Genomic DNA, 137,101 nt, shown 5'->3' with positions numbered 1-137,101 from the left:
ACCATTTTGCCAAGCCCATATTTGTTTCGTGTGACTTCTGGCTATTGCCAAAACTCAAGAGACTAGTCCGCGGAACTATTTTCAAATCGATTAAGGAGATAAAAGCCAAATCTAAAAATCTACCTCCGAAGCAACAACCTTCAACACTATCCGCGTTTTACTTTCGATACCAAGTAGAGGCAAGTACAATTAATTTCAGTTTAAGAAGTGCTGCTGCAACCCATTCATTTTGAAAGGCGTTCATTAAAGTCAAGTGCGTCGCCCATCAAAGATCAAAGGTTAAGTTCAGTGTCGCAGTGCCTCGTTTTGCAGTGGTGGAAGTGGCATCTTAATGGAGCTGGGGCGGGGTCCGTGGCCTCCGGAGTACCTACTACCCGGAGCAACACTGTACAACGGGGTCAGGCGTGTGAGTGTGGCATCCTCCACGCGGTGCTGCCTCGTGTGCGAGCTATGTATTATGTGCATGTTGTAAGTGTTTGTCGCTTTCGACTTATGGGGACACGGGGGGTGGGCGTTTTGAACGCTGGGCGTGGTCCTAGCCGTCTGATTAATGTTAGTACATGAACTTGACCGGATCTGGGCGAGCAAGATAGCCGGAGCAGCAACTGTTGCTACTTGGGGGGGCAGGCAAACCGAAAACTAACTGGAATTTATGAGGCTCCCGGCGTCGATATGATTGCCAAAGCCAATCTAATGGAAAATTCTATTTTCCCACATTCCCTCCAGTGGCTTTGAAAGGGTCTGCCACTTTCCCGCATGCAACCAAACACTTTTGTGGGCTGTTCAAACATATGGCCGAGTTTTAGGCGGACATTACGTATAAGCCACGTTGCCACAGTGGTGACAGAGGAAATATCTTGGTAAAACTGGGTCAGAATATGTTGTCCCTCACTTTAAATCTGTTAAATAATTTACCAGTCACATGTGCAGCCATAAGTTAAGCATTATTGTTGACCATGGCTACGAGTAATTCACCGCTGGTCGTTCTATGCTTAGTTTTTGTTTACTTTGTAAAGGTTTTTTATGTGTAGCCATAAGTTACGGACTTATAACTATAATAAGCTTTTGTTACTCAAACCAATAAGTTACATAAAAAAATCGGAATGCAATTCAGTTCTTAAATATCAAGTTATGGCCGCATTTAAAATGTATTAATGCAGCCATAAGTTACGAATTGTTATTGAACGGCAGTTTCATTTAAACCAAACCAACCGCAAAAAATGACATATAATGTATAGGTAGCACGGATAGCATGTTGATGGGCGTATCTTGGGCATTAAATTATGCCTGGATGTGCAGATACTTTATATTAATTCAGTGAAACGCCAATTAAGTATATGACCGTGCGTAATTTATAATTTCAACTGCAGTGCTTTTGTTTGATTTGCAGGGCCCATAAAAAGAAAACGATGCTGAGAATATAGGAGACTGCGGCCTCTGAGTACCCTCTCCAAGTTGCCGAACCTAAAATATAATTTGCATATATTTAATATTTGGTATGTAAAGTCTCAGGTTAGTTGGTGCGGCTCCAAATACTGACTGTGGAAATGTGCTCCGAATTTCCGCCTTGTCAATATTTAATCAGCCGCGTCAGTCTGGGATTTGTACTCTGAAGAGCCATTACGCCTTCTTTGTGTGCTGCTTACATTTCTTAATCTTAGTCCGAGTTCTCCGAGCCAGCTCAGACAAAAAGCGCCATGTCCCGCAAACGAAGCGTGCATATTAAACGGGCTCAAAGCGGCGCATACGCAACTCAAAGGACTCTGCCGGCTGCGGCTGGGTGTGAAGCTCGCAGAAGTGTTCGCCCGCTGATTTTCCATCCGCCCGGCTGTCATTCAAAGCCACCCACCCACCGGAAGCCGCCCCGCCAGCGCTCAAGTTTATGCAAACAAACACTGCGGAATGCCAAATGAGCGAGTGCAGCGCGGTTGCATCTGACAATCGAGTGGTGACGGCGGCGGAGAGGGGCGGGGCGGGGTGGGACACGCCGCCTGCATGCCTGAGTGGGTGCCGACAACAAGTTGCAGTCGCTCGTTAAAGGCTCTCCGCGATCCGCCGACAGGCGCCTAATAGATTCCTGATCAGACCTCGGTCTCGCTTGAGTCCTTGGTGTCTGGTGGGTTTTCTCCGCTGTCCACAGCCTAAAATGGCAGAGATCAACTGGTAAGACTAAACTTTATCCTTCGAGCTTCCCTCATATCCGTGCGGAAATTATAATCCTGCACGCGGATGCTTCCTTAGGAACTAATTGAAGTTGCTTGTGTGCCAAGTCCCTCGAACTTTTCTCCTTGAAAATACAATCTAAAACGCTGCAAATGAGTGAAGGCAAAATAGTAATTAATTACCCTGCCAAGAAACTAAGTGATTTACGATTGCAAATTGTATTACAAAAGATTAGTATTAATCAAAGGGCCTTAATTATAACCATGGTAATGTTGGTTGATAATTTTGTGTTTATCTTCATAGCCTCAGCAATTTCTATTGTAATGCAGTGAAAGAGCAATGCCTTTAGGAGATTTAGGTGTTCATTACTTATGTATTTGACTGTAGCAACTTACAGGAGCTTTGCTGATGTGTTAAAACTTAGCCATTCAATTTTGCCTAAGGCGTTTTTAGTTGAACTAATGTTTGTATGGTAATGGCTTGTCTTACTTTAGTTTTCCGAGCAATTAAATAATAAAATGTAGGTAAAAAATAGAAACATGTTAGATAGAAAACAAGAAATAATATTAATTTATTCATTAAAGAGTTGATCCTAAATTATGTATGCACTATCCCTACTTGGTAATACTATACTAGAGAATACTCGTTAACTAAGGGGTGTGTTATAGTCGATAAAAAGTATGTACAAAGGAAAAGGAATATCATGGTTAATGCCGTTGATGCCAGTATAAATAATGCAGTCACAAATTGCATTCGAAATTTCGTACATTGCAAACAAATGGTGCTGGTGGTCCCAGAGTAAGGGGTATCCGATAGTGGAGACCTTGCGTTTCCTTGCTGTTTCCTCTTGTTAAAAGCATGATAATATTATTTTGAGCGCAGCTGTATATCAATCTTAATATTTATGCTCAGAGTTCCGTCATTGTCTGACTTGCGTTTCCGCGGCGGTCCTTAGACTAATTAGCCCGATGACAAACCGCGTTCGCTGTCAGGCTGATGACAGCGTACAAAAAAGGGTTTTGCAAGCTCCAACATTTTCATAACTTTATTAGCGCGCTAAGTAGCCCGACATTCAGTCATTGACGGAAAGGACGGGCGTCCTGCATCTGAAGCACCAGAGAGCACTTTTAATGACTTTCTGGATGCGGGGACTGGGGTGGGTGCGATGTGAGGCTGAGAGGACCGACCAGGGAAAACTTACTGTGTCCGAAATGTTCATCAATCATTTTTGATGCGCGTTTCATGACCTTCGATTACCGCACTAAAAACGCAGCCCCCCAGCGGGCGGGGAGGTCGATTGAATATTTAAAGGCCGGTTTTTATGGTTGTCCGTGAGCTGCGGACTTGAACTCGCCAATAAGCATGGGGTTGGTTCTGTGGTTCAGTGATGCGAGCGCCAACTTAAAGTTGATTAAATTAGACATTTTATGGCCCCAAAACAAAATGTCAAAGTTTTTACAACTGCTGCGGCAACCTTGAAAGTTGATAAATTGTTGCAGAAAGTAGCGGCGATGGCCATAAAAGAAATCTTTAATCATTCCAGTGACACGGACAGACGACGAACTCCAGCCGGTCAGGACGCAGACACCGAGAAGACAGAAGGGGATAGTGGCCGGGGATAATGTCGAAACTTTCCAGGCGAGCGTGTCGGGCCATAAACAGGAAGCGAGTGAAAGCGAAAGTCAAGGCCGACCCGGCCGGGAAACTCATTAAGCCCCTGCCACCCGGCCGCAACGGGTTCTGGCAGTGGTAGCTCGCCGAAAATGATTCGGATTGGGCGGCAAATGTAAACCAAAACTTCTGCGGCGCTCAAGGAAAACAATTATCCCGAATTAATTTACATCTAAGTTTTGCGCAGGGATCTCCGCTGGTAATGCACTTGGTAAATAAGCCGAATTAATTTGCTTCCTTTTCACTATTGGTGCTACCGCTCCCAACTTTTTATAAAGTTGAAAAGGGTTTAAATAGTAAAAACGTAAAGTGAAACTTTGTTGAGCTGGGAGGGAATTATTGAATTCAGTGTTAAATTATGTTGTTTATATGTCTAGACTTAATACAAAAGAGGCAAATTAAAAATGAAGAATAGCTTCAAAAGCACGCACGATTTGTAAAAGTCGACTAAGCCACATTCGTTTTATTGCTGCGTTTAAAAGACAATTTAATATATTTAAAAAAAGATACGCTTTACTGGCGGTTTGGAAGACATTTTAAATTGGGAAAAACAAATGTCCACCGGTGTCCAATATTGTAGCTTTTTGTTATCTCCGTCCCATCGCAGATCTCTGTGACATTTTTATGACAAACGTACTGCAAAGCTATGAAGAGGATTGCTGCCGTGCTCGGCTCCTGACCCTTGTGCCCGGAGGTTTTTCCTTTGTGGAGCCGATGGGCGCCATGTGTTTTATGAGTTAGGTTGCCGTGGACTAAGCCAAGCTGCTGCGGCTGGTCAGCAACGCTTTATGCAAATGACAATCTGCCAGACAATCTGATTCGAAGCGAGGGCTTTAAGCCACACCCGCCGCATTTTGCAGCTTAAATCGCTACCAGCTATCCCGGAATCGCAGCACAATTTGTACGGCAGAGTGGGATAAAATGAATTTTTTACGGCTTGCGAATTCCGTACACGTTCGCCACGGGGAAAACGGAAGCAGGAAAACGCCAAATCCCCGCCAAACAACGGATAGAGCAACTTAGCTCGCTGTCGTACGGTTTTATTTCATTTGAAGGAATTGCATATTTAGCAGAACATTGAAAATCAGCGAGTTGCAAGTGGACGAACTCCGCGCTGTTGGTTTTGCTTGCTTTATTTGCATACTGCTGAATGGGTATGAATTTTGGCAGCCAGTCCCATAGATTTCCGTATTTAGCGAATTATGCAGATTGAAAAATCAAAGGAAGCCACGCTATAAAGCTGAAACAAAAGGCTCTGGGAGAACAAATGTAAATATATATAAATCTTATTTATTGAATGCCTTCTTGAACTTGAAAGATTCCGCATAGTTGTATTTCAAGGTGTTGAAAATAAATATTTGTGAAGCACTAATCCGGGGATCCTGTTAGTGAGAATTCTGGTTTTGATCATAAGGGTAATGCAACGAAATAACTTGGGTAAAAAAACAAGAAAGGAAGCCAAGCCGAAGGTGCAATTATATAAAGTAATCACTGTTAGTAACAAAAGTATCATCGCCAAATCGTTGTGTAAAATTAAATTCGTAGTTCTGTAAAGTTAAAATATTCTATATCCCGGAGTAAAAAAAAAATACGATCAAAATCAAGAAAACAACATTTGTTTACAAATAATTACTTCTATAAATTCTGAAAAATACAAAAAATAGTCTTCCACATAGTATAAATAATATGTCAAAACACACCGAAGCTGTAATTTGTATCATATTATATTCCCACAGACTTTCCGACCGTTCCTATGGCAGCTATATGATACAGTCGTCCGATTTTGATGAAACTAAATTTAAAATTCTGATAAATGGTTAAGTTTTGGATAATTGCTAGCTTTATTTTAGTCACTATTTGGGAACCCTCTTACAATCATTTTTAGATTCAAAAAAATGTTGTGCAGAAACTCCGGATTGTCAGTTGAGTTCATTTAAAATCCTGAGAGCACAACTATTTATTTTCTTCAGGGCGACTTTACCAGCCCTGGCATTGACATTGGCTGTTGGTTCCTTTGACAAGTTCCCTTAAGTTCGATGAGGGCAGACCCAACTGGTGGTTGGTTCCGAGGAATCCTTTGACGCCACCCTCACGTGCACTAATTGGCCTGATTTGATAACCAGGCTGAATGAGTGGGCGGCTCAGAAAGGCTCACAATTTTGCAGCCGCCACAGAGTTCGAGGTTGAACACTGCATTTCTCTCAAGAAGCTTGGGTTGTTGTGGCACAATTAAAAAGTTTTCGCTCTCAGGCGTTTGCTAATGGGGAAATTGCACACTCAGTTATGTGTTGCCGTCGGCACTTGGATCCGCGGAGGAAATTGAAACTCTCATCTCGCCATTGTGCCGGCGGCAGTTATAATTTGCTGGGCGTGTTGAGTCCAGACTCCGTACCCATAGGCACCATTAGCATTATTATGGGACAGCCCATTACCACGATTATTGCCTTGGCAGCAGGACAAAGTTTCCCACTTACCAAAAGAAAACTTTCCCGCTTGTTTATGGAAGTGTGTGGTCTGCGGTCTTTCACAACTACAGCTTTTTTGTCGCAGGCATTTGTAGTTTTGTTGCCATTTATTGTCGGCTTGGTGTGCAAGCCAGGACTAGGAAAACTATATTTTAAAAAATTCTCTAAGCAGCAAAATATTTTAATTCTACCACTTATAAGAAAATTTATAAAAAAAAATTCACATTGCATTAAAATTATTGAATTAAAAGATTTTTTAACTTTTATTTTAATATGAAAACAAATCTAATATGATAACATGTTCAAATAAATGGTGCTATTTTTATATATATATTATATATAAATATATTTCTGTGTTCTATAATATTCTCATCAATAATAGCTTTGTCCAACGCAATATATTAAACAAATGAATTATGAATTCAAGCGCTGAACCAACTTCACACTGCCACGTGGGCTTGCACATGAATATAAAATTAGAGCATTTTAATGAAAGCCACATCTGAAACCGCAAGCCAAGCATTAATTGTCAATCAACACAACACATTTGGGATCCAGCAAGTGAAATGTTTTGGCTGCAGTGACACTGAAGAATCAGGGGAGAGACAGTGAGTGCCAGGGGTAATGGAAGCCGACAGATGCGAGTGATGGTGCTTCTCGACGAGGCTTCCGATTAACATCACTGGGAAACAGGTGGTGGAATGGAGTGAATTGAGAATCCAGCAACATTCCCACCGCTCTTAGGGTAACCAAACTTCCAGGCGGCAGTCGCTAAATAAATTAACCCGTGGCCTCCGAGTGAGTAATGAATTGGCTTGGCGCACCTTAATGTGTCCTTGAGCGGGCCAACCAAAAACAAATTGCAGCCAATGTAAATGTACGAGATCCCGAAGTGAGGCGAATCCGGAACACAATACTGTTTCCAATTTGGATGGGAAATGCAACTGCGTTCATCGGGATTTCAAACTAATGCCGTGCAGTTTATCATCCGGCACAGTGGGACGCCGAGGACGCTTGTGGCTGGCAGCTGCAGCTCGGTGCACGGGCACAGTGGGCGAACCGATAATCTGGCCGGGCTCCTGCACTTTATTTATAGCTCCGCATACCATTGTGCGCAACACTCCATTATAGTTGACCACCAGAGGCACCTGCCTCCGGATCACCTATCCAGCCACCCACCCACCCTCTCCTACCCTCGCACATGCCCGGCAGTATGTGGTGTGTAGTACGTCCGGGTCTCTGGGGTCACTTAATGGCGCCACGTCCACCTCCATGTCCACTGCCGAGTCTGTGTTTGCTTAGCGTCTAGCAACTCCCACGTCGAACGGCTGTCATCAACGTAATTATGCTGTCAACAAAAAAGGAGAAAAAGCTCAACGTGAAAAAGAACGGATGGTCCAGTCTTGGGCTGAGGGGGCAGTGCCGGGATCCGAGGATGAGAGCCGAGAAGCGACCAGGTCATCGTCGTCATTATCAGCTCGTCGTCTTGCGGACCCAACGACAAGCAGTGGTATTAAATGTTTAGCACGTCTTCCCCAACCCGACTTCTTGTTCTTGGACCCTGGCTGTTTAGCCGAGCTCTCGTGCAAATATTTATTTAATGCTCATTGGCACGCACTTTACACGTCTTCTGGCTGACTGCCTAATTGTGCGTTGGGCGCTTAACATTTTTTTTGCACTTCATTTGCACCCGAATGGCAGTAATTAATAGAAAATATAAATTAACAGAAAAAATAATCATTGATTTGCAAAAAAACCGAGTCACTTAAAGTGCTGCTGGGGCAAGGAACAGAAGGAAGGCGTTGCTCCTCGCTAGAAGTTAATGTAAAGGGACCGTTTCAAGGGGCTTTTATATTCGAGGCGAAAGCAGGTAATAAGTTGGCATTCAGAATGCCCATAATAGCTTGGTTCTATTTTGCAAAGGCATATTCATAAATAAAATCAAAATACCTCTTCGTTCTTTAATTCCTATTCCTGATTTTCGCATTAATTGAATAAGAAAAGAAACGGGCAACGTAGGATTGCTTTCCTGAAAAAGTAGAGCCTCTTACTCGGATCAAATGGGATACTTATACTCGTTGCTCGCAGAGTAAAAGGGTATATTGTATTCGTCGGAAAGTCGGTAACAGGTCGAAGGTAATTTTTACGACACTTTATAGTTAATGTATATTTTTATCATTTTACTAGCTCCTACGTTTATAAGTAAAAAAGGCCTTGCATGGTCAGTAGTACCAATAACATATGCTATGGGTATTTGGTAAGATGGCAAAATATTTTCTGGTTTAAATTTGGTTAGTTGAATAACTTGTTTTAAGCGTTCTTGTTGCCAGTATTTTCAAGAATGCAAGTCCCTTGGTATGAAAGACTCGAATTCATTTTAAGTTCATCAAACCATACGTAGAACTGAATGAAATAGGGGACTAGTAATTTAATCTCTTATATTTATCAACTCAGCCAGGGCCACTGGTTATTCTATGTCATTTTGCGGCTGCCCAGAGTTGTCTTTCCTAAAATTACTCTGCTTCACCTAAAATTCCACTCAACTCCGGTGGCATGTAAAAGTTTTACATGTGAAAAAAGTAAAACAGTTTTAAATGACTCGACACAACCTCACTGGGGATGTGGAGTGGATATGAGGTTTGGGGCTAATCCCCCAGAATCCAGTACCCAGTAAGCACTTGTTTTCCTGGGTGTGACACATGTACAACATTTACTTTTGCGGCAGAGCGCACTAATCTGCAGATGTTTTGTCAACTATTGCCGTACATTTTGTCGGTCTGCCAGGAAAAGCCAGCCAAGCATATTTGATGTATGGCGAGGAAAACTTATGGCTTCCTACACTTTTCGTGGCTCACGGAGCTATTGGCCTCACGGAAATTAGATGAATGTCCTGCTGGCGCATGATTCTTGTCCCATTTTCACACTCATCAATTATGGCTGTGTTTATCTTATTTCCAGCAAAGCTTTAATGTCAATACCTATTAAATCGGCTCCAAGAAGGGGTGGTTAAAGTAAATGGCAATGCGAAATCCGCCACCTCCTAAAGCACGGAAGTGTTCACCACAAGAGGGGTGAAACCTTATTGCAACCAAGAAATAAATGTATTTTTAATATATTCCCTATATCTGTTTTCAATAAAATTCTGGCTCTCATGCCATAACTTTTAACAACCTCGCTGAGCGTCCTCTGAGAGGCTAACAGAGTCGCCTTCAGCTTCGCACAGAGCTCTGTTAGAATTTCCCAAACATTAGCTAACAGCATCCCGATGTCCATGTAGTCGCTCGGCAGGACTCCCGTCAGTCCTAAACGCGGATCCAAGACGCACGGTTGGTCCTTCGGCCAGTCGGCGGTTACAAACAATTGTGAACAGCCTTCCCATCGATACAAACGTTTGAGTGAATAAGGGTTAAAGTAGGCTACCAGTACCATCAGCAAAGTATAAATCTTAACATTTTGAATGGGATTAACCGAGTAGAAGCCCCCAAAAATACTAAAGTAAATGATGGATACACGGGGCTTAGTGTTGAATTCAAAATTCAAATAGTTAAAGGTGAAAGCTGCAAAGTAGAATATTTGAAAACAAAACACCAACTGAAAATACCCTAAGAAAGGTACTAAAATACAAAAACCAAAGCGCGGAGTGCACATGTTACAAAGTAAATGCGGTGCTAAAATGTTTAAGGCTTAGAGAAGCAGAGCTGAAAATAACTCAGACAAAGTTACTTAAAGTTACGTAAAAGTAAAAGTGTTAATATTTTAAGCCCTGCAGAGTCGGAAACTCACATAGGATAAAGCATAATATTCGTGGATTAAAAAGTAAGTTTTACTTCCGTGCGTCGTAACCGACTATGAATGCAAAATGCTCGCTCCAAGACAAATGAAAATCTATAAATCTCGGTAGGCAAAAATATGGTTCTAGCTGGCTGGCTTATTGCTATTGTTGTGAGCTTGTTTGCACCGACTTAAATGCAACAAAGCTGATTTATGACGCAGGCCACGAGTTCGGGATCTTAGCCGGGGGCGCGCAGGGGTTAAGGGCAAAAACCGGGCGGAGTGGCAACAAAAGGAGCGTGGCCCAATGTCAAAGATGGCGCTTGGTTATATATGACTTACTGATGCTCCTCCTCCGCCGACCTCGGGTGCTTTGTGTTCCGCTGGGTGACAAATGTGGGCACGAAGGGAAATTAATTTGCCCAGCCAAGACGAAGATCTAATAAAAATCAATTATTCGGTGAAATAATTGCGCGCTCAGAAAATGAAATTCAAAACAAACAAAGCAAGGCAGCAATGAAAGCGTCGAGTGCCCTAAAAATTAATGGCTCCAAAGTTGAATGCATATCATTTGGATTGCGATAAAGGAAATTGGCAAATGACTCGAAACCATTAAAGATATTCAAGTGGAGTACTTTAGCCCGGATAATAACGTTTTTGATCTCATACGTTCCAACTACTTCATAATATACGAAAGAGGCGTACTAGTTTAGCCAATTTTCTGGCGTAGGCAAAGCGAACTAGTTAAGCTAAACTAAGTTTCCGAGAACAGACTGACTGCAGTAGGCTAAGTTCTTTCCCGGAACTTTCGTTTCACTTCTTTGTTTGCCACACGTGCACAGTTTTCTGTTGGAACCTAGCTCATTAGACTTGGGTCATTGAGCAAAATACCGAGGGCGCAGAGGAAGATGGCATCAGACTTTAAGGCAATGGGAAGCCAAAGCTTTCGGTTGCATTTCTAGGAAAAGTTCTACTCTTATGACACTGGATGTCCGTGAATGGGTGCCATAATAATATCGGGGCTAAGCCAATGAATAGTGTTGTTAATAACTTTTAAATGAATTTCGGATCTAGTTATCGTCCCGATTTTGCGAGAAGCGACCAGAAGGATTATGTGGGTGGTTACAGTGAGTTCCCGAGCTTAATGGCCTGGAAAATGTATGGAAAGTGAGTTAAAAGTTTGTTGGCGAGACCATTTGGGGTCAGGTTAAGTATTTGCCCCTGTGAATTTCGGATTTTTTGGAAATGGATCACCTTTCTTGTCGTTCAAGGCTAAAATTAAATTTCGTTCAGCTTTAAAGTGTAATTTTGCCTTTGAGCCATAATGCTATAACTGACAGCTTCCTGATGGTTAATTTGAAAAATGGTAATCACGTATTCTCCTGGCCATTTCACACTCCTTGGGCGGCTACTTTTTCGCCCCGGCTTACTTAATTAAAACGCCCTTTGCGCCTTCGCACAGCAATTATGCGAAGGCGTTTCCTATTTAAAGTGTTGAAGGTATATTAAATTCAGACGAGTTGGCCGAAGTCCTGGGTCTGCGCACACAAAATGCCATTTGCTACATTTTCATGCTCGAAGGACTTTCGGCCATTTAGGACTGGGGCCCGGGCTTTAAGGACACTTGGATGGGCAGTGGGGCGTGGCCACGGAACGCCCCCTTGTCACTGGATATGCATGATTGATGCTGGACCCTATCATAAATTGAATTCGCCCCAGCCGAAACCATTGCTTTAATTAAATTTTCCATGAGCAGATTAAGAACAATAAGTGCTCTAGTGCAAATTGAGCCCGGGGGCTTGCGAGTGCGTGAATAAATAAATATTTTAGGAGCGGAAAAGAAGCAAAGTTTGGGTCTCGGAAGTGGTCGCCTTGGGGGTCTCCCTGTCGCCATTAATATTTATTATTTCAGCTTTCATTTGGCGGCTTTACGGCTCTTTAAAGCCGTCCAGGGCTGTCATTAAAGGGCCAATTTTAAAGATCTGCGAACCACGAGCCACTGGCCTTTAATAAAGTGCGAGTAGGAGGAGAAGCACAGCATTAAGTCAAAATAATTTGAGTGTTAAAGTACGAAAATCCCTCCAGCTTTTAACCACAATTGGATAGTTCAGTTCAGTTTGGAAAGCCAAAATCTCCCTTGCATCTGCATTTGAATTTGATTGTTATGGGATTAGTTTGAAGTTGGTTTCGGGAAGGCCAACTTTCCTTTAGCTCTTTTGGAATTAATCAGAAGAGGAACATCCGGCACTAATGAGCTGCCCGGCGCCCAAATTGCCTTACAATTGGGTCTAGGATGCGCTTTTCTGCAATCAAAACCATGAATTTTGTATGGGCCCTCACAGCGATTTTGAGTGCTTATATAAGCACAGAAATTCCCTCAGCGAGTGCTTAAATCCGCATTATTTATTTATGTGCGTCTCCTTTGATTTATGAACCTCCTGCTGGAAGTTGGCTCGCTTTTCATCCTTGTTTGCGCTACAAATACGCGACTCATGGCTGAAATGCGTATGTGAACACTGCCGTACAGGACTATGTGTGGAATTATCCCGGCTACGACTCGTAGATCAAGAGCTAAGCCAAAGTGGCTTAGGCCACAGCCGCCGTTTTTCCCGCTTTTCCCGCTGTTCCCACTTTTCCCTTTGCGCTGCCATTATTTATTGAGGGCGTGCGTGGAGGGCGCACTCGATAAACTTGAATAATGCGGTTAATTATAATCGCAGGCAGATGAGTGATTCCCCCGACAGCACACAGTTCCCGTCGGATCTGCTGGAATTCGTTTAATTAGCCAGTTGGCATTCAAGTCGAGCATTAACTCGAGTAAGCCAAGCGATAAGCCGGCCAAGAGGCCAGCCTAGGGATGCGATCTGTGCATTTTGATGGACGCATTCGTTTAATAGGGCACTCGCTTCATGGCAAATGAGCAGCAACGAGCTGCCATGAACCAATATTTGATTGCCCACAACTATAATCCCCTCATTGTCTCTTACAGTCAGCTCGCTTAAATTGAGACGGGCCTGAGGTTAAATGTGGGCGACAGATAACTATTTCAATGATTGCACATGGCATTCTTGATCATTTTGGGAAACTCCCATTTATTATGTTCGGTTTGGGCAAGGCCTTGAATATGAAATTTCACTCTTCATTATTCATGATAGTAATTAGAGACACTTACTACAATGCAAATAGGAAATTTAAATGTAATGCGTTTTCTATTATGGCACACCGAGTAAAAACTTTGGGGCTGTTCATTTGCCTCTTAATTCCTTGAGCTCTGCCCGGAACGGCCTGACGAATCTCCAATTAAGTCGGGAAAGCGAGTGGGGCATACAGCGAAACCGACCAATTTCAGGCACAATCAACTTTAACCTCCTTCGCTGAAGAATCGAAGCGACGGGGCGCAAGACAAATGGAAATGGCTCCCGCTGGTGTAATCGGGGCAAGGCATTCGCGGCAACATTGTGTGCCCCAGCCGTCGATCCTCTGCTCCCCCCGGGGAGGACTATCGGGTGCACGCATCATTTGCTCGGCATACGTACGTGAGTGACAACATTAAATAATCCATTTAATGTGGCGTGTATATCATTTCGAATGCTATCAGTGCCCATCTCCATACACACGTACCGCCAAAAAACACAAAATCAATAAACAAACAGCCGCTCTGTCAACAGGAAGAGGCTGGATCCAGGCAAAACTCGAGCCGCCCGACTGTGACGAGGACTAAAAGGACGAGATATGGGCGGCATGCTGCGGATTTGTCTGGCCAAAGACTGCTCTGTCTTGGCGGGCTTCGGAATTGCCGACAGACAGCACAGTGGGATTGATGTGGACCGATGGGCGGTTTCCCTGCTTACCACAAGGCAAAGTGGCCCTTTTCTTACCTCAAAAGCAAAGTGCTCTCCCAGGCATTGTCGGGCTAAATTAAATAAATGCAATTAAATATGATTGACAAGTTAATGTTGCACTTAAAATAAGATGCAACGGAGGGCTCTTAGAAAGGATACAACTTTAAATAACCTTTTGGCTGTGAAAGTTGAAAGTTGAACCCTCTTTTTCCGAATATTCCCTTCAACTATTTCGAAGAACTCTTGCTAATTAAAGCTCTGAATGGTAACATTGAAGCTACGAGCGGATCGGGGGATTAAGGGGTTAAGCCCCTATTCCGGTGAAGTTTTATGTAAAAGTTGAGTTAAAAAACTGCGCTATACAAATTTGTTTTCGTAAGCCGCCACCAGGCGAGTTCTGTGCCCGACACTAATTAAGTACATTTTTGGTATGGAAAAATACCGGGAAGCAAACATTCAGTTTACCATGAAACTTTTCTAGGAAAATAACAAATTCACGAACTGCTTGTGACACAAAAATGTGCTTTTATTTAATGAAGTTAATGTATTATTGGATTCTATAATGAAGTAACAAGCATTGCATTATAGAAAAACATATATTTACTGGATCCATTTAGGAAACGTAAAAGAAACCTTCCAAGAAACGAACTAGCTCAATGGTTTTTAAATTATGTTAGGCACATAGCACAGAACCTCGTATGACTGCTTAATTGTTCAAGGAAACATCGATAATGAGCGTGGGCCGTGAAAACCAGTGCGGTCGACCTGAACTGTACAACGCGTACTTGTAAGAAGCGCTGCCGTGCGATTACCTGTCGGCCTGTCTCCCCGCCGGCCCCCACTCAGTGTTTTCTTAACTTATTCATTTGATAAAGTGAAACGGAATGCGGAGACCGCGTCCCACTTCAATAAGCATATGATTGCCGGCTCGACTCGACGGATGGAAGTTGACTGGTGTACCAGTACACTGATGCTCCAGAGCCCGAGAGCTCAGAGCTGCTGTGGAATGTGAAAGCGAAATGTGCCTGAGCTCATTTCGGTCTGTGTAAAGCAATTTCCATAATGAGTCCTCTCCTGCAGAGCACTTAAAAGTATTTGGGGCCGCCTCCTTGAGCCAGGCGACGGCGTCGCGCATACGCCCGGTGCGCCGTGCTGAAAATTACTCTCGACTTTGTCGGCGAAACGCGATTAATTTTGATTAATTCGCTTCGCTTTTTCCGCACTCCACGTAATCTACTTATGAAATCTTAATACCCCGAAGATTGTTTTCGCTTTGCACCATGTGTGCGCTCGCCGATTTGAAATTCAAACGTCGCAAGTTTCAAAAACAAATTAGTTTAACAAACAGTAAGTGGGGAGAGGGCGCAGAGGAGCACATAAACGCATTGACACAGCATCAATTAACCCAACTAGGAGCCGCCAATCGACTTAATTACTTAATTTATACCGACCCCCGACCGGGCCGCGGGCTCACTTGCAAAATGGGATTAATTTGTTTACTACTGGGCCGGAACGGCCGCGAGGAATGCCGCCAGCATCGCTTTATGGTCGGCAAAACTGTCGGCGCAAAGTCCTGCCGGCAAAGGACATTCGGGGCAAAGGGGGCGAGTGCTGGCGCGTGTGCCGCGTTTATTGGCGCCGCTGACCAAAAACTTTTCGACTGGAAAACTTGAATAAAATCGCATGGAATTTAGTACATCGTAGTTTTCGTTGGCCACGACTGAAAACTGGATAGTGGAGAGTGAAGAGTTAAGTGTTCTTGAGAGTTGGCAGGAGCACGGGCCCTTGTGTGGAGCGCTGCCAAGCTCAACTCTGACCAGAATCACAATGGATGACAGCAGAGGGTGAGTGGTCTTAAAGCCAACTTGTAGAGCGAGCAATGAAGCCATCGTTGACCTGGCCAGCCTTAAAGACGTGCCAAATGCCAGCGATGATGAGCCTGAATAGGTAATTGGCCCTGCTTTCGGCTCCTCCCCGGTCGCCGGGGACCTAGCCCCTCCAGGCGGTGCCAAACTTATGCATGTTGGACGCCACTAATTAAAACTTGGCTTAAAACTTTTCCACGTTCTCTGTTTGTCGCCGAAGTGCTTAAAATCGTATCCTACATTTTTTGCCCGCTCGGTGGGCGACGACGACAAAGTGGAAGAGCAGAAAATAAATGCTCAAACTTTTTAATTGGCAAAACAATAAAAGTGATAATAAATGAAATTAAACGAGTGAAAAGCAAGGAAAAAACCGAAAACTTTTGCCCAAGTCAAAGAAATGGCTGACCAAATTGCGTGCGGCAGAATAAATTACATTTCGCGCCCAACTTACGTTATACACCTAAATAATGTTGTCCAAAAATACAGAAAAATTATGAAATCTAGTTAGGCTCCGCAGCCACATATCTAGGGCTAGTCGAAACAAATTGTTTGTTTCATCCAAAGGAACCTCTTTTAAGTGTTTTGATATTTCGGATTACGGTAAACAAAAAATCGTTCAAATGTTGTCATAGGTATTGAGAAAAAGGATTTAATAACATAGATTCTAATGGAGTTTTTTTTAATAAGTGAAAAACGTTTGAATTTTAGACCCGCACTCTCGGACCATAAAACATTTTAATTTTAAAATAGACCGCAAAGTGTTCTCTATTCAAAGGCAGTTACTTAACGGGCCTCGAAAATTTATAGATTTAATTGTCGTTTTTTGTGAAGTGCCAGTAGCTCAATGACTGAGTTATTTATGAGCTCATTATAAATTTTACCTACACCCGCAGGCGTGTTGACAAATGGCGCCGCACACATGTTAATATGTAATGGAAATTCTTGTGCTGCGCCCGGATTGCATATTCATTATGGATAATCACGCTTTAAGTGGTCATCCGCCAGTCCGGCAATCCAGTCGCGTCACGTGCCAGCCATTATGGCCGGGTTAATAAATAATATTTCAAATTGAGAGCCGACTATATTGGGTTAGGGCCAGGGAAAGGTGGTCATTAATTTTAAATTTTTGCGCAGCCCTTTTTTCGGGTCCTGTGCATAATTTGCACATAAAAAATCATGGCCAGAAACTGTAACTTTGTAACTTTGGCCATTACCTGAACGGCTGTCTGCATGTGTTCAGGGGCCGCATAACAGTCTTGGCCCAAAGCAATTGCAGGATAAGGGTCAAATGTTCCTGTCTTTGAGGCAGAAAATTCTTCGGAAGTTTTTAATAAATGATTTTTCCTAAGCCCATGAAGTCCAAGCCGCTGCTTTCAAATCAGAGCGATTAAGCGAGAAAAATGATAAGTTCAATGGAGTATGCCTTTGAAATGTTCAATCCATTTACAGCCTCCCTGGCCGTCCTTTGCAAGTGTAAACAATTTCCAGTAGGCCTATTCACACGAATGTGGCCAACAGAATGTGCGTAGGCATTAAGCCGCCTGCCCTGTGTCAGCAAATAAGGATATCCTGCTTGAATAGATGGGAAAATGGCCATGGAAGATGTCACTCGCCGGAAATGGACTTCTGGAAAAATAAACACCCTCCCATCATTTTTGAGCACCAACCTAAACGGCTTAGCCGGATGTTTAGTTGCAGGGGCTGGCAATTTAATCAAAGTATTTGCGTTAATTATAGAGGGCTAATTAGATAACAGGCTGCCTGACAAAAGGGCTCCGCTGACTGGGCCGAAACCAATTAGCCACTTTGTCGCCGCCTAATGAGACCCTATAATGGGTTTTCGATGGACTAGGGGTCGGCAACCAATTATTTACTCGTACAGTTATGGTCCAAAGGGCTGGCAAGCCTCAGCCCTCGGGGAATATTTGCTTGCAGTTTTTACATATTTATGCTTCATTGGTTCGGGCAAATATCTCTGCAAATAGCCGTGGGCCAGTGAAACTGACAGTGGCTTTAAAGACAGCTCGACGCAATAATTAAAGCCGCTCCTCGGGGCGCATCGGTAATGTGCTAGGTCAGAAAAACGTTTTGTGCCTTCATGCTATATTTTAGCATATCACCAGTATTACCAACATTTGTTGGCTTTGGGCGACCAAAATAGCTGCAGGACCTGGCTGCCTGCCGAAGAGAACTCGGACACATGGCCCAAAATAAGTGTCAACTGCCATGTGAAAATAGACAAGATGTGTGGGCTGCCGAGGAGGGCTGCCGCAAATTGCCGAAACGTGGCCATAAATTAACGGGCGGCGCAACTAATGAAAACGTTGGACCCGGCATCTCTTTCCCGACTTGCACCCCAAAATTTAATTAATCCCATCACGTTGGCTGACAGCCTTTGGATCGATTGCCGTGGGGACTGCCATTGGAGAGCATCGAAATATTGTTGATATGGAAAGTCCGGCGAAATGGTGTTGAATATTCCATTGAAACCATGATATCAATGAAAGTAATACAAAAGGGTATGCTTAATTCGTTGGTTAGTTCGATCCCTTCAAAGTACACTGGTATATATTCTTGACCAGGATCACCCTCCATTACCCTCGTTTAACCAGATTCTCTAAAAGTGTAACCGGTATTTTATATTTAAAATAACTGTTTTATTTACAGTTTGTAAAATAAAAGTTATAAGTTATTCGATTGTAAGAATAATACAAATTTTAAAAACCTATTTATAAAAAGAACTTATAACTTTGTACTATATTCCAGCGTAAAAATAAGGTGTGCTGTGAATAACTGCATTTTTTATCAAGCCCCTGCTTTCTTCCATTTCACGCCACATCTACTACAACGTTAAATTTCCCAGTGAGAATTTTAGCCAAATATGAAGCGACGTGCAGGGCTGTTAAAAAAACAAATGTCAGCTCATTTGTATGCATATTTTCACTGCTCATTAAGCTCCCTACCTACCGACATTTATAATTCACTTTCCCTTCGTTCCTGCCCACTGTTTTTCACTATTTATATCCTGGCTAACTTGAGTCTCCACTTGCGTTTTATTTTTCAGTTCCGCAACAAAGTTGGCGGTCCATAAAACTGCTCTGGCTGGGAGTGGGTGCAAATTAGCAGCCACATCAATTTCAGCGCGGCGAGCCGAACTTAATTAAAACGCGTGTGGCCCAGACAAAATTTCGGACGCTGTCGAGACTTAATTGAAATTTAACCAACCGCCCGTGCCGACAACAAATGCGCTGGCCCTCGTCCTTCAGGCTGCTGCGCCCGGGTAGACTGCCCACTTCCATGTCCCCGTCGTTGCCGCACTGAAGCCGCACTGCCAGGACCAGGAACTACGATGCAACCGTTGCTGCTCGCGCTGATGCTGCTGCTGCAGCAGCAACCATTGCTGGGGGGCAGCCCGTCCCAGCGGCAATTGGTCGGGCTGACTGATGATGGAAGGTCGGCCGCCGCATTAAGCGACAATTTAAATTCAACGCTAGTACCTGGTAAAACCATAAAAGCCATTGAGCGACAGATGAAAGCTGCAGGTGAAGTGGCAGCCAGTGCCGCGGAGCTGTTGCAAGTGACACCTGCAAACCAATTACCTGTGAACACACCGGCAACTCCTACTCGCCCAACTGTGCTCTCCTATCCGACAGCGGCAACACGGGTTCCGGATTCCTTTATGGCCACCACAATGGTAACCGGAACCCATTCAGCACAAGGTGAACTTAAGAGCACGGAAAGTGCGGCAACCTTAGACGCAATCACGCCAGCAGCTGCAGCTCCAGCAGCAACAGCAGCAGCATCAGCATCGGTAGTAATAACAGCAGCAACATCGCCGACACGGGAGCAACACATGCTGCTCGCACGTCCCACAGCTGTGCAAATGGCACGAATAAATGTACCAGCAACAATAGAGGACCAAATTGGAAGAGCACTGATTCCGAGCAAAACAAACACGACCGAGACACCAGCAACTGCCCCGCCGACGGCAGCAATAATGCCAGCAAAAACAAAGCGCCACCGCGGGGACGGGGCCAAAAAGAGTGTTCCGAGCGACGGAATAAAATTCAATACGGATGCCGCACTAAGCCCTGACTATGTAAATGCCACAGGGGCGTGGCCGGCGACGACAACTGCCAATATAGCGGCGGTGGCAGTGGCAATGGCAGCCGCATCGACCATATCGCCGGCACTAACGAGCACGGCGGAGGGTATTAGTGGCAAGACGGTGCCCGCGCCCCGCTTGCTGGGAGCCGGGCTTGGGGCGAGCAATATGGCCCAGATCCTGGCCAAGTCCCTGGACAGCCCGCCGCCGACCTCGTCCTCCGGCTGGCCGGTCAAGCACGCCGCAGTGCTCGAGGGCGACGTCATCCTCGGTGGCCTGATGATGGTCCACTCGCGCGAGGACAGCATCACCTGCGGCCCCATCATGCCGCAGGGCGGCATCCAGGCCCTGGAGGCGATGCTCTACACCCTGGACCAGGTCAACAAGCACCAGCTCCTGCCGAACGTCACGCTGGGAGCCCACTTGCTGGACGACTGTGACAAGGACACCTACGGCCTGGAGATGGCCGTCGACTTTATTAAAGGTGGGTGCAGTTATCTTTGTCGCGCTCTTCAATTAATAAGCTGCCTGAAAAGCGCACAAAAAATACGAAAATGTTTCTGTACACAGCAAATAATTTTTGACAACCTAAATGAAAATATTAATATTACAACGAAAAGCTGAATTATAATGGTAATTATTATGTATATAAAATGGATTAAAGGATAAAGCACTAAATGATATATTCATAACTTTAGTTAAGTTTTCAAGTCTAGGAAAAACTGAAAGTTTTATATGGAGTTTTTAACAGACAAACAAATAATTTTTCGAATGCAATGTTCTAGCAGTGTTAGCTAGGACTGTGCTTTTTTTTAAGAATAAATAATATTTTGATAACATTAAAAATGTCAAAAAATGTATAGGATTAACGAGCTCAATTTGTCCCATTTTCCTTTGACAAATGTACTTCCTGAAACTTTCGGAACTTTTTCAGGCAATTTGTAATCTTACCACAAAAATTGTCTTTATTTCTTTTTTGTTTTTGTTACTGTATACTTTTGGTTTAAATTACGTTTGTCGTTTAACTTGTGTGGCAGGTCATAAATTAGTACAGAACTAAGCTCAGGTGGGTATACCCAAATGAAATATATATTATTTAAATGAGGGACATTCAGAAGCGCTTAAATGTGTACCATTTTGATTTAATATATTGGGCGGCATGTTTTTAATCGATCGAATTTTGTATTTTCAGATCTAGTTTTATCTTAACTATTTGCATCTCCGTTAGTAGCTTTTGTCCTTTTCTGAACCAAAAAAATTAAATATTCATTAAATTGTTGTGTGCGATTGCTTGGAAATAAGAATTTAACACCGCGAAAATCAAATGTATATTTTGGCAGGACGGAAATATAAAGCCACAAAAACTTACTTTTAATGGAAAAGAATATTTACGAAGGGGAATTACCAAAATGAACGAGTGTGAAATGCAAATGAAAAACTCTGAGACCACATACACGTTCAAATATTTGTTTATATTTGCACACATTAAATACGATTTCTACAGTGAATCAATATTTCATGGGCTTCGCCATGACTTTTACTGCTCATGCTTCATTTCACTGCTCTCGTGGTATTGTCGATTGGTCTCATCAAAGCCTTTGGCAGAAAAATGCAAGCAATGCAAACCGAAAAATCCTCCCACAAATTGGGGCCGTGGTATATTGGTATATATCAACTAGAAGGCTGTGCTATTAGCGGTTCAACCTTTTACAACTATTAAAGACCGCCACTGTGTGCCCGTTCAAAGTGCTCCTTCGATTGAATCGGTGTTATTTTTTGTTTATATGCAAATTGCTTGCCAATATACACGCAAATTCCCTGTTTGAGCACAATAGTATTCAATTGTGCTGCAGCACGGGAAAATTGAGTCACTTCTGTTTCCAAACCGCCCACTTCACCCAATATTCGTATTCACATATGCAGAGCTGAAACGTAGTTTGACTTTTTGCTAAAAAATCTATTCTGCGCATCAACAAACACAATCGAGATTAATTAATTTAAAATATCTTAATGAATTTTGCATAATTATTCTGTCTGTCTCTTTGTCCGGCTCTCAGGTTAAATGCTAACTTTCCCAATATACGAAATCACCTCTTAACGAGGTAAGAGACTAGGTTCGATCTTCTTACCTTTTCAGTGAGTAATTTTTGTAATACAAATATAATACCGAGGCCACACCTTATAACAAAATAACCTCTTACATTTTTTTGGAAAAGAAAAGGAAAAAGGGAGCTGGCCAATTATTTCCAGAGCGGGTGATCTTACTAGTCGCGTTACTGGATTATGGATGACGAATTGATTAAAAAGCCTACCTGTCTTGATGTTCCTAATTAAAATGAATAGAAAATGATAGCAGCTCTGATTGCAACGATCTTGGGTCTCGTAGACGCTCGTTGCCAATCAAGAGTTCCTCCTTCTTTTGGAAAATATTTATTTTTATAAATTTTTTTTTCGTAGAAAGATAGATTATATTGAAAATATATAATTTTTTATATTTTGCTGTAGGAAATTCAAAAGTTAAAAATATTTTCTCTTTATTCCAAGGGCGAATATAAAAAACATAAACTTCAATTGACAGCCATAATTAAAGTCAACCCCGAACACAAAACTTATCCTTGCAGCTTTTAATTTTATGGCAATGAAATTTATAAAGTGCAACAAAGGCACGCATCTGTTAGATATAAAAACATATTTAAGAGTATTTTTATTTTCCAAGTGCATTTAGAGCTCTATTATTAAGCAAGGGAATTTCTGAGATATTTTCTCAGTTTATACATATTTTGATCTTATAAGCGTAATAATTTGAAAATGGCAACGCTGGGGGTTTTAAGTATGTTAAAAGGGTCGACGCTACAGTGGAAGCTACTGTTATAATGCACATGTGTGGAAGCTATGTTAATTGTGGCCGTATAACAGTCTCCAAGCTTTTGTATGGATTGTGTCCTCGCTAGAGACCACACTTTTGGTTTGAGTTTTGGGACTTCTTTGGGACACTCCGCGGAAAAGCATTATCCTGGAAATCTATAAAATGCCTATCACTTCTATTTCAGGCTTTACGATAGCCAATCTTAGCCGTTATCTTTGCCATGGGACATCAAACCATTCGAAAGCCACTCAACATATAAATTGTTTATGTTATCCTAAAGATTCTTTACGACCACGCGCTCAGTGGTCATCATCCCGTCCCCATCCCGGCGAGCGTCGAGCTGAATCAGTGGCGGAGTGACCCAGATACTTGTAAATTGAATTTTTATTTTCAGCAGCCCACCACGCACTTTTATACCATATCCGCAGGGCGGGAGGACACGCATCCTCATCAAAGGGGGCATAAAAAAATTTATCTGCCATGAAGCGATGTGTCAACCCTGGACGCAGGGTTCCCTTTTTCCTCATATCGTTTTAATTCGATGGGAAGCCCCCAATCTGGCGGCTGTGCTGTTGCCACTTAATGGAATTTGCCGCTTATGCGTTCCGCATGCCGCGCATTATCCTTTCTATGCCTGCCAGGACTCCTCAGTTTCCTGTGAAACCGGAGCTTTTTGCCTCCTGCCTTGGCTGACAGGCTGCCTGCCTGCTTGGCTTGGCCAAAAGTTTTTCTCTGCCGATTTCGGCGTTTTTCCTCCTTTGTCGTGCCTTTTTTTGTCGGCGTTTGCCTCCCTCTTCCGACTTCCTTAAGACTTTCGCACATATGCGGCTTTGTGCGTGCCTGTGTGTTTTGACTTTTAACCAGGATTTCTGGCGTGCTTTGTCTAGTTTCTTGCGTCTGTTTAATTTGTGGGCCTTTAAGCTGGCTAAGCAGGGCCTTGTATTCATTCCCACTCTGGTTGAATTTTACTCGAGATCTGAGGGCAATAATTGGTCTGATTTTGCGATTTGGAGCATCATCTTTCTGCGTCCTCAAGTCGTTGCAATTCGCCTAATTTTGGGACATTTATTTTGTGGCACAAAAGGCTTGGCCTAGTTTTTAATTTTGCTTTTATCGAGTTCACATACAGGCTACGGAAAGAGAACATTTCTCATTTGGATCATTGGCTTCATTGCCTCCATTTCGGATTGACAACCCATCACAAGCCGGTCTCTGCTTTTCCGTGTTATCCTGGCCGATTCGTGCTCCCCCGTGTCCTGCAGTCTTGAACGCCAATACAGCCTTCCTCTGCCTCTGGCTCGAGGTACTCGAAACAACAAACCAGATATTGTTAGGTGCTTTGCAATTCAGCCGACTTCTCGAGTGGTCTCTTTCAGCTTGCGACTACCAACTCCATTTTAGATGGTCTTTTCATGGGCCGACTTAAGCTATTTTTATTGCGAGTCCCTGGCCTCCTGCCGTTGCTATTTCTGCTATTGTCCTGCGGCAGGTGAATGCCGATGGGGGTGCTCCGGGCTACATTGTGTATCTTGTGGTGGATGGTTGTGTTCTGCAAAACTGCTAGCTTTGGTAGCTTGTCAACCATTTTCAATGGTTTCCGAGTTCACACAGAAGACTAACTTACAGAAGCCAAACTTCATGTACCCCTAGTTATAAGTACAAAGTAAATCGAAAGCCGAAGTCAAATGCTACCTGGGAACGTAAAAAAAATGTTTTATATTGGCGCCTTTAGCGAGATAAAAAAAAATGTGATTTATTAATATCACAAAAACACACCGAATGGTTAAGGAATACTTTTAAATAAGTTAACAAATAATGGTAAGGAACTTATAAAAACGGGTTTATATTTTTTGAAGGTTGTAATTCCAGCGCCTCGATTATCAGATACTCGTGACTCATTTTTTTTTTATACTCTTGCAGTTATAAGAAATAGTTAACGTCAGTAACACAATGTTGAATTTTTTGCCAGCTTCAGTATATTATACTATAGTATATTCCCAATATTATTAAATAATATGTCAAAAAACCCCGAAGCTATAACTTATATCATATTATTTTCCCACCAATTATCCGATCGTTCCTATGACAGCTATATGATATAGTCGCCAGTAATTAAAAAATAAGTTTTCCAAGCTTAGGAGGTTATATGTAAAAAACACCAAAGATATAATTTTTTCACAGTATATTCCCACCAATTTTCCGATCGTTCTTATAGCAGCTATATGATACAGTTGGCCAATTTTGTTATAATTAAATTCAAAATTCAGAACTAGAACAGACATGCGGACAGACTGGAGGACAGACGGACAGACGGGCGGACAGACGGACATAGCTAGATCGACTCGTCTAGTGATGCTGAACAAGAATATACAAACTGCGTTGCAAACTTCTGACTGAAATCATTATACCAGGCAGATATGTTAGTAAAATACGTCAAAAAACTACAATATTAGTATTCTCAGAAACAGAACGAAAAGTAGTTGTCTGTTATTTTGAGGTCCTTTCTGCAGGCACAGCTATTATTTTATGCAATGCCCACTCGCCTGCACCGGAATCAGTTTGCCAGAAGTTTGCTATGCCACAAGCACAATGGCGCGAAAGGCCAACAAAGAATTGAGAAGCGATTCCACGAAAAGGCTATAGTTGATGACCATAAACGGCCGACAGTCAGGACGAGTTGGGATGTATTGAAGGCCGCAGGACTAGAAAGGCGGCTTTACCCCTCCGCGTATTACTGTATGCCAGTCAGGCGGTGGGACAGTGCGGCCTTCCCCAGGCGCATGCTAACAAGTGTTTGTTCCATTCATAAATTCTACTAGCCCAGTGGCCTCCAAAGGACCCGAGTAGCACGAGCCGAGCCGAGCCGAGTGGCGGCACGAGGCGGAAGGACTGTCCTACGCTTTTAGCACACCCCTCTTGAGTCCTGAATTTAGATCTCGGCTGCCGTCGTCCTGCCTGATATCAGTGGAATTTCAGTTGCACGCCGGTCCTTCAATAATGCAGACGTTCGCGGTAGCTAATCAGGGTTGATTTCCCATCCTTATCGGAACACTACAAACTAGCGTCGGAAAGCGAAGCGCGTGCAAATTGTGACAGGCAAATGCCAAGTGCTAGGGGTTCCAAAAACAAAACTAAAAAAAATAATTCTGTTAGTCCAAATTGTTCAAAAATGCTTTAATCTAACAATGCGAAACTTTAAAATGATTCTGTAACGGGAAGTGAATACCCTACTTCATTTTTAATATTTTGCAATGTGAAACAAAACATGAATGGTATTTCAACAATCTTCTCAATAATATATACAAAAAAAATAAATTCACCACAGAATGTCACGGCAAATTAAGAGAGTAATATCTTTTAAGCCACCAAATTTGAAAATCAAATAATCCGAAAACGTGTCCTTACAACTTATTTCTTATTTAGTGGAAGCCACTTGCTTTGACCCCTAATTAATTAAGTTGCTACTGCCGTCGCTTAATAAATCTGGAGACGTCTGGCCAGGCAAAAAGATAAATCTCGAGGAGAGCCGAAACTAATTTCATTATGAAAATATAAACACAAAGTCTGAGCAGGCCAGACCTTTGGTAAACTTTCCTTTTTTTGGGTTGTAGATTTTCGGTGATTCTGCTTTCGGCTTGGCATCAAAAAAGGACAAAGCAAATATTAATTAATACAACTTCTATATAATTTTTGAGGGAAAATAAATTTGGCCGAACACGGAAAAATAAATCTGAGTACTGAAAAGTTGCGCAAAGTTCGTACTTAGCTAAATTTTCGTTACCTTAATTATAAGTTGTTTAAAATTGGCAGAGTAATTCGTTTTAAGGTCTGAAATGGAAAAAGTTTGACGGACGAAGCTGGACTAGAAATATTTTAATTAAAGCGTGAGGGCAGGGGAGATATGTGTTGTCTCGTTTTTAAATAAAGTTCGCAGACCAAAAGTCCGAGGAACACGAGTTTAAAGCTCTTTGGATGCCACTGTTGCCCACATTTCGGATTTATCCATTTGAAAAACATGCGTCGAGGGGCAGAGTAAGTCGACAAAATTATTACACATACGTCGTGTGTGCGGCCCAGGTGCTCTGATAAACTTTGCTGGCAGGCCGAGCCAATTAGCAGTGTTTAGGTGTAATTGCGAAATTATGCAAAAATCACAGACTGCCGGCAGTCGTTGGCAGATAAGAGGGGATTGGATTGACAGGAGGACGAGCGGGCGTAACAGCCCGAAATTTCACACACCATTCGAGCTGGCAGGTGTGTGCCGGATGCCATTTCCCTGCGTCCCGCAGTCACAGGATATTCAATTTCCTAGCCCGACTTGCTGACATTTTGTAATTTAATGTTCATTTATTCTTGACCTCCCGTCACCCCTTGAGCGCAGAAAAATGGCATGGGGCAGTGTTAATTGCCAAAGTCTCTGTCAGAGCAATTCCCTCGGGTCTGTCGGCTTTTAATGATAGTTTTGGGACCTGAGGCGGTGGAGGGCTGGGGCACTAAGCCTCGGTCACGTAGCCGTGATGAATGCCACAGCCTGAATTTGGCCTTTGTCTTCTCCGCTCTCCCAGGGCAGTTGCTGACTAATTTTAGGTTACTGTCTGCTGGATTTTCGGCCCGACCTTTGTTTAATTGCAAAGAAGGGCAATTAATAAACGTTTCTGCTGAAATCCCATCCCCAAAGTACCTCTGTTTCGTTTCGGCATTATGGCCAGTCGTTTCAGCAGCTTTTTCGACCCTGAAACAACCTATATCCAACTAAGTCACACAAAGAATGCAGTGTACAGCAGCACACTTTCAAGAATTATTGGTACAGAGAGTTTTAAAGTTTCTTCAGGGTCTGCAGACGAGGGCTGGCTCTCGCTTCATGCAGAGTACCACATGACTAATTGCATTTTAATGCCCTTCATAAATAATTATCGCCCAAATAGATCAAAGTTGAGAACGAAAATTCTGGGGACAGGCTTATTACTAATTCATTTTAACATGCTGCTCTTGCACTGAGCATAATGAGATTGCAGCTAATGAGCAGTCAGTCGGGGGGCCGTCGTTTCAGTCACAGTTACAGTCACAGGAAGTCACAGAAAACAGCTAATTAGCAAACAAGTTCAGGCAAGTTGGAGGCGGCAGCACATGCTCTTTGAATGCTGCGGAGATGTTAACATAAATAAGTATGCCAGCGTTCAGCGGGGCGTGCCCAATAATTAAAACGAATTAATGTCCTAATGAGCATGCAACCCACTGTCTCTCCTCACTTTTCTTTTAATTTATTTATGGGCCGGCGGCGTAGGGGCGAAAGCGTAAATACACGTTCGCCCTGCGCCTTACCTGTTTGCTCTACCTGTTGCCCCGTGGTCACGCCATTAATTCTCATGAGTGAAATAATTAGAAAATCAAATAGCAGAACACCGAGGTGGGTCCGCGTCAAATGCTGTGCGGCACTCGCGTCGTGGGCTGTCGGTTGCATCCCATCCGGCGGAAGCGGAAATGGCGCAACTGTGTTGGACTACATCTGCAAAAGTTTTGGCCCCAATGCCGTCGACCGGGGGGCGTGGCAAGCGCTGTATTGGAAGCTCGCCAAAGGATTTCGCTACATTGCCCTCTGACGGTATCTCAAAGTTTGTGTGCTAAGAAGCCCACTTGAAGAAACTGCATGATCTTACTGCAATTTTTAAATAATTTCAACCAACAGAGTAAAGAAATATATCTTAATATTACCTTTCGTGAAGCCGAAACATACACCCACCCCCAAAAGCGAACGAGGCCTCCTTAATTCGGAAGACAATTCAATTAAAATGTTTCGCGCAGTGCAGCTTAAGAAGGAACTTGATAATCGAGCTAGCAATGGCTTTAAAGTTCTGAGATAAAGCACTAATAAATGAAAGTTAGCCAACAACAGCCTGCACGGGGGTGCTCATCTCCATTTCCTTGCGAAAAAGCCGTCACCGCCCTTGACAAGTGCGGATTACTGGGGCGAAAGACAAAAGTTTTGCGACTGCAAACTTAACTGATTACCCGATTTGACAGCGGTAGACGGAAAAGAGCACGTGAATGGGCCAAAGGTAATTACTTAGCTCGGGGCCCAATGGGAAGCCTGCAGTCCCTTTCAAATAGTGGCAAATTTCGGTCGTCATGTGGTTTCTGCTGGCGCAACTTGTTTGCCGAGTGCCACTAATTATGCAATTATTTTTTCGCATTCCGCCAACGGCCTTTTACGACTTTTTTACGACGCTGCGCAACTTTCGCCAACTTTGCAAAAGTTATTTTTATGGCGCCGCGGACAAGTGGTCAGCGATTTAATTTTAATTGTATTTAGATAAGCTTTAACGATGTTTCTCTGCCGCCCAGGCAAAAAGCGGGAAGTTAATCAACGCCAAGGGATGCTAAGCTGGCTGCAGCTCCTTCCCCTGCTCGTGCCCAACGTTGCGCAAGTGAGTCATTCCGGGAAGAGGACAATCAAGCCACATACCCTGCGTGCGGCGGGTACATACATATGTTCGACTATGATACATTTTCACGGTGCCTGCGCTGCGGCATACGTATGCCATAAAATATTTAGTGCTTAGTTCTATGGCCTTCATGCGCATTTTTGGCGGTTCCACTGGATTACCGTGAGCAGCAGACAAAGAACAAATAGAGAGCGCTCGGCATGCCCGAAAAGCCGAACAATAGACCATTCCTGGCCAAGTACACACCCAGGGGAAAGGCGATAGAAACGATCTGGCAAGGGATTGTGCACTTTAAATGTTTTCTACTAGAGGGGGCTATAGTATTTTACAAGTCTGCTTGAAAAATATATATCTTGACACAAGTTGCAGAACATGAGAAAAAATATATACGTTAAAATGTAATTTTAGGGTCTTATTTATGTACTGTTTTGAGCACAATGGCGGATCTTTTTAGTAAAACGTAATTATTATTCTGAAATGTAGTTATTATTTAACATTAAAATAAAATAATTTTTATAGCTGTAGGGGCTCAATAGCGGATCATATTTAGTAAAACATTTCTATAGAACCTTATAAAATTTTACCAGCTACATACAAGAATGGCTAACAACTATTAAAAATAGTGAGCATTATTTTATTGTTGCGTTACTCTTTACCAGTAAAACCATTATAAAATGGTAGATTAACTTGGATATGGTAACCTATTAGACTTTTCGGAGAGTAACTATTTTGTTGGTCAAATTGACAATTGTAGTGGTCCTGGCAACCAATAACTTAAGACACAACCCAGGTGGCTCCTATTCTTTTTGCCACCACTATGCATGGGCGGGTGGTGTATAGCAACGACAAGCAGCAATAATGATCTTTTTGTTACACATGGGCGGGTGGCCAGGAGGGGCGGGCCGGCAGAGCAAACAAACATCGCACACGCACACATCCTCGCAGGAGTGCAAATACACGCTCACACGCACACCCGGCGACCAGCATTTATTTTTGTTTGTCATGACTTTGCGCTTTTGCTGCGGACTGAATGGAGAGGTAGAAGCAGAAAGCAGGCGGAGAAAGCGGAAATGAGGGGCGGAAGGACGACGCAGTACACGCCATTTTTTCGGGGCTTTGTCTCTCTTTTTCCGCAGCTCTGTTTGCATTTGTTAGCATACAATTTGGCATCGGCACACAGGGCGGATGGATTATTATTTTGTCGCTAAAATCAACAGCCATTCCGCAAGGGCTTTGATGAATGAGTATGGGCAGGAACCTGCTCTGCAGAGGATCGTTGTCTTGGATAAAAGTCCCCTATTCCTTTCTCTTCCTCTTCGAAGACGGAAGTTGAGGGTTCCAGGGACTTTATTACAAGGAAACCATGTTACACCTATTTTCATTCGAGTTTTGGAGCACACACTAATCACATGGCTTGCGTTCAGGGAAAATTTGTTCAGGCTAATCCCTTGATGTATCCAGCAATTACTCTGCACTTGATTTATGTTTGCTAAATTTGAATAAAACCTTTTAACTTTAAAAACCCCATTTTAATTGTTTTTACTTACCGCTCGTGAGCAGCTAACCTTTGACTTATAAAGTAGTTTATTGCGCAACGCCGTAATTAACAACAGCAGCACACACGTTGAATTTTAAAATTTGCGCTATTATTTAAGCCCTGGGCAGAAGCCAGAAGGCGGTGGCCAGCCTTGGTTCTGGCTGAAATATGAAATTATTTGCCGGCCATAAACACGTCCCCATGGTCAGGCAAGGGCACTCACGCAGTAAGTAGGCAATGGATTTTTTCAATTTGCGTTACTCGAGATGTTATGCAAGTCACGCGCCAGTCGCCCTGTATGTATACTTACTCGTATGTTCCCTCGCCGGGGACGTTGGCAGTGGTAATTCACAATATCATGTGCTCAATGGGCTGTGAGGCTGGGAGACTTTGCGCCCGCCCCGCCCCGTCGCTGTTACTGTTTTGATTTATGCGACATTTCCACACATTTGCCTGCCATTAACATTTTGCTTCGTTGCCTGTCAGCCAGCCAACCTTGTCGTCACTCCTGTCGCCAATGTCCTTGTCCGCTGCCTTTGTGAGTCAGCAGTTCGCTGTTCGCCACCAGACATCGCCTTGTCCTCGCCCAGATTGAAATTGATTGGCAACTCCGCTGGCGGATGCAGTGGGGCGGCTGCGAAGGAACAATCTTCATCTGAGAGCAAACTCCTGTTGGCGCAGCTCGAAAAACAATGGGAAATGCCTTCACCACCGAGCGGACTTCGACTGGCCTGCTCCTGAAATTTTAATTTAAAACATTTTCCGTAAGCAAAAGCCAAGGAATGCAATTCCATCCGCATTTATTGAGCTTAATTCTATTTTGCGGTGCCTTGGCTTCCAGAACACCCAAAGCATTTTTCGGCCAGGTAGCCACGGGGCGTATGCTTAATGAAAGCCAGAACTGAGGAATTCCTTTCGAGCGCATATGATTGCAATTGGCTCAGCTCGCAGGCTGAAATATTGCTGAAGTATAATATGACTGCCAGGATATTTCTGCCCAATTTTCCGACAATATCTTGCCCATACATGGGAACGTTGGCTGTGCCGAGTGGCTTCCTAAGTGGCCGGCTGTCTGGACCCGTTTCGAGTGCCCCCAGCACATCTCTTCATCTCGAACACATGTACGGCCATATTTACGCCGAAACTATGTGTACACAGGCATAAGCAGCCGGCTCTGCGACCCAACCCAGCGCAGAAATAGAGCACGAAAAAGGTTCTGGAACCCCGGCAAGGTGGCCAGGTCAAAGGACGAAGGATGGCCACGGGTGGGTGCTGGAGGGGGAAATTGAAATTTATATTTACGCAGCCCATAAATTTCTGGCTTTTCGGCCCGTTCGCTCCGCTGTGAGCTAGTGCTTAGGCGGCTGTCAGTGCTGCCAAAGCTAACTATTTTCGGCGGGGCTCGTAAATACCACACACAAAAGAAAGCCTTGAGTTGTATTTACACATTTTATTAAAGTTGGTATAACAAGTAATTTATTGGAAAACTTTTTTTTGGCTCTGTGTAGTGTTTGCAAATAGCAATGATTCTTTTCAAAGCAATTGAACCACAATAAACTCTTATAAAAACGACTAGAAGTATGCAACAAAAATGATCTCTGCAGCTCGCTTTTTGCATAGCATGCTTCTAGACACCTTTAAAAGGCTTTGAGGCGAACAATAGGTGTTTTTATCGTTTAAAAAAGACTAGAAGTACATAACTAAAATAAATTCGGGAGTCCTTTCTTTACTGCGTACTTTTTGCACCTTTATAAATATTTCAAAGCGTAAGTGATGGGCAGAAGAGTATTTTCTCACGATTCAATTGCGATACTTGTTATTTAAATTTTAAAAATTTTAATAATAATAAGTTCAATTCAGAAGTCTTTTTGTAACGCCTAGCTACACCGCATTTCTTTGGCTACCTTTGGTGAGCGGCAGCACTGCGGACCCTGCCTATTTGCGGAAGTGGGTGCCTTTGTGGGCGGGCAGCTGACAAAGTTGAGGGCTGTCATGTTGCATATCCCAACTTCTTGGCTAACCCACGCACGTCTGCCGACGACAAGCCGGGCCGGGCCCTTGTATTCTGTTTGTGCGTGTCTGCGGCATGTAATCAAATTAAAAGTTGGAGCAAGGAATTGCTTTTAAGGCATTAGGCCGGCGTCAAGTCTTTAATGTTTCATGTGATCATTAGGTGCAGGCCGTGGCAAATCTTTACAACTTGCAATCTTTCCCCAATTGACAGTCCTGCGAATGCGATGCTGGCACGCAATCAGCCGGCTGCCAGAACACCAGAAAGAGAAACTAGGGCCGCACTCAGATAATAACTTAATTACAGCTTTGTGGGCTAGTGGGGCGTGCGGGCTTTATATTTGGGCAATTACAGTGGGCACCGCCACACCTGAAGGGCAGGAGGCAGGAGGCGGGAGGCAGGCCGGAAACATGTGTATTATCAAATGCCAGTCATTAGGCGCCCGCCGCCCCTCGAGTGGTAATTTATCTCAAATGCTCTGCGGTCTACACGTGTACACAGACACTCTGCGCCCTGATGACAGGTGATGGCGCTGGCGGTGGCGCTGGCGAGGAGTCCGGGGCTGGTTGTGCGGTGAAGCTCCGAGCGAAAATAATTAAGCCCCGTTATGCGTAAAGCATGAACATCCCGAACTAGACAGCAACATCCCGGCAGATTGCTTAGTAACCAGAGATGGCAGCGTGACAACCGAAACTTTTTGCTTTGAGTGCTTTTAGGGAAAGTTTTCCCAGCTAGTTACATGCCACGTAAGTGCAGGAAGCTGCACAGAAATAATTTAAGTTTTAACGGTTTCCAAGTGTCGATGGAGAGCCTGGGAATAAGTGATTGCGGAACAAAAGTGGACAAAGTTGTAAACACATATTCGCAGCGGAAACTCCAGGCGAGGTAATGCCTAACGAAAACCACCTGAAACCGTTTAAAACGCAGTCAAAAAAAGGTGTGTAAGCTAAGCGGTTTTATATCAGCGTTTGGAAGCGCCAATTTATCAGACTCAGATAATTCCTCTGTTTAGCCCCTGTCGGCACACAAACAGCGTACAACAGCAGTGGTTTTACACACATTAATAAGCTGCCCCGTGCAAAGTACTCATAAATATAAAATATCGTCCAAACAAATAAAAGTATGCCGTTAATATTACTATTTAACTTTCCCTATGCGACTAAAATATGTTGTTGCATACACTTAGACACTCATAAAAATTATTTTAAAGTGGTTTTGTAACCCTTAAGATTTTTTGCTTTCTGAGATGCGCCAAATTTAAAACATTTGAATCTTTTTTCCCAGAGTCTGGGTTACGAATGCTTTTACCTCCGCCAATCGAGGACTTCTGAGTGACTGGCTAATCCGGCTGCTTGAGCTCGGTACCCATTCAAGATAGCAGAGCTATCCGGCCCACTCGTATCATCTCTAGGAGGCTCTTCCCTCTCTCGGCCACTTTAATTGGCACTCGAGACCACGTTTATGGCGTCTGCTTGGCTTGCACTTTCGCCCAACGCCATTAGCCACGAAAGTTAACCGAATGTCGACTGTAGCTGCCGCCCAACCACCCCCATTTGTAGCCCTTTGCGACACGCTTTTCACTTTTCTTCTGTCGGGCGCTTCAGTGGGTGTGAGTGTGAGTCTGAGTGCTTGGCTAAAACGGCATTTATGCTCACATTTTCCCACGGGTATGTGTGTGCGATGATTATGCATATTTAGTGACGTCTGCGCCGGCGCCTAATTGAATATGTATGGGCAGGGCGGGGGTTGGGGGAGCGTGTCAAGTGCGACAGAGTGGTAAATTAATTGGCTTTCGGGCGAGAGCCAGCTCTCCTTGTTGTTTCTAGCTCTTTTCGCCGACCATAAAGTGCTCAAACTCTTAACCCCTACCGAGCCAATGGGGCCAACGTAATACCGCATCAACCACAAACCCGTATTCCGGCTTATAATTGACTTTGTCAAAGAAATCCATGGGAGACAATCCAATCTACACGATTGAGATTTCAGACAGATGGCCAGATTTTAGCAAAGCCGCGTACTAGTTGGACAGGATTTCAAACTATGAAAAATACATTTAACAAGAAAGGAAGTTAACTTCGGCAAGCCGAAGTTTGTATACCCTTGCAGTTATAATAAATAATCAATAATTTTATTAAATTGAAATCGAAATTCTAAAAAATATAAAAATGTAAATTCCCAATATTATAAGATAATATGTCAAAAAGCCCCAAAGCTTTAATTTGTTTCATACTATTTCCCACCAATAATCCGATCGGATTCCTTTGACAGCTATATGATATAGTCGTCCGATTTTAATAAAATTTATTTCGAAATTTAGAACTAATTGAAAAATGTTATATCCAAGCTTAGAAAGGTATATGTTAATATAATAATTTTTTTTAATTTTGCCCCGATAGTTCCTATGCGAGCTATACGATATAGTTGTCATGACTAGATCGACTCGTCTTGTGACGCTGATTAAGAATATATATACTTTATAAGTATACCCTCTGCAAGGGTATAAAAATAACATTGCCTTTATAACTTCAGAAGTGAAGTATTTTCTTATCAGCAGGTAGGGGCCGAAATCAAAACACAACAGAAACATAGGCTGGAAAGTTGAAAGGAGTGTGCTGCTTTGCCGGGTCGTAATAGGGCGATCAGGATCCATCGAAGCAGGAAGTGAAATTTAGGAGCTTTGTTCCCTTTGGCGTACTTTACGGTTTCGGCTTTAATTAAAAGTGAATTCAAGCTCCACTGGTCGACCAGAGGAGCTGCGACCTTGTCGCCTCCGCCCTCACAAATTCCGCCCGTTATTGGCAGCCGTGCGGCGTATTTAAGCCGTAAAGTACAATTTGGGACATGAACGTTAAGGGGCCCGGAAACAACAAAAAGCCGGAATCGTGTGACACTTTTGACCCTTTTTTGCAGCCCCACTTGGCATAATCAAAATCTACGCTGCCTGGACGCCCGTGCAGCTGTTGTGTCGCCCGTTTTCCGCTTTCCCGCTTTCCCGTACCGCTGTCTAACTCGCTTGGCTTCCCTCTTGCCTTTATTGGTTTCATATTAAAATGGGCTGTCAAATGGCTTGCAAACTGCTGTCGGTTCCCATTTTCCAATTGTGTTTGCTTTCCGTTTGCATTCCGGAAATGCTCGAAAACCAAATATGTTTCGAAACCCTGGCAAAAGTTTTGACAACTGAATATACATGCGTTTATTGTTTGGAATAAATGTGCATTTTCCATGGCTGTTAGCAGGTTTTCGAGTTGCCTTAGAGGAATGCATATGGGGTTAATTTAAATTCCTGAAATGCAAGGTTCCCTTTATGCCATTTTCAACCTGAAAATGTGTATTTCAAAGCGTAAAGTCATAGAATTATGTTTACAGTGTTTATATTAATGATTGATTTTCCATGGCTGTATATGCAATATTACAAATAATCACGAAAGTCTTAAAATTATTATGTCATTAAATGTAACCCAGAATTTTCAACCGTAATATTTTAAGCTCTTATTTCGCCGAGATGAAATCATTCCTTGGAATGTTTCTTTGAAGTAAGCCCTTACTTTGTTTTTTCTGACCCTTTTGCGTAACAATTTAATGTGCTTAAGAATTTTGACACAATTCGGGCAATGATATCGAAAATGGCGACCCTTTTCCGGGTGTCCTTTGACCTGCACGGAGTCAGCCCACAGCGAGGTTAAGGGTTCAGGTGCTGCAGCTCCCAGCTTGCCAATTACACAAAACTCGGGCATTAACTGTGCTTAAAAACAGCTGAAACCAGCCACCCACAAAACCTTTGTCTAACCAGCTACTGTGGTGCGGCTATTAACGTTTCCAGACAACCACTATTTGCAGCTGGCAAAAATCATGAGGACTTTACATCTCTTCTGTTTTTGCTCGGCCTGCTTATTTATTTTCCCTGTTTATCTGCTTCATCGTAAAAATAGAAATAAAAATATTTATGCAGCGCAACGGGTTTTTCCGTGGGATCTTTTTATGAGCCCGTCCAACGAGCTATTAAAAGCTGAAAGCGGGGAATACATATTTTGAAAATTGGCCGGCGAGCGCAAGGAGGAGGCTGGCTCAAGGACGAGCCCAGATTCGGAGCGCGCATCCTGGGCCCGGGACCTTTTTTTTTGTTAATTCCAATACATTGAATTTTCCGTAGACAAAAAGCATGTTTAGCATGGCAAGCCGATTAAGGCCGGGACGAGAGGACCTTAAAGCCTTTAAAAGGCTTACCATGCTGGCCCCCGGAATGGACTATAAATTTTACATTTAACGCGGCCCGAGGACGACACTTTCGGACGGAAAGAGGGGCAAAGTTGTCCGCCTCCAGATGCTGGCAGCTCGCCGACTTCGGGGACATTTTTATTTATGAGCTGGCAAATTATGCGCCATCAACGCGGACAATTAGAAACTCAATTGCTATGCCGGGCCCTGAAAAACATACTGCTCCCCTCGCCCACTGGCCGTTCCAAATTACTTGTCAGCCTCGGCTTAGCAAATAATTTTGCATAGTTATTGGGTCCTGGCCGGAAAATCATGCCTTCAGTGGGGCTTACAAATTTAAGAGGGGCATCTTTCAAGATCAAGACAGGCCAAAACTTTTTGAAATATATATATCCTACGCTAAGCGCACTTTTTTGACAGATCCATTAATATTCTTTAAAGTTCTTACATTTTGCAAATCCTTGGTCGTTTTGGGAGTTTTAATTAAATCCATTTCCATTAAATTGTCTGTGGCAGATATTTGTTTTGTTAAAAAATCTGAAACACGTACGCAAAAATCTAGTATTTAATGTATTTAAATTGTACCTAAAAAGAATTCAAAGTTGGTTATCTAGCGTGACACTCGCTTGTTTATAAGGCCACTCAATTGTTATAGATTTTTATTTTTTTATTTTCCTTAAGATTTGTAAAAATGCCTGAAAGCTGAATAAGTTTTAGAAATGGACTTAACTTTAAGGGACTTTAGTTGCCGCGCTCAATTAACTTTTTACTAAGCCCAGCATCCTTTCGGAAGTTTATTTTTAAGATTTATCAGACTGGCTTAACGCTTAAATCCGTTTAATTGCTCAGTCCTGGCAGAGTTCGAATCGTTTCATCGCCCGGCAACTAATTGCACATCAAAAACTTCTGATGGAAACTTGATAGAAACTTTCTGTCTGGGCCACAAAACCCTTTTACGATGTACTAAATTCAACGCACTCCAAGGTCCTGGTCAACAACAGTGCCCGGCTGGTCATAAAAGTTGGAAAATCAAAATGGCGTTTTTCGACACCATCAAAATGGCATTTTGGTGCATCAAGCTGCTGCTGTCCCAGAGCGGAAAACCGCAAATCCGCATGTGAGTCCGGGCTGCGCTGTTAACTCATTAAATACGGACAAAAAACAAGGCCAGCGGTGCGTATGCGTAACATTGTTGCCGTTTTTATTGGAGCCCTCCGTGCTGACAGCCTGCGCCTGTTCCCGTCCCGGCCAACAACTTCCACATAATCAAAAGCGGTTTAGCTGCTTTCAAAAGATAAGCGTAGCTCATTGTGCCCGTCCTCGCTTTTCCGCTTTCCAGGCTTTCCTTGGATGGGTTGACTGTGTGACATCCTGACTGTTTGTCATAATAATAAAAATGCCAATTTGTTTTATGGGCGACAAGTTAAGCTTGCCTTTGCCTTGCTTTGATGTTGATTTTTATATTATGATGTCGGGCCCCGTACTGTCATACCCCATACCCCCATATCCACTTTGCTATCGAAATTCCCCTCTGTACCGAACTTGTTTGTTGTTTCGGACCTGGGCCCCAGACACGTGCTCCTTGATACACATACGCGAATGCCCGTGAGCCCGGCCTTTACGTACATATAGTATGCAACACACTCGGTGAACTGTCTCTGGTAGATTGAAACTCAAGTGGAAGCTGTTTTATTAAAGGCGAAAGGCGCCAGTACAAAGTATTTTAAATATTTAAAAAGGTTACAATTCGAAGCGGTCGTCTCTGGCAGGTCATTGTTACTGAAATATGTCCTTCAAAAGACTGGTTCGACTTGCAAAAACTACAGCCCTGCTGCATGCTGCATGCCAAAACAGCAACCTACAAGAGTCATAAATCACAATCTGCCACAGGCTATCGCTGAAAGTCACAGACTGCGCTTAGCAAACTACAGACTGCAACATGATTTATGACACTCGAAAAACAAACTAGGAAAATGCCCCCGGAAATTGAGTTTAAAAACGCATTTCGCCATGAGTTTTAGCCACAAATAAAAGTCCAGCTCTACGCAAATGAATTAAAATATGTTGGGCTTTTATGGCAAAGAAAAAAGCGTATAAATTTACATTGAATATTGCGCTTTAAATGAAAAAGTGTCGTATATTTATTACGCTGACAGAGTAGTGTGTACATTAAATAGACGAGGAATTTTAAAGGAATTTGTTTGCACTTGTAAAGAAAATGCCTCTTGTTCCCAGCTGGATACGACTGGATACAAAGTTTTTTTTCTTGAACTGTTTATTTTGAAAAACTTAACACAAAATCTCTGATTTTGTTTATGCCATTTCTTCAGTAACTACTGCGTGCCCACATATTATTCGTGTTTTTCATTTTATGTTAATTTTAATTGTATTCATCAGACGCATATTCTTTGGATTGCCAACATAAACAAAAGTTTTTCACTTCACTTGTCTGGCCAATGCAAATTAACACGATTGTTTTGGGTTTTTCAGTTTTTCCCCTGTTCCTGCTCGGTTCTGGAAGCGCCCAATTTGAATTATTGATTGCTGAAAGTTTCCTTTTCGCCCCGCGAAGAGTCTAAATTTACGTGTCACCCATCAAGTCAGCCACGCCCACGACACACCTCGGCTGCAAAAAATTGCTTTCCAGCCAATTCGGATACACTTGCGTTGTTTTTATTTTCATTCACTTTTGCTTTGCGAAAATTGTTTTCCCCAATGTCTTTGTCTTTTGAGCTTTCGCCTCCGAGGCGTTTGAGGCTTCTGTACTCGGCTTCCGGCTGTTATCAGCCATCGACACTTGGGACTCACTCATTTGGGCTGCAGGATGCGTCGCCCTCGCCTCCTTGGGCGCGGCGCTAATGTAATTTGGATGCCGGGCGAAACTCCCGACGCTTTTTGTTTGAACTCCGGCTGACTGGCTCAGTGGCTCAGTGGCTCACTGACTGCCCGTGGGCCGTGCCACGCCCCCTCTCCCGGGGGTGTTGACTTTATTGAACCATTTTTTCCCGAACCTGATTGACTCGTGGGCCGTGCTTTCCCTGCCGCCTGCCGCGCTTTATTTTCCTGCCTGCTGGCTTTTATTTCGCTTGCCACAAATTTGCTTTAGGTCGCCTTACACACTTAAACTCGACCGCAGCGGCAGTCGTGCATGCCCTTTCAGTCCTCCCTGCCGATATCAGTCAATTTCAAATGTCAATAAAATGGAAATTTTATAATTTCACTCCGCGGCCAGGAGGAGTTTCCACTCTCCTCGACCGCGCTCTCTCCTGCGGCGCCTTCAACTTAATGAGATTTTATTTATTGACTGTTGATAACAGCAGCGGCCGTGGGAAGTCGGAAGAGCGGGGAGAGTGGGAAAGCCACGTCTAGGACGCTTCTCATGCGGTTTTGAGCGCTTTATGAAGCCTGTTTTATGGCTGCTTTAGTGGCTGAATTTGGTGTTAGCATAAATGCCGCTCGCAGCGCCGCATACAAATTTATCTCTCGTCGATATCAATCTTAATGGTGCAGCAGTAAAGCCTTCCCACAGGAAAGTCTTATAATTCTTGGAAATTAAGGAAAAGCTACCTGCAGCCAAGGAAAAATGGTTTCTCGGAAGGCGAAGCGGGCTAAATTTCGCGAAAGCGTTCCCATTGAAAATATGTGTAGTTAGTTCTTAGCAAGAATTCTGTTCCCTATTAAGTCTACTGCATCAACATTTACTTTCGTTGAACTTAAAAAGTATCCGTGGCCTAATTGCCCAATTTTGAGAACAGATGTTGTTATAAATTTAAATAAAACTTCAAGAAATTAAGTAGGATTAATAAAATACGGAGAAATGCTGTAAAACCTCAAGGAGCCCGCCTCTTCAGATACCTCAAGCTCCTTTAACTTCTTCTCCGAATACATTTTCCTACCCAAACTTGGCCAACTTTGCTGGATTGATATTTATGCGTCTGGCTTTTTGTATCCATCAGTTCGTCGCATCCTTTCCCAATAAAATATTATTCCAAATGTGGCTCTTTGGCAGGCACTCGTAAAAGTAAAAGAGGCTGACTACGCACGCACGGTCTGCCACTTTGAAGTTTCCATTTTGGGTATTTTGTATTACTTCTGTCTATGGATTTCTGAATTTCTTTAATGCGATGGCTCCATGTGCTTTCCTCGGCACTTAGGCATCCCGGTTGGGTGAGGTCGTTTGGCCCGTTTTAGTTTTTGTTTGCGGGGAATGTGGAGCATAAATGTGCCAAGGCACGTTCCAATCGCTCCCCTTTGCATATCCGCATACATTTGCACGTAACTTTTAATGACAGCCCACAAATGCGCAAATGAGTTTTAATTAAAAACCTGGAAAATAAAGAAAATATAAACACTGCACTTTCACCCGTTGTGCATGCTGGATTATTCAAGCCCGCAGGACAACAGTGGATCGATTTAATGCCGTAGGCGTGGGGTTAAACATTAAAAGCCGCTTAACTTCAGTGCATTCTTAAATATAATTTTATGGAAATGGCACCCTTTTCAAAAATGGACCTCGGAAACATAAAATATTCATTAAAGTAGAGTGATCCGCCCCAGACGGCGTTTGCTCTCGAAATCGGGCAGTAAAAACTGGATTTGAACTTAAATATGTAACCATTTTTCCGAAGCCGGCTGCCAGTTGCACATTTCAACGGGGAAATCCAAATGTTTCATTTAAATTTTACATTCAAATTGAGTGGCAGCAGCACCTGGCGTATTTCACTTAATTGGGCGACACCCCCGCAGAGTGTTTTTCGGTACTTGGCGGCCAACAGTGCGCATGGGGGACCATTAAGTTTTTGCCCGCCAAGCTTTTTGCTGTCCAAGGTAAACACAGCTGCCGTTGGCGGTGTTTTTCCAGACGAGAAAGAAATATTCATTTCATACTCGCCCTTTCAGCATTTCTTTTAATTAACTTTAAGTATGAAAAATATTTTTGTACCTCTTCCTATAATCGATCCCTTTGTCGCACGAAATGGTGTGTTTGGTAAATATAAAAAAGTTTTCAACAGCTTACGTATTTATTATCACTATTGAAAACCTTTGACAAATTTGTTGTGGCAAAGGTGTTTTTTACGTTTCGTTCATACCCTTAATTTGTTAATCTATTCATTACAGCTACAGCTATAATCTTGCTTTCGTGATATTTTCGTTCATCGATATGTCTGACTTTTAATTAGTTTTAAAAACGGTTTATCCTAGCAAAGATCGGACAATTGCAATTCAAATTGGCTCAACTTTTATGTGACAATCAGATACCGAAGTTTAAAGACGTTTTCAGCCATTTGCCCCGGCACTCAACTTCAAATTACACTTTATTGCCCGGACATCAAAAAGTTACACATACGCCACGTAAGCCGGCAGTAAAGTTAATTTTATTTTACACGCCAAATCATAAAAAATGCATTGGCAACTCAAGTGCCTTGTCAGACGCCTTGCAAGACCGAAACTCAAAGTTGGATTCTAATTATTTACGAGTTGACACGAGCCGAAAATCGTCCGACAGCATTAAAAAGTCAAATTACATGCATATCATAAAAAATACGACACCTACGTGTGTGCAAATTATGTTTCGTACAACCGATTCGCTTGTTACTTGGCACAATATTTCCTGTGCTGACACCTATCACCCAGTTTTATGTTGTTTCCCTAACAGTAAAAGTAAAAGGGTATTTAAATATGCAAGAGTTAAATCATTCTCCTAAAATTGGCCTACATCTGGCCCCACCTTGCAAAGTTCCAAAGTTCTGTGGCCCGAAGGCGTATCATCGTGGATAACTCCAAAAGTTACTCTTATAATCTCAGCCCGCATAAGTAAGCCAACATGGTATTAAGCAAAGTGTTATCTCGACTTACTTCAATTGTGGCTTGGCTCAAAGGCCCGCCCCAGGCTCATAGGAAGTCGGTCCCTCGTGGTCAGTGAACTCCATGAAATATTGTTAACACCATGTGCAGTTTTCAATTTGCATTTCTGGCAGCTTTTTTGCACATGGCGCCCCTCTGCATCCTGTTGCATGTCGAGAGCTCTTAAATTCTCAATTTGTTTTGTGATTTATGGGCCGTCGGGGGAAATCGTAGTGCATGCTCGACTCCGCAAGTCTTGTAAATGATTATCCGTCGGCCAAATTGTAATTTCCTGAAACGGAACTTAGACCGCAGCATAAATTAAAGCTGCGCGAAATTGCTGTAAGCCAGGCCGAGTTCTTTACTGCCTTCTGTGGGTTGGCAGCTCATAAAAAGGGCATAACCTGTCACTAGCAGTTGAAAAGCGGAAACAACATAAAGCAATTCCGACCACAGTCTTTGTTGCATTCCTATTATTTAACAAACTGCATGTGTGGTTTGAAACAAAAGGAAATTCCTGCGAAGTACAAAAACTAAAATAAATAGAACCGAATTTGCCTTACTACCATATTTACATAAATAAACCCTTTGGAAAGATTTAATTAACAATTCTATAGAATTTATATTTACTACTGCTGGTTGTGAGGTAAACGCTTTGTTTGTTCAACAAGGTTGCAAAATGTTCTGAAAAGTGCATTACGGTTTTATTCTTAGACGCAGCTTGAATATACTATGAAATTGCGAGAAATTACCAAAACTTCTGATTAAAATTATAGAGCAAAACCATCAAAACTATTTACTACTGTGTGGCTAAATAAGAAAGGATTTTTTTCCATTCAAAATCAGATCAGATTTTAAATTATAGATATACTAACATGGAAAAAGTTGGGCAAATTACCATTTTTAGATTTTTTTGGGGTGGTGCATTAGGAAGTTCAATTCGTGTAAAACGACGCTTCTCGTTGCCTAACCACTAAATTTGCGACTTAATTTTGTGTAACCTTTGGCTTTTGCCAAAACTCAAGAACGCGTTCGAGTCGTCTGATGAGTTGAAAACAATCGAAGAAAATCGAAACCGCTGCTGGCTTGGCCGGAAAGGGACTATCTGGCATGTTTCGAGGAATGCAAAAAACGTTGGCATAAGTGCTTGTTTTCGGGAGGGGGTAATATTGATTTATAAGAATGAATTAATTTTGTTTCAGTTTACAAATCAATTTGCCATTGTTTTCGCTCACAGTAGTATAGGTACTCATAAACGGAATGGATTTAGGGAAAAATTTCCCTTTTTCCCAGAATAAACGTCATAAAGTGTTGATAGCTGGCAGCTCACGATTTCATAAATACATACATTGGATAGGCAAATATATTTTAACTTGGCTGAGTGCATTTCAGCGTATTGTGCCCCTATGTCACCATTCGATTTTCGAGCCAACACAGTGCAATATGCCCTTGCCAGCTACCTGCTGCCACTCGTTGCTGTTTGCTGATATTGACTGTTAGCAAGCAGCCAGCACACAGGAACTTATTTACACTTACACAGGGCCATAAGGACCTCGGTCCTGCCAAGTGGCAAGCAAACATGGTGTGGATTATTTACAGTGCCGTGCACAGCCATTTGCGAAAACGATGTCCTGCGCATCGCACTCCCCGTCGACCGCGAATCCTGGGGAAGTTATAGGAAAACTGTGAACATCTCCGATAAGCGGGGAGTTCCGAAGGCCATCAAGCTTATGACACGGAATTGTGTAGACCAGATCAAGAAGCTGCGCTCGACTCGCAGTTCTGGCTTTCCAAATACCATAAATTATTCATATAAACTATATGACAATGAAAGCTTAATGCTTGGTTTCATATATTCACGAAGACGAACCCACTTCACTGCGACTTAAGGGACAATCCATTCACCTCAGTTAATTTGGAAAATAATAAAAGCCCAAAATGTACAACTTTTATGATATTTAACAATAAATATTTGTTGCAAGCAGAGTTGTTTTCCGCAGACCTTTAAATTTGTAGGTCGCATAATGCGCCCAAGCTCGCGTTGCTGCAAAAAACTCGCTGACCGCACAGGCTGTTTGCCATTAATGCTTAGCGGAATTCAATTAGCAAATGTCCGGATGCCAACGAGTATTCAAATCGAATTTTATAGGAGTAATAGACCCCAAAGTATGCTACGCATAATGGTTTAGTGCCAGTACCTGGGAAAACGCGTAAATAATTCACAGCCCGTATTGTATGCATCCCCTTTGGGCGTGGTCCTGGGCCAAAAACCCCAGGTGGGCTCCATTTCAGACAGCAAAGTGTGCTTAGACATGACATAGGTGGGTTTGGGGGTCGTGGATGGGAATTCGAGTAGATGGGCCCAAAATTAATAATGAAAATTTTCACTTTACGCCGCTTTCGGTTACCTAGTTGAGTTACTTAGCCTAATGCGTTTATTTGTCGTGCTGAATTTAATTACTGCGAGGCAGAGGGCATTCTCGCATTACAGTCGATTTTGATTCTGGCGATCAGGATACCTGTGCACCTTCGGTGACTGTGACTGGGAAAAGTATTAATTTTCAGCAAGTTCCTGTTTGATTTGGCTCTCTTTGCCGGTCCGCACGGAATTGATTGAGCTCGGGTTTGAGGTTTGCCTGCCACTGTCAGGTGGAAGAAAACAATTTGCTGCTAAATTGCCACATGGCATCGCCTGTTGATTTCCTGTCATTCGTCTTCTGGACGAGTGTGTGTGGCAGGATAATTGCGTTTTTATATGAAACTTCCGCTACATTTCACTTAATGGCTCCGTTTGATTTCCGCCTCTTTTGTGCCACTATTTGATTTTTCCCGCCTTGAAAGGTATTTGATTGCTTTTTATTATCATGCTGTTCGCTTGCATTTGTCGTGGGAGCTGAATTAAATTCGTTACTACAACAATGGCGCTTCCTTTGTGTTCATTTAATAAGCGCGTATTTATTAATCAAGCTTTTCACACTTAAGGGCATCGAATTGCATTGTTATTGTAGTTGCCAATCAATTAATTAAATTAATTCGTTGGCTTGCAGGACATATTATGAAAACAGTAGTTGGGTGCTCGACATTAACATGGTATTTAATTTGCCTTCGGCGGCGCACAGGAAAGTCCTTTGACAGCCATCTCCATTAGGGTCTTCCAACTATTTCAGTACCGAACCCAATTTGGGCCAAGAGAGGGAGTACACGCCCCGGGCGCGGAGGGATCGCCTCGGCAAATACATAAAAATACTCGCAAATAACAATAAAACCTAGGAAATTATTGATACGAGCATGGAAATTGCTTACCAATGCGCAGAGGGCCACGTGTAAGGACTCCTCTTCGGCGGACTCCTGGCCAGACGGCTGAACTAAGCAAATATGAATGGGCTCGATGGAGGGCATGTCATGCATGCTTAGGACCCACTAATATCAAAACAAATAACCCTGGCCCACGCAGCCGAAGTTTTATGCCAAATACTTTAAGGCAAACTTTATTAGCTCGCAAATACCTGAGATTTCACCCCGTCTGGGCGGAAAATCGGAAAATTCAAGCTGCTGAAAGCCTTCTCCTTCTGGACCGGGGAGTCGGGAAAAGGCAGCTGTGCCTACATTAGAGAAATGTAATTGATTTCATGTGTTTGACGCGCTTTTCCCCGGGGCCTCTAATAATCCCATCTAAGCACGCAGACAAACAGAGCCGAAATTAAAGAGAAACCCTTGGAAGGCCACTGAATTGGTCTGCCTACACGGGCAAAAATGCCCCTATTTTTAGTCCTCCAAGTGAGCTCTACACATACCTTGGAGACGGCAGGATGGAAGGCGTCTTTTAAGAAGTCTATCCTGCCCAGCTGCTACATATATTTTGTTTAGGTGTACCATCGAGTGCTGTGTGCCCGGAATACAAAACGCTCCACCAAAAGCCATCTGATTGATCATTCACCGCAGACTGGGCCAATGCCATAACTTTGGCCCGCGCTCAGGGCCCGAATGTTATTGCCCGTAATCCATTTGCGCGATAATAAAATTAAAAATTATTCACACAACTGTCACAGCTCTCTGAGCGTAGGTGAGGCAATATCTGCATACAGAATTTGAAATGTCGTGATTACCAGCTACCTGGCCCCAGTTCCCCGGCTGACATCTTTCCGTGTTTCTGGCATGTCGACGAAATTTATCACAGACTCGCATTTGTAACTCACGGGGATAAGGAGATGTTAGGCATTTACATGTCGCCCCCCGAATTATTCATATTCCGGGTGCGAGTGGCAGCTTCTGGGGGCAGGCACACCTTTTCTACATGTGTTACTATTAATTCTGTGTTTCTGCCGGCAAATTGAAGGCGACGCCTGATCCTGGCTGCTGTAGCCAGGACATTAGCCGCCCGGGATGCTCAGGTGTGTGTGGCAGGTGATTGAATGTTATTTGATGCGAAATTTTCTTTATTGTTCGGCCCACGAATTTATGCAAATGTCGCAATTCGGCGGCTGTCAGGAAACGCCAGCAAATGGGATGTGAAACCAAAACGGATAAAGGAGGCTTAAGTTTAGGGAAACAAAGTGCCCCTACTCCCAAGCAGGCTGATCAAGTCTTAATTGTATAATCAGAAAATGCTCCTCTCAAGAGCAGCCTTTGCAAACTAACAGAAACAAACCCTTAATAAGTGCACTTACTATTTTACTTTACACGACTGAAATATTTCCTTTGATACATTAAGAAGCAGCCGCCCTTGAACATGCACATTGCACATTGAAGAGCCTCACGTCGAGTGCCCATCGAGAATTAAATGTGAACGCAAAAGGAATACCGGAGTATTAAAATACCTTTTCAGTCCTGCCTTAATTTATGAATGAGTAATGTATACTCCGCTGCGAAGGTCAAATGTGCGCGAACACTCGGCGAAATCGTCAATTTCATGCCGCTGCAAATCCTATCGATGGAAATCAATTTGCACAGCAGACCGAGAGGGAACGAGCGGTAAGCGACAGCAAATTGATATCGTCTGCTGTCCTTAAAGCCCGGCCGGGGCTACGCACATAAAATATTTCAGCGACAAAAAAGCGAAATTTAACGAAATTCAAATCAGCGAAAAGGGACAAGGCAAGCGAACAAATGCTCAATCAAATCAAAGCCCCCATACAAAATGCAAAATAAGACAATGACAAAGCGAGTGGAGTGGGGTGAGGCTGGCGCAGACGAAATGGGTTCGGAAGGGCTGGCCTGGGCTGGCCCGGCTTCCATGGGTCGGGTGGGATCGCAGTGCCTTGGCACGAACATTGTCCAACACAACACGCTGAGACAAGTGTCACTGACAGCCGGAGGCTGTGTTCGTTATGCAAAAAATGCTCGGGCAAGAAGGAATAGTACGTGCCCTTCACTGTAATCAAAGTGATTCGAATAGGGCGCAGAATCCTTTAAGGATTCCCTACTCGAGTTTTGGGCAGTTCTGGTTGGGAATTTAATATTTGAGAAATCTCGGAGGAAGTTACCCCCTCTTGTGATTTTTTTCAAAATTTCTCAGAACTGGTGCGCTGTCGATTTCTAAAAGTAGAGTAGTTTTTATATTTTAACCAGTTTGAGCTCGGAATTTCAGGAATTTAATGAGTGAATCATCTCTCAATATCATTTGCAAATTTGTTCACCACAACATTTATATTAAATATAGAATGAAGTCGACAAACTGCTGATTTAGTTTCATAAGGGCCTCCTTTAAAAGCACAATTTCTATTGACAAACTCTAAAATCAAAGTTTTTAGAGCCTTTAATTAGTAAGAGCAAGGTTGCCCTGGTTTGGTTGACTTAATGAAGATTTTCGGCTTTCTGATTAACTGCCGATGGCTTTAGTTAGGCAAACAAACACACTGGGATATCCGACAAGTCGTAATGCCCGGAATCACGGGGAGAGCACTGCGGAAGGACCACTGACAGAGGAACGACAAATGTAATCAAAATAAATTACGAGCGTGTAAGCAGCCTCCGGTGTCTATTACGTGCAATAAAAAGGGAGAGCCCCATTTGTTTAACGCAATCTCATTACTCGATGCGCCCCAAAAGCCGGGGGCCAGATGCTGCAGGTCGAGTGGTTCGCGACACCCCGACAGTGACAGACTGGCCGTTCAACCACCCACCGACCCACCCAGCCCGTCCAGCCCCCACCAACCCACAGACCTCCGGTGTCACTCCGGGTTACCTTGATAATGCCCCTGATTATTCTGGTGATAAGTAATTTTGCAGACTCCAACTGCAGGTCTTGTCTAAAGTGGCGTTAACGCGTCCGATGATTGGTGGGGCGGGGAAAGTGGGAGGGGAGCGGGCTTGGGAGTGGGAGTGGGTGGAAGGTGGGTGGGTGACAAACATCGGGGCCTGGGACCACCGACAAGCTCATTACCACGCCAACAATTTGATTAATTACCGCTGGCAACCCTCCGGCGAGCCCGACTTCTTTCTTTTTCTCTACCCAAAGGCAAAGGATTTCTTGCATTTTCCTCGTCTTGCGGCGGAGCGTTAAATTTTATGCAAATTTAATTTACCTCAGGGCAATCATTTTTATGGGCAAATGCCCATGGGCCACGCCCACGTAGCCCAATAATCGGAGTGGGTTGACAGTTATAAGCTTTGGGGCTAAAAACCTTTTGGGGGTTGCGGTTGGCAGTGAATACAATTTGGTAACATTTTAATGAAACCCATTCGTCAAAATGTTGCAGTTTAAAAGGTCAGAAGCAATGGCTCCCAGCGAAACTCTATACCACGAGCACCAAAGTCAAGAGTAAAATAAAATATGGAAATAAAACAAAGTAAAGTTCAATTAATAGTTTTGAAGTTGAAAACATTTTCCGTATACACTTTGAATTATATAAGCTATCAAAAAGAAAAGTGCAATAACTTTAGTTTGCTGCGACATTTATTTTAAGCGCGCCAATTATTTAAATTAGATATTAACATAAAAGCCCGTGAACGATAACTTTGTAAACTAAAACAGGGGACGGCTGGTGAAACATATTTATTGCCCAGTCACAATAAATACGAAATCCCCCCATTTGCCCACGCAGACAGCGCCAAAATGCAGAAGCGAAAAAAGAACCATAAATTGTGAGAAATCAACGAAACCAAAGCCCATAATGCGTGCCACATACCGCCAAGAGCAATTGAACTGTGAGCTAATCCGAAACATATCCAACCGAAATCCGGGCATTTCCAAATAGAGGCGTGCGTCGCGCGAATAGAAATATATCACGCCAAAAACCATAGCCAAGGCCACTATGAAAACAATCTGCGACAGCAAATGGTTCGTGCAAATCTGTTTGCTGCTGGTCCTGGTCGTCCTGCCCACCTGTCACCTCCTGCGGGCCGAGAGCCAGGTGGTGGGCGACATCGAGCTGCAGGACGACGGGGAGGCGGCCCCTCATCACCACAGTCGCAGTCGCAGTGGCAGGAGCAATGGCAATAGCCATCATCCTGGCTGCCAGCACTTCCATCATCGTCAGCACCACCGCGGGAAGCACGGCCGGAAGCACAGACAGAGCCATTACGAGATGCTCGAGCTGGAGGAGCGGCGGCAGCAGCTGGGCAAACAGTGGCACCAGTGGGTGAACCACCTGCAGTCGCCGGACTACGCCAGCGATGATCCATCGCCGGATGGCAGGCATCAGTACCCATCGCGAGCTAATGGAGGCCTGTCGGAGGACCTTTTCGACGTGGAGGACTACCAGCGGTATGCTAATATTGACCTGGCATCGCCGCGCTCCGGGCGCCATCGCGGGCGCCACCTGCCGCTGAACAACCTGAACCTGAACCTGGTGCTGCCGATGGTCTCGGCGGACGGGAGCGGCAAGTTCCTGAGATCCCTGCCGGACTCGGTGAGCTTCCAGAACGACCGCCTGTACGCCACCCAGCCGCAGAGGCACTGGCCCGTCAAGCGGGAGGCCATCGTGGAGGGCGACGTGATCCTCGGCGGCCTGATGATGGTGCACTCGCGGGAGGACAGCATCACCTGTGGCCCCATCATGCCCCAGGGCGGTATCCAGGCCCTGGAGGCCATGCTCTTTACGATCGACAGGATAAACCGGGAGCAGTTGCTGCCCAACATCACCCTGGGCGCCCACATCCTCGACGACTGCGACAAGGACTCGTACGGCCTTGAAATGGCGGTGGATTTTATCAAAGGTAAGCAGTTGCTGGGGGCGCACAGAAAAAATGTCCCTTTGATGTCGGCGTTGTTTACATTGAGACATCTTTGCTAAGTGACATAAGAACCAATGAATTGTAATATCATTTATTTTCTAAGCCGTTCCCCAGAAACCGATAATATTCACTGTTTCAAACAAAATTACATTTCATTTCTTTACGGTCAAAATGATCCCAAGACATTTATAGGAAATACTGCTTGAATAGGACATCTTCACGAAAATCTCAAATGGTTATTTATAATAGAACAACTCTGAACAAAAAATTAAATAAATAAAATATAAATATTTTAAAATATTTTCCCTGATAAGGGTAAAAAGCTATTTTATCTTGGACTATAGCTGATAGAAGCAGTAAAAAATCCGTTTACAATTGGTGTCATAACTATCTTTGAACTATTTAAGTAACATTTTATTTCGTAAAGCACGCAAGGGTTATAAACATGTTTATCCATTCGTCCCATCTCCTTGATTTACTTATGATCCCCTTATTGTTTCAAATTCTAGCTGGGTTAATTTATACATTTTAAAGGGTTAACTATAAATAAAATAAAAGTCGTGTGCAAATTTTGTATCGTGTGCAATTTTTGCTGCTGTGCTTTTCAGCACATTTGCATTGCTCAGCCTCTGTTTGTTCTCGTATTTATATGCAAATTTTGCGACCCCAGGTTCTGAAACTTATGTTGATTTCATTGTGAGTAAAAGTAGTTTCAGTTGCAGTTGCATTACAGCAGTTGTTTCGCTGCGAAAGCCGCGGGTCGGAAACTGTTTACAAATTTATTCAGCCAAATTAAATAGCGGTATCTCTGGGATTTGCGTTGTTCGAGAGCTTGCCTCCGCTACTTACCCCTGAGCAGGATGAAATATGCATTTCCCCTCGAACAACCACATCCGCACGCGACTTGGGCAACTTGCGTCAAAGACTTGGTTAATAAACCAAATTAATAAATAAATTATGGGATTTCCTGGCGGCAGACTGAGCTCTCTCGGCAACTAAATATGCATAATTCCCCTAAGACAAACGGCGTGGCTTACTGGGATCGCCTCGTCGGAGGAGCGCTGAGGGAAGATCAAGGACACATAAAATGCCGCTTATTACTTTTATCGGGCGAACCAAGGGGCGCACACGCTCGGAGCGGCCCACACAGTCAACGATCCATAATCAATTGGGCACAGAGCCAGCATCCTTGTCATCGTCCCCGAACACTTTCTAATCTCCATAATTTCATTATTTATGTGCGCGGCAAGGATTTATTTGAGCGACGTGCTGGGCTCCTCTCTATCTCGTTCCCTCCTTTGTTGCGTATGACGTATGAAAAATATAATTTTCCAAGTCACTGAATTATATTGACAGGATTAGGCAGGCCGTAAACTATACCGATGCTCCTAGCCGTGCCGCACTGTAGCCACACAGACATCCCATTTCGGTTAATAATAATCTAGTCAGGCACCGATTGCATGGGCAGAATCACGCCACTATCCCGGCCGGAGAGTTAATTAATTTGCACTTAAGCGCAGCAGCTGGCAGCACTTGATAATGGGGGGCGTGGCAAGTCAGCCACCAATTCGGGGATTGGTTAACTTTGGGGTTTGGTTCACATAATAGCCTTAAAGTTCCCGAAGGACGAATTTTCTTGACTTGTGAGTAGCTAATGGCGACACGATGGGCTCAAAAAAGAGCCTTTTAAGCGAGACCTAAGTTTGTAATCACCACACTGACTTATGTGTATACCCTTGCAGAGGGATTCTGGATCAGCACCACCAGGCGAGTCAGTCTTACCATTTTCGATCCAGCCATGTCCGCCTGTCCGGCCGTTAATCTATCCGTCCGTTAATCTGTCCGCCCGTTTCTACGGAAACTAGTCTCCCAGTTTTAAGCTAACGGCCTAAAACGTTCCCAAAAGACTTCTTTTTTTGCAGGTAGTATATACGTCGGAAGCAGCAGGATCGGACAAACATATTTGAAGCCCCAAAAAATGTCGGTGTTTTTTAGTTATTGTAAAAAATCAGGCGACTATATCATATAGCTAACGATCCGAAAAGTGGCGGGAAAATGATATGAAACAAATTATGGCTTTGATGTTATTTGACTATTATCTTTGACGATTGGAAATATCATGTTCTGTATCTGTAAGAATTTGGAATTTAATTAAAGTCGGACACCTCTTAATATAGCTGTCATAATTGCAAAAGTATACAAACTTATTATGATCCCAAAACATATTCTATACATTCTATTCTATCACAATAGTGATTAGGAATCACTGAGTATACTACAAATAAAGGAAAGCATAAAATAATAACTTGTCACTGACGTAATATAACTAAATCAATTGCAGGTAATTGACCCCAATTAAATATTTTCACAAACGAATAGTCCATTTTACAGCTTAAAGTAGGTAACAATTATACACCATTTTTATGAAAAGCATTTTTTTCCGATGAACAATAAACAGCAATTCAAGTGCAACTAAACAAGCTCATTTCGGCGGAACTTTACCATAGCATAACAATGAAACTGAATTTATTACGTAGAAATTCAGTATTGTCATTTGGCTGCCCTAAAATCCTCGTTTTCCTCTGTTTGTACTTTCAGGATCCATCAGCAATATTGACGACGCGGAATATCATTGCAACAAGACGCAAGTGCGAAAGGTCATATCGGGGGTGGTGGGCGCCGCCTCCTCAGTCACATCTATTCAAGTTGCCAATTTATTGCGGTTGTTCCGAATTCCCCAGGTAAGTTTCCATTGTGTGATCTCCCGACTGTGGGACTTTGTGTGCCCGAAGTCAAAAGGCCACGACACAAGAAGGGAGTCCGTTTTGTTTTTGGTTCAAATTTTGCTTTATGCCCGCAGCTACATATGTGTATTAGTTTGACCAGCAAAAGTTTCCTCTATTTCGTAATTAAAATTTCCAGAAGCCACATGCTAACTGCTGTAGTGGCTCCAAGGACCTTGGGTTGGCTGGACCGGTTCTTAAGTGTCCGCACGTGCCACTAAATTAGTCGAATCCTGCAGGCCAACGAGAGGAACAAAGTGCAGCAGTTGCAAAAGAATTCGGTCTGACACACTTACAAAAGCCCCTGGTGAACTTTGTGTTTCCTGTGCTTCTGCTCAGGAATCAGAAATGTATAAAATGGTTGCTCCGACAAAATGCGCAGAAAGTGTTGCGTTCTTTAATTACTCTCAGTAAAGAAAGGAATTAGGAAACCCAGGGGGAATTTTTAATAATTTTGTAAGCTTACTTCATATTACAATTTCCGTAGAGTATTTAGATTTCAATTTCTAGATTACTAATAAACTGGATATTCATCTTAACGTAAGTTTATGCAAATGATAACAAGTAGCTGTTGAAAACCTTTTATTTGTCAAGCTCTGATTAGTTAGTAGTAAATACGAAGCTAATGTTCTTGAAAATAACACCAGATTTCCCACATATGTTTCAATCTCTACTGTTTTTTGTTGGGAGAAGTTAAAGTTATAGCAGATGGGTATTTAACTGCTCGAAACTTGACAGGACTTTTGTTGGGTGTACCTGCTTGATGTACGCAAAGAAACAAACTCGAATTAATTCTTATTCAGGAACAAAACATCGTTTCCGAGTGCCTGCATGAATCACGTGCTGAGGCTGAAGGAGATTGAGTGGCTGGTGCTGTTGCTCACTACGTGAGCTGGAGCCAAAAGTCAATACGCGACAATAACTAAGTAGCCAACTGCCTGGCTGCCAGACTGCCAGTCCCCCATAAGTGTGCGGATACGTATACGTAATTCGTATTCTAGATGCCATAAAACGCACACCAAGTGGCAGTCGACGGAGCACGGCCGTTCTATGCAGGCCCACCATCGCCCCGAAAAGAGCTCATAAATCAGCCATAAACAGTTGATTGCATTTGGTCGGTACGCGGACTCCCGGCTGGCCCGCATAAACAGCGCTTTCTACAAATTCTGTGTGCTTTGCAATTGAAACGGCGGTCGAAGGCGGCTTAGCGAGTTCCATCCAGCTTAGCGGAAATTGGCTTCAGTCGAAATGTAGACGGGGAAGAAATACGCAGGGCTCTGCTAGATTGAGCCAGGACTTTTGCATATGCAATTTGTAATGATTTATACAAATCTGGAAAACAATACTCTATGTGTATTGCAATGGAAGTCAAACTGACAGTGTCTTGTCTCGGAAAATGGTTTTTCAAAGGTATATTTTGGAAAAAATAGGTATTTTTCACATGTTATAAAATTATTTAGAAATTGCTCATCAAAAGTGCAAAATGAAGTATATAATGCTAACTAAAAGGTTTTTTTTGACTTACGATTTTTAACTTAATTATGCATTGTCAATCCTTGCTAGTTTATTTATTACAATTGATTCTAAGTTACAATTTGATTCAAAACTACGGGGAGTTGGGATTGTCGTTCGATAAGTATATGATTTTTAATAACGCTTTCTCAGTTTTGTTAGCCAATTAGCACATTAGGAAGTGGCTAAAATCTGTTGAGGGCCCCCATTGTCAGCCCTTTGCCGTGAGCTCTTGACAAGTAGTAGAGCACTTGCGAAGTACTAATGCTAATGACTCTTAATTAGGAAGCAAGTAGTTCGTTAAACACTTGCACTTCACTTGTCTCGCCATCGACTGTGTCTGCTTGAAGACTGCACTTATTTCATGGCCAGACAGTTGTGGGATGGGGATAGGTTTTCAACCGATGGGTTATGTGTGCGTGAAATTGGTTTCCGGATTTTGGCCAGGTTACCGCAGTTGGCCTTTCGCTGCTGTACCCCAGCAGCAGATTTCGCAAAGAAACACCTTCTGATGTTTTCGTTCGACTTCTGCATTGTTTGTGGTTTTTCGAAGGGAGCTTATAAAGGGAAAAATATGAATGCGGAAAGCTGGGAAAGAAGCTTACGAAAGTGTTTGCAAAACAGGCATCCGAGAGCGTGGGGGAGAAATGGGAAAATTAAATGTGCAAACCTTAAAGTGAAAATGGTTGCAACATAAAAATAACATGCTCGCATGTGAGCACTTCTTCACAGTCAATGCTTTAGCTTCCTAAGCAAAAATATTTCAGCATCATGTGGTAATCCGCACTTACCCCGCTTTTTTCCCCAGGTGTCCTACTTTTCCACAAGCCCCGAGCTGAGCAACAAACAGCGGTTCGAGTACTTCTCCCGCACGATACCCTCGGACCACTACCAGGTGAAGGCCATGGTGGAGATCGTCAAGCGGATGGGCTGGAGCTACGTCTCCATCATCTACGAGGAGAGCAATTACGGCATCAAGGTGGGTACTCTGTACGGATTTTTGCGGGAGGGAGGGCAGGTGTTTATTTGTTAAGTTTTGGAATAGCTCAACTTAAGTGTTTGAGCGTTTTGGCGTTTGTGGGCGTTAGAGTGGGCTTGGCACTCTTGCGCTGCGCAAGAAGCCCAGGAATGTGCATCCCAAGTTCCAATTGTATCTTTTAAAGTTTCCGAGATCCAAGCGTTCATCAGACGGACGGACAGACGGACAAGCCTAGATCGACTCGGGTAGTGTCAGGATGAAGAATAATGTATGGGGTAGGAACCGCGTTCTTCCGCCAGTTACATACTTTCCGACGAATCTAGTGTACCCTTTAACTCTATGAGTAACGGGTATAAGACTCATTAGGTTGTTTTCTAACCTTTTGACTTATTCGATACAAATTATACTTAAGAAAAGCCAAGAAGTTGTTTTTCCTTAGAGGGTAGCTTTGCACCATTGCAAAATGAATTAAGCTCCATCGAGCATTAGCATTACTCTTTTTATCCCTACGCGATTACTGTGCAAACGGTATACATTTTAAGTGAATACATAGTACCCTTACCTGCGTAAACACTCTTGGCATTCCCATCACATGAGTTTTATTGCTCACCAAACACTGCACTTGTCTCTGCTCCCCGAACAGGCTTTCGAGGAACTGGAGGAGCTCCTGGCACGCCATAACATTTGTATTGCCATCAAGGAGAAGCTGGTAAAGGATTCGGGAGTGGCCGAGGACATCGCGTACGATAATATAGTGCAGAAGCTGCTGACGAAGCCGCGGGCCAGAGGTATGTAACTGGGGATCTGGGAGCTGCGAACTGGGAAACTGGAGAGGTGGCGAAGGGTAAAGTAAATTACAGACCGGAAAAGCGACTGCAGACTGCCGGTTAAAATGCAATTTAAAATGAAAATGTCAAAAGAAAGGCGCCTTGCAAGTGCGAAGGGAGAAGCATTTCGCAACGCCTGCCAAATGAATGCAATCCGAACTCGTAAACTATGCTAGGGCTTGGGGCACAGGGCAAGGGAAGAAAATAGCACAAATTAAATGAAAATATTTTAAAACCTCGCCCGATGCACCGTCTGTCCCAGAGGGAAATTAAAAAGTTCACGACAAGCCAAACAAAAAAAGTTATTTGCAAATAAATTGAGAGATAGCCCGCCGAAAGTGGACAAACTGATACGCCAATATTGTAGTGGTGAAAAAGTGTGTTTATTTGTTATGTCAAAGTGAAAAAAAATTGTTGACAACCCCGAAGTCCGATGAATGACACTACTTTCTGACACGGCAACGCAATTAAAAAATCCGGCGGGCGCCGACGAAAATTTAAATTTATCGAAACGATTTTTTAGCCACGCAGAATTTGCCCCGATCTACGTCAATCATTCGCATTGAGGAGCGAGATAAATAAAAAATAAATGTCAATCAATTTAACTTTTAACTTTCCGTATTCCCATGTCAAATATTAATCAACTGCCAGTCCCAGACGCAGTGAAGAAATATATTAAAAATAATTACCGCCTAAACTCTGGCGCATTCCATTAATCAAGGCCTTAGAAGGGCGAAGGAGCACAGGGTCGTGCCTGCCAATAAAAAGCACACGGGGGCCGACCAATAACAATTGACTTTTGTCTGGCAAACAATTTTTGATTTACATAAACGCGCCGTCAGGAGTCGTAAAGCAGCCGCCCACCCAAAAAAGGGTTCCGCAACCATCATTATTTATTGTGATTTGTGATTTGACGCCGTTTACAGTGCGCTCCCTCGCAGCGATTAATCAGTTTGACAAAGTATTTTCTTGGCATCAGTTGTTTAATTTTGCATATCGAGGGTTCGGGCTCGGGCTCGGGCTCCGGTTCGAGATGGGCCCCTGAAAAATGATGCCCTTCCGGGTCCGTTACTGCGGCTGGTAACTGCCGTCAGGGGTGAACTTTGCGCTTGTTCGGAGCCCCACACATGTCACTTTCGGGGCAGATGGAAAGTGGCTGGGGTGACTCGACATCCCGACATGTTTTTCCTTTTTATCGCAGTTGCGCCGAGCTGATGCGATTTCACGCCGTACATGGCTTAGAACACTTTCCGCCGCAGCCTTAAAGTTTCCCCCTCAACCTGCATAAATATCCTGCCGAGAGGGCTCTTAAATTAAAATTGATATCCCTGCTTAGCGTATCCTGGGTACTTCACTAGTGTATACGGCGCACAAAGAAGCCGCTTGAGTGCAAATCTTAGGCAAGTGAAAATCCAAGGAAAATATCCCTCTCTTCACAAAAGTACCGACAAGTTTCCCTGTTGTCGCCGCCGGTGCCTTTGATTAAGTTTCCTTTTACTTCAAGTGGTCGGGACGGCAGTGGCAAATCGATACCAGGACATGTTGAAGGGGCAAAATTATTGCCAAGACAAAAAGTCCTTTTGGGCAGGCCGATGAGAAGTGACAGCAGCAGTCCACGTATCTCTGAGAAGTTTTGCCGCAACTCAACAAGAAGAGAAGAGAATTCTGTCAATACCACGGCATGGAATACTTTCCAGAACTCCAGAACCCAACGCCAATCCCAACGCCTTGAGTGCTGGCTTTAAGAATAAGTCAGTGGAAATTTTGTTGGCTTTGGCAAGCCACCTCGTCGTTGATACTTCAATATTTTCTTAGGACTCACTTTTGGGCTTTATTGGCTTTTAAACCCAATTAAAATATTGTTTTTAAATTCAAGGGACGCAAAGAGCCGATAGCTGGCAATCTAAACTTATCGTGTTGTAAAATATTCAATAAAAGTAAGTGAGAAAGTTTTCTAAATTGGATACAGTGTTTATGCTATGGCCACGCGAAGCTTGACTACGAATTCAGCCTCGAGCTATGAAACGCTCTTGCAGGACGTGCCTCTTACAAATTTCAAAAAATTTCAATTAGCCGGACACCTGTGGTGACATTGTCTCTGATGTTTAAGAGCTGCTATTTTTATTTAAGGCGTTCTAGAATCGATGAAGTTCATTGCACAAGCAAAGTCACATAAAAACTCATAGACTGAGCTGACTTTATTCCAAATTAATGCTTTTAATTATTTCGCTCTGTCATTAAATGTAAATTTAATTGTAAAAACACTTAAAACGACCATTGGGCGGGGAACCCTCAAAAAAGAAAACATAAGAGCAGTAGGCAGCTGCAGATTGTTTTCCTTTCCACAATAAAGCCGCTTACTCACTATTGATTGCAATTAAAATTCATTTTTGCCTCTCCTCCACTCGCATCCTTTTAATTCGCGCTGCCCAGGGGCCATTATCTTTGGCTCGGATCAGGAGGTGCGGCAAGTGATGCGGGCTGTGCGGCGGGCGAACGCCACTGGTTCCTTCTCCTGGATCGGATCCGACGGCTGGAGTGCCCGGAACTTGGTGTCGGACGACTACGAGCCGGAGGTGAGTGAACTACGTATTTCGTAACTCTGGATGACGGATCAGTTTCTGTCGCCCGAAAATTATGAGCCTAACTGGGCGGAGCAACTAGGTTTGATTAATGATTAAAGGATTCTGGTCACACACACGAGGCCACGTGGTTACGCGGTGACTAACCCGGTTTTATGAGACTGAAATATATAAATGATGGCGACAGAAAGAATACTTTCACACGCCTTTTCCCATGATGGATTATGGTTTAATTTAAGTTAACCGAGCGTGCGTCTGTGTGGGGCTAATTAATTTGTCAAAACCTTTCAAGCCCAGAGTTGGCCCTCCATTGCGATCAAGCTCATTAAGTATACGCCTCGTGCGCCTCGGTGTCATCAACAGGTGGAAGGCACGCTGTCTGTGCAGCCGCAGGCGAACCCAGTGCGCGGTTTCGAGGAGTATTTCCTCAGTCTGACGGTGGAGAATAACCAACGCAATCCCTGGTTTGTGGGTAGGTTCAGCTATACGTTTTACCAAGGCTTAAATAAATCATTGTCTTTGAACATTTTTATTTTACTCAAATTTTAAACTAATTAAATATAAACTGAACACTCATAAAAATTGCGCTAGACTTCTTTTAACGAGCATAACTCTGCATGTCCTTCAAAATGTTAAAAGTTTCCTTGTTCTAATAAGAATGCAACTACTATCTCACTCCCAGAATTCTGGGAGGATCACTTTCAGTGCCGGTATCCCGGCAGCACCAGCACTCCCTACAACAACTACACCAAGCAGTGCACCAAAAAGGAGCGACTTTCCAGGCAGAACATGGACTTCGAGGACCAGTTGCAGTTCGTCAGCGATGCGGTCATGGCATTTGCCTATGCCCTAAGGTAAGCTGTACAAGACTAACTGTTTAAAAGTGAATTTATATATTCACAATATAAAATATTAGAACACGAAACAGCACAAAAATGTTAAAATTGAATATATGATGATAAAAAAACACCTAAAGAATCCATAAGGAACGACCTTAAAACAGCAGGGAATTATACCCGTAAAAGTCATTTACTTCTTATTTTGTGCACTATTAAATGTACTACAAATATAAATCGATATATTCAGCAAAAAGTATTCTAAAAAATTACCGATTCCACATACCACTGTGTTCTGTATTAACACAGTGATTTGTTTGGCTAGTTAAGAAGTAAAGACTGAGTGTTGGTGAAACGTAATGCAATGTCTTCCCCAGGGACATGCACCGCGACTTGTGCGGCGGAGGTCCTTCGCTCTGCGAGGCCATGAAGCCGACGAAAGGCGCAGATTTGCTCAAATATTTGCGCAAAGTGGAGTTCGAGGGTGAGTAAGAAATGGGAGATATTTATATTTATTCACTTGTGCGGGATGAAACCTTGGCAAATTAACGGTGTAACTACGAACCCGGGGAGGAGCTCCTGTCTCGAGGATTGCTAAAAACAGGATGGCAGACAAGCTGAAGTCCTTTGGCTCCCGCCTGGTTCCTTCAGCCGGCGAGTGTTGTGCAAATAGCTTAAGTGGAAATTTCCTGGCAGCCCGTCCTTGCAGTTGTGCCAAAAGCCACACACACATATCTGCGAGTCTCCTACAAGGCGCATTGGCCATGCTTTCGAGTGGAAAATTGACTTGCTTGTCATCGTCATTGAACTCGATTGAAATTCAATAAATTACACAGTCAGACGGGCGGCCGGGGGCCAGAGGCTCTGACTGACTGGCGCAGATTGTCAATTTTCTGATAGGAGCAGCGGACCAGCGGCGACGTCGGCTTTGGCAGGCGTGAAACCATAAACCCATTTAACTTATATTCCTTCGACTCCATCCGCAGGCCTCAGCGGCGACGAGTTCCGCTTCGACGGGAACGGCGATGGTCCGGCCCGGTACAACATCATCCACTTCAAGCAGTCGCAGGCCGGCCAGTACCACTGGGTCAAGGTGGGCGAGTACACCGAGGGCGAGCTGCGCCTCAATATGTCGGGTGAGTGTTAACCCCACGCCGACGAGTCCGGCCCCTCTTTGGATTACGGGAAACTGCAATTAATGCTCGGTCCGAAACGAAAAATCACTCAAGGCAACTAAAGGGGAAACGAGTGGAAAGAAATTTCCGGCCAAAGCGGAATTCTCTTTCCTACCCTACTAACGTAAACATAAATATGTACATATCTACACACTGAGTTTGAAATTTAGTACTAAATACTGGACAAAGTACTAAAACATAATATCCAAAACACAACATATTAAATTGTCAATAGGTATACTTGGAAAAAAGTTAAATCAAGCTTGAAAATATAAGAAATTATGTCAGTCATATCGTTGTCTATTTTCATTTTATGATATTTTAAACTCGAAGTGTAAAATACTTCCAATACCAACTAAAAACGGTCATTTAGAAAAACAACAAATTTTTCGACATCATTCTTAATAAATGTGCTCTACTTTGTTTTTATCAGTTTGGAAAACAATGCTCGACGTCGATTTAAGCCAAGAATTCATAATGCTACAGGGAATATAAAATACCAAACTGGTATTTTTGCATATCAATTTTAATCCCTTATGTTGCCATATTCATATTTTCGAACATGGCAAATCGATATTTTCGAACATATCAAAATGATATTTTTTACACCGGATTGATATGCCCACACATCAAAATTGTGAACCAATTAGGTTATTTTTAGCATCGGTATGGTATTTTTTAATACCGAACTAATATGCTTTCATATCAAACTGAAATTCCTTCATATGGATTTATCATTTCGATATCAGACTGATCTGTTTTTAAAAGGTTTGGATTTAACTTTGGTGTTTTTTGCATAAAAATTAGGATTGAAACCCCTATACATTTGACATAATCACATCAGAGTGACCGAGAAAGTTCAGTCAAAAAATATCTCTAATACCATATGTTGTGCCATATAGACACAAAAAATGCGGAGGCACAGTCAAACTTTTTTCGAACACTTTTCGATATTATGTTTGACATGAAAAAATTCATACCAATATTATTTGCATTCATATTAACATTTGCAGTTGAGTTGATCTCGTATCATATTTTTCGGGGGTTTCACAAGAACCTTTTCCAACCAAAATCCAAAATATTTCTTTTCTTTGTGGAGGTACAATAATTACATGTTGTATTAAATTCAATAGCAAATATCTAAAACGTAAAAAAAAAAATTCAAATCAATTAAGATTTGAACTGTGATACTGTTTTGTTTACATGTGTTCAAGTGCTGGCATGCACTATTTTAATTATGCTCATCGGTACAAATAATTATTTAAATAAGTTTTCCTAAATTGCAAGTCCTTGATTCAACTCCAACTCGTCTTGACCATCTATATTTGCTAGACCTCCTCCCTTCATTGACTAATCCTGATTTCATTATCCCCGCTGCCGCAGAGGTGAAGTTCAAGCGCCTGAGTCCCAAGCCGCCCGAGTCCGTCTGCAGCCTGCCCTGTTTGGTGGGCCAGGCCAAGAAGTACGTGGAGGGCGAGAGCTGCTGCTGGCACTGCTTCAATTGCACAACCTATCAAGTAAGTGAGGCCCATCTGGCGCCGTAATTTATTTGTCTGCCCTCCGCTGAGATTGAAACGCTGCGCCCAGTGAATTATTCCGGAACTATTCCGCGTCGACAGGAGGGCGGAAAAAATGGGTGTTCAGGGGCAAAAACAATTAAGTCATCAGGCCTGAAAGAGGCTGCAACTGAATGGCAAACGCGCCGCCTTTGTGATCGCCCCATCCATTTATCAAGTGTTCCTTTGTGCGGTGCGTCCATTGCAGATCCGCCACCCGGACGACGAGACCCACTGCAAGCTGTGCAAGCTGGGCACGCTCCCTGACGCCCACAAGCAGTACTGCCGCCCCATCCCGGAGATATATTTGCGGCCCGAGTCCGCCTGGGCCATTGGGGCCATGGCGTTTAGTGCGACCGGCATCCTGGTAACGCTGTTTGTCATGGGCGTGTTCGTCAGGTGAGCACTCCCGCACTTGGTGTAGAATCTAAAAAACGAGTGCCTTTGCCAAAATGCTAGTCCGGGAAAAAAGTTAGTTCAACTAATAATCCATCAGACATTGTGATACAACAAAAAAAACGTTTAGTCTAAGGGATATCACATAATAATATCAACAACCAAAACCGGCTAGTTTCAAGTACCAACAAAAAAAATTAAAAATAAACTCAACGGAATTAAAGTTAGACAAAAGCCGTAGCGCTATAACAAATAACAAGTTTACTGTAATTAGGTTGGAAAACGATACTTTCGATATTGAGCCAAACCCTCAAAGTTTCATTTGTTTTAAAACCATTCAAAATATCGATAATGCTAACCGTTTTACCAACCCCACCTGATGAAAAGCAGGGACTTACCTAAGATCAGATACAAGTTAAGCCATCAGTCCCTACTCAATAGAGTCACAATGTTTTTCAGATAGTTTCCTACTGATTTCAATACTTTTGCGTAGTGGCTCTTTGGCTAACGTGCTTTCCAGGAAACCATTCCTTAACACGACTGAAGTTTTTGTTTCTCTGCCTGTACTTATTGCCACAATATAGAGCGCTTGTATGGATATGGGCAAGCAATTAAAAACTTTTCCCCCTTGCCTTGGCAACGTTTGCCGCAAAATTTACCGGCAGAGACATAAAAATGATGCCGTAATTGGCGCAAAGGATTCCCGTCCTGGCTGCAGGACCGAAGTTTGAAACTTCAGTTCAATTTCTCCCCTTTCATTGCCCGACAGGCACAACGACACGCCCATCGTGCGCGCATCGGGGCGGGAGCTGAGCTACATCCTCCTGGCGGGGATTTTCCTGTGCTACGGCGTCACCTTCGCCCTGGTCCTGAAGCCCACCAACATAGTGTGTGCCATTCAGCGGTGAGTGTGCAAATTGCCGCGATGATGCCGGCGGAGTGCGAACTTCCCCACCCCCCATTTCCCGCTTTCCCCACTCTCTCCCCAGGTTCGGTGTGGGCTTCTGCTTCACGGTCGTCTACGCTGCACTGTTGACCAAAACGAATCGCATTGCACGGATCTTCAAAGCGGGCAAACAGTCCGCCAAGCGGCCCTCCTTCATTAGTCCCAAGTCCCAGCTGGTAATCTGTGCGTGCCTGGTTAGTGTGCAGGTGAGTGCGGCGGCGGGGGCGGCCTTCGGCGGTGGCCACGGGCCGCGTGTGGGATGCGCGACTCGCCACTCATGCAATACTTCCCCTTCCATTCCATTGCACTGGCAGATACTCATCAACGGCGTTTGGATGGTAATTGCGCCATCACATGCCATGCATCATTATCCCACACGCGAGGATAATCTGCTCGTCTGCGACTCGTACATCGACGCCTCCTACATGATTGCGTTCTCGTATCCAATCGTCCTGATTGTAATTTGCACGGTCTACGCGGTGCTCACGCGAAAGATTCCGGAGGCCTTCAACGAGTCGAAGCACATTGGTAAGTAATTGAGCTTTTTGTTTAAGGAGCGCAGTAATGCCGAGTAATTGGCAGTGTCTGGCAGAGTTCTGCAGAGCATTTAATAACCGAAATTTGATTACAAATGATGATGACCGGCATTTTCGGGCTCCTTCCCCAGACTGCTTTTATTTTATCCATACAGAATGGTCAGTTTATTCGAGCATATAGTAAATCAAATTCAGAGTCACATAATCGAATCGGCTTGTCCACGCAAATCTATTTATAACAAGGGCTTTGCATTCAATTCATTGAGACTCATGATTATTAAGTTGTGGTACGCAGCGTATTGCTGTTTGCTGGTGTTTTTTCATGAACAACTAATGTTTAATTGCATAAATCCCTAACAAAATATGAAGCACGTGATTTTATTTGTCATAAAATGAATAACATTATTGGCAACGTTGTGTTAAAAAACTTTATTTTTCGCAGGCTTCACCATGTACACCACCTGTGTGATTTGGCTGGCCTTCGTACCGCTCTACTTTGGCACCGCGAACCACGTACCGCTGCGCATCACCAGCATGTCGGTGACCATCAGCTTGTCCGCCAGCGTGACCATCGCCTGTCTCTTTTCGCCCAAGGTGAGTGCGGAGTGGGAGTGGGAGTGGGTGGGCTCGGCGGGATGGACCGCACCGCCTGCGTCCTACGTAAATTGATTGCCAGTCGGGCTGTTGGTAATTGCGTTATGCATTAATTATTGCGTATTTCGCGTGCCCCCGTTAAATGATTTCGGGTGCAGCTCGCTGCCAGGGCGATTTTCATTCCGTTTTATACTGTTGATGCCGGACGCAGGGACGAGCGCTTCATTAAAATGCAATGAGACGGGACGAGGGGCTTTGATACAGCCAGCAGATGCATAAATTGCGGACGATGTGTTGCTCCAATCATATTGTTCTTAACGCTCCCTCTTCCCTTGGTCCTCGGTTATTTCATTATAAACATAAGCGGGGGCAAGTTTAAATGTCAACAAGCCAAGTCCTCGAACGCAGCGCAGCGAGTCGTGATCTCTTCCCGGGGGCCGCTGTTTTTGTATCAGCCTGGGTTCCCCTGCCACCATATTTTTTTAATACCCCTTGTTATTGGCCATTAAGACGCCGGCAAACTGCAAGACACGCCAAATATAGACGGCCATTTAAGTTCATGGACTGGAGGATGCGCGGTTACTTGCTGTTTACTCTGATATGGGACATTACGAGGAAAGCATGCTTCCGAGAAACGACGACTTTATTACACGGAAAGACACTCTGTTCGGGCGTCGTTAAAACCAATATGTCAGGAAAAGATGAATATGAGTTGCATTTTTCGAGTGTATATTTAGACATAGGTCTGTTAGTTTAGTTCAATTTAAGTTATTTGTTGCATTTATAATCATATCGGCTCAAGCTCTACTATGTTCCGAAGTGTGCGAAATCCTGTAATTTGCAGTTGACCATTTCCTATAACGTTTATAAAAACTATTTAGACCCCGCCTGCTTAAGTTTTGCCCTTCCTCAGTGCTGTTGAACTTAATGGGAAGTAGTTGGTGTTGAATTGGTAAATCAGGCAGGAACGAGAGCACAAACCATCCCAGATATCATAGTTGTGGTCCCGAAACAAACTGGCTTTGTGGGAGAGCTGTGTGCATATTCCGGGGGCAAAGTAGCACAAAGCCCCCGGGAAGCGAAGGGCCATAAACACTCAGTGCCGGAGCCATTATTAAACGTCGGAGCGTAAAATACTCCTTGGCCCAGTGGCTGCTAACCGGGCCAACTGTCCGCTACCCGATGTCACCTAATGCACGGTTAGTTGGCGACGGGGAAAACAGACAGTACGTTCTTCGTAAATACAGGCACTCGTACTGCTGGGGACACCTTGAGCCATAAAAATGCAATTTACAATTGCTTGGCCGGGAAAAGGGAAAACCCATAAAAGGCTGCCATGAATGCGGCGTGCCACAAAGCAACTGGGGATCACTGGACTAAGAGGCAACAAACTAAAGCCCGGCTGTAAAGGTGCCAGCAGCCACGCCTCCTTCCGCAGCACAAAGGCGCTCCGAGGTGGTAAGCAATTTCGACTTCCGTCCGCCACCTGCCTTCCCTTCCGGCTTCGCCCCTGTTTCGCCTCAGTTTGTTTTCGTACTTCCCGCGTTTGTTTGCATTTGCGAAAACAATAACAGGCGGCTTCCAAATGGCAGCCAAACAATGTCAAAGCACGGCGGAAGTGACCGTGCGGCCTTACGGGCTACGTAACACAGCGCAGCGTAGCCCAGAGGGAACGTAAGGTGCACAGCACAAAATTTGCACTTACTTTGCTAGACTTGCCTCCATATTGTATGAATTATTACCTACACTTTCATAACATTACTTGTGTTGAGCTTATTTGTTCACTAACTTAAAAGTATTTAGTTAATTTTGAATGTTCCTGGCCTTACAAAAGCGGTTTGTCCTTCGATAAACATAAAGTATTTATTTTAAGAAGTCATGGCAATCAAGAGCTAAAGTTGCCTTAAGCTCAACTTTTTATGAGTTTCATCGAAACATTCATCGTTACAAGAACATTCAGCACAAATATATTTATATATCTAGCGCAAGCCTCAGCTGAAAAAAGGATCATTTCTCTAATTTTCTATGGGCATTTATATTACCTTACGTTTTTCTCCACGTGTAGGGTATGTTAAGTAAAGGTTAATGGCGTATCATTTCTTCTCTGAGTAGACGACCAACTCGAGTCGTTGGCCTTTGTTTTTTGAGCCACAATTTATATTTGCCATCGAGTTGGGAAATGGCTAATGACACTCGGATTCCGATTGGAATAGAGAACCGTTGGGAGGCGTGGCAGGTCACGCACTGACTTCTAATGAAAGCCGTAAGATAGCCATCGGGGGTCGAAATTGGATATCGCTTCCAAGTAGCCATTACGTACAATGGGTCGTATGATTAATGCGCGATACGGGAAATTAACCTAATTGGAAGACACACTGGTTTTCTGACGCCAACGTCCGCATGTGTTCTTGCAGCTGTACATAATACTCATACGCCCCGAGCGCAACGTGCGACAGAGCATGATGCCTCCGCGATACGGCAACATGCACCGCACCGCCGGCACGGGACCCTCCTCCATGATGGCCGCCGCCGTGGTGACCGCTGCCACCTGTGCCCAGGAGGAGAAGATCCAGAAGCATATCACACCCACAAACACCGGTAAGTAATTAAGAGAAAGTGGGTCCGCCCGGGGCTACGTGCTCTCAGATAATCACAGCAAAGTTAACATGTTCAGCAGGAAATACATACCAGTGTCCAACGAAAACTAGTTGTTTTATTCATTACATTATTAATGGGTTTTATTTTATCAACTGATTAAGGCTGATCTGAAATTAAATACATTTTAATTCGTGCTGATCTATTAATTGCATTTGGCAGCTTTTTAAATCACTTTAGCTGGAATATCACGCTCGTAAATAGTTACAAAAAATGTACACAATTAATTTTCAGTTAGCTTTAATTGATTTCGTTTAATTTCATTAATCATAGAAAAACATAAATTGCTTCATTCCAACAACAAGTGTTCAGCTTTACAGAAATGCTTGTACAAACATTTCAATGCGTCTTGTTGATAGGGTCAATATATTTATTTAATTTTAAATAAATAACATGTTATTTAAGATAAAGAGTTGTCCACTGTAGAGCAAATAAAATGACTGTGTTTTTTAATTCCATTTCCCCCCAAAACTTACAGAAAACTCGCTAAAGACGAAGAAGTTGTGCGAGATGGCCACTCAGACTATATCCAGCATTATCACGTCGATGGACATCAACGCGTACAATCAGATACCATACGCCGATCAATATGTGCCGAACAATACCACGACGGGCACGACCACGCCCACTGAGAAGGCCAGTGGCAACGGCAACAGCAACAGCCACTCCAATGGAAGTAGCAATGGCAATGGCAACGGCAGTGGCAGTGGCGCTGGCGACGGGGCATCAGAGCAAGTGGTGGCCAACAATAACAAAATCAATCAGCGGCAACATGGCCAGCCGGCCGTGGCATTTGCCATCACAACGGCTAACAATCACATAAGCGGCCCAGCAGCAACCGAAACGACAACAGCGGCAACTGGCGAAACAACAACAGAGGCGCTGGTGGCCACAATAACAGCTCCTCCGGTGGTCGGGGATGTCACCGAAGCCGCATCCGTGGCAGCCAACAATGGCCAGGGAAACGGTAGCCAGCGGCCGCCTGTTTTGCAAACAAACTTATAGCTAAACGCACAACAGTTGCAGCAGCAGTTGCTGAAGGAGCAGCAGCGACAACAAGCGGAGCTGCAGCAGCAGCAGCAGCAGCGACCTGCAACACAAAGCTCTTCCAGCGACACTGGCAGCACTGGCAGCGGCACCGGCAGTGCGGCCAGGAAACGCGCCGCAATTCCCGTTTAAGCTGCTATCAGAGATTAGAGGTCCCTGCAAAGATACGTAAGTAGAGGAGGGTGTCTGCTGACCTAAGCTTTTGCATGGGTCATGGGGCAGAAAAGCAGACGGAGGCCTGCAAGTACAGGCAGCTGTGCCACAGAAATATCTTCACATCTCTTAAAAAGTAAGAAATCTTAAATGTGTCGGTTTTGTATTAATTCATTTAATTCAGAGGTCACCGAAGTCAATCATTCATAAAAGTTCGTTTGACATTCAATTCGAGCTCATCGTTGGTTTTATTATTTTAATATCTACAATACCACGACTTTTAATTTGCCATATCACCAGAAACACATTTATTAAACTCATTACTATTGAAAGTTCCTAAGTTAATATTGAAAGTAGAGTTATTGAAGATATTTCTGTGACTGCAAAGATAACTTCAGATTTTAAAAGACCCATAAAGGCCAGGCTATAAGGCCAGAATGAATTGAAGCAATGTCCCAAAGAAAGTCGCTCTATCGAAAACCTTTCGCAACTCTTCCCAATACCGAGTGCGTTTTTCCGTTTTACACTTCAGCACAAAACCTAATGGTATATTTGTAAGTAACTTGTCATCCCTAAACTAATAATAAGTGTTTAAGTCCTAAGCTTATCTAGTTTTCTAAGCGTTGTTTCAAAGCGTTCCGAAAGAAACAAAAAAAATGAAAATGTGATATAATTTCAAAAATGTGTTTCTACAACCGAAGCAAGCTAGCGATCTATCTGAGTAGTACACGTAATTTGTAGGATAAGAGAGGCAAAACCTGTACAGTGAGCACTGGGTAAAGACGGATTTTTTCGAGGGCGCAATTATGTTCCAAAAGGGCTGGGATCCAGCCCCTTTGCAATGTAGCAGCTAGGTAGAACAATTACAATTGCATTTATTGTGTTGTTTGAGCCCATCAACATGGTAGATTTAATTGTTGTCCAACTAAGATGTAAATATAGGACCTTAAAAGTATGGGAGATTCTTCTAGTCGTAGTGATAACTTGATGTGAATACAGATTAACGTTAATGTGTGCAGCTTACGACTTTAAATGTGCTATCTTTAAAATGCATAGTTAAATATTTGTTATAGAGCGCAAGTAATGCAAATCTTGTCTAGCCAAATCATGGGTACAAATAATAGCGAAATATACTCGTTTTCCGTGTCAGTGTTCAGTGTAAATAGTCGTTAATGGATACCCATGGAACACCCAAGATTTAATTGTCTCTTAAATAAGTTACTTGATGTATGGTTAATAATAGTATTGACAACAATACGCTGAATGTTATTTCGCTGCATACATATTTACGAATAAAGCAAGGCGAATATCAAAGAATTAAAAACACTTTCCATTTAAAATAATGAGTTATTCGGTGGTTAAAACTAGGGCTTCTGCGGGATCGAGGTCCAAGGTCTTCGGGTCGTACCGAGTGCTGTTCGAAAAGAGATAGAGAAATATATGTACATTGCAAAAAGTGTGGACCAACTGCATTTCACTTACCCTTCTACTTTCTTCGAGTCAATACTTCTTATGAGAAGCTGCAAGTTTTCGGTGCGATTCTTGTCAAATGCACTCAAGTCAACTGTTTTTGCTACAGATCCAAAGTTGATGACCCCAATGACTGCGGCCGAGTGGGTCAAGGATCTTTGAAAGGTAAGATAAGTACAATTCACATTTGAATTGGTTCTAGAACATCATCACAAACCGTTGAACCACGAGGATGTCCTCCGAAATTGTACCATACTTCGTGGACCCATTCTGCAGAGTCTTGGATGATTTTCGTAGAGCCACCAATGCCTTGTAGATCTTCAAATGGGACCGCTCGTCATTCAGTTCCGTTTCCACGTTTATAGTCTCAAAGCCATCAGCCAGCGGCAACCAGGTGGTGGAGCCATTTGTGAATCCGGCATTGGTACCCCCCGTCCACTGGAAAGGAGTTCTCTCAGGATCCCGGGTGTACTGCTCGAAGATGTTTGCGTTCGAGTTGCAGGCCCAGGGATCCACAGTGTCCTCCCAGCTGATCTCCCCGTCGATCATGCCAATCTCCTCTCCTTGGTAGGTGACACTGGCACCCGGAAGGATCATCACCAGCATGTTCATCGCATCGATGTGCTCCGTCCCATACCGACTGGCGGCCCTTCTCTTGTCGTGATTTCCGAGCTGTAACCAGTCATCTGACTAATCCGAGTTTCTAATTGTCACTAAATATTTTAGACTCACCACCCAATTAGCTGTGCGACCCGCTGGCATATTCTTCAACCACAAGTCAATGGCCTCCTGCACATTGGCGGCACTCAGACCCTTTTGCTCCATCACCGTGATTAGGTTGAAGTTGAAGGGCAAGTGGGCTCCCTCGGTGCTCCTATTCCCGTAGAACTGCATGGTGAACCAGGCGGGGGAGTAGGTCTCTATGAGGAGAACACTCGAGTTGCCGCCGTAAATACGCTTATGATCGTCGAGCACGGTGCGCCACTCGTAAACCATATCAATGGTCTCCGGCTGATTCTCGATGTACGTGGTGGTCAGGTAGTTGCGATCCTCTGAGTCCTCGGTGGCCCCACTCACGACCTCGTCGGGAAACTGTCCCTGGGCATCGGGCAGCACCTCGAAGAGCGGGGGGAGTGCATCGCATCGGAATCCGGAGACGCCCTCGTTTAGCCAGTACCGGAGCACGCGCTTCATCTGATCGACCACCAGGGGATTACGGTAGTTCAGGTCGGGCTGCTGCACAGCGAACTGGTGGAGGTAGTATTGCTGGCGCACCTCGTTCCACTCCCAGGCACTTCCCCGGAAGTACTGTAGCCAGTTGGTCGGCGGTTCCCTGGCCCCGGTCTCCGCGTTCACCTTGCCGTCGTGCCACACGTAGTAGTCCTCGTAGCCTTTTTCGCGGTTCACCGACTTCTGGAACCACGCACTCTCGTTGCTCGAGTGGTTGGGCACGAAGTCCAGGATGATCTTCAGGTCCAGCTCCTTGGCTCGCTTAATCAGAGCTCTGAAATCCTCGAGGGTTCCGTACTCCGGCTGGATGTCAAAGAAGTCGGAGATGTCGTAGCCAAAGTCCACCATGGGAGAGGTGAAAATGGGCGACAGCCAGGCAGCTGTAACACCCAGATCCTTGAGGTACTCCAGTTTGCTGGTTATGCCGTTCAAGTCTCCGATTCCATCTCCATCGGAGTCCTTGAAGGAGCGCGGGTAGATCTGATAGAACTGGGCGGTTTGCCACCAGTCCTTGGTGGTTTCGCTAGTGGAGCTCTGCAGCTGACAGCCCTCACCACCTCGAATGGCCAGTGCCACGATTGTTAGAAGCGACAGAAGCTCCATTGCCTCGGTCAAAATAAAAAGCCTTGTGTGTGAGCACCCGGCAGTGGCTCGCTCTTTTATAGACTGTCCACCCAATCGGTTAGATAAGCCCTTACAGTGGAAATGTTTTGATTGTGCCAAATGACTCCACCTAATCGAATGTGAAGCATACGCATCGCCTGCCCGAGACTGTTGTTGGAAAATTTTTACTTGAAGTGGTCTCTCGAGTGTTTTGCTAAATGCATACACTTCTCGATGGGGCTTATCATTTAAGCTATAGTAATCCAGGTTCCATTTATTTTGTATAAAAGTCGCAGCACTGACTCCTAGCTATGAAGTTATAAAAATGCTGAGAACACGGTTAGATCTTTTAGGTATACTGGCTTGCGGGCTGGTTATCCTGGCACCGCCCACCAGGTCCTGTGAAACCACAACGACGACAGTGGCCACAAGGGACTGGTGGGAAAATGCCCAGTTCTATCAGATCTACCCGCGCTCCTTTATGGACTCCGATGGCGACGGTATCGGCGACTTGAATGGCATCACCAGCAAGCTGGAGTACCTCAAGGATCTGGGTGTTACAGCTGCCTGGCTGTCGCCCATTTTCACCTCTCCCATGGTGGACTTTGGCTACGACATCTCCGACTTCTTTGACATCCAGCCAGAGTACGGAACCCTCGAGGATTTCAGGGCACTGATTAGGCGGGCCAACGAGTTGGATCTGAAGATCATCTTGGACTTTGTGCCCAACCATTCAAGTGACGAAAACGCTTGGTTTGTGAAGTCGGTGAACCGCGAGAAGGGCTACGAGGACTACTATGTATGGCACGACGGGAAGGTGAACGCCACCACCGGGGAGCGGCAAGCCCCTTCGAACTGGCTCCAGGCCTTTCGGGGAAGTGCCTGGCAGTGGAACGAAGTTCGACAACAGTACTACCTCCACCAGTTCGCCGTGCAGCAGGCCGATCTGAACTACCGAAATCCTCTGGTCGTAGAGCAAATGAAGCGAGTGCTCCGCTACTGGTTGGACCTCGGAGTGGCGGGCTTCCGTTGTGATGCCGTCCCCGTGCTCTTCGAAATCGAACCGGATGCAGATGGCCAGTACGCCGACGAGGAAGTCAGTGGACTGACGGATGACGTCGACGCTCGCAACTACCTGAAGAGCGATCTCATCGAGAACCGGCCGGAGACCATCGACATGGCGTACCAGTGGCGCGTGGTGATGGACGACTACCAGCGCATCCACGGTGGTGACACGAGGGTTCTCTTGATTGAGACCTATGCTCCGCCCGCCTACACAATGCAGTTCTACGGAAACCGCTCGGTGGCCGGTGCCCACCTGCCCTTCAACTTTAACCTGATAACAGTCCCGGCCAGCGATAGCTTCTCGGCGGCGTCCGTCAAAACGGCTGTGGACAACTGGCTGGACAACTTGCCCACCGGACGCACCGCCAACTGGGTGATTGGCAACCACGATCAGCGACGGGCGGCCAGTCGATATGGAGCGGGCAATGCGGATGCCATGAACATGTTGGTCATGGTCCTCCCGGGAGCCAGTGTCACCTACCAGGGCGAGGAGCTGGGCATGACCGACGGCGAGATCAGTTGGGAGGACACCCAGGACCCAGCAGCCTGCAACTCCAACTCGGAGATCTACGAGCAGTTCACGCGAGATCCCTCGCGAACTCCCTTCCAATGGACGAGTGGCAACAACGCCGGGTTCTCCAACGCATCCAAGACCTGGTTGCCCTTGGCTGCGGACTACCAAACGGTGAATGTCGAAACGGAGGAGGCAGCTCAGCGATCCCATTTGAAAATCTACAAGTCCTTGGTGGAGCTGAGAAAGACCTCGCTGCCGCTGCAGAATGGATCCACCAAATACGGAGTGATCAGTGAAAATGTGTTCGTCGTGAAGCGGTGAGTAAGCTTTTACTACGTTTTACGTTTCAATAATCGTATCAATTGCAATACATTTTAAAGTAGTTATGAATTACTAATAAGTAGTTACCTGATTAACGGGTATCGGATAGTCGAGACACTATAGCTATAGCATACTGCTTTGATTTCAACCTTGAATCGTGTCATCGTTTGAATGTTGGCTCGTCCATTTTTTACTCAATCGCGTTTAAAGGGAACCAACTTTGACCACGGTAACATTTTTTACAATAGATGAATTCTAAAAAATGTGTAACAGTCAGCCAGATTTTCAATAATGGTGGCAATGCCAGATAGTATAATAGAATGCACTGTGCCATGAAGTATATTAGTTTTCACCAGGAGCCTCTAGGCTAAGGAAATTCTTTCAAGAACTTGCCGAACCATTACCTTTACAGCTACCTCTCGGGCTCTGCGTCCATAATTTATGTGGCCAACTTGGCCAGCAAGGGTGTCACCGTGAATTTATACGACTTCGACAAGACGCTGCCCACCCACCTGACGCTCCTCATCCGCAGCCTGCAGTCCGCCAAATCGGAGGGGTAAGTGGGAAGCGGTCCGGTATTGACCATCCCCTCATGTCTGTGCGGATGTCTTTCCAGCTCGCTCTTCGAGGTCACCGGATTGAGTCTGTCTGCCGGCGAGGCCTTGGTACTGAGCGCCAGCAGTTCTTTCCGGTTCGATTAAATGCCGTTTCCCATCCGAAGCACTTGAAACACACTGACTCAGGCCACTCAATCGGTATTTATCTTCGGCTCAAAGCAAATATGCCGTGGCTTGCATAAATAAATATATAAGTGAAAAACCAGACAAACAAACCACTCCACCCCAGAAACACCACACACATCCTGAAAGCCCCCCACCAGGGAGATAAGCTCAAGTGGCCGGCATACTCTTTTAATTCCACTCGGCGGCGGGGTTCGCCATTAAAGTGTTTACACACAAATTAAAGTCAAGCAAGAGTTCCCGGCCCTCGGTAAGTATTTTGTGTTTTACACTGTGTGCCTGGGAGCCAGAGAGCCAAGAATGTGTGTTACACAGTGTAAATACAGACGCCGACCAGGGACTAGGCCTACAAAACAGAGCAGTTCCCCGGCATCGGGGGTCCTTTGAAGTCGAAACCGTCGAGAGGGGCTTGATGAGTTCGCCCAGATAGCCGGGGCAATTTTCATGGCGGGATTTATGGCCAATCTCGGAAGTTTGTGAAGCAACCCCGCAGTATTTACTCTTGCCTTCGCCCCAAAATGGAGGGCAGCCCAGAGCAGAACTTCAATTGCGTTATAAATAATTAAATTGCGTTTACACATGGTAATTGGCAGACGCCTTGCGATACCCGGCCATCAAGTATACGCCCCGAGTTTCAAAGATTTCTGGCTTATGCGGCCAACTTGAGCGCGGCTAGGACGGTTACCAGTCCGTCTGACTTGTCTGTCTAAAATTACAAATCGGTTGGTGCTCAGTGAAGTCGAGTAATTACCCGGTTCGAGGGGATTTTACGTGCGATTTGTTTGGGAACAACAACGAGATGGAATTTCGCATTAGAAGCACAAAGCAGTTCCCCCGAAATCTTTACAAATAATTTCCTCTCCTTAAATAATCCCTGGCCCCTCCGATTTGTTCGATTTGGCGCTAAAAAATTAGCAGTCTCGGCCGGCAGGGCCACGAAATGAATAAAACGGAATCGTGTAAATGACTGTGTGACCCGTCAGCCCATTAAAAAGGTCACAGACACGGCTGCGAGTGGCCGGGCCACTTTACCCTCACGCACGTGACCAGAAACCCTAAAAAAAGCTGTATGAATTGTGAAAATGAAAACCGCAGGACAGACGGCGGCCCAGACGGATTCCAGGTGGCAGTTCAGTCGGACAAAGCCTTCTGCCTTTGTGCATTTCATTTTCGGGCGGATAATGAAGTTAATTTGCCAAAGAGACTGGGCCACAATGTCTGACGAGGGCCCCCAAATGATTACATTAAAGATGATTTTCATGATTTTCGCAGGTTTACGCAGGTCGCACAAAAGTTTGCTCCCCTTCCGATTGGGAAACTTTTAAAACGCATTAAGTCGCTGTAATCTGCAAGGAGTCGGGCCAAAAGTCGGAAGCGGGCCGAGCATCACGAACAGCACATCCTTGCACATTTAGTTAACGTATTCAAAGCTCCGACAACGTTTGCATATTAATAATGCGGGGGTAATATTTGAGTTTGATTTCGGACCGGCTCTTAACGAGCTGCGTTCCCCAGGCTTCTGATTTGGCACGTGCCAGTTGGCCAGGTGGAAAGCTGGATATGTGGCCAGCGGGCCTGAAAGTTCGTTTAATCACTGGCCGCTCATTAATTGCACCGCAAACATGGCTCATAACCGCCTCCAAACGGGTTGAAGGTCCTACGCTCATTTGGATGGCACTCACGTAGCTGATGTTGTGCGGAACGATGTTTCGGGGTCTGTTGACGTTTTTGGGGCCAAAGGTTGGCGTCAAATACCGCAAAGAGCCCGCCGATGTCAGAACCATTGCCGGAGATGAGCTCTGGTGCTCCAACTGGTGGTGATGATTGGTGCACTTCTGTTTAAGGCAATTCACGGGATTGGAGTGGTTAAAGCTATGTTTGTGGCTTCTAAAAATAGCAACTAGCCCGTTTTCGCCAAAATTTCACTCTGTTTTTTCCGAGTAAATTAATAGCTAACAGGGTCCTCTCCCGAGGACTTCTAAGTACGCCGACTACAGCCACACCTATAGGCCAACGCCCACGCACACTGCTTGCCTGATTTCCGAGACACCTTCTGTGGTCCTCTGGTTTTTGCGTGGCGGCAACGCTGCGTATGCGTGATTTGTGTGTCTTATCAATCACGTCTAATGGAATTTCCTTTGGCCCCGCCACCAGGCCGCGCAGCCACTCCGACTCTTGAGCCACGACAAAGTTGCCTAATAATTTATAATAAGTTGGCCCAGCACGCGACCTTAAAATTGAAAAGTTTTCCAATGTCGTTGCCGCAATGACTTATACGCCCGTGTAACAAGACACATTATCGATGTACTTTATGTATACCTTATGTATACGAAGTGTTCTTTTCAAACTTATGATTATGATTATGTAAACTCTAGGCAGACTCCAAAATCAAGGCTGCGTTTGGCTCCAACGACAAGTTGCTCAGTGAGACGGTATCGCTGTGAGAGGGAGAACGAAAAGTTACTTGAGGACTTGACTTCCAGGGAAGTTCCAAGGCAGACTCACCCAACTGTGGCCTTGGCCTGCGGATTGAGCAGCTTGATCTTGTAGTTGCCAGTGGCATATATGGCACTGGCCACATCCAAGCCGGAGACACTGGTGTCCAGCACATTGGCCACCAGCACGTAGGTGGTCTCCCCACTCAGGTACCTCCTGATGGCCACCACATTGTCGCCGACACTCCCGTACCGAGTGGCGCCCAACTGCAGAGTCTTCTGCTTGCGTAACTCCACCAGCTGCTTGTACAGGCTCAGGTGACTGGGACTCGTGGCGTTCTCCGTTTTGGCATTTACGGTCACGTAGTTCGGGTTGATCGGCAGCCAGGTGGTGGAGTTGCTGGAGAACCCTGCGTTGGACTCGTCACTCCACTGGAAGGGCGTCCTGGCGGGATCGCGGGTGAACTGCTCGTAGATTTGCGAGTTGGAGTTGCAGGCCGCCGGATCACGGCTGTCCTCCCAGCTGATGTCTAGGTCCGTCATGCCCAGCTCCTCCCCCTGGTAGGTGATGCTCACGCCGGGCAGGAACATCTGCAGCATGTTCATCAAGTCGATGCGGTTCTCCCCATAGCGGCTGCCCACCCGCCGCTGGTCATGATTGCCCATCTGCAGAGATTTGCAATAAGTAATGTATTTTAATCTTAAGCCAAAAATACCATAACATTTGGATGCTCCTACGCCAAGAGAAAAGGTACCGAAAATTCAAAAAGTTTTTTCAAACACAGGTTTTTAAGGGACTTTAACGAAATTTAACAAAATATTTTGGAAAAGTTGAATGGTTTGCCGAAAATTTTTAAGGTTTGATTTTTTGTTTCTGTGCCATCAGAAGAATCACTTACCACCCAGTTGGCCGTATGTCCGGCAGGCATCTGGCTCAACCAACTGTTGATGATCTTCACGAATCCCGTGGCACTAAGCTGCGTGTTGTTCTTGTCACCGTTGCCGCCAGTGATGAACTGGAAGTTGAAGGGCATCTGGGCGCCCTTGGTGGTGCGGTTGCCGTAGAACTGCATCACGTAGTCCAAGCCCGAGTAGGTCTCCACCATGATGACCCGCGTGTCGCCGCCGTGGATTCGCTGGTAGTCGTCGAGCAGCGTGCGCCACTGAAACACCATCTCCACCGTTTCGCGCAGGTCCTGGGTGTAGATGTGCTTTAGGTAGGAGGAGTCGTCCGGGTCGTCCGTGTAGCCACTCAGCGGCTCGTCTGGATAACGCCCTTCGGCGTCGGGCAGGACCTCGAAGCACCACGGCACCGCGTCCATGCGGAAGCCAGCCACTCCTCGGTCCAACCAGTAGGTTAGAACTCGCTTCATTTGGGCCACCACGGCGGGATTGCGGTAGTTGAGATCCGGCTGCTTGACCGCGAACTGGTGGAGGTAGTACTGCTGGCGCTCCTCGTTCCACTCCCAGGCACTGCCCCGGAAGGCCTGGAGCCAGTTGGAAGGGGGCGCCCTCTTTCCCGTGGTGGCATTCACGTAGCCATCGTGCCACATGTAGTAGTCCTCGTAGCCCTTCTCCCTCTTCACCGACTTCTGGAACCAGATGTTCTCGTCGCTCGAGTGATTGGGCACAAAGTCCAGGATGATCTTGATGTTCCGCTTGTTGGCCTCCACAATCAGCTCATCGAAGTCTGCCAGGGTTCCGTACTCCGGCTGAATGTCGTAGAAGTCGGAGATGTCGTAGCCGAAGTCCGCCATGGGTGAGCTGTAAATGGGCGACAGCCAGGTGGCCGTCACTCCGATCTCCTTGAGGTAGTCCAGCTTGGAGATGATGCCCTGCAGGTCACCGATGCCGTCGCCATCGGAGTCCTTGTAGGAGCGCGGGTAGATCTGGTAGAACTGCGCTACTTGCCACCAATCGCGGGTGGTATCCGTGGTGGTGGTGGCCCTCTCAAGGTCCAGATCCACTGCTGCCGCACTCCCAAGGTCGCAGTGCAGACCCAGGAGGAGTATCGCTACAATGATGTGATTCAAGCACGCCATGACTGACTGACCAACGGGCTTTTGGGCCCGCTTTTATAGACCGCCTCCCCACAGATTTTTCCACCGATAAGTGCTCAAGTGCTTTGACTGCGTTTATTGTGAGTATTTACTTATTAACTAGCAGCTGGAGCCGCGGGTGGGAACTCATCGATTTCCCAGATAGAGCGCCACTTGAACCAGCCAGAGATAAACCCCCAGAACGGGCAGAGAACGAGTCTCTCCATTGGTGGCGTAGCCGTAGTATGAGGAGATGGACTGCAGGATCAGCGAGTCCTTGGGATGCAGCTGCAGCGATGAGGAGTTGAGGAGATCACTGAGAGAGGGGATGAAATCAAAAAGCGGTCTGTTTGTGAACCAGAACAACTTGACCTACCCCACTTTGACCTGAGATCGCTCTGTGACCAGCACAACTTTGAGCTGAGGAGGCAATTCGGGGAAGCTCTGCCGAAGGTTGATGGTCTCCACGCCGTCGTAAATGTTCAAAAGGGTCAAGAAGGTCGAATCACGTTCGAGATACCTGTGAAAATCTATTGTTATTATGGGGGCCTTTGAAGTAGCTCTATGTGTCACCGTTTGACGGCCAGCACTGCGTCGCTGAGGGCCTTCACTTCAGTTTGGCCGCGCTGAAGGGTCTGCGATTGCTTCCTCAGCTCCCAGAGCTGCTTGAACACGTTGAGGTGACTCAGGGGCTTCTGCCGCTCCAGCTCCACGTTGACCTGCTTGTAGTCCAGGGCGATGGGCAGCCAGGTCTTGCTGGCATTGCTGAACCCCGCGTCCTGGTCATCGGCCCACTGGAAAGGAGTGCGCTCCGGATCGCGGGAGTAGCGCTCGTAGATGCTCGGGTTGGTGTTGCAGGCCGAGGGGTCCACCGTGTCCTTCCACGAGATCCACACGTTGGTCATGCCCAGCTCCTCGCCCTGGTAGGTGACACTGGCGCCGGGCAGCGTGGCCGTCAGCATGTGCAGCATGTCCACCCGATCCCGGCCCAAGCGGGATCCCACTCGCGGCTGATCGTGGTTGCCCAACTGGGGAAAAAAATGTCGCTGTTTTGAACATGGATCTTTGGATATTGGTGTGCATGAACCCACCACCCAGTTGGCGGTGCGCCCCTGCGGCATGTGCTGTAGCCACTTGAGCACCGTTCCCTTGTAGGCATGGGCGTTCGACGAGTTGGACAGCTCGCTTATCAGCAGAAAGTTGAACGGCAGCTGAGCGCCCTCCGCCGTCGCATTGCCGTAGTACTGCATCACGATCTCGATGGGTGAATAGGTCTCGGCCATCAAGATGCGGTCCTCCCCGCCGTGCTCGCGCTGGTAAGCGTCCAGCACCGCCCGCCACGAGTAGACCAGGTCAATGGTCTCCGGCTGATCCTTGGTGTAGATGTGCTGCAGATACCCGTAGTCCTCGGGGTCGTTGTCCCCGTCATTGCGCGGCTCGTCTCGGTACTGATTCTGAGCATCCGGCGCTATCTCAAATACGTGGGGTACGGCGTCAATGCGAAAGCCGGAGACGCCCTTGGCCAACCAAAATCTCAAAACATTCTGAGATGAAATGGAACGATTAAGAATCCTAGAAGAATTCTTAGCTGTTAGCAATGGCGGTGACTCACATTCATGGCCTCCCGTACTTTTGGGTTGCGGTAGTTCAAGTCCGGCTGCTTCTTTACAAATTGGTGCAGGTAGTACTCCTGACGACCCTCGTGCCATTGCCAAGCACTTCCCCGGAAAACGCTGATCCAATTGGAGGGCGGAGTGCGATTGCCATTTACCGTTCGCCCAGGGTGCCACACGTAAAAGTCCTTAAACTCCGGGTCCTTCGCCGCCGAGCGACGGAACCACTCGCACTCGTCACTCGAGTGGTTGGGCACGAAGTCCAGGATTATCTTGATGTCCAGCTTCTTGGCCACTTCCATCAGATGTTCAAAGTCCGCCATGGTTCCGAAAATCGCCGCAATCTCGGTGAAGTTGGCTATGTCGTAGCCAAAGTCAGCCATGGGTGAGGTGAAGATGGGCGATAGCCAAGTGGCCGTGATGCCCAGCTCCTTGAGGTAGGGCAGTTGCTCCGCGATGCCTGACATATATATTTAAATAGAGAAGGGTCTACATATTTATCTTTCTGTGCTCTTCTCACCATTCAGATCGCCCACGCCATCGCCGTTGCTGTCTTTAAATGACCTTGGGTAGATCTGATAGAAGGCGCCCGTCTGCCACCACTTGAGGTCGGGGGCCTGACTTTCGATGTCCACGAAATCCGCATGGTAGTTGGGGAAAGGTTGGCCCCTCGCGAGGCACAGAACTTGGAGTAGAACCACGAGCACTGCACCCATGCGGTGCTTAATCATTTTGACTGCCTTTTTGCGGTTCAGCGGTCTGAGTAGCACAGTTCTGCTCTCAACAAGCACACAAATGCGACTGGCGATCGAATGCAAAACAGAATTATGTGAGGCCCTTATATAAAGATCAGAGAATGGGGGAGAAAAGTCTGGGGCTTAGTTACAAATGTGTTTGAAAGGTCCATTGGGGTACAAAGCTTATAAAACAAAAATACAATTTTTTGCTTATAATACAACAATACAAATAATATAAAAACTTTAAGAGTTAGAAGTTAACGTTTACAAAACATGTAAACCTTGAATAACATTCTCTGGAGGGATCTCACTATTATCAGATTTAAGTAGTTCTCTACGCCCATGTGTAAAATATGCATCTATTTTATTTATAAACGCGCAGAGAATCGGGAGAATCAGAGAGCGCAGCAAAGATCTTGAGAGGGGAGCATGGCTCATAGTTAAAAGTAATCTGAACTGAAATATGTGGGGAGAAAAACATAAGCACGTATGGGATTTTTAAATGCTATTGGCAATCAAAGAATCAAGTAACATACATTTTTTGGAAATATCTAAAAAGTCAAGAATGGAGCTTTAAGAGTGTACAGATGCGGCAAAACAAAAATTTGCGAATATTAATGGACTGCCCTAAAATAGAATAAATATGGCGATCTACTACATATATACTATTTTAAAATATTAACTTAACTTATACAAACTTCGGCTTGCCGAAGTAAACTTCCTTTTTTGTTTCATATTACTTTCCCACTAATTTCCCGATTGTTCCTAGACAGCTATATAATATAGTCGTCCGATTAAGATAAAATTTAATTCGAAATTCAGAACTAATTAAAAAATGTTATTTCCAAACTTAGAAAGTTATATGTTAAAAAACACCAAAGATATAAATGTTATACCCTTGGAGAGGGTATAATAATTTCAGTCAGAAGATTGCAACGCAGTGAAGGAGACGTATGTATATTCTTCATGTCCGTCTGTTCGTCCGTCTGGTCGTCTATCCGTCCGTTTCTACGCAAACTAGTCTCTAAGTTTTGATGCTATCAAGCTGAAACTTTCCCAAAAGTCTTCTTTCTATTGCAGGTAGTATATAAGTCGAAACCAGCCGGATCGGACAACTATATCTTACAGCTGCCATAGGAACTATTGGGGAAAAAATTGTAAAAAAAATTATATCTTCGGTGTGTCTTATGAATTATGAATTAAATAGTATCAAAATCGGACGACTATATCATAAAGCTGTCTTAGGAACGATCGGGAAAACTTACTTGGGCAAGCTTTTATTCCCTCGGAGTTACAGAGCTTTGCGATTTCTAGAAACTAAACTATAAGTAAAGAAATATTAAGATGAATGTTTGCCCAAAAAGAATTAAAACCATCTTTCTATTATTGTGATATTGTTTCTATGGCAATTTATGGTTAAGTCGTCAGATTTTTTTAATTTATTCGAAGTAATGTAAAATACTGCAGAATTCTGCAAGATTCTACTCTTAAAATGTCGAACAAGACAAAATTTGATCTTTTTTAATTTTTAAAAAATATTTTTCGTATTATTCCAATGGAAGCAATACGATATAGTTGTCCAATCCTGCTCGTTTCGACTTATTCTATCTTCAGCACAAAACCTTTTGGGAAGGTTTTCGTAGAAGCGGACAGACGGGCAGAAGAAAAGACAGACATGGCTGGATCGACTCGTCTAGCGGTGCTGATAGAGACTATATATACATTATGGGAAAACGTTTCCTGCACTGCGTTGCAAACTACTGACTCAAATAATTGTACCCTCTTCAAGGGCAAAATAATTAGTTAACAAGTCAAGATTTTTATTTATCTAATAAAATAATAGTTTTTGAATAAATATTATACATACTTTTTGTAAATATTTTTTTTAAATTTTTGTGGTAGCTTTGTGAGTAATATGAGTTTAATTAGATAATCTGCTGGCTATTCTTTAGCACTTTACCAAATACATAAGATCACGGTTAGTATAATGACACTGTCCGAAAGTATTTTTGTGCTGGCCTGTAAGCTTTAAATTATGTTAATATCAACGATACACAAATATTTTTAAAACAGTAATTTTAATTTACACCAAATAAAAACCTTTATAAAAGTGGCGGGAGACAAACTTTAGCTTAATAAGCGTTTTATGATTTTAGAGTGGTGGAAATTCTGTCCCAAAGACACTATTACTTTTATGCTTATTAAAAAGTATTTCGTAGTTCTGTTCAATTCTTTAATTATTCACAAGGGGTACTCATGTCCGCAAGGGTCATCAGGGTGATTGTTATATTTAAAAAAACGATTTTTAGTATGAGTAATTTTTTTTTAAATTTTAAAACTCAGATAAAAATGCATGAATTTTTTATAAAACTTGAAAAAAAAAACACAAACAAGAGAGAGTGCTGTAGACGAGTGCCGCAAAAAAAAATTTGACTGAGGTGGTGGTTGCGGTTCACTTCAAAATCTTCTAGGTACTTTCTTGGACTTTATGATACCCTTATATATTCATGATCAAGATCACTAACCCAGTCGATCCAGCCATGTCCGTTTAAAACGCTTAAATCTGACTACCGCCCACATAACATTTACTGAAAAAGCGGTTAGGTGGCGCTTTACGATACCGCTTTGCTGCTTATTTATATCCATTTCCGTTTTGCTTCCTTAAGCTGAGTAACGGGTATCTGATAGTCGAGACATTCGACAATAGCATTCTTCCTTTTTTTTTAATGTTAATCTGCGCTATATCGGAGCGTCTGTTTTGGGACGGCTTTTGGGCATTAGAGTCGGCGCGGCACCCTGTGCGATAGCACTTCGGCGATCATAAAAAGTGATTCATAATGTTTTTCAATTCTTTAATTTTTTACAAGGGGAATAAACTAAGCGGTCGTTGTGGAGCGCAGCACAATGGCCTCGTGAGGCATTAGGGTGACACTTGTGGCGGACAACTGATCCCCGACCTTTTTGATGGACTTTTCGGTCACCAGGGCGTACTGGAACTTGGCGGGCAGGCTGCCGAACACAGTAGATAGGTTGACATTCTCGATGGAGTCGAAAATGTTGAACAGCGAGATGTAAACGTAGTCGCCGCTCAGGTGGCTGCAGATCAAGATAGTTGGATGCAATTGAATAGTTGATTAAAGTCTTAAAGATCCAGAAAACTCACCGTTTGACAGCCAGAACATAGCTGCTCACCGCCTTGATCTCCGCGGATCCCTCCTCGATGCTGGGCTCCTGACGCAGATTTTGCAGCCGTTTGAACACGTTCAAGTGGCTCAAGGACGCTCCGCGCTCGGTCTTTACGTTCCTCTGGGGATAGTCAGAGGACACTGGCAGCCAGGTGGTGTTGCCGGTGGTGAATCCAGCGAGCTTTTCGTCCGACCAGTGCATCGGAGTGCGAGCCGGATCCCGGGAGTTGTCCATGTAGTTGGACTCGTAGCCATTGCAGGCCTGCGGGTCCACGGTGTCCTCCCAGGAGACGTAGCCGTCGAGCATGCCCAGCTCCTCGCCGTTGTAGGTGATGCTGCAGCCGGGAAGAATCAGCAGCAGGATGTTGAAGAGGTCGACCCGGTCAGCTCCGAATCGGGAACCCACGCGGTTCTTGTCGTGGTTTCCGATCTGTTCAAAGAAGGCGTAAACTAGTTTATAGCGCTCATAAGAAATTATATTCCGCTTGCCCCGCTCTAATGATTAACTAATTGCCAATAGCTCACCCCCCCCAAACTTACCACCCAGTTAGCGCTCTTGCCCTCGGGCATCAGATTAAGCCAGTTGTTAATCAGGTACTCGTAGTGATAGGCATCGGAATCATAGTGCAGATTGCTTATCAGCTGGAAGTTGAACGGTATCTGGGCACCGTCGGCCGTGGCATTCCCGTAATAATCCATTACGATCTCGATTGGGGACCAGGTTTCCACCATTAAAATGCTGATTAATACGAAAAATTTGACTATTTTCAAGATTTTTCCGCTTTTGAAGCTACCTACCGCTCATCTCCTCCGTTGTCGGCTTGGAACTGCTCGAGAATTTGGCGCCATTCATAACTGAAAATGCGGAAAGATTAAAAGGGGCTTTATAAGGATATTAACAATCCAAACGTACACCAGGTGAGGGGTCTCCGGCTGGTCCACGGTGTAGATCTTGTGCGTGTAGCCGTACTCGTCCGGGTCGTCAGTCCAATCGTTGCGGGGTTCGTCAGGATAGTTGCCGTTCTCATCGGCCTCGATCTCGAAGGCGTGGTAAATGGCATCGACGCGAAATCCATCGACGCCCTTCTCCAGCCAGAAACGTAGCACATTGTTCATCTCCTCGCGCACCACGGGATTACGGAAATTAAAATCCGGCTGCTTCTTGTGGAACTGGTGGAGGTAGTACTCCTGGCGACCCTCGTGCCACTCCCAAGCGCTGCCACGGAACACGCTCACCCAGTTGGTGGGCGGACGACGAGTTCCATTCTCGTTGAGGAATCCCGGGTGCCAGACATAGTAGTCCTTGTACCCCTCCTCTCCAGCAGCCGATCGGATGAACCAGTCGCACTCATCGCTGGAGTGATTGGGCACAAAGTCTAGGATGATCTTCACTCCCAGCTCCTTAGAGCGGGAGACCATCTCCTCGAAGTCCTCCATCGTCCCGAAAAGGGGATCGACCGCCTTGAAGTCGGAGATGTCGTAGCCAAAGTCGGCCATGGGCGACTTAAGGAAGGGCGACAGCCAAGTGGCGGTAATACCGATCTCCTTCAGGTACTCCAGCTTCTCGGTCACTCCGTTCAAGTCCCCAACTCCATCACCGTCTGTGTCCTTAAAGGATCGTGGGTATATCTGATAGAAGGAAGCGGTTTTCCACCAGGGGGCCAACGCCGCATCGACGGCCAGAAGGCCGAGGCCCAAGAGCAGGAAGAGGCTAGTCCAAGTGGCCATTGCTAACTGTAAGTGGTGCGATTGGAATCGGTTTCTTATACACGGCGATAATCTATGGACCTTATCGATTCTGACTCTTTGGCGCGAAAAGCCGCACGACCACCTGGGGAAAATATATAAAGAGACCTTTGGCTGCAGAATAAAAATTTTCAGATACTGATGTTGTTTAATTAAAGATGTGATTTTATTTATGGTGGGGGAAGACGAACATCTTCAAATTCATCTAATGCCGTAAAGTGTGAAGTATCTATTAGATAAGATTTTATACACAAAAAATATTTACACCTAATTATCCCAGGTTATTTCCTCATAGTTACCTAATAGCACTATTACTAAATTAGTTCTTCGTTTTATCCGTTTAGCCATTTTGTAAATCTTTTTTTAATGCAAGTTTGCTCATCTGTTAGGAACTATGAGAAAGTAAACACCAACATTGGCCATTGCTGTTTCGGCCAACCTTAAACCAGCAAAATATGAAAATATATTTGTTTTTAAAATTTATAATGAATCTGAATGCAATTTTTATATATATGCACATACATTTTTCATAGTACATATAGGTGCACGGTCATGGGTATGTAAGTATCCAACACTCGGCGTATCTTATCTTAAAAAAAAACCAAACATTATTAGAATAAGTTAGTTTGCTAGGGAGCAAACCATTCTGCGCCCTTACCAGCTATTGTCAACCAATGACCTATACTCATAAAGTTCCAGTTCCAACCGACACGTTATCACAGCCTTCAACCCCGATTCGCCTACTTTTATTGGCACAAAAGCCCAATGGAAGAGAGCCAATAAATTACTCCCCCCCGCGAAATAAAAGAACAAAATTGCCGATAAGATATGGCAGTATGCAGTTGGAATTCATTTACCTGCCAATCTGTCTCATGATCTTCGGGCGTGAGCCAAGCCGAAACGACTACCAAATGGATACAATAAATTCCACAACCCCGTATCATGAGAACCCATTCGCAGTGGATTGTAAATCTGCCAGTCCCACAAAGCTAATCAGAAATAGTTGGCCTTATGGAGGGCTTATCGCCGCCTTATCGATTGGAGCGCTGTGCATAAATAGGGGCCCTGTATAATCCCTCTGGCCATTGGCAATCGATCGATTTTGTGGGAGCCATGTTCAAGTTACTGGTGCTCTCCTGCCTGTTGGCTTTGGCGCTGCCCTCGCTGGCGGAAGTTGGCTGGTGGAAAACGGGCCAGTTCTACCAGATCTACCCCAGATCTTTCAAGGATAGCGATGGCGATGGTGTGGGCGATCTCGTTGGTAAGTTTTTGTTTTCAAAAGACATAGATACGGGCTTCACAATGAATAATTGTCAGGTATTACGCAACAACTGCCCTACCTAAAGGAAATTGGTATCACGGCCACCTGGCTGTCCCCGATCTTCACTTCGCCCATGGCTGATTTCGGCTATGATGTGGCGGATCTGAAGAACATCGACCCCCTTTTCGGAACCATGGAAGACTTCGAGGCCCTGTTGGCGCGCGCCAAGGAGTTGGACATCAAGATCATCCTGGACTTTGTCCCCAACCACACGAGCGACGAGTGCGACTGGTTCATCCGGTCAGCCGCCGGCGAGGAGGAGTACAGGGACTTCTACGTGTGGCACACCGGCAAGGTGGTCAACGGTATACGGCAGGCACCCAACAACTGGCTCTCCGTGTTCCGCGGCTCCATGTGGACCTGGAACGAGCAACGCCAGGCCTACTACCTCCACCAGTTCCACGCCAAGCAGCCCGATCTCAACTACCGCAACCCCAAGGTGGTGGAGGCCATGAAGGACGTCCTGCGCTTCTGGCTGCGAAAGGGAGCCTATGGATTCCGCATCGACGCAGTGCCGCATGTGTTCGAGATTCCCGCCGACGCCGATGGCAACTGGCCCGACGAGCCCCAAAACGAAGAAGTGAGCGATCCCGAGGACTACAACTACCTGCAGCACATCTATACCACAAACCAGCCCGAGACCCTGGAGCTGGTCTACGAGTTCCGCGACGTGATCGAGGAGATCGACGCCGAGTTGGGCGGCGATGACCGCGTCCTGCTCACCGAAGCCTACTCCCCGCTGGATGTCCTGATGCAGTACTACGGAAACGGAACCCACCTGGGCTCCCACATCCCCTTCAACTTCGAGCTGCTGGCCAAGATCGGCTACAGCTCCGACGCCTACCACTACTCGGAGCTGATCCACAACTGGCTGGACAACATGCCCGAAGGCCAGGTGGCCAACTGGGTGTTCGGCAACCACGACCAGAGCCGCATCGGCTCCCGCCTGGGCACCGACCGCATCGACGCCTGCAACATGATCGTCCTGGGCCTTCCCGGCGTGAGTGTGACCTACCAGGGCGAGGAGACGGGCATGACCGACGTGTGGATCAGCTGGGAGGACACCGTGGACCCGCAGGCCTGCCAGTCCAACGAGCATGAGTTCGAGCGCCTCAGCCGCGACCCCGTGCGAACTCCCTTCCAGTGGAGCGACGAGCAGAACGCCGGCTTCTCCAACGCCTCCGTCACCTGGCTTCCGGTGGCCAGTGACTACAAGTCGGTCAACGTGAAGAAGGAGCGCGGAATCGCTCTGAGCCACCTGAACGTATACAAGCAGCTGCGCTCTCTGCGGGATGAGCCCACCTTGAAGCAGGGCGACGTCTCTGTTTCGGCCATTGGCCCCAACGTGCTGGCCTTCAAGCGGTAAGCAAAGAAAACCCATTTTCCGAAGCCCGGTAGATTACCGATTCCTCAATACACAGTTCCCTGGCTGGTTACAAGTCCTTCATCACCGTCATCAACATCAACGATGATGTCGAGTCGGTCAACTTGGACTCTGTCTTCACTTCCATCTCCACTCAACTGCAATACGTGGTGGTGAACGACAAGAGTTCGCGTCGCAAGAAGTGAGTACTAGTCACCTTAAACCATATATTATATAATGCTTACCACCTACCCATATTCCCTCAGCGATCTAACTTTTGCCAACTCTGTGCTGCTGATGCCCAAGGAGGCCGTCGTGCTGAGCACGGTCTGAACCCATTTAATAGCTCTTTAATAAAGATTTACCAAAACGCATAACTTCCTCATGGGGGTATAATTACTCAACAGAGTGCTTATCTTTGCGATAGCCCCACACTAAGTTGTATAAGCACTGATTAGGAACCGACCCACTGGAAGTTTTGAATAATACCTATTAAATTTATTGGGCAATCGGGCAAGAACTGCGTGCGACTGATTACTATCGATCAGGATTACTCGCAGAATAATCCAATGCATTAGCTGATGCCAGGGCCAAATGGGCATATCTTTAGGTGGGCGATGTTTCAATCGAAGTATGTGTAATTGGCACTCAAAGTTCACTTTGTTATATGGCTGGGAACTCATGCGGCGAGTTGCTGAAAGAAACAGGCCCTATCTTTATGGGGGACCCCAATGGCAATCGATATTGTTTAACAGGAAATAAACAAGGAATTTATTTTTTTAATAACAAAATCGGAATGGAGCTACGCCGACCAGCGTAAAACGACTGCTTCGTAGGGCATGAGAATGATTCTCCGCGACAGGTCTACTTTTTGTCTGTATAGTAAGCAAAGTTAGTTGGAAATGTAGTGGAGCAGTAGTGAGAGGAAGCTTACCCAGCATAGTGCTTGGAGTACGCGGTGACCAAGACATACTCGTAGATCTTGGAGGCCAGTCCATCGATAATCTCCATGTCGTTGCCCATGTTGACCAGGATTCGGTACTCCTCGCTGTACTTGTTAGTGCTGGAGAGGCCATAAATTCCGGGCCATAAGTTGTGATGTGGAAAAGGATGTATAGTATCAAACCTACCGTATAATTTGCAACACCTGTTCCGTGACCGCCTCGTAGGAGAATCCTCCCTCCTTCTTAAAAGCCAAAAAGGCGGCGCTGCTCTTTAGGGCCTGCAGTCCCTTGAAGACGTTCAGGGAGGATCTCGACACCCCGCGCTCCGACTGCACATTGTATCGCTGGTAGTCGGTACTAAGGGGCAACCAGGTGCTGTCCCCATCAGAGAAGTCGGCATTCTTTCCGGCAGTCCACTGCATCGGCGTTCGCTCCCCATCCCGATCCTCGCAAGAGTCGCCAGCGCACTCCACGTCCACGTTGGACATGCCGATCTCCTCGCCGTAGTAAGTCACCGAGGCACCTGGCAGGGCGTTCACGATGACATTCAGCAGATCCACTTTGTGGGCTCCCATGCGATCGGCCACCCGGTTGGTGTCATGATTTCCGACCACCCAGTTGGCCGTCTGGTGGTCCGTCCACATGGTGTTCATCCAGTAGTCGATGGATCCCACCACATCACTGGCGGTGGAGTAGCCGCTGAGGTACATCAGCTGGAAGTTCATGGGCAGCTGGGTGCCCTGATGGGTGCTGTTGCCGAAGTACGCACTCAGCGTTTCCACGGAGGAGTAGGCCTCGGCCAGGAGAACCCTGGAGTCGCCTCCGTTCTCCGATCTGTAGCTGTCCAGAAACGCCCGCCACTCGTACATCAAGTCCACCGTGGCTGGCTGGTCCTTGGTGTAGATGTGATCGTGGTAGTCGTAGGCATAGGGGTCGCTGCCCCAGCCGCTGACTGGTTCATCCGGGTAGGAGCCATCCGCGTTTCGGAGCTCATAGATGTGGGGAACAGCATCGATTCTGAATCCGTCCACTCCGCGGTCCAGCCAAAATTTCAGGACGTCCAGCATGTGCTCCCTCACCATGGGGTTGGTGAAGTTGAGATCCGGCTGCTTCACCTGGAACTGGTGCAGGAAGTACTGCTGGCGCTTCTCGTTCCACGTCCACATGGGTCCGCTGAACACGCTGATCCAATTGGAGGGCGGTTCCCTCTCCCCGGTTTCCTCGTTCAACCTTCCATCGTCCCACACGTAGAAGTCATCGAAACCCTCCTCGCGGTTCACGGACTTCTGGAACCACTCGTTCTCGTCGCTCGAGTGGTTGGGTACAAAGTCCAGGATGATCTTTACGCCCAGCGACTTGGCCTCCACTATCAGGGCATCGAAGTCCTCAAGCGTACCGAAAATCGGATCGATGTCGTAGAAGTTGGAGATGTCGTAGCCAAAATCCGACATGGGCGACGTGAAAATGGGCGACAGCCAGGTGGCCGTGATGCCGATTTCCTTGAGATACCCCAGTCGCGAAGTAATACCCTTCAAGTCCCCGATGCCGTCGCCGTCGCTGTCTTGGAAGGAGCGCGGATATATCTGGTAGAGCGAGGCGTTCTCCCACCAATCGATGTCCGCCCCACCCACTCGGGTGGAGGCCACGAGGAGCAGAGCCACCAGGCCGAGATGTGCCCACTGCGGCATTTCGATAGCGTTTGAGTGGGCCAAACTCAATTTGCTAATAACAATTGCCGGCCATGTAGCGATTGAACAGGCGATAAGGCCGCAATTGCTGCGGCCAACTGGTAATCTATCAGTGTTTTATCGCATATTTTCTAGATTAAATACCCGCGGACTGGGCTTTTTCCCACTCTCTCCTTCTCTCTTTTTATTGGATATTCCTCTAAAGCGTGAAGTGTCGTAAAATTGCAATAAAAATAAATACGACTGTTGAAGAATAAATCGATGACTGTACACAGATTCACGAACTGAATCACAACCATCCATTAATGCCTACACCCAAAATTAAAAAGCTACACTGTAATTTTATTTTGCATACAGTACAATATTTCTAAAAATATATTATAAGACGTTTTGCTTTTGTAGCTAGCTTGGTTATTCATACTTGTATTACACCGATTTGGAACAGGATCCTCTTTGTCACTTTTAAAAATCACTGTTCCCCTTTAATGCTCATGAATAAATTGGGGCAATAGTATTCCTGCCTATTTATTGCTAGGTGACAACTCTCTTATACTTTTTAAATAATTTATTTGCATGTACATCCGCCATTAGCTAAATACATTTCTCAACCACAATGTGCGCTTTTTGGATAACGCAGCCATGTAATTAGTCACTTTTCCCGCATCCCTATTCAAATAAAACGAAACGAATTTCTAATTACCAAAAGACATTGTCAACCAGTGGCGCACACAGGACTTGTTTGTTTGGGTTGGGGTTTTAAGCTTAGTGAATCCAAGACTTGGAACAACATTGCACCCAAACTAGTGTATATTTATACGAGCAAGGAAGCAGGCACTTGTCAGGTGAAATATGATGGAAATGGAATTTTTCATATAAAGCTTTTCTGAGCCTATTTTAATAAAACCTTTTCTGATATCCTTCTTCCAGGTACGCTAATTCTGCGAACTTAATTGAATCCTTGAATCCGTGCCACAGAACCCGGAGGAAATAATCTTGTGTTTTCATAGTGTGCTCGTTTAAGTACACTTACTCATTAAACTACCTGGGGCAATCCACTCGTCGTGGTTTTAATTCAATTAAAATGCGCTCTCGCCATTTGGATTCGCACGTGTGCTTACTCACCTCTTCCAGTCCCGCAACCGGCATCATCCCCGGAGGCGATTCCGCCCTAAATCAACAAGCTCTTCAGTTTGCGGACACAAAAGCTGAGCTCGGCTTAGTTATTTTAAATCGATGTAATTGGTAAATATATGGTTGAGTTGACTTTTTAAGCTTTCATTAAAAATCAATTGGATTTAGGGTTGAGAAAGAAAACTGACACAACTAATTAGCTATTTTAAAAAATATGCATACATATTTAAAATTAGCAGTTCATATGAAATGTCAATAATAAAAATGTAATTATTCAATAAAATATACCTACTTTTGAAGCAAAAGCTCCAACTGAATACCCAAATTAGCAGAGGTCAAAACTAATTAATGTAATCTGTTTCAAGAAGTAAGTATACGATTGCTTCCCTAATATGTTTCACCGCTTCTTAAAGCACTTAACTTATCAAGCACAACTTGACTAACTTTGATAACAACAATTTGGACAGTATTGCCACAATGATTATGTTTTGTCGCGTTTGAAATGCCCCACAAAGCTTCCACAAGGTTATCACAAAAATATTTCCAAAACACCGCTAAGTTTATTAATCATAGTTTTCCAGCTTACTGTTGTTTATTTACTTGCAGTTGAAGAAGGTGGATTTGGCCGCCTGACTATCAGCTGACTAACGTCCACTTCAAAGCCCTACCATAACAAAACCCTGGAAGTTGGCGAAGATACTTGCCTCTAAAATCGGTACTTTTCCAGCAATCAAAGGTGTTCGGGAGTCGGTTAATCGCTTTACGTAAAGCTTCGCTGGGAGCGCGAAAACAATGACAGTTTCGGTTCGCAGACTTGAGCACCCTGAGAACTCATGTGAGCTGTTTGCACAGCAATTCAGCTGGGCACTCCAAGTGGGCCAAATCTCGATAGGAGCCGCCTTATCGGGCGGTATAAAAGGCAGCTGTCAGCCCCCCAGTCGGAACAAAATCGAACAAAATGCGCCCGCCATCAGCTGCCTGCGTCCTCCTGGCCATCGTTGGCTTCGTGGGAGCCACCGAGTGGTGGGAGAGTGGAAACTACTATCAGATCTACCCGCGCTCCTTCCGGGACTCCGATGGAGACGGCATCGGGGACCTCAACGGCGTCACCGAGAAGCTGCAGTACCTGAAGGACATCGGCTTCACGGCCACCTGGCTGTCGCCCATCTTCAAGTCGCCGATGGTGGACTTCGGCTACGACATCTCGGACTTCTACACGATCCAGCCGGAGTACGGCACCATGGAGGACTTCGAGCGCATGATCGCCAAGGCCAAGGAGGTGGGCATCAAGATCATCCTGGACTTTGTGCCCAACCACTCGAGCACCGACAACGAGTGGTTCACAAAGTCGGTGGACAGTGACCCCACCTACAAGGACTTCTACATCTGGCACGACGGCAAGGTCAACAACGAGACCGGCGAGCGGGAGCCGCCGAGCAACTGGAACTCCGAGTTCCGCTACAGTGCGTGGGAGTGGAACGAGGTGCGCCAGCAGTACTACCTGCACCAGTTCGCTATTCAGCAGGCCGATCTCAACTACCGCAATCCGGCCGTCGTCAACGAGATGAAGAACGTGATCCGCTTCTGGCTGGCCAAGGGCGTTTCCGGCTTCCGCATCGACGCGGTTCCCTACCTGTTCGAGGTGGACCTCGACCGGTACAACCAGTATCCGGACGAGCCGTTGACTAATGACCCCGTGAGCTGCCCGGATCCTGACGACCACTGCTACACGCAGCACATCTATACGCAGGATCAGCCGGAGACCATTGACATGGTGTACCAGTGGCGCGAGTTGGTGGACACGTTCCACGAGGAGCACGGCGGCGACCAGAGGCTGCTCATGACAGAGGCGTACACCAGCTTCGACAACCTCATGAAGTACTACGGCAACGGAGTGAGGAACGGCTCCCACATCCCCTTCAACTTCGACTTCCTCACGAGCATCAACAACGCCTCGAAGGCCAGTGACTATGTCGACCACATCAAAAAATGGATGGACGCGATGCCAGCTGGCGTGTATGCCAACTGGGTGCTGGGCAACCACGACAACAAGCGAGTGGCCTCCCGCTTCGGCGTCCAGCGCACCGACCTCATCAACATCCTGCTGCAGACGCTGCCCGGCCACGCCGTCACCTACAACGGCGAGGAGCTGGGCATGACCGATGTCTGGATCAGCTGGGAGGACACCGTCGATCCCAATGCCTGCAACTCCGACCCTGACAACTACTACGACCGATCCAGGGACCCGGCGCGATCGCCCTACCAGTGGGACGCCTCCTCCAAAGCAGGTAAGGGAATTCGAATCTTAAACGTTTGAGGTAATAACATTCAAAGAATATTACTTAAAGTAGCTTCTTCTCAAAAAAAAGCAAGTCATCAATAATATTTAATTTTTTGACTTCCCCAGTTCCCACAATAACTTTCTGATAAGAAATAACGTGTCACACTTTGATTATAATTATCATAGCCGAGCACACAAAATAGACAAGTGTTTTAGAAGTCTTTAGAGCTGTGAATAAAGAACTTTTTAAGGTTGAATTAAGAGAGTTTAGGTACTTAAAGCATATTGATAATAGCAATTCCTATCCCTTTTTAAGGCTTCACTAGTGCCGATCACACCTGGCTCCCAGTGGCCGATGACTACAAGACCAACAATGCCCTTCAGCAGCTGCGTGCCCCTCGTTCCCACCTGCAGATCTTCAAGAAGTTGGTGCGAGTCCGCAAGGAACCGTCCTTCCGCCAAGGAGAGCTCAACATTCAGGCCGTCGATGACGATGTGATAATCTACTCGCGGTGAGTGAAACGGTCCTTAAACTTCACACCAAGTGCTAAGTATTTTCCACACCAAACAGCCAAAAGACCGACAGCGATCTCTACGTGATCGTTCTCAACTTGGGCAGCACCTCCAAGACCCTGGACCTCACCAAGTACTACGGACTGGGCACGCAGGCGGAGGTCATCACCACTTCCCTGAACTCGCAGTACGTCGATGGCGATGTCATCAAGCCCTCGGAGTTCGTGGCCAATCCCTATGTGGGCACCGTGCTTGTGGCAGTTTAAGCTAGTGTTATTCAAATAAGAGACAATAAAGTAGCAACCTCACGTAGAATGTAAAGTAAACATCTACTTAATAAATCAAAAAAGTTGCAGGCCTAAAGGTAGGCTATTTAACTTTTGTCAAAACATTATATTCAAAGCCTCTGCTTCATGCGCAGATGCAGACCATTCTCAGACTTCAGAGTCATAGCAGCCGATAAAACCGGATCATATTTATGGATATGAGCATCGCGCTTCTTCTTCTCCGCTGGAGGAAGGCCCAGGGTCGTACTTATAGAGCCGTCCATAGAGAGGAGCCCATCTAGAGCAGGCAACACCTCGAAGTTTTGAATGATCTTGGACACCACTGTCTTGATCTCCAGCAGCGCGAACTTCTGTCCAATGCAGTTTCGAGGACCGGCACTAAAAGGCACGTATTCAAAGGGTCCCGGCTTCTTCAGGTCAAAACGATCTGGTCGGAATCTGTGAGGATCCTTAAAAACACGATCGTTGTATCCCAACATGAGCAGCCCCAAGTTCAAGGTGGTGCCCTTCGGCACAAGATCGCCATCTAAATAGAAATCCCAGATAACAAAGAAGCGTAAAATAAATCCCATTTGCTTACCAATGAAGTAATCTCTCTCCGTAAAGCGACCAATAAAAGGAACGCTTGGATAAAGTCGTTGCGCCTCCTTAATAAACAAATCCAAGTACTTCATTTGGGAGATTTCTTGGAAGGTGGCATCCCGACCAAGTCCCGAATCACCCATTACTTCGCACTGTTCATCAAATAGTTTTTTCTTTAAGTAAAAAATACTACCTAAAATTAGTTAGACCGTTAAAACTTGCTCTGCCAATGGGTCACCTGTTCAGTTTGATGTCTGGAGAGCAGGTAGACTGCGAAGCCAACTCCAGATGTGGTGGTGTCATGCCCCTCGAACATAAAGGTGGATACTTCTTCGTAAAGCTCCTGGGAATTTAGAGGACGACCATCCACAACGGATGAAAGAAGAGTATCCAAAAAGGCCATCTTCTTGCGGGAGAACTCATCACCCCGGTTGGTTGACTCGTCGCCCGACTTTCGAGCTTCAACTCGCTTGGCTATTATCTCATTGGTGAAGTCCTGGAGGGTTTTAAGAGTCCTTCTATAGGCTGGATATTCAGGTGCAAAGCGAAAAAGAAACTCATGTCGCTTCCAAGGATTAAACGCTCTCATCTTGATCATGTAGGTAATACTAATAGGGTATTACATACAAAATGGACTTTAGAAATGACTTTGAACGTTAAAATCAGTATAGTTCAAGCCATACTCACTCTTTGAAGGCTTGAACAACTGAGGAACTTCGGTTCTCCATGGCGCCGATGGACACGCCCATGGCAGTCTCGCAAATAACATCCAAGGTCAGATAGTGGGCTTCCTCCTGGAAGTCGAAGATGTTGTCTCCGTCTGCCACTTTTTTAAGCTGGTCTATGAACTTGCTGGAGTTCTCGTTCATCACCTCGTGGAAGTCCTGCAGGATGTTGAAGTGAAAGGCCGGAGTGATCATCTTGCGGTGCTTGTGCCATTTGCTGCCAGTGCTAGTCAGAAGTCCCAGTCCCAGCCAGGGATGAGTTAGATCGTACACGTCGGACTTGGATATCAAGGTCTGACTGCTAAGTATGAACTGCGCAAGAGCTATAATATTCCTTTAACACCATAAAAAATGTATCGAAGCCAAACTCACCTCCATGTACTTCGGACTAGTGACCATAATATTCGAGTATAAGCCTATCCAGTAGCGAAAGTTATTCTTCTCGTACTCGTGCCACCAGCCAAAGAATTGGTTCAAAATCTCTAAGAAAGTAAAACGACCATTAGAAGTTATAAATATTTGTTGGGAGAAGTCACTCTAATTCTCGCTTATTCTCTTCCCAGTGTAAAGTTGAATATTTTTCGCACGTATTACTACAGGTATTAGGTATTAGCGCTCTATAGCTCCCTTTTGCTTAAAATCACACTAATTGGTCCGCATTAAGATCAAAGTGCGCGTGATATCATTATATAAATTTTTATGTGATTAGACACCCAGGGTGCAGTGATATCTAAGGGGACTTTGATCCCGAGTTTCAATGAAAGCACTGAGATGGCATTTACCTGTGGGAGTCTTTCCCATCTGATGGGCATTTCCCACCAAGGGCAGCATACTTGGCCCCCGAAACTTGTTCAACATTCGTTTTCGCCGCAGTGCTCCTAATTCGAAATAGGCGACCAAGACCAGCGGAAGGCCAATAAAAACGCACAGCACTATCCACATTTTGAGTGCTACCACAGACAACCGATCGTTGCAGCGAGTAAATCGGATTTGAGTAAAAAGTGGAAGACTCTCTGCTTAAATACTCCAACCGGTTGCGGTAGCCAGTTCTCAGTCTCTCGCTGTTTGGTAATATATAGCTCTCAAACGGCCTATGACAAAAAGACAAAAGAAATTTATATGCGTTCAGCATGAACAGTCAATGTGCTGCATGCCATCCTCTTGCGATGTAAAGCTTACAAAAATACATTGTGCAGCTAGGTATATGCAACTATAATTTTGAATCAGTGTAGTCCAAAGTGCAAGCCAAGTTGACGAATTGAACGTTGTTTTTGTTTATTTGTTCTACTTCCACTGATTAACAGTGCCTTAATAATTATTGCTGTGGGGAAATCAGAATTAAATCCAAAAACAGTTGATCGGATTTAAAGCACCAAACTTAACAAAGCGATGAGCAATGCTCACTTCGAGATTAGGTTGGGCTCTAGGTTCTCTCCTTCAACCGAATATGCAGCCCGTTTTCGGATTTAAGGGTCAACACGGCGGAAAGAATTGGATCGTACTTGTGGCGACAGGCGTCGCGCTTTATCCTCTCAGCAGGAGGGTATCCCAGGGTGGTGTTGATATACCCGTCCTTGGAAACAAGCTCATCCAGGGCTGGCAGCACCTCGAAATTGCGAATGATCTTGGAAACCACAGTCTTGATCTCCAGAAGAGCGAACTTCTGTCCAATGCAGTTCCGTGGACCGGCACTGAAGGGCACGTACTCGAAGGGACCTGGTTTCTCGAGCTCAAAGCGCTCGGGACGGAATCTGTGGGGATCCTTGAACACTTTTTCGTTGTATCCCAGCATCACGAGACCCAAGTTGAGTGTGGTACCCTTGGGTACAAGATCACCGTCTGAAGGAAAAGTGTGACAGTGGATGGATTTTACTTAGTCAAAACAACATTTACCTATCACATAGTCCTTCTCTGTAAACCGGCCAATAAAAGGTACACTGGGATAAATGCGCTGCGCTTCCTTGATGTACAGATCCAAGTATTTCATTTGGGATATTTCCTGGAAGGTGGCGTCTCGATCCAATCCAGTATCCCCCATTACCTCGCGTTGCTCCTCAAATAGTTTTTTCTGTTTTACAGAAATCAGCCGTTAGCTTTAAAAATAGTTGTTGCAGAGTGCTACCACTTAACCTGTTCATCTTGATGTCTGGACAGCAAATAGACAGCGAATGATACTCCCGAAGTGGTGGTATCGTGGCCCTCGAACATGAAGGTGGACACCTCTTCGTACAGCTCCTTAGAAGTCAGGGGTCGACCGTCGATAGTCGACGACAGCAGAGTGTCCAAAAAGGCCATTTTCTTGCGAGCGAACTCATCACCCTGGCTTGTCGAAACTGATCCCGACTTGTGGGCCGCAATGCGCTTATCGATGATCTCATTAGTGAAGTCCTGCAGCGTCTTCAGAGTCCTACTGTAGGCCGGGTAGTCAGGAGCCAATCGATACAGCGTCTCATTACGCTTCAGGGGGTGGAAAGCTCTCATGTTGATGTTATAGCACATGCTGTGGAAGGTAGAGAGAAGTACTAGTGGTTTTATAGCTGCAAACAAAGCCCCAAACTCACTCTTTGAAGGCCTGCACAATGGAGGAGCTCCGGTTCTCCATGGCATTGATGGACACTCCCATCGCTGTGTCGCAAATAACGTCGAGGGTCAGATAGTGGGCCTGGTCCTGAAAGTCGAAGATACTGTCCCCGGCAGCAACCTTCCTCAAGTGCTTGATAAACTTGCTCGAGTTCTCGTTCATCACCTCGTGGAAGTCCTGCAGGATGTTGAAGTGGAAGGCCGGGGTGATCATCTTGCGGTGCTTGTGCCACTTACTGCCAGTACTGGTCAGAAGTCCCAATCCTAGCCAGGGATGTGTCAAGTCATAAATGTCGGACTTTGTGATCAGCGTCTGGCTGCTGAGTATAAACTAGGAAATAATAAAATAATGTAATCATCGTGAGTATGAAAAGATCCCTGATAACTCACCTCGAGGTACTTGGAACTAGTGATCAATACATTTGAGTATGTTCCGATCCAGAAGACAAAGTTGTCCTTGCCAAACTGATGCCACCAGGAGAAAACCTGGTCGAGAATTTCTAAATAGCCGTAAAAAAGGCCATTAGTAGGCGGATCACGAGTCACTATCAGCGTGCGACAATGGTGTTCCAAAGGTTTTCATTGTTTGCTTTTGACATGCGATTTTCTGTAACCAACATTGCCCTACGCTGTAAACTACAGCGCAATCGAAAACTCAACAAGTCTGTATTATTTCAAGATTCTGGACATGGCTTTCGATTAACCCACATTCTCAAGTGGCAGTTGCCCCATTAACTGATAGCTGACAGCCTAATGTTTCGGTCGTAGTCGCTGGCCCAAAATAACCTAACTTGAATAGCCTTGTCGCTGAGTCGATTCAATACGCAGTTACCTCAGTCACAACGCTATTCGAGATGGGTAATTTCGAGGGTTTCCTTCTACCGGCATTCAGGAAAAACCCACCTGAGGGATTCTTGCCCATTTGATGAGCATTTCCCACGATGGGAAGGCCTTTGGGGCCCTTGAACTTGTTTAGCACTTTCCTTCGGCGGAAAGTGCTCAGCTCCAGATAGGCGACCACCAGCACCGGCAGGGCCAGAATAAGATACAGCACGAACCACATTTCCGATCGCGAGTACCAAGACAACCGCTCGGCCGCGAAACTCCGGGATTATGAGAGATGTTTTGGGCGGACTGCTGGTTTAAATACGAGAGATTCCAGCCGGCTCGTAGGCGTTTGACTCTCTTTCGTAGCCGTTCGTGCGATCAAGCAAGAGCCCCCGAATATAAGTAAATATTTCGGTGCTTTCAGCATGACTAGCCACTTTAAAATCAGGTTTTTAAGAGAAACTCCTCTTTTTATTCAGCTGAATAAATAAAAGAGGCACAGAACAAACATTTGAAGAAATGCTCTTCAACATATAGTCACAACATGCTATTTTATTAAAGACAAACTTTTCACTGATGAGAAAGATTTGAAGATAACTCCCCTCGCAAAAAATAAGAGAGATTACCCCAACAACGGAGAAACTCTCTTTCGGAATGAGCACTGGGCCTTATCAGCAGCGAGCAAAAACATATGAACCTATGTCCTATGGAGTAGAGTACACAAAATTTACTTACAACTTTTTTATTTTAGAGAAGATGAAACAAATGTAATATAACTTGCATAAATACTCCTACTTTCATTTTCTAAAATTTTACAAACCAAGGTCTTCAGATTTGTGCTTTATGACCAGTTTCATGGCTTTAATAGCTTAAGCTGGGCGCTTCTTTTGATTTGGTACAATATTTTTAAGCAATGTATGTGTGAATTTAACAAATATGCAGAAAAACTAGAATATTGTAATTTGGTATAAAATTTGTGTCAAATTTGTAGTGAGTAAAGACAAAACGTAAAAATTTACTTTTTCGTATTATGAATATCGAATAAACAAGAAAGAACTCCCAGCTCAAGGCGACATTGGTGTCGAATGTCTTAAATTATATCTACATTAAAATCTGAATGTTAATTATTGACTTTCTTACTATAGTTTTCGAGATCTTAGAACTCATGCGGACAGGCAAAGGGACATGGCTAGTGATCAAGAATATATACTCTATGGGGACCTACCCGCTTCTTTCATGAAATAGAAAGACGTAAAATTATTACGTGTCAAAAGTTCTAACCACCGCCCTAATTTCTATCAGCAGCCGACTAACAACTATTTATATGTATGTAGATTTTTCTTCCCGGTTTCATGACGGAATCAATGTCGATTTTAGTATTCCGAACTAAAATCAATCTTGGTTTTGACTTTGTTGACGAGGGACGTGAGGGTAAGGGTTAGAATAATGAAGAGTGAGAGGAGAGACCAAACTTCTATCTTGAAGTTACCCCGAAGTTAAACCAATTGAAAGATATTGAAAAACTGAGAAGATTGCAAGTTATATATCTATATTATTGTCTTTATAAAACCTTTTACAGTGTAGTTATTTTTGGGTAGTTTCTCTCGGTTATGCAGATAACGCTGTGGATCTTATCAACGTGCTCAAGCTCAAGATAAGCCATCGAATGAACGGTTACGTGAACACGAGGTGGCAGTCAATTATGCTGTACCTCTATAAGCTTTTACTTTAAGCGCAGTTCCTAAATCAATGTCAACGAGAATAGAACGTATAATAAAACTCTGTCCAACAATTACATAAAAGGAAAACTTCAATTAAAATAAAATAAAAGTAAATTGAAATAAGAATTAAATAAAATCAAATAATTACATGAATGAACTACACATAATTTGCATACCAAGACTTTAGAACTATGAATTTGTTTTGGAGAAAAAACGGTGAAAGTGTAAAGGGGAAAATTTAGGAAATTGAATCTGCCTGATACGGTGTGGATAAATGCCCCGCCTCTTATTCTTACTAAAAATACGCGAACATTTTAGAAAGGGTTTTCTTAGGCGAGTAACAAAGCTTTATTCGTCACAAAAGTAGTTATCAGAACATCCCTCGCTAAGAAGTTTTGGTTTGACATGTTTGTAAAGCAATAATAAACATCATTTCTTATTTTAGGTGCAGGGGTTTCTTAAGAAAACCTTCAGTAAAATGAAGAAATCAAATGGACCATCCCACCCATCAATCAATTAGAATAAAAGGTTACTACTTATCAAATTATCTATTATTTGAGTTTAAAAAATAATAATTTTATGTTATCTAAAATAAGTGTAAGTAATGTTTATAATTATTGCGAAAAATTAAAAATAGGATTTAATTTAATATTGTACGTTGTAAAAAATCCATCACAAAACTACAATTATAAGTTATCCGATTTTGCAACACCACTTCTCCATAAATGTATACTCAATAATGGCTGTAAGGCCGTAAGGCTAAAATATATATCCAGTTAAATAATTTGGCATATTTATTTAGAACGGACTCTGGGAGCGAGATCGTTGCGATGAAATGATACATACCGAAATCAAGATCGACGAGATAATGAAACCAAGAACGGTTCTTCTCGAAATCAAAATCGTTTCGATGTTGAAACCGAGAATGGTCCTTCTCGAAATCGGGAATGACCATTCTCAAAAGCCCGTCCACAAACCGAGAAGACTTTAGTATTTTTAGTATAAATCGATCTTGGCTCACTTTTGAGATCGAAAATTTGAAAATCAGGAACGTCGAGAACCATTTTTTCCCCGAGTGCAAGCAACACATCTCTGGCGGTGCCAATCAGCCTTTAGACCCACGCGTCACCAGTCAAGTGAGTCAACTCCCAGCAGGTAGCCCAGTATGATTACACTTATCAATTACCGGCAGCAATAAACCGCTGTTAATTGTGGCTTTGACAGTGTATTTGTATCGGCTGCAAAGATCAAAAAGCATGCAAAAAGTTGAGTTAGATAAGCTATCGACGGGCTTATCGGCTGTGAAAATGGTCAGGTAATAATCTGCCACGGTTCCTGGTGTGTCCAGTCTGGATAGAACAGCGAGCGAGAACAGTTGACCGGCAAGATGTTTCTGATAGCGGCTGCCATTATTTTGGCCACCATTTTGGTGTTCAAGGGAGTGAGGATATTCAACTACATAGACCACATGGCTGGCATAATGGAGATGATTCCGGGTCCCACCCCATACCCCTTCGTGGGTAATCTGTTTCAGTTTGGCCTCAAGCCGGACGGTGAGTACTAGCCGGAGAGCCTGCCTATATTTATGAACTCTTTAACGTTTCATGCCAAAGTCGTTTGTCTGATCGAATCCTCCAGAACCTTGGGTATTTGCAGCGATTCAATGCTTTCAATTCCCTTTGGTATAGTTGGTATCGAGTTGCACATTTGGATCTCATCTCGAATAGTGTCTGATTTCCTCGACTTATTTATTGTAATATTTGCTACAGCTTTCATCAAGTTCTGTGCGCATTTCCCAAGTGCCTTCCTTCGCACAGCTGAATAAATTCGGTCTTGTTTTCCGCCCTTCCCTGCACGTGCCTAAAGTAATCATTTCAAATGCACAATGCCCAGGGGGAAAAAGCGATGCTGCACTATAATTTTCGAGGATATTATCCTGCTTTCCTGCCCAGCTGGCGCTCCAATTCAGGGCGGACTGCCTCTGGCTGCACATTGCTATCCGATTGTTATTATTGTGTTATTTTTATGCCAGCCTAGATTGCTCTTCCCTTATGCTGGGGATAAGATATCTGAATGGCTGCCATATTAGTCGACCGCGCTTAATACTAGTTTATTGTCTGGTCCGTCCCTTAAAGGGCTACGATTAATTAGTATTTGCCAAACGGTAACAGGATCCATTTTAATTTTAAGCCCTCGAGTAATACAGGTAATAAAAGGATGTGTGCAACAGCGAGCCAGGCTTCGGATTTTATTGCAACGACCATAAGTTAAGTTGAAATGGAATGTTCCATAATCCGGCCCATTGCAAACTCTAGTGCTGTGCAAACGAGAACTTGTTGCCGATAATTAAAGTGGTCGTGGGCCACAAACATGTCCTGTCTTTCACAGAATACCCCAAAAAGGTTTTGCAATATTGTCGGAAATATGATTTTCAGGGCTTCCGTTCCCTGGTCTTCCTGCAGTACCACATGATGTTGAGTGATCCGGCGGAAATTCAGGTAAGCCGTCCCTCACCGCACCCACCCCCGCCTGCTCATTGTGTTTGCCCTGCAGAACATTTTGTCAAGTTCATCGCTGCTGTACAAGGAGCACTTGTACTCCTTCCTGAGGCCCTGGCTGGGGAATGGGCTGCTGACCAGCTCCGGAGCCCGCTGGCTGAAGCATCAGAAGCTGTACCTCCCCGCCTTCGAGCGCCCTGCCATCGAGGGCTACCTGCGAGTGGTCAACCGAACGGGCGGCCAGTTCGTCCAGAAGCTCGACGGGCTGTCGGCCACGCAGGAAGTCTTCGATGCCCAGGAGCTGGTGGCCAAGTGTACGCTGGATATTGTGTGCGGTAAGTGAAGTGGACCCATCATAGCTATTTTCCAAGGCAAATTGTACGTGCACAGCTAGAAAATTATAAGCATTGTCTATCTGATATTCTCTTAGTTTAACCTAAATGCCATCCAACCTAAGGGTATTGGTTGTTATTTAAAATAAATTATAAAAATTAGAATTGGTTATGTAACAACAACTATCAAATTAATGAAATAACACTAGTTGGTAAACAAGATAAAAAGTAACGGGTTAGGAATCAACTGAAATTTCATTTTAAGTTTACCTATAAGAAAATATGGGATAGCGTACCCCCAAGGATTCCGTGGTACAACTTGGAAAGCTCAGTTTTTAATTTTCAAAATATTACTTTAGGACAAGAGAAGGCCAGCACTTATTTGGCAGTTATGTATCCTCTGTGTGTACGACTGCCAAACTTTACACATTTGTCATGTCGTTTTTAGGGCCGAGTTTCGCTCTTCGGGCGTTTCGCTCGTTTATTTTTTGTAATTTATTAAGAACGTTTTATAAATAAGATTTATTGCAGAGAAAATGGGTACAAGTGGCGCGATTGTGCGGGCGTAAAAGTTTCGCGGTCGAGGTACTTGTCCTCGACAAAGCAACGTGTATTGTGGGGCCACTGAATTGAGGAATTTCCCTGTTGGCCTTTGGTAATTTATTGAGGTTTTTCGGGATTCGTTCGGGTTCATTTGGCCTGCTTGAAGCTGCACATTTTCACCGGCTCCTTCTCCCCCAAATATTCCTCAGAAAACGCCACTGGCCAAGCCAGCAGTTCGCTGAACGGAGAGCCCTCGGATTTGCATGGCGCCATCAAGGAGTAAGTTCAAGCTGAGAAGTCTCCGGACTAAGTCTTAAGCCACTTCCGTTTCCTAGCTTATGCGATGTGGTGCAGGAGCGCACCTTCAGCATTGTGAAGCGGTTCGACGCCCTCTTCCGACTCACCTCCTACTACATGAAGCAGCGCAGAGCCCTCTCGCTCCTCCGAAGCGAACTGACTCGCGTGAGTTCCGGCAGAAGTGTGTGGTTACGGGACCGTCTTAAATTCGTGGGTTTATCTCCTCCTAGATTATCGCGCAACGTCGACACCAGCTGGCCGAGGAAGACACAAGTCAGCAAGGGCAGCCAATCAATAAACCCTTTCTCGACGTTCTGCTGACCGCCAAGCTCGACGGAAGGGCCCTCAAGGAGCGCGAGATTGTCGAGGAAATGTCCACCTTTATATTTACGGTATGCCGGATTAATAAAACCCTCTTTTCAATTTCTTAAATTTTAAATAATATGTATGTGTTTATTTAATCTGTAACTTCTGGCACAGGGTCACGATCCCATAGCCGCCGCCATATCCTTCACCCTGTACACCCTGTCTCGCCACTCGGAGATTCAACGCAAGACTTTCGAGGAGCAGCAGCGCGTCTTTGGCAACAACTTAATAGGAGAGGCGGACTTGGTGTCCCTGGATGAGATGGTCTACCTGGAGCTGATCATTCGAGAGACCCTGCGTTTGTATCCGTCAGTTCCGCTGATTGCCCGAACCAACCGCAAGCCCATCGACATCAGTAAGTTGTGCCGAGAAAGTCGCTTCGTAAAGTATGACATAATGCTCGACACTTGCAGATGGCACCAAGGTGGCCAAGCGCACCACGGTGATCATGTGCCTCATCGCCATGGGCTACAACGAGAAGTATTTCGATGATCCGTGCACTTTCCGGCCCGAGAGATTTGAGAACTCCAGCGGAAACGTGGGCATCGAGGCTTTTAAGAGTGTGCCATTCAGTGCAGGACCAAGACGATGCATTGGTAGGTGCTTCCTGGGTTTCAACGTTTAGTCCATTCTTATAATTATGTGTTTATAAACAGCTGAAAAGTTCGCCATGTACCAAATGAAGGCGCTGCTCTCCCAGTTGGTGCGACGATTTGAAATTTTGCCTGCCGTAGATGGACTTTCCTCCGGAATCAACGATCATTCCCGAGAAGACTGCGTCCCTCAGAGCGAATACGATCCAGTATTGAACATTCGAGTCACGCTTAAGTCGGAAAATGGCATTCAGATCAGGCTGCGAAAGCGATGAGCCGAATATTGCCAAATATTGCAACCGAACATCTATTACATAACATACATAAAAATGTATTTGTTACACTTCTTGATTTTTAATTTAATATTAAATAAATTGTGCAATTATTTTACTTCGTTCAATCAAACTCCTTTCCTCGTCCAGACTGTTGGCATTTCTGAGAGCAGAACACGTTTCGCATAGTTCACATCCCGTTTTCCTTGCAAATTTTCAAAGTTGACTTGGCAAATAATTCATGTTAATTTGCATGCATTCGTAGATTCGCTGCTAATTAATATACAATTCAAGCAGATCACCATTTTGGTCGATATTTTATTGCACAACAAAATTGAGTTCACACTAACAATAAAAATTAGGTGTGCTGAGAAACCACTAAAATGATATCACTTTCATTTCATCAGCCCAGAGAAACATCTGGGTGCAGAGTCGCAAGAATGCTTTCTGAAAGATTAAGAAAATTCATGCTAGAGCGAGGATTGTTCTCGTACATGAAAAATGTTCTTGATTTATCGGCAAATTTTAAGCTTTGTTGTTCTCGACCTTAAGCTTATCTGCTTTGGGTTACAGCAGTTTTCTACGTTTTTGGAATTTTGAAACTGCTTTGAGTCTATATTTCAGTATTTCTATTTTGTTTTGTGTAAAAATCGGATGAATATGTAACGTAGCCGTAATAGAAACTACCAATATATTTTTCTAACAGCCTTCTTTAATTACATGTTATTTAATTAGCATATATTTTGTTAGGCCCAAAAATAGATTTGCTCTTATGTGCACCGCCCGTCTTTGAATTCGTGCTGTTGATTTTGAAAAGAGACAACCCCGATTAGCAATTCATTGCAAATTAGTATTAACTTCAAGCGGATTTCCAGTTTCGTTTTCATTTAATTTCATAATATGTTTCAAGTTCAGATGGGGATGAAGTTAGTTTCTTAAAAACAACTTAAAACCATTTTAAAAAGTGAACAAAAATCTGCTTGATGAGCCACACTTGGTAAACTGCTAATTAAACAGGTTACGATAGCCCTAGATCAATCAAGTGGCACCCAGACAAAGCGTAATATTCCGAAGCAGAGCTCGCTGTATCGATCCGAATAAACCAAGCAACCCGTACTCCCGTTAAGATCAAAAAACATCTGCGTAAAAACATTTTTTGCCAAAGAATATCGAGTTTATTTCAAGTCTCGATAGTCAAACTTATGAAGTCAGCATGCTGTTTAAATTCTAAGGGTTAGAGGACAAGGTCATCTGGAGTTGCACCAATTCGTGGTTGAGTCCTAGCCGCAGGGATCGCTTATTCCTTGCTGGGGTGGGCCTGAATGTAGGCGATGGCCTTGAGGATGGCCTCTGGGATCGGGGGGGGAGTGGGCAGCAGGTCGCTCTGGGGCTGGTATCCGTTCTCGTCGGCCTTGTAGCTCACACGGACGTGCTCGCCCTCGGGGGAGATCCACTCGAAGACTCCGTCGATGTTTCCGTGCACATCTCCGGTGGCCGAGGAGGCGACACCGTTGTCCAGAGCCAGCTTGCTGACGAAGCCATCGGCGTTCACATCGTTGACCAGCTCCTTGACCTCGGCATTTTCGTTGGCGGCCACCAGGGCGGCAAGGGCGCAGACAAGCAGCTAGGATATTCCAGAATTACTTATCGAACTATCCGAACTCGATTCCCAGGTACTTACGATCTTGAACATTTTGATTTTGTTTGATTGTCAGACTAGAGAACTCGTGAGACTGATGCCAATTCGGGCTCGATTTTCGGCTTATATACGCAGAAGCCGTCGTCGCCCCACGAAGCCCCAAGCTGATGCAACCCGTTTTTAATTAACATTTCGGCCAGCATAAGCCTCGTTTTGTATTGCGGACTGGTTGGAAGTGACATATTCGTCGGCGATAAAAGTTGTCTGCTGCATTCTTTTTGCTTTCACTAGTCTATGCAAATTGCTACCGTAATTATTCTGAAAAGATTCCCAGAATTACGCTACACAAAAAGGTTATGTCCACCTTATCTTCGAAATAATTCGATGATTACTCATCTGAAAGATTATGTGCAATGTTTCGAGTTAAGTCCCAGGTAGGAGAAAGTAAAAAGTGCTGGCATTGAATAAGACAAATTTGATCAGGTAGTGAGGCTTCCTTAAGGTACTCTTGTAAAGCATACTTTTTGGAGAGTGAGAAACGTCAAATATCAGTTACAGGCTTTTTTCGCATAGTTCTATTTCATCTGATAAAAACAGCTTGATCGAGCTAACAGGGTGATCCTTACCCAAAAATTATTTGTCATAAAAGATATTAACAACAGGAAAACCGAATCTAAAAAGATAAAGGATCAAAAAATGCTCATATAGAGCACATTTTAAAATTTTAATAGCTTAGAATACCTATTTCTCTTATTAGCATAAAATAAAAACTAGTTTTAATTTCACAATATTTATATATTCATTTAAGAATTATTCGTCCTTAAATCACGCCTGCAACTTCCATACTTTTTTATTAAATCGTTCTTGTTTTTAGTCCAAAAATGATTTGATTTAAGAATTATTCATACTTGATTGAAACCCAAAGGTTCTTAAAACTAGTATTTTCGGTCTTGAAAATTCGTGCTCCAAATAATATATAATATTTTGTTCTCAGGTACTGTATTTTCCATGCTTGGCGAAGTCTTGACGATTTACCGCCCTGATTTTCACCAATGCTTGAATTCAACGAGCAGTCAACTTCGTCTGTCCGCCTTTAATATCCGCCACCAATAAAGTTAAGGTTAATTGTACTCAATTCGGTCATCGAATGCCGCTGGTGTTCTTTGACGACAGGGATCCTTTGTTGTTTCTTCAAGTGATCCATCGCCCGTTTCGATGCGACACGCGTTTTTTGGCATAATGGTTACGCGCTTAGCGTGGGTGGCGCACAAGTAAGTATCTTCGAACTGAACTCGGCTTTTATCAGAAGTTTTCTGAAGAGCTCCGTAAAGACTTCGTTAAAAATAGAACCCTGTAAAGAGCTCAGTGTTTGAGCAGGACACTTAAAACCAAAAACACTTTAAAAGTGTCTTTCGATTCCATATTTCTTGGGATCTAACTGGTCTTTTTCAGATACCTAGTAAAATGGGGACACCTTTTAGAAACTCGGGTGTGTACAATACCGGTCTCTTACGAGCGTACGAATTTTATGAACGTTTTGATCTTTGCAGATTTCCAATTCTTCAGCTACCTAGTGCGGTTCGTCACTACGTAAACTGTCGTCCACATTGATATGATTCTCAATAAAAAAGATATCAAATATCGAAGATATCTTAAATACCAACATTAAATGTCTATAAAATGATGTATGACAATTATGATATATCGGCATTAAGAGTGAATGCTTGAATCGGTATACGTACATTCTCAGAGGCAGGTGCCTCTGATAGCTCTACGTGAATAGTTCAAAGAACATTAAATACAATCGGACCGTTCTTAAAACGTTTTTTTAACGCAAATATACGAGTATCTTCTTTGTGATAGTGTTGATTATAACATTACAAGAGACATCTGAATATTTATGTATAACTTCCCAAAGATATATTGCGATTTTAAATGCCTGATTCAAAACACTCTCGCTGAAGTGAGATTGCAAGATTTGATTTATTTTCGGATTCTGTAACAATATTTTCTTAAATTTAAAACAGCAGGAGAGGTAGGTGTACGCTCAAGCTTGCTGTCTCCAATCTTTCCAGTCCATAATCAGTGGGGTCGCTTAGTTCTTGCTGGGATTAGCCTGGATGTAGGCGATGGCCTTGAGGATGGCCTCTGGGATCGGGGGGGGAGTGGGCAGCAGGTCGCTCTGGGGCTGGTATCCGTTCTCGTCGGCCTTGTAGCTTACTCGCACATGGACACCCTCGGGGGAGATCCACTCGAAGACTCCGTCGATGTTTCCGTGAACATCTCCGCTGGCCGAGGAGGCAGATCCGTCGTCGAGGACCAACTTGCTGACGAAGCCATCGGCCTGCACGTCGTTGACCAGCTCCTTGACCTCAACATTGGCGTTGGCGGCCACCAGGGCGGCAAGGGCGCAGACAAGCAGCTAGGATAATCCAGGATTAGACGGGGAACTATTCCATACTCCTTTTGGCGTACTTACGATCTTGAACATTTTGATTTGGTTTGATTGTCGGACTAGAAAACTTCTAAAACTGATGCCAATCTATGCTCGAATTTGGGCTTATATATGTTTTAAAGCTGATGCAATGTGGGTTTATAATTAAGTCAAGATGATGCGGACAATAAAAACCGTCTGGCATGCAAATTAATCCACTTTAGAAATTATTCAAAAAAAAACTGGGTGTTGGAAGGGAAAATGGTTTAGCCACTTTCGATAGCAGTTGAACATTCTTTAGGATTTATTCAACCAAAATTAAGCCACTGCTATGCCGTATGCAAAATCAAACAGAACCAGACACTGAATAATTAATATTCTGTATTTACTCGCACACACAAAAAGAGTAATCCGAAAAATATATAGTATCTGCTTGAGACAAATAAACAATGTTTGTAGCATAGTTTTTGGAGCCTACAAAATGGCTTATTCAAGTTATATGGCTTAAAATGACAACTCTGTTCAAAGCTTTTTGAGGTTGTTAAATTTAGCAGAGCCTTCCAAAATAAGAGGAATTATTAAATCTTGATTATAAAAAGCAATGTCAGGCTAACCTGATAATATTTGCGGAAATGTATCTATTCGTGTAATTCAAAAGTTTGAATTGCAAAAGCATCAACTATATTAATAAATATATTAGAAGTAAAATCAAATAGAAAATATATTAAGTGTTTCAAATAATAGGATAAAAGCCGTGTACCTTCGGTACAATACTTGTGATTGGTAATAAAGGTTAACTATTTCTGACTTGGAAAGCTGATAAAGGCTTGACCAAATCGAAACATCATCAATGGACTCGGAATCTCAAAACCCGAACTGCACCACTCCTCAGAAAGTTCTATTGAAGCATGCTTCATTTTGTCATCAGTTTAGCGGCGCGAGACTTGTTTTTTGACATTTGTATCGCAGTGTCAAGTGGCGAATTTATGGGCTCTGACTTTTGTTGGCATTATGAGCGTTTTGTGCGCTCGATAACTTAGGCACTGCCAAATAAGTAATAAGTAATTAATACTGGGAAGAGACTGGATTAGGAATCATATATAAAAGCTTCACCGGAGCAGAGTTGGTTATCAGTCAACGATCGTTCTCGACCAGACAGAAATCAGCCAAAATGTTCAAGTTTGTGAGTGGCTAACAGGCTCAAAATGAACCCATAATTAAATTGGATGAATCCTTCCTTTCAGGTGATGATCCTCGCCGTTGTGGGAGTGGCTACCGCCCTGGCCCCAGTTTCCCGCTCCGATGATGTGCACGCCGACGTCGTCTCCCGATTGGACGATGTTCGTGCCGATGGATTCGACTCCAGTCTGCACACCTCCAACGGAATCGAGCAGGCCGCCAGCGGAGATGTCCACGGCAACATCCACGGCAACTTCGCTTGGATCTCCCCCGAGGGCGAGCACGTTGAAATCAAGTACGTGGCCGATGAGAACGGATACCAGCCCTCGGGAGCCTGGATCCCCACTCCTCCTCCAATCCCAGAGGCCATCGCCCGCGCCCTCGCCTGGCTGCAGGCCCACCCCCCAGCCCCCGAGCAGCCTCGTCATCACTAAGGCCCGTAATCCTGAACCCGGACCGCTCCACGGACTGTTCTCCCGAAACGAATCGCCCTAGTTGTTTAGCTGCACTTCTTGACTTTCAAAAAAATACATGCACATGCCTAAAACAGTAAATTATTGATTTTATTCTTGTTTGGGAATTTGTTCTCGGAGCTGAATATTATCAATTTCTATCAAAAACAAACACATTCCAAATGGTTACCTTTCTCTGAGCCCAAAAAAAAAACTCTTTAATCCTTTAAAAGTTTAACGATAAAATCACAGCGTACAGGGGATTCTCAAAAGACTCAGAAATTACTGATATAAGTATTGCAATATATCTTAAATCAATCAAACGAATTTATTATATTATTACCCAGGGACTGTAAATAATAATCTGATATTTGGATAAAAAAATTATTATTTCTTAAGCCTAATTTTATCAAAAAAATTAATATAAATACATTCCTTGTTATTAAATAATTATAAATGTAAAACAAAATAAGAGAAATTTATCGTTGGTTGCTTGGACTACCAGACCACCTTTACTGTGTTAAACAATCCTAGCGGTTGGTAGCGGTACTACTGACCGCGTGAAAACATTTTTAACTTAGTTAGAATTAACTTTTATAATAGCAATGCGGTTGGTACGATTGTTCTTGGTTATGTGGATATTGATAAAAAAATTCAATTTTTATTCACACTTTAGAGAAATCTTCAACAATATGGGTATCCTGCTAAAAAAAAAAAAACAAAAGATGAGCTTCATGCTACACGCTAACCCCAATTTTTTAGATTTAATAGTTTTCAAGACATCAGAATTCATGCGAACGGACAGACAAATAGACGGAGGGACTCTGCTATTGATCCTGACCAAGAATATATATTCTTTTTATATATAGGGAGAACACGCTTCCTGCTACCTGTTACATATTTTTCTGCCTTTCCCTTTTAATGATAGGTAGGGCGCCATTATGCTATTTAAGACCTTTCCGAAAAAAGTGTGCTGGTTAGTGTTTTAAGTTAATCGATGGGTATTGACAATCTAAATACGTATCAGTTATAAAATCAGTTCATACATCAACATTTTGAGCACTGCAGACCACTATGGGAAGATTTGCCATTTTTATGGTATGGTAAGTAAGATATTTTTAAACGGGGTTTTTTATTGTTGTTATATATAGTTTTTGGAAAAATGGGCGTGGTTCCGCCTTCCCTTGCCGAGAAAAAAGGTTTAATTCATTTACAAAAGTTGAACATATAGCAGTATAAACTGTTACACGAATTAAATAACTTTATTAGACTTGACCGTTCTCTTTTACTTCTTATTCGCAATTGCCTGGTTTTACATAGCGTCGGGTTTAACATACGATTACTTGAAGTTGGCTGCGATCAATATCGATACTTAACATTATACCAGAGTTGCCAGATTGGTCGCTTTATCACAGAAGATACTTGTAGATGCTAGAGACTATTGAATAGCTAGCCGTTACATTCAAATACTAGTTAATATACACTTACATCGAAAGGTTAGAGTTACCTATACATATACATAGCAGAGTTGTACATAGTTATACTTATAGCAAGTCACTAATCCTACTACAAACAGATGTTAGGCAAAATTATTCAAAACAATACAACTAAAAACCTTATTGCTATTTGAAAAAATTAGGCATTATCATCACTTTCAAGCTTTTCGTCAAATATAAAACCAAAAACGTTAATTTCATTTTCGTTTTCCTCAAAAGATTGATCCAGGCCTTCAAATTCGCATGACAAGAGGCTAATTATTTGTGTTGGAAAGGCCATACTTTTATGCATTCAAATTCGCTTCATAAGGTTTGCTGAAGAAATAAGAGGATCTGATGTATCTAGTGCTCTATTGAAAACATCGGTGAAATTAAGAACTTAAATCAGCTGATAAAAAATCTGCCTCATGATGCCTCATTGTATTTCTAATCACGTTCTCTTGGAGCATATTTATTCGAGTAGCTGTATGGGCCACAAGATCTTGCAGAGGAACCTTAGCTACAGTTTCGCTAATATATAAATATATACGAGTATATATTAGAAGGTCTGCAGAGCTTTTTTTGTTGAACTAAATCTTTATATTGAGGGTAAATGTCGGCATCTCTGTTCTTTGTTAAGTCTTGATCCAATAAGATTACTAATGCCTCGTCGTTTGATGCTCGAATAGGTCGTTCTATTGGGTTTGTTAAAATCTGCGAATGTATATTAAGGACTACAGCAAGATCTAAGAGTCCCTGAGATCGAGCAGCTTTACTTGCTGTTTCAATTAGCAAGGAAACGTTGCTCTCGTGTGCTTTCGATAAGGCTGCTGCTTCTTTTCCTTACACTTCTTCCCCTTTAGCCGGATAAGACAACTTTGGGCGCCGTTTCTCAATTTCACTTGATTCACCGAAATTAATTTCCATAGCGCTTTGCCGCCAATTCCTTTTGAAATAATTGTTATGCTTTAAAACATCAATTTTTATACCCTTGCAGAGGGTCAGTTTTAAAGCTATCGGGCTGAAACTTTCCCAAAAGTCTTTTTTCTATTGCAGGTGGTATATAAGTCGGAACCAGCCGCATCGGACAACTATATCTTATAGCTTCCATAGGAACTATCGGCGAAAAAATAAGAAAAAAATTATATTTTCGATGTTTTTTAACATATACCTTTCTAAGCTTGGATATAACATTTTTAAATTAGTTCTGAATTTCGAATTAAATTTTATCAAAATCAGACGACTATTATAGCTCACATAGGAACAATCGAAAAATGAGTGGTAAAATAATATTGAAGAAGAAAGGAAGTTAACTTCGGCAAGCCGAAGATTGTACACCCTTGCAGTTATAAAAAATAATTGATAATTTTATTAAATTGAATTCGAAATTTATAAAAATGCAACAATTTATATTTCCAATATTATAAGATAATTTGTCAAAAAGCCCCAAAGCTATAATTTGTTTCACATTATTTCCCACCAATTATCCGATCGTTCCTATGACAGCTATATGATATAGTCGTCCGATTTTAATAAAATTGAATTCGGGATTCAGAACTAATTAAAAAATGTTATTTTCAAGCTTATAAGGTTATATGTTAACCTTAAACACAAAGGATATAATTTTTATTTCATGTTTTCCTACTAATTTTTCAATCGTTCCTATGGCAGCTATATGATATAGTCGTCCGATTTTGATATTATCTAATTCGAAATTCAAAACCCAATAAAAAATGTTATTTCCAAGCGTAGGAGGTTATATGTTAAAAAACACCGAAGATATAATTTTTCAATATTAATTTACCACTTATTTTCCGATTGTTCCTATGGGATGTTCCGATTGTTCCTATATGATATAGTCGTCCGATTTTGATAAAATTTAATTCGAAATTTAGAACTAATTTAAAAATGTTATATTCAAGCTTAGAAATTTATATATTTAAAGTTATAATTTTTTTTTAATTTTTTCCCCGATTGTTCCTATGGGAGCTATAAGATATAGTTGTCCGATCCGGTTCCTGGATCCGACTTATATACTACCTGCAATAGAAAGAAGACTTTTGGGAAAGTTTCAGCTTGATAGCTTCAAAACTTAGAGACTAGTTTGCGTAGAAACGGACGGACAGACGGACATGGCTAGATCGACTCGTCTTGTGACGCTGATCAAGAATATATATACTTTATGGGGTCGAAAACGTCTCCTTCACTGCGTTGCAAACTTCTGACTGAAATCATTATACCCTCTGCAAGGGTATAAAAATTATATTTTCGGTGTTTTTTAACTTATAACGTCCTACGCTTGGAAATAACATTCTTTATTTGGCTTTGAATTTTGAATTAAATTTTATCAAAATCGGACGACTATATCATATAGCTGCCATAGGAACAATCGAAAATTTAGTAGGAAAACATGAAATAAAAATTATATCTTTTGTGTTTCTTAACATATAACCTTATAAGGTTGAAAATAATATTTTTTAATTAGTTCTGAATTTCGAATTAAATTTTATTAAAATACCCTCTGCAAGGGTATAAAAATTATATTTTCGGTGTTTTTTAACTTACAACGTCCTACGCTTGGAAATAACATTCTTTATTTGGCTTTGAATATTGAATTAAATTTTATCAAAATCGGACGACTATATCATATAGCTGCCATAGGAACAATCGAAAATTTAGTAGGAAAACAAATCTTTTGTGTTTCTTAACATATAACCTTATAAGGTTGAAAATAATTAAATTTTACTTTTAACGTCCTACGCTTGGAAATAACATTCTTTATTTGGCTTTGAATTTTGAATTAAATTTTATCAAAATCGGACGACTATATCATATAGCTGCCATAGGAACAATCGAAAATTTAGTAGGAAAACATGAAATAAAAATTATATCTTTTGTGTTTCTTAACATATAACCTTATAAGGTTGAAAATAATATTTTTTAATAAGTTCTGAATTTCGAATTAAATTTTTTTAAAATCGGACGATTATATCATATAGCTGTCATAGGAACAATCGGATAATTGGTAGGAAAAAATATGAAATAAATTATAGCTTTGGGGCTTTTTGACATATTATCTTATAATATTGGAAATATAAATTTTGATATTTTTAAGAATTTCGAATTCAATTTAATAAAATCATTGATTATTTTGTATAACTGTAAGGGTATACAAACTTCGAATTGCGAAGTTAACTTCATTTCTTTTTTCATTTAATTTACTCGACAAAAAATCAAGAACTAATTCTTTTTGCCTGGAATAGTCAGTTTCCCTGCGCCATACTTCAAAGAGCTCCGCGTTCGAAAACTCGAATCGGTCCATAGAGGTCTACATCCAATCTTTTAAAATTTATAAATTAAGTAATTTTAATTAGCTCGGCAATATAAATATTTTAAGCAAATATATTTGACGCAATATTTTGTTGTAAAAATTATACCTGAATGAATGAGCGAGTTTACTAGCTGTTTAAAGGGTACGCGATAGTCGGACATTCGAATTTAACGATCCCTCTCTTGTTATTCATTCAATCTCTTAGGTTTGGTATATAAAGAAAACGAAGATGCTAGGGGATTTACATATGTTTAGACCCATATAGAAACCAAACTGAAACGCAATTGCCCTGAAGTATTGGGGAAGAGAAGCAATGGTCAATGTGGGAAGTTAGGAAACAAGCTAGTGAATGACAAAATACCGTGTCCAATAAGCCGCTCTTGTCTTTTGATGTCATTAAATCTTCGATTTCTGAGATGGCACTGCAAAAGTGGTTCACTGTTTGGCAATGTCAATTCAAGCTCATCGAGGGGCCCCATGGAGAGGCGGGTCGAACTCGTTTTACTTTTGGGATGCCACCCGACCCGTTTGCCCCTTATTGATGCGAGTGTTTCATTTTAGCATCTATTAAGCGATTATATATAGTACTTATCCCGTTGTTTGGCATTTGCTTAGCTGTCGCCATGTGACGACGCTTTTTAATGGGAGTGGGCGCGTCCGCGAAGTCAACCCATAACTCAGAGCTCCAATTGAATGCAAGATGTAGCGATTTGTTATGGGTTGAGTTTGGGTTTGCAATCATATAAAAAGGCTCTGCTCGACCAGAGTGGGTTATCAGTCAACGTTCGTTCTCGACCAGACAGAAATCAGCCAAAATGTTCAAATTTGTAAGTGATGATCGGGATGGACCATTCTTGTGGGTCCCTAGCTTATGCATATTCTCTTCGCTCAGGTTGTGATCTGCGCAGTTTTGGGACTGGCGGTAGCCAATCCTCCAGCTCCCCATTCCGTGGGACGTTCCGAGGATGTCCACGCCGATGTCGTCTCCCGATTGGACGATGTTCGTGCCGATGGATTCGACTCCAGTCTGCACACCTCCAACGGAATCGAGCAGGCCGCCAGCGGAGATGTCCACGGCAACATCCACGGCAACTTCGCTTGGATCTCCCCCGAGGGCGAGCACGTGGAAATCAAGTACGTGGCCGATGAGAACGGATACCAGCCCTCGGGAGCCTGGATCCCCACTCCTCCCCCAATCCCAGAGGCCATCGCCCGCGCCCTCGCCTGGCTGCAGGCCCACCCACCAGCTCCCGAGCACCACCACTAGAACTCCTCCTTGAAAGCGGATCGCACTTCGGACTGTTTCCTGGATACCTTTCGACCCACTAGTTTAAGCAATCTAATTGATTTTTTAAAATACACGCAATTGTTAACGGCAGTAACCAGATCTTCGCCTTGACTTTGACTTTGGCTCTCAACTGCAACGGTTTCGGACTCGTCCAACCCGTTTGACACCTTCAATTCGTTTAGCTCTCCTTAGCACCTTAAAAACAATATGGTAATGCTGTCGAGGTTAGGATGAACGATTTAAGTACAAACAAAGAGCGAGGTATACTGGATTTAAAGAAAAAACGGAAATATTTGTGTAACACACGTTGCATCGTATACATTGTTACATTACGTTGTACCTCATAGAAGTACTAAACATTTGTAAAACAAAAAAATACAGAAAACATAAATCGGTATACATCAAGGGGTGCACAGAAATCGCCTTGCAGTTAAATAATATTAATACATTAGAACGACGTTAGAATATCGTCGAACAACCGCGTTGTAAATAAAATAAAATTCGGTTCGCAAGACCAAGAGGAGTGAACATTTAAAATGTTACTTCGCAGAAATAAACGCTGGAGCGTCAGCTTGCACGACAAGACACTCCCCCATGAGCAGCGTCCTCTAACCTTATTTAAAGCATTACCTGTATTTAAAATATTCCGTCCAAAATGACTGTCAATAAACCTCACTGGCCTTTATTTAGTATGCCATTTTATAACTCAAATTTTGTTTAAAAACAGCAAAAATTATATTCATCTAAAGAACTTGTTTTAAGTATAAAGAATAAATTAAATCTGCCCTAGATTTTAATAGAGCCTGTCGAAAAGGCAACTTTAACATTTTGGATAATTTATCAGGATGAAACCCGATTTCCAAAGACGATTGAACAAGAATTAAATTAAAAACCGAATGCTAAAAAGTGCGAATATACAAAATATACATAAAGCCGAAATTTGTCGCCAAGCTGTTAAAAATATAATTTTACTGTGTTTATTTTTCAATAACGATCTTCTAAGTAAAATAACCAGTTAGGATCCGGTATGCAAATCGCATCAAAGCAAACCAAAAAGCGCCAGTAAAAACATCTGGAGTTAGTCCCAAATGCAACCCGTGTGCGGCCAAAAAATGGTTGGAAATAGGTTTGGATCTGGTTAAAATATGGATCTAATGTTTAGCATTACACCAGAGCGAATTAATTTGTTGATTGAAGGTTGACTCAACACCAAAGTCGATCTATCTATACACTTCAAATACTTAAAAAACAGAACGATAATTTGGTAAAAGATCTCTTCAAAAAAGGGTTAACAAAAACATTCGGTGCTTTTCAAAAAAAGAAACATTAAATATAAATGATTTCCTGCCGGTCTGCTGTTAAACAATAGCTCCATTCTGATAAATGCTTGCCAGTAATTTTAATATTATTACATTAAGTGCAAACATGTAAATTAACGGTTTGAAACTTTTCTCCCACAAAGCGGCTTCCATCCGTTCAGTGGTTTCAGACAGCTTTCCTCAGAAACAAAAGCATGAAATGTAATTAAGTAATTGCCACCAGACATCCCTGCAAATAGGGGGTAGTATTCTGCACATCTGACAGAATGCTTCATTGTTCTCACTTTCTCCGCCACACTGTCTTTTCCTGCGGATGGGGTTGTGGAATAACCAAATAATGTGGACCGGCTGCACAGCACTGTGCACTACTTTAAACACTCTGTAGGAGCTTTGTCCAGTGCAGCTGCTATCGTAGGTAAATACGTGTGTTTCCTCAGAAATGCTCACTTGTATTTACACTATTTATTGCAATCTATTGATCAAGATTCAAGTTTGGAAATACGAGTGGAAAAACTATTTGCTGAAAATTGGTCAATAAATCAAAACCATGTGAATTTCCATGTGCGGTCATAATCAAATAAAAACAATTCCAAGTATCGTCAACCTCAAGTGCTAATGAGAACGGCCATCAAAGGACCTTCGGATAAATTTAATTTGCTGCAGGTAATTAGCCACAAATAACACCATGGAACGGAAATATTTACATATGTGCTGAGAGACCGCAGCACGCAACATTTATATTTATACGTATGTGTCGAGTAAACATTTGTCTAAGCCCGAATTATTTTGACATTAATTAAACGCTCATTTAGCCGCCCATGTGGGTGCCCATGTGTGTGCCATGACAACCCGTTTAACGAGCCAATCACGCAGACGTGGATAAATAAATAGTCAAATTAATACGAATTTTGATGCATAGTTTCTATTATTACAGTTTCTGTATCCGCTATTTATTGATGATAAATTTGATGGTAGTTATGGAATCCATTACGAGGACAGCCGGCATTTGTTCTGGCGAATCGAAGTGAGTTTTGAAGTGATGGGCTTGGAAGAAGAGTTCCTCCGACAGCGAGCGGAACGGTCCTCAAGTGCCACGCGGGGTTGCCTGCGACCTTGAGCGACGCCTGGCTCCGTTCGAACCAGCTCCTGACCCCTCATCCGCTCGACCGGCCTCATCTCACTTGCCGAACTTCAGACCAACTGCAGCGGGTAGAAAAAAGGACACCCAGCGGATGAGGAAAGACAATTAATGAGAATGCTTCAAACTAATGGCGTTGTAATGAAGCTTTTGCAGAAGTGTCTGCTGTTCTGCAAAGCGATTTCTCCGTCTTATTGCTGCAAAACCCACCTGCTGCACTGCGTGGGTTCCTCAGCTTCGAGGGTTTCTTGCGCAGCTCCGATTGACCCAATCCACTGCTAGTTCCTGGTCCATGGGTGTCGATTTGCATGCTCTCGTCACTGTCAGAGGTCTGGCTTTTGAGTACCTTCTTAAGGTTGATGAGCTGTGGGGATTGGAAGAAGATGAATTACAACCGAGAGCCCCGCAATATAGTTAAAATTATTGTATAAATTATAACAACTTAACTTCGAGTTGTAAAAGTTTAGAATCTGTAGTTCAGAAACCTACATCTTGTTCCACACGCTCCTTGTTCACCAGCCTCTTGGACTTCTCGGCATTGGCGAACTTGATCTGCATTTCGATGCAGTTGGAGACGCTGTCGCAGGAGTTGACCCAAGCCTGCAGGGTTTCCACGATCTGGCCAGTGTATCCGGGCGGAATGTCGCGGCCCTGGGCGTAGTCCACCTCCAAAATGCGTGTGTTCTGGAACAGCTTTCCGTGGATGATGTCTGTGCGAGGGATTAAAACGAAAATTAACAAGTTTTCTTCCCTTTAGCACTGCCTGCATGCCAAAGCTTGTTGTCAACTTTTTCCTGACTAATTGCCCAGAACGAACAGTTTCTAAAGTTGGCCAGAGTGTCGCCTCAAGTGCCAGCTTTGGAGTGCACTCGAGGCCACTGCAACAAGTTTGCGATGGTGCCCATGAACGATGGTACAGTTGCCCTGAAAGCACACTCTTTAGCAGCAGAACTGGAACTCCAGCTGATTGTGCACAAGCTGCCAACAAATCCATTTTTTCCCAGGAGGTTTTGTTAGACAACAGAAGCAAAGGTTAACTAAGTGATTACACACCTAAATTCCAAACCTGAGGGGCAGCGTTTAATGAAAATTAATCAAGTTACACATTTAACAAAAACCAATAAGTGGGTCAGATCATTCACAATTCCCAAATTAATGATAATTCACAACCCCTTTTCCAGCTACCGAAGAGAAATACACAATCAATCACCCTCACTTATATCCCACACGGCAATCGCTGCAAACGCTCAATCAATTAAACTGATTAGAAAACGGTTAGATGAGGGCAAACACAACAAACTAAATCCGGGTACAATCAAGCAAATGGAAGCTGCAGTTTCATAAATCCGGTAAGTCGGCACCGCAAAGTCCCAAATGGTGGGAGAATATTGCGGCGACTTAGCCACACAGATAGGGCAAAAGCCAACTTTAACTATTGGTTTTTGATACCTTAGGTCATCTGTTTAAGCCGAATGAGAGTGACTTAAGGGCGATTAGCTTTGTCTTCCGACCAAATTACCAAAAGTACCGTCCAACGAGCGTAAGCCGGCAAATGCAATTTGATGCGATGGCCAACATCAAGAGAAATTTGGGTAATTAATTTGAAATCGTCGTTCAGTTTGAAGCTCCTCTGCGGGATTAAAATTTATAACAGGCGGATTTGGGAATCGTTTTCATCCTTTCTGACAGGATTGCGAGTCCCAGTTGCACTGCCAAGTCCCGAGAACTGAATCTTTCCACACCGAGCCAAACTATGGACCGAGGCCCAAACTTTTCTGCTCCGAGGAAGTGGCCAAGTGGCAGCCGCTGCCCCGCTCTCCGGTTTTGGCCACGGCTAAGCCCAAGTTAAGTCCTCGAGCGCTCCTCGCCTTTGACTTTACGACCACTTGTGTCCTTGAACGAGTGCACAGAAACAGGACGAAGTGCCCGGACCAAGTTTCTGTGTTTATGGCACCGACTTTGTGTCATAAATATTCACTCAAATATGCAGGGAATTCGCCCTCAGATTCAATTTCCCGCATCCACTCACTCGTCGCCCTGCAATTCGGCTCCCCGATTTGTCAAACACTTTTCTAATTAGCTTGAGAGCAGGCGCAAAAATGCTTATTGATTTGACGCCTTCGACTACGCTCCGATAATTTGCAAACATAAAGGGAAGGAAGGAAGGCCGCGGCTCGACGCCTTAGCTGTAAAATGCGTGCGGTTTCCCGGCGTTGACATGTGTCTTGTATTTTCAGCCATCCGAAAGCTGTGGGCGCCGGCTGTCGTGTGCGTGAAATTCTACGCCAGAGCAATCAATCATGCATACTGCTCCGCCCGCAAATGGCGCAAAAAGCCGTTGACGGGCAGCAGAATGAATCTTCGGAGCGGCAGAAGGCGATGATGCCAAACCGCCGACGGCTGTGGCTCTGCGGCGACTGCTGATGAAAATCCAATGGGGGTGGCCATCGAGAGATGAATAAAAACGCTGGGTAACGGCGGGCCATGGTAGCGAACCTCTAGGAATTTGACCAAAAATGCACGCGTACTTTCGACAGCATGAAAAAACTGTCGACCTACTGTTTCTACAACACGAACACAATAAAAACTTCGCTAGAGTTACTTGGAACAAAATTTAACGGACTTCAAAATGGTAAATTAAAATTAAGAACAGCAAGCACAGATTATTTATACTCATTTTTGTTAGAAAGCCATTTGCAATGAAAATTAGAAATTCGATTCTTTAGGAGGCAAGGGGTATTTTTTAAGTTAGAACAAATGAGTATTTGTTTGAATAACGCATAATTAAATATGTGGATTCGGCTAGCAACAAGTCCCAAAGTTGCCTACATGCTCTTTATATAGAATTCTGAAGTTAAGGGCCTGAGTTTCTACCACTTATTTATTAAAAGGTAAGGGTCCATAGGTTTCGCTTTCACTTTCGGGGCACCTGTCGCTGACAGCTTTGGCAACTCAGACAGCTCGCCCAGAAAAATATAAGTTATTAATTGAAATTCTACACAAAAACCGAACGTCAGAGGAGGGCAAGGACATGGCACAGGATAAAATTGATTAAAGAACACCCACCAAAAGAGTATTGGCATTCAAGCTGAGTTTGGCTATTTTCAAAATTTTATAGCCTTCCTTAATTAATACGAATCGTTTACTTTTGACAGAAGGTAAGTTGATAATAACGAAGTCGCAATAAATGTTCCTTTGGGTGTGCTTCAAATTAACTTAAGTTCCATTTAGCACACAAATCTTTGTCATAAAAAACAGACAAAAAGGGCTAAATAATTGTTCAAGCTCCTTGCTGTTCGTATATCTAGGGCTGGAATCAGCCTATTTGGCTGCCTGGGCCCACTCACTCCACTGCTGACCACAAGCGAGCGGGCTGGAAACTTGTGCCATTAATACGAAGCGGTGGATGGCTGCGGGAAAGTTTTCACCTAAAACTGACAGACCCTCGCCCTTCCTTGCGAAAGTTTTGCCGGCCAACCCAGTGCATTGGGCCCCTGGCGCCGAGGAGTGTGCAATCAGAAACAGTGCGCAATCGGAGGGTTCTGAGGATTCGGATAGGTCCTGGTTTAGCGCGCGCACTGAAAATTATCTCCGAACTGCGTCGCTTTTGGATATTCGGCTTTGCGGCAAGGTCGTGGCTTTTCATTTAGGTAAACTGGCCTTTGATGTAACAGCTTTTCAGGGGATAAAAGCCGATTTGCATGCAGGGCTTCCGCCATTGGTATGCTGTTAATTAACCGATTGCGCAAGGGGTTTACGCTTTTTGCGGCCCGCTCAGAAAATGTTATGCACAAGTGGCTAGCGCTTAAATTTTTTTCTCTTGCCTCCGCCAAACAAAATCATCCTTCTTCTCTCTGAATTGCAAATCCCCCAGCCTGGCGAACAACAAGTTCAAAAGCCGCTTTTAAGCACCCTGAATTATGCGAAACTTTTCTTTGACACACAAAAGAAATTAAAGAAGGGCGCCAAAAAAACTACAATCAAGCGGCGCATTCCGCGACACATCCTGCGATTCCCAGCCACTCGAAAGCCCACAGCACGGCAACTAGAAGGGTGCAACCAGCGGAGGACTCTGTGGCATCCCTCCACATGAGTCCATGAGCATGCTTTGCTTATTTTCCAGTCGGTCTCGGAGTGTCACTGCTGCGCGGGATGTTGCTGCAGTAAAACTAGTTCGAAGGCTGTTGGCGAAGTATTTGAAAATGTCAGGGAAATTAAAAACCACTGGGGCTGTCCTGGAAATGGAATGCTGGGCAATCGATTTTCGGGAGCGGATGCCAAAGGTGCCTGCTCACAGCATATTCGGGGCCACTCTTCCTCACTCACATTGTTTAGGTTTCCTGGCACTGCATTTTGCCTTTGCATCTTGGCAGGTTTAGAGTCTGAGAATGTTGATGTTCAACAAATACAAGTGGGAAAAGGGAATGCAAATCTGTGTGAATAATCAGATTGATACTGATAAAGTACAGAGCAATTTATAATACACACTGCACTGTTTACTTGTAACTTCATTAATATTGCTCACACCCTTTTACACTACGGCCCATCATAATATATACTTCTCAATATCCTACTCGGTTAACTGTATGATATACCTGCCAGAGGAAGAATCGACATAAAATTAATCAAAGTCCCTCCTACTCCGCTCTTCACACAATAGCAGACAGGTAGATATTGTTTTCGAAACTCCTAGGCTCGGGCTCAGGCTCACATCAATCAAGAAGAGCTGGCACACTAATGGAACCAGCCGAAACAAATATCAAGCGAATTTCAATTATAGAGCGCATTTAATGACCATATCCCCATCCCCATTCCACGGACCCGCGAAACAAATGATGCTCTAATGGGATAACCTGGAATCGCGGGCGAGGGAAGCGCTCCACCTGCCCGTCGGCTAATGGAGCCCGCCCCTTTCCAGCTACATTAAATTGCGATGTCAGATTACGGCGCCTAATAGAACGCAATGATTTCGCATTCCGGCGGGCATCAGGCGCCGGGCATCTGGCACTTGCCCTCCTGCCACTCAGGGTGATGCCCTAATGATGGCTATCATAACATAAATCTTGGGTGGGGCGGGGGAATTTATTTGTCCGTTCATTGCCTGGATTTGGAAAGCAATTAGGAGGGCCAGGTGAGGCGATGTCTCGAGGTGTACTCACTGGTGCTGGGGAGGCTTTATTTATGGCCCTGATGGCGTTGAGTTGTCACTTTATTTGCTCACATAATGGACGACCAGGACTCCATTAAAAACTGCTGAATGCTATTTGCTCTTGCGCGCCATTAAATATGTTCCGCCCCTTGTGTTCTGGCTCTGGAATGCATGTTCGCATTGTTCTGTTCGTCGAGTGGACACTTGTCGGAAGCCGCTTAAGGCCCAGCACTAACCAAAAACCCGCCTGAAGGGCTCGTTTTCCTGCCCTATATTAGCACAGCCTCTGTTTGTTTTTGTTCCGGCCCATAGATCACGGCTAAAGCTCAAAAATCAACACCACCAACAAGTTTAGCACCACACTCGAGGGCCCTAAGTATGCTTACACGAGCGATGTTTCCGAGTGCGATATTTGGGCCCCGGCTTCTGGGTGTTGCGTTTGATTTACGGCTTCCGGCAGACATGTGCAGAACGGGTCCGGAAGTACAAGTGGAAAGTGTGTAAAATATGCAGTCTGTGCCGGCGCACAATGATAGATTGGAAGGGCCCATTCAATGGTGGAAAATGATGCACATCATCATCAACATCCTATTTGCCAACTCAATTGAATTTCAGTCCTAGCCTGCTTTCTCCCTAATGAAATGCAGCAGGGCAGTTCTCATATAAGCTTTTAGATTATTCATTGCCAATATTCTTTATATTTTTTAGAATGAATGCTGTTTTAAATATTACAGTTTCTCGCTTGAATTTGATGCTTTAACAAACTAGTTGGACGTCCATAGACATTGGCATTGACTTTTTTCTATTAGTCTATTAATTTTAATGTCGATGAAAGTTGAAAAGCCTTCAACACTAATAATAAAAATTAAAGTGATTCCCAAACCCAAGAGTTAAGGTCAACGTACTGCTTATTTACTTTAATCTCTGTTATATTGTTACTAATTTCGTGCAAACTCTAAGTAAAATATCTTAAAGGGCTTCTAGCACTAGGGAATATTTTAAGAAGTGACTGCTATACCTTAGACTTAAAGTCATTTTTGTGTGGCAATTATATAGAGAAGTTTGACTGTAGGGAGGCCAACGAGGCGCGAACGCAGAAAGGAAATCATCGAGGCAAAAGTGTTCATCCAGCTGACGACTTTGGCAGCCGTAAAAACTGCTTTCCCGCAGGGATGAGCAGTGGAGAATCAACTGGTGGGGCGCCAGACCGACGGGCTTAATGAATCTTGCCGAGCACAGTCCACGCTCCTCCGCCCAATTGTTTTCGTTTTGCCAGGATGCGCCAGCTGTCCCGGCTAATCAAGTGCACTGCCCAAAGGCTGTCGGCGGGAGGTGGCTGGTGAATGGTGGCTGGGAACGGGTGGTGCCACGTGGGTGGTGCAAGGTGGCAATTGCCTACTGGGCGGGGCCACACGACTGTACGATACTACTGCTTTTACAGCTGTCGGGCTGCCGGCGGAGAGTACAGCCGCTCAAAAATGCTAATTGAACGAAGCAGTCCCTCACTCCTCGGCGAGAAGTAGGCAAGAATTAGCATTTGATTTAATAAAGCAAACTAAGAGGGGATACAGAGGACTAGGTTTGTCAGCTAGGCACTGAAACTGGAGGACTTTCAGCTAGATACTGTATAAGTTTGCAACTGTAAGGGGCAAGCAGAGTGCTGTTTGTAAAATTTTGTGTAGGTTTTAACTTTTCAGAATTCCCCAGAATTACTCGTTGCCAAAAATAATATCCAAGAAATCACTTCCGAGCGAAAAATGTTCAACAACTCAGCAAAGAACTATGGCGATGGGCCTTCGAAAATCTTTTCCAGTTTTGGATCGAATGGAATTTAAAAACATTGTCATTATTGTAGGTTGCAATTTAATGATGATTACTTAGTTTTTAATGTAATGTAATTTATAAAAAATGCTTTACCACAAAAATAGGTTTAATGCATTGGAAAATTTCTAAGGCGAGAATACTGTTTCCTTTTTGTGTACTAATATATGTAAGTTTGATTCCTAAATTCTGTTTATTGGTTTCAGTTCTGTAAACATTGCTTACATTATAAAAATTAAACAGTTTTAAATATAATTTGGCATCCCCTTTAACTTTGTTTCACTCAGAAGTCAGTCAATTCACATGAATGGAATAAGGGCTATCCTGAAAGTTTTCATACAAGCGAAGCCCGTATCACTGGACATGTCTGGTTTAAACTAATATAAATTTTTCTTTTTATGTTTTTAAGCCTGTAGTTTTATATTATGGAGATCTTTTTACAACCGCTTTTAATTAAAAAAGTTGTTTCATAAATATAGGGTTGTTAAGAACGAATTCCGGAACCTTCCACCGACCACTATTTGTACGTCTACAAACAAGAAATTAACACCTATTTGCCTCCTATAAGACAAACTGTAAAGATAGTCTTTGTCCATACAAACGGGTGCCTGTACATAACCATTTTGGAATAAGCTCTTTTCCTTTCAATTAGCCGGACTCACCTGCGTAGATGGCCTCAATAATGACGTCCTCCAGGTGGCGGACATTGTCGATCTCCAGTTCGCTGAGCAGCAGGGCGTAGGGAATACTCTTCGCCTTGATGGCCAGTGAGACAATGGTCAGGTGCTGCAGCTTTTTCTGCATGGCGGGACTCAGTTCTATGAACTTTTCCGGCTGAGCGCGGTACTCCTTGTAGGTTCCGTAGGCGAAGAGGTTCAGGGTCTCGAAGTGCTTGGCATCCGGGCCGTCCTTTAGCTGTGATGGGGCTAATAGTAAGGGATCAACCGAATCGAAATAAGTTAATTATTCACATACCTGCGATACGGAGGGTTCCGCCAGTAGCTCCCCAAAAACAAAGACATTCGGGGCTTCCAGGGCTTGGCGAATCACGTCCAGCAGGGCTTCGCCGGAGGACGATTTGGCCAGGACACAGAACTTCTCCAGGAAAGTCTCCTTGCTCTTGCTCGGCTCCTCGTTGCCCAGCAGCATGTCCTGCGTCATTTTCGTAGCTTTAGTTTGGCAAAACTCGTTGGCTAAAGTAGCTGTCTCTCGTATTCCTGGTAAGCGGTAAGGCGCGCACTGGCTTGGATCTGGTAGTGGATCCTTCACAACTTGAACCACCTGATACTGAATTGACTAAGTTTTAAGATTGTTTTGTTTCTTGCAAGAGTATAGAGGTGGAAGAACAGCGATTTTGACATCGATGACATCGATGTTTTTAAATCACCGGTGTTATAGAAATCGAAGAGGAAGGGAACTATCGACACAAGCACTGCCAAGTATAACCGTTTTTGGTTGTTGTCCTAACGCATCCAGCACACGAAAACATACCAAAACTGGCAAACAATTCTTATAAATATTTCGTCAAATAAATCCATTTACATAATTGTATGACTATTTACCCATTTATATATACAAACAAATTCATTTTGCATTTCTAAAAGCGCACAGCCATAAAAATTAAATGCAAAAATCTGATTTCCAAAAATACCAAGAACCGAACTGTAAGCCATAAACGGTCATATTGTTAAACGCCTTACCAAAGCTGATTGCTATGAAATCGGGCGGCAAGTTTGAACAAACCGTACTTTGCTAACATTTTCCGAAACACATTTTTAACTTAAAGTTAACGCAACTAAACCCCCAGATTGAAACCCTTTCATTATTCTTATGATTATTTTATGTACTTCAGGGATACCACCTCCTTCTCCTATTTTCCCTTCCCATAAAAGCCAGCCATTTGCCCTCACTCACATTCCTTGAAATGCTGGTCATTATGCTTAAAGTCGGGCATCCTCATTTTAAAACACTTTTCGCACCACATTCACTCCGGCAGCACACAGACACACCCCCCGGGGGTTGTAGGAAAAGGAAAAAAACGGAGAGTGCGGGATGAGCCTAAAAAAATATATTCCTTGAGCCACTTTGGGCTGCCAAAACTTTGCGCCTGCCACACTTGTTATTATTGCTATGGGCGAAAGGCGAATGTAGGAATATAAAAAGGCGCAGGGTCAAAGTTGAAAACCCTTTATTGTGTCTGGGGGTTGACTTGGGCGTGATACCACCCCCGCTATATGGGATTCGCCAGCTCATCGATTATGAAAAGTTGACTAAAGGTCAGGGCCCCTTGGGGGAACACAGAGCGATCTCCGGAAAAGGTGAGCCGGAGCCTTAAAGCCACTTTGTCAGTTTCAAAACTGCCCACCGCAGCACTGTATCCATTAGCACAGCATATTCTCCACACAGCGCTGTGTTTTCAGGTTTTCAGGTGCCTCCTGCAATGCCGACACTTGGACAGAGATTGACCGGACTGTTGGCAATTTTTCCAATTGGATTGGCACGCCTACCGCCCACTGCCCACTGCCCACCGCCCACCGCCCATCACCCCCCTCACATTTTATTGGATTTGCCAAATTTGGCCAGTACGCAACCATTACAAAATTGGTTGTGATTTTGATTCCGATTCGTGGGTTTGGCTGCGAACCTGCTTTGGGCTCCGCAGTGGAACAGTGCATGCGGTTCTTTTCCTGCGGCGGCTGTTCCTCGAATTGCAGCCGTGATTAGTTTGCCGTGCGTTGGAACATTTTCGGAATAATGCGAAATTCGCTGCCTTCACTTCGCTCGAATTTTGCGGCTTGCGTGCGGAACGGATTTTCGGTTATCGAGGATTTTCGCTCTGCAGCCACCGAATGCCGGTGGCCATGCCTGCGAAGTCCATCCAATGGCGGGCAGGTGGGGTATACAAATTTCTTTAAGGTTTGGGCTTAGTTTTCAGTTGTAATGGCGTTAGGTCATGGGTTTTTCGTGGCAGTAGATTTAGGAGAATTTCATCTTTGATATGTTCTCGACTTCAAATAGTTTATTTTCCACAAGACTACATCCCTTATTTGGTGTAATACTACTGCAAATCTCTAAGAGGGTAAACTGAAGCAGACTTCCACTTCGCCGCGAGTTTCACATGTTTGGAAACTCTTTGTCATGCTGGCAAAGTTTCTTCGCTCCGCTTCGTGCTCTGCTTTTTTGTGGATTTTACTTTGTCATTAATTTGACGCACAATGAATCGGCAGTTGGCAGGTTGTTCGGTGGCTCAGTTTCCCAGGATTTCGTTTCTATTTCCGAGATTACCGAACGAAGGCTTTCAATTTAATTTGCGGCCAGAGCATAGCCGTCACTGCCGAATTCGTGGCCCCAGCCGCCGGTTGACAACCGAGCTTTAAAATTAATCACACTTTTTCACTTTCGAATCCATCATCGGGGACTGCACCCGGACTCCCCCGCTAAGCGAACCCGTGCCGCGCCCCGACCGCCAGTGCGCCCCGACAATTTGCTTACCAGCCCATAAAAATGCACGAAAATAAAACAAATATCAAAACAGCCAGAGGGCCCAAATGGCCGCATAAAAGAACTCAACTCCGGGAACGCGCGCGGCGTGCAAATGTGGGTGGTGGTCATTGGTCTACCTGTCTATCTGTCTATCTGCCACAACCGCCCTACGGCCGAAGCGCGTATAACAGTGTTCTAAAACGTGTCCTTGCCCCTGCCTCGGGCTTGGCCAGCAGCTGCGGCCTTCACTCTCGTGTTTGCCTCGCCTTTGGCTTATCACTTTTATCGGCAGGACAAAGACTTGACCTTCCCAGCGAGTTGGCCGGTTTGCTCATTAGGACTCAAATTGCTTTCCCCGCCTGCGACTGTGTGCGATTGGGCACTCAAAAAATAGAACAAGCTGAAATGGATAACAAAGAAATCCTTCATGATTTTATGAAGGTATGTATGTATAAGGAAAATGTATTTCGATTTTTCACACACTAAAAGATATATACTCGTTAAAATTTTGAACACAATCTCTTCATTTTTCAAAATGATCTTGTAATCCTTACATTGCTTTAATGCTTTCCTCTTAGCAATAATAGCTTACTGCGCTTTATGGTATAATACATGGTATAGTTTATAGTATACTATACAATGTGGTGCACAATAACTAACGATATAAGATAGCAGCCGTATTTTCTATAGAATCTTTTTAGAACCCACTAATTAACAACGATTTTTTCCAGTGTGCTGGCCGCGATTATTCGGCTTACTGGACGTATTGTTATTACTGCTGAGCCAGTGGGTCCGCTTATCGATGCAAATGACAAGCGGCCGGAAAACTTGAACAACTTGCCCCATTTTCAGGGGGGATGTTAACTTGACCGAAATCATGAACATTACATTTTTGCGACTCAAATGACAGGGCACTGCTGGCACGGTCTTAGGGAAAATACCCCCAGAAATACGTCGTAATAAACAAGAGGTTTTTTTTGAATAACTTCATTCAACGAGTGCAGCCAAAGGTTGCACAGTACGGTTGATAAAAATTCCCCTGCCCTGTGACAATTTATCAAGGATTGCCTTCAGAGCGAAACTTTGTTGCTAAAAGCGCAAGGAACAGGGCAAAATTACAAGGGCGAGTTGGAATGAAGCGGAGTAAAAATGCAATTTATATCAAGTTCCTGGAGGTGGACAGCGAACAGTAAATGGAGAGGCGGCGACGGAGCGACCCGCTTACTTTAAATAAAGCAGTTTCGGGATTCCCTTCCGGGAATTCTCGAGTGCCGGCCGTTCGAATCAGGCTGAGATTACAATTAGTCGGAAGCGCACTGTCATTCGTCCATGGGTGTGCCGGCGATAAGAATGTCGAACCGATTTCGTCACAGCGCTCACATCGACCGCAAACCCACCCAACCGCAAACAGGATATGGTAACTCGGGCATGGCATATTATTTCAACGTTTTTTGTTTACTGGCACCGTCTACGGGAAAATCGGGGAACTACTTGGCTGGGCGGGCGATAAAAAACACGGATGCGAACCGAAGTTGACATGTGCCAGGCACAAGAAACTCGGGTGGTAGGTGGTGGATTCCGCGGGTCGAGGGGTGCCGGAACCAGCGAACAATCCGCGAGGTTGCGAAGCCACTTGTTGCCAATTCAATCGATTCGGCTTGTCGCAAATTATTACCGGCTGTCTCGCCGACTTAGTCAAGCAAGGCAAATTGTTACCAAGGCAGGACCTTTTCATGATGCAATTTATTTTCCCACTCTGGCTCTCCCAAATGGAGCAGATTTGTACGTAACGTTAAAAGAAAGATCCACCAGATTAGAAATATAAAATAAAATATGTATCTTCTCTTACTGTACTGGGTGCTAAAAAGCTCTATGTCTTAGCCGGAAGTTTTAACTGATAACTTATTGCATATTTTAAAAATGTTAAAACTTCTTTGGTCTTTTTTACAAGTTACAATTATTAAGGAACTACTTCCTACTGGTTTCATCCCACACCTTTCGAGCATGTCAAATCTAAGAGTTTCGCCTTTGCTCTACAAAATGAACTTGTCTGTCTGCCAAAGTATACAAAATGTCTGGCTGGTTTTAGCCCTTTTCGGTCCCTCCTATTACGCTCTATCAGCTAAGCGCCAAAGCTTTCTCAAATGGTTGTCTGAACCTTAATTTATCTGATTTCCCTGCCGAACCCGATAGACATTTTGTCCTCCATGGCATTTTGAAGTGCAACCGGTAAGCACTTTTCACCAGTTGGTAATCCCTGCCTCCCGGAATGCTGAATTGCCGAAAAGCCGCTTTTGTCGTGTAATCGAGAACTTAAACATTAGGAAGTGGCTGGAACTCCAAGCCGACGACCGGGCCATCAATTTCAATCTGCATTCGTCTATTTTTGGGCGCTTGTAAGCACCTGACAATGTTGGGGATTCCGCCTTTTTAGACATCCGGGATAACGAATTTGATGAATGTTTTCTGCCGATGCTGATGCCGTTGCCCGAACAACAAACAAGCGGGCCGTCACAGAGCAGGAAGCCTGGCGTGTGTGTAGTATTATCCCCCGGAGGAGCGAACAAAACCTATCAAAACAAACGATAATGCTGGCCCGCCGCCCCCGTGTTGATGAGGGGCAGGATACGGGTAATAGTCGACGCCATGAGGAGGTCGGGAGGGGTTCCCCCTCCCGATGATGTGATGATTGCCCCGACGAGCCGAGTCGACTGGTCAGCCGGCAGTAAAAGCCGCTGCATGTGCGGACATAGAGATCAAATTAAATCACGTTTAAATGGGGCAGTAAAAGGGCGGCTTTTAAAGACTTGGCCAAGCGATTTCCATTTCAAAGGTAATGGTACCATTTCACCGTCCAATTAACGTTAATTAGCCGAATTCGCGTACTTGTACTCATCGACAGTGAAAGTTTTAAGCCGCTGGCCGATTTTATATCGACGACTGTTCGCAGAGCCTTTGTCAGCCTAAGCCCCTATATTTGCTTTATTCAGGACCCTCTGCCAGCCAGCGCAGCTCATTAGGTGCCCTCGGCAGCAAATTAAACTGGCCAGCGGCGGTGGCCAGAAGTCGATTTTCCATTCATCTTCGTTTCATTATGTTCCCGGCGAGCGGCAGATAACCCAGCGCCACCCCGCCCAAGGACCCTCCATTGACAAATTTATTTATTAACATTCGAGTTCATTAAACCAAAAACAGCAGCTTGGCCGGCCTCAGCTGGCTTTCACACGCTCGACTGGAAGTTTTGGGCCAGGCGCATAAATCACTTGCCCGTCGATGGATCCTTCACCTCGCCATCTTCCCGGGACGGGCTCTATCATTTCTGGGCTCTCATCGACGAACTTTTGCGAGGTCCTCCGCCGCGAACAAAGTAGTTCTTAAAGCCCCTCCAAAATTCCTGTCGGGCCACAACAACACACGCGGCTCGCTTAATCTACAAAGATTTATTTGTCGGGCTGCAGAACAAACAGATTTCCCATGCCCCCCCTCGATTGGGCAAAAGTTTTTTAATTAAATTTCCACCAAATGGCGGCTGTGTATGTATATATAAGTGGAACATGTTAAAGTTTTTACTTAGGTCGGCCCTAATAATCTAATTAAGGAGTTCCGCCCTGTCATCCGGTGCGGATGACTTTGCTGGATTAAAGTTAAAATTTAAAAGTGCCTGGGAACAGCGGAATTTTCAATTAGTTTTTGTTCACTTAATTGCATTTATCGCGGAGCTTTAATAATATATTTCCCGGAGCTCGGGGACTACAGAATTCGTTGATGAAATTTTTGGCTAAAAGCTGAATGGTGTACGCGTCGCAAATTGCATTTTAAAGCGTATATTTTATTTAGGCCAAATGCATTTTCGCGCAGTCGGAATCACACGTGGGCTTAGTTATTTTCGTTGTTGAAAAGCCAGTGGAGATAAATTAATTGATCCCCGCCTGTACTTTACTTTAGTCAATGGTAGCAATGTCGTTATTAATTATATCAGATTCCAGCCGCATTTGAATTATGTATTACTGTTTGATTGGCAGCTGAACCTTGCTGTTGGGTACCCAAATTGGAAACTAGACCCAGGGCAGTTGAGAGTCGTGCCAGATGCGCATAATTGGAGAGCCATTATTTGTGTAATGGACAGCTTCATTAGCATGCTGAACCTAATCCAACATGGCTGCACGAATTAATGGCTTCATGACCGTAGTTATGCACCTGCAGTCGAAGGGTTAAATACAGGCGAAAGTACAGCTTTGATTTGAGTCAATCAGGAGTTGGTAATTAAAATACATTTATCA

The 137,101-nt window shown here is 44.1% G+C and overlaps 17 protein-coding genes and 3 long non-coding RNA genes across 25 annotated transcripts in view; 11 read left to right on the top strand and 9 right to left on the bottom strand.

Annotated features, from left to right (window-relative positions):
* The window catches only part of LOC127011058 (uncharacterized), a 9,304-nt gene extending 1,268 nt beyond the window's left edge, over positions 1-8,036 (top strand). Inside the window, exon 2 of the long non-coding RNA XR_007764093.1 lies at positions 6,682-8,036. This is a non-coding gene — a long non-coding RNA (uncharacterized LOC127011058). The remainder of the gene's footprint in view (positions 1-6,681) is intronic.
* An 11,090-nt stretch (positions 8,037-19,126) lies between these two features.
* Positions 19,127-20,827, top strand: LOC127010965 (uncharacterized). The gene is made up of 2 exons (XM_050887225.1): positions 19,127-20,366; positions 20,817-20,827. Exons 1-2 carry the CDS (start codon positions 19,127-19,129, stop codon positions 20,825-20,827), a joined length of 1,251 nt encoding a protein of 416 aa, XP_050743182.1.
* Positions 20,828-50,051: 29,224 nt separating this feature from the next.
* On the top strand, positions 50,052-70,737 carry LOC108029359 (metabotropic glutamate receptor 2). The gene is made up of 17 exons (XM_017101586.3): positions 50,052-50,955; positions 53,572-53,714; positions 56,077-56,247; positions 56,891-57,035; positions 59,508-59,650; positions 60,020-60,128; positions 60,339-60,510; positions 60,870-60,976; positions 61,479-61,628; positions 63,051-63,184; positions 63,432-63,622; positions 64,389-64,523; positions 64,609-64,771; positions 64,880-65,093; positions 65,544-65,695; positions 68,110-68,293; positions 68,829-70,737. The coding sequence occupies exons 1-17, from the start codon at positions 50,052-50,054 to the stop codon at positions 69,353-69,355; spliced, it is 3,744 nt and encodes a 1,247-aa protein (XP_016957075.1). The 3' UTR covers positions 69,356-70,737.
* A 146-nt stretch (positions 70,738-70,883) lies between these two features.
* LOC108029369 (maltase A3) lies at positions 70,884-72,874 on the bottom strand. Its single transcript, XM_017101597.2, has 4 exons — positions 71,753-72,874; positions 71,238-71,692; positions 71,033-71,176; positions 70,884-70,964 (listed from the first exon to the last, which is right to left on the bottom strand). Exons 1-4 carry the CDS (start codon positions 72,851-72,853, stop codon positions 70,898-70,900), a joined length of 1,767 nt encoding a protein of 588 aa, XP_016957086.1. The 5' UTR covers positions 72,854-72,874; the 3' UTR covers positions 70,884-70,897.
* On the top strand, positions 72,841-75,575 carry LOC108029362 (maltase A3). Its single transcript, XM_017101590.3, has 3 exons — positions 72,841-74,749; positions 75,166-75,309; positions 75,370-75,575. Exons 1-3 carry the CDS (start codon positions 73,179-73,181, stop codon positions 75,452-75,454), a joined length of 1,800 nt encoding a protein of 599 aa, XP_016957079.1. The 5' UTR covers positions 72,841-73,178; the 3' UTR covers positions 75,455-75,575.
* A 2,223-nt stretch (positions 75,576-77,798) lies between these two features.
* LOC108029361 (maltase A3) lies at positions 77,799-79,985 on the bottom strand. Its single transcript, XM_017101589.3, has 3 exons — positions 78,828-79,985; positions 77,999-78,594; positions 77,799-77,931 (listed from the first exon to the last, which is right to left on the bottom strand). The coding sequence occupies exons 1-3, from the start codon at positions 79,968-79,970 to the stop codon at positions 77,865-77,867; spliced, it is 1,806 nt and encodes a 601-aa protein (XP_016957078.1). The 5' UTR covers positions 79,971-79,985; the 3' UTR covers positions 77,799-77,864.
* A 59-nt stretch (positions 79,986-80,044) lies between these two features.
* Positions 80,045-82,384, bottom strand: LOC108029360 (maltase A3). The gene is made up of 6 exons (XM_017101588.3): positions 82,101-82,384; positions 81,580-82,040; positions 81,059-81,511; positions 80,541-80,995; positions 80,344-80,487; positions 80,045-80,283 (listed from the first exon to the last, which is right to left on the bottom strand). Exons 1-6 carry the CDS (start codon positions 82,309-82,311, stop codon positions 80,115-80,117), a joined length of 1,893 nt encoding a protein of 630 aa, XP_016957077.1. The 5' UTR covers positions 82,312-82,384; the 3' UTR covers positions 80,045-80,114.
* Positions 82,385-85,148: 2,764 nt separating this feature from the next.
* On the bottom strand, positions 85,149-87,230 carry LOC108029363 (maltase A3). Its single transcript, XM_017101591.3, has 5 exons — positions 86,416-87,230; positions 86,301-86,357; positions 86,043-86,241; positions 85,481-85,932; positions 85,149-85,413 (listed from the first exon to the last, which is right to left on the bottom strand). Exons 1-5 carry the CDS (start codon positions 87,228-87,230, stop codon positions 85,194-85,196), a joined length of 1,743 nt encoding a protein of 580 aa, XP_016957080.1. The 3' UTR covers positions 85,149-85,193.
* A 1,119-nt stretch (positions 87,231-88,349) lies between these two features.
* LOC108029364 (maltase A3) lies at positions 88,350-90,313 on the top strand. The gene is made up of 4 exons (XM_017101592.3): positions 88,350-88,509; positions 88,566-89,931; positions 89,991-90,134; positions 90,199-90,313. Exons 1-4 carry the CDS (start codon positions 88,362-88,364, stop codon positions 90,263-90,265), a joined length of 1,725 nt encoding a protein of 574 aa, XP_016957081.1. The 5' UTR covers positions 88,350-88,361; the 3' UTR covers positions 90,266-90,313.
* A 363-nt stretch (positions 90,314-90,676) lies between these two features.
* LOC108029366 (maltase A2) lies at positions 90,677-92,584 on the bottom strand. Its single transcript, XM_017101593.2, has 3 exons — positions 91,063-92,584; positions 90,867-90,995; positions 90,677-90,807 (listed from the first exon to the last, which is right to left on the bottom strand). The coding sequence occupies exons 1-3, from the start codon at positions 92,562-92,564 to the stop codon at positions 90,735-90,737; spliced, it is 1,704 nt and encodes a 567-aa protein (XP_016957082.1). The 5' UTR covers positions 92,565-92,584; the 3' UTR covers positions 90,677-90,734.
* Positions 92,585-94,609: 2,025 nt separating this feature from the next.
* On the top strand, positions 94,610-96,883 carry LOC108029370 (maltase A1). The gene is made up of 3 exons (XM_017101598.3): positions 94,610-95,983; positions 96,293-96,488; positions 96,548-96,883. Exons 1-3 carry the CDS (start codon positions 94,654-94,656, stop codon positions 96,753-96,755), a joined length of 1,734 nt encoding a protein of 577 aa, XP_016957087.1. The 5' UTR covers positions 94,610-94,653; the 3' UTR covers positions 96,756-96,883.
* LOC108029346 (uncharacterized) lies at positions 96,862-101,784 on the bottom strand. The gene is made up of 12 exons (XM_017101537.3): positions 101,567-101,784; positions 101,054-101,163; positions 100,645-100,994; positions 100,214-100,583; positions 99,977-100,151; positions 99,509-99,922; positions 98,866-99,099; positions 98,456-98,565; positions 98,046-98,395; positions 97,597-97,966; positions 97,357-97,531; positions 96,862-97,302 (listed from the first exon to the last, which is right to left on the bottom strand). Exons 1-12 carry the CDS (start codon positions 101,724-101,726, stop codon positions 96,887-96,889), a joined length of 3,234 nt encoding a protein of 1,077 aa, XP_016957026.3. The 5' UTR covers positions 101,727-101,784; the 3' UTR covers positions 96,862-96,886.
* Positions 101,785-103,230: 1,446 nt separating this feature from the next.
* On the top strand, positions 103,231-103,996 carry LOC127011059 (uncharacterized). The gene is made up of 2 exons (XR_007764094.1): positions 103,231-103,321; positions 103,658-103,996. It is a non-coding gene; the product is annotated as an uncharacterized LOC127011059 (long non-coding RNA).
* Positions 103,997-104,212: 216 nt separating this feature from the next.
* Positions 104,213-108,231, top strand: LOC108029738 (probable cytochrome P450 4ad1). Of its 5 annotated transcripts, XM_050888144.1 has the most exons (10): positions 104,283-104,348; positions 104,405-104,765; positions 105,601-105,710; positions 105,766-106,045; positions 106,795-106,864; positions 106,921-107,047; positions 107,113-107,274; positions 107,363-107,603; positions 107,662-107,844; positions 107,905-108,231. In XM_050888144.1, the coding sequence occupies exons 2-10, from the start codon at positions 104,600-104,602 to the stop codon at positions 108,114-108,116; spliced, it is 1,551 nt and encodes a 516-aa protein (XP_050744101.1). In that variant the 5' UTR covers positions 104,283-104,348; positions 104,405-104,599; the 3' UTR covers positions 108,117-108,231. The 5 variants fall into 5 exon arrangements, with proteins under 5 accessions (XP_043947719.1, XP_050744102.1, XP_050744101.1 ...); XM_044091784.2 differs by lacking the exon at positions 104,405-104,765 and having other exon boundaries at positions 104,213-104,348; XM_050888145.1 differs by lacking the exon at positions 104,405-104,765 and having other exon boundaries at positions 104,228-104,348; positions 105,648-105,710.
* A 1,034-nt stretch (positions 108,232-109,265) lies between these two features.
* Positions 109,266-109,899, bottom strand: LOC108029734 (larval cuticle protein 4). Its single transcript, XM_017102221.3, has 2 exons — positions 109,795-109,899; positions 109,266-109,737 (listed from the first exon to the last, which is right to left on the bottom strand). The coding sequence occupies exons 1-2, from the start codon at positions 109,804-109,806 to the stop codon at positions 109,411-109,413; spliced, it is 339 nt and encodes a 112-aa protein (XP_016957710.1). The 5' UTR covers positions 109,807-109,899; the 3' UTR covers positions 109,266-109,410.
* A 1,817-nt stretch (positions 109,900-111,716) lies between these two features.
* LOC108029735 (larval cuticle protein 3) lies at positions 111,717-112,381 on the bottom strand. The gene is made up of 2 exons (XM_017102222.3): positions 112,232-112,381; positions 111,717-112,174 (listed from the first exon to the last, which is right to left on the bottom strand). The coding sequence occupies exons 1-2, from the start codon at positions 112,241-112,243 to the stop codon at positions 111,848-111,850; spliced, it is 339 nt and encodes a 112-aa protein (XP_016957711.1). The 5' UTR covers positions 112,244-112,381; the 3' UTR covers positions 111,717-111,847.
* An 850-nt stretch (positions 112,382-113,231) lies between these two features.
* LOC108029737 (larval cuticle protein 2) lies at positions 113,232-113,919 on the top strand. Its single transcript, XM_017102223.3, has 2 exons — positions 113,232-113,369; positions 113,431-113,919. Exons 1-2 carry the CDS (start codon positions 113,358-113,360, stop codon positions 113,797-113,799), a joined length of 381 nt encoding a protein of 126 aa, XP_016957712.1. The 5' UTR covers positions 113,232-113,357; the 3' UTR covers positions 113,800-113,919.
* A 5,486-nt stretch (positions 113,920-119,405) lies between these two features.
* Positions 119,406-120,005, top strand: LOC108029437 (larval cuticle protein 1). Its single transcript, XM_017101684.3, has 2 exons — positions 119,406-119,450; positions 119,516-120,005. Exons 1-2 carry the CDS (start codon positions 119,439-119,441, stop codon positions 119,888-119,890), a joined length of 387 nt encoding a protein of 128 aa, XP_016957173.1. The 5' UTR covers positions 119,406-119,438; the 3' UTR covers positions 119,891-120,005.
* A 1,402-nt stretch (positions 120,006-121,407) lies between these two features.
* On the top strand, positions 121,408-122,136 carry LOC127011056 (uncharacterized). Of its 2 annotated transcripts, XR_007764091.1 has the most exons (3): positions 121,419-121,645; positions 121,715-121,977; positions 122,043-122,136. It is a non-coding gene; the product is annotated as an uncharacterized LOC127011056 (long non-coding RNA). The 2 variants fall into 2 exon arrangements; XR_007764090.1 differs by lacking the exon at positions 122,043-122,136 and having other exon boundaries at positions 121,408-121,645; positions 121,715-122,011.
* LOC108029770 (COP9 signalosome complex subunit 7) lies at positions 122,131-130,716 on the bottom strand. Its single transcript, XM_017102278.3, has 5 exons — positions 130,314-130,716; positions 130,001-130,253; positions 122,858-123,078; positions 122,579-122,732; positions 122,131-122,430 (listed from the first exon to the last, which is right to left on the bottom strand). The coding sequence occupies exons 1-5, from the start codon at positions 130,497-130,499 to the stop codon at positions 122,408-122,410; spliced, it is 837 nt and encodes a 278-aa protein (XP_016957767.1). The 5' UTR covers positions 130,500-130,716; the 3' UTR covers positions 122,131-122,407.
* Positions 130,717-137,101: the final 6,385 nt, after the last annotated feature.

This window comes from Drosophila biarmipes, chromosome 2R (assembly GCF_025231255.1).
Source record: "Drosophila biarmipes strain raj3 chromosome 2R, RU_DBia_V1.1, whole genome shotgun sequence".
NCBI lineage: Eukaryota > Metazoa > Arthropoda > Insecta > Diptera > Drosophilidae > Drosophila > Drosophila biarmipes.
This window is presented reverse-complemented; position numbering and strand designations above follow the sequence as displayed.

What these genes read in the sequence shown, in the direction of transcription:
- LOC108029360 (XM_017101588.3), bottom strand. Translation starts at nt 82,311, where the DNA reads ATGATTAAGCACCGCATGGGTGCAGTGCTCGTGGTTCTACTCCAAGTT. An exon ending in GCAGTGCTGGCCGTCAAACG is followed by an intron (nt 80,488 to 80,540) that starts GTGACACATAGA and finishes AGATTTTCACAG; the next exon opens with GTATCTCGAACGTGATTCGA. An exon ending in CGATCTCAGGTCAAAGTGGG is followed by an intron (nt 80,284 to 80,343) that starts GTAGGTCAAGTT and finishes CCCCTCTCTCAG; the next exon opens with TGATCTCCTCAACTCCTCAT.
- LOC108029370 (XM_017101598.3), top strand. Translation starts at nt 94,654, where the DNA reads ATGCGCCCGCCATCAGCTGCCTGCGTCCTCCTGGCCATCGTTGGCTTC. An exon ending in GGACGCCTCCTCCAAAGCAG is followed by an intron (nt 95,984 to 96,292) that starts GTAAGGGAATTC and finishes TCCCTTTTTAAG; the next exon opens with GCTTCACTAGTGCCGATCAC. An exon ending in GATGTGATAATCTACTCGCG is followed by an intron (nt 96,489 to 96,547) that starts GTGAGTGAAACG and finishes CACACCAAACAG; the next exon opens with CCAAAAGACCGACAGCGATC.
- LOC108029362 (XM_017101590.3), top strand. Translation starts at nt 73,179, where the DNA reads ATGCTGAGAACACGGTTAGATCTTTTAGGTATACTGGCTTGCGGGCTG. An exon ending in AATGTGTTCGTCGTGAAGCG is followed by an intron (nt 74,750 to 75,165) that starts GTGAGTAAGCTT and finishes TTACCTTTACAG; the next exon opens with CTACCTCTCGGGCTCTGCGT. An exon ending in CAGTCCGCCAAATCGGAGGG is followed by an intron (nt 75,310 to 75,369) that starts GTAAGTGGGAAG and finishes ATGTCTTTCCAG; the next exon opens with CTCGCTCTTCGAGGTCACCG.
- LOC108029359 (XM_017101586.3), top strand. Translation starts at nt 50,052, where the DNA reads ATGAAAACAATCTGCGACAGCAAATGGTTCGTGCAAATCTGTTTGCTG. An exon ending in GTCATGGGCGTGTTCGTCAG is followed by an intron (nt 63,623 to 64,388) that starts GTGAGCACTCCC and finishes ATTGCCCGACAG; the next exon opens with GCACAACGACACGCCCATCG. An exon ending in TATCACACCCACAAACACCG is followed by an intron (nt 68,294 to 68,828) that starts GTAAGTAATTAA and finishes CAAAACTTACAG; the next exon opens with AAAACTCGCTAAAGACGAAG.
- LOC108029364 (XM_017101592.3), top strand. Translation starts at nt 88,362, where the DNA reads ATGTTCAAGTTACTGGTGCTCTCCTGCCTGTTGGCTTTGGCGCTGCCC. An exon ending in TGGTGTGGGCGATCTCGTTG is followed by an intron (nt 88,510 to 88,565) that starts GTAAGTTTTTGT and finishes AATAATTGTCAG; the next exon opens with GTATTACGCAACAACTGCCC. An exon ending in AAGAGTTCGCGTCGCAAGAA is followed by an intron (nt 90,135 to 90,198) that starts GTGAGTACTAGT and finishes ATATTCCCTCAG; the next exon opens with CGATCTAACTTTTGCCAACT.
- LOC108029361 (XM_017101589.3), bottom strand. Translation starts at nt 79,970, where the DNA reads ATGGCGTGCTTGAATCACATCATTGTAGCGATACTCCTCCTGGGTCTG. An exon ending in GACATACGGCCAACTGGGTG is followed by an intron (nt 78,595 to 78,827) that starts GTAAGTGATTCT and finishes AAATCTCTGCAG; the next exon opens with ATGGGCAATCATGACCAGCG. An exon ending in CAGGCCAAGGCCACAGTTGG is followed by an intron (nt 77,932 to 77,998) that starts GTGAGTCTGCCT and finishes TCCCTCTCACAG; the next exon opens with CGATACCGTCTCACTGAGCA.
- LOC108029363 (XM_017101591.3), bottom strand. Translation starts at nt 87,230, where the DNA reads ATGGCCACTTGGACTAGCCTCTTCCTGCTCTTGGGCCTCGGCCTTCTG. An exon ending in GCAAGAGCGCTAACTGGGTG is followed by an intron (nt 85,933 to 86,042) that starts GTAAGTTTGGGG and finishes TTCTTTGAACAG; the next exon opens with ATCGGAAACCACGACAAGAA. An exon ending in TATGTTCTGGCTGTCAAACG is followed by an intron (nt 85,414 to 85,480) that starts GTGAGTTTTCTG and finishes CTTGATCTGCAG; the next exon opens with CCACCTGAGCGGCGACTACG.
- LOC108029369 (XM_017101597.2), bottom strand. Translation starts at nt 72,853, where the DNA reads ATGGAGCTTCTGTCGCTTCTAACAATCGTGGCACTGGCCATTCGAGGT. An exon ending in GACATCCTCGTGGTTCAACG is followed by an intron (nt 71,177 to 71,237) that starts GTTTGTGATGAT and finishes TACCTTTCAAAG; the next exon opens with ATCCTTGACCCACTCGGCCG. An exon ending in GACTCGAAGAAAGTAGAAGG is followed by an intron (nt 70,965 to 71,032) that starts GTAAGTGAAATG and finishes CTTTTCGAACAG; the next exon opens with CACTCGGTACGACCCGAAGA.
- LOC108029366 (XM_017101593.2), bottom strand. Translation starts at nt 92,564, where the DNA reads ATGCCGCAGTGGGCACATCTCGGCCTGGTGGCTCTGCTCCTCGTGGCC. An exon ending in CAGGTGTTGCAAATTATACG is followed by an intron (nt 90,996 to 91,062) that starts GTAGGTTTGATA and finishes TGGCCTCTCCAG; the next exon opens with CACTAACAAGTACAGCGAGG. An exon ending in TACTCCAAGCACTATGCTGG is followed by an intron (nt 90,808 to 90,866) that starts GTAAGCTTCCTC and finishes CTTACTATACAG; the next exon opens with ACAAAAAGTAGACCTGTCGC.
- LOC108029738 (XM_050888144.1), top strand. Translation starts at nt 104,600, where the DNA reads ATGTTTCTGATAGCGGCTGCCATTATTTTGGCCACCATTTTGGTGTTC. An exon ending in GTGATCCGGCGGAAATTCAG is followed by an intron (nt 105,711 to 105,765) that starts GTAAGCCGTCCC and finishes TTTGCCCTGCAG; the next exon opens with AACATTTTGTCAAGTTCATC. An exon ending in TACGCTGGATATTGTGTGCG is followed by an intron (nt 106,046 to 106,794) that starts GTAAGTGAAGTG and finishes AATATTCCTCAG; the next exon opens with AAAACGCCACTGGCCAAGCC.
- LOC127010965 (XM_050887225.1), top strand. Translation starts at nt 19,127, where the DNA reads ATGCAACCGTTGCTGCTCGCGCTGATGCTGCTGCTGCAGCAGCAACCA.
- LOC108029346 (XM_017101537.3), bottom strand. Translation starts at nt 101,726, where the DNA reads ATGTGGTTCGTGCTGTATCTTATTCTGGCCCTGCCGGTGCTGGTGGTC. An exon ending in AATGGGCAAGAATCCCTCAG is followed by an intron (nt 101,164 to 101,566) that starts GTGGGTTTTTCC and finishes ACGGCTATTTAG; the next exon opens with AAATTCTCGACCAGGTTTTC. An exon ending in ATTGTGCAGGCCTTCAAAGA is followed by an intron (nt 100,584 to 100,644) that starts GTGAGTTTGGGG and finishes TACCTTCCACAG; the next exon opens with CATGTGCTATAACATCAACA.
- LOC108029770 (XM_017102278.3), bottom strand. Translation starts at nt 130,499, where the DNA reads ATGACGCAGGACATGCTGCTGGGCAACGAGGAGCCGAGCAAGAGCAAG. An exon ending in CGGAACCCTCCGTATCGCAG is followed by an intron (nt 130,254 to 130,313) that starts GTATGTGAATAA and finishes GCCCCATCACAG; the next exon opens with CTAAAGGACGGCCCGGATGC. An exon ending in GAACCCACGCAGTGCAGCAG is followed by an intron (nt 122,431 to 122,578) that starts GTGGGTTTTGCA and finishes TACCCGCTGCAG; the next exon opens with TTGGTCTGAAGTTCGGCAAG.